This window comes from Mobula birostris, chromosome 8 (genome assembly GCF_030028105.1).
Source record: "Mobula birostris isolate sMobBir1 chromosome 8, sMobBir1.hap1, whole genome shotgun sequence".
NCBI lineage: Eukaryota > Metazoa > Chordata > Chondrichthyes > Myliobatiformes > Myliobatidae > Mobula > Mobula birostris.
In genome coordinates this window covers 104,084,009-104,228,187 of record NC_092377.1, presented here as the reverse complement: position 1 = coordinate 104,228,187, position 144,179 = coordinate 104,084,009, and the positions used below count along the sequence as shown (strand labels likewise).

At 44.6% G+C, this 144,179-nt stretch overlaps 2 protein-coding genes, 1 non-coding gene and 1 pseudogene across 3 annotated transcripts; 2 read left to right on the top strand and 2 right to left on the bottom strand.

Moving 5' to 3' along the window:
- The first annotated feature begins 3,931 nt into the window (after positions 1-3,931).
- Positions 3,932-4,005, top strand: trnat-agu (transfer RNA threonine (anticodon AGU)). Its single transcript has one exon. It is a non-coding gene; the product is annotated as a tRNA-Thr (tRNA).
- Positions 4,006-39,841: 35,836 nt separating this feature from the next.
- LOC140202036 (uncharacterized) lies at positions 39,842-133,408 on the bottom strand (annotated as a pseudogene).
- Positions 79,898-86,833, top strand: LOC140201548 (uncharacterized). The gene is made up of 2 exons (XM_072265832.1): positions 79,898-79,923; positions 80,968-86,833. Exon 2 carries the CDS (start codon positions 81,542-81,544, stop codon positions 83,252-83,254), a length of 1,713 nt encoding a protein of 570 aa, XP_072121933.1. The 5' UTR covers positions 79,898-79,923; positions 80,968-81,541; the 3' UTR covers positions 83,255-86,833.
- LOC140201564 (histone H2A) lies at positions 117,431-118,279 on the bottom strand. Its single transcript, XM_072265851.1, has one exon. The coding sequence runs from the start codon at positions 118,267-118,269 to the stop codon at positions 117,880-117,882; it is 390 nt and encodes a 129-aa protein (XP_072121952.1). The 5' UTR covers positions 118,270-118,279; the 3' UTR covers positions 117,431-117,879.
- Positions 133,409-144,179: the final 10,771 nt, after the last annotated feature.

Below are 144,179 nucleotides of genomic sequence, written 5' to 3'. Positions count from 1 at the left end.
GGCTGATCCTAGATCCCATACAACCCCATATACCTGCCCTCTCACCATATCCCTTGATGCCTCGGCCAATCCCGAATCTATCAACTTCCATTTTAAATATACCCACAGACTTGGCTTCCACCACAGTATGTGGCAGAGCATTCCACAGATTCACCATTCCTTGGCTAAAATAAGTCCTCTTTACTTATGTTCTAAAAAGTCACCCCTCACATTTGAGGCTGTGCCCTTTAGTTCTGGATATCCCACCAGAGGAAACATCCTCTCCACATCCACCTTATCTGGTTCTTTCAACATTTGGTAGGTTTCAATGAGATCCCCAAACATTCTTCTAAATTCCAGTGAGTACAAGCCCAACACCACCAAATGCTCTTCATACATTAACCTCTTTATTCCAGGAATTGTTCTTGTGAACCTTCTCTGGAGTCTGTCCAATGACAACACATCCTTTCTGAGATATGGGGCCTAAAACTGATGACAATACTCCAAGTGCAGCCTGACTAGTGTCTTATAAAGCTTCAGCTTTATCTCCTTGTATTTATATTCTATTACCCTTGAAATAACTGCCAACATTGTATTTGGTTTCTTTGCCACAGACTCAACCTGTAAATTAATCTTCAGGGAGTCTTGCGTAAGGACCCCATAAGTCGCTCTCCGCCTCTGATGTTTGAATTTTCTCCCCATTTAGATAACAGTGTGCACTATTGTTCCTTTTAAAAATGCATCATCATACATTTCCCAACACTGTATTCCATCTGCCACTTTTTTTCTCATTCTTCCAATTTGTCTAAGTCCTGCTGCAAACATGTTGCTTCCTCAGCACTACCTACCCCTCGACCTATCTTCATATCATCTGCAAACTTTGCCACAAAGCAATCAATTCCACAATCAAAATCACTGACAAACAATGTGAAAAGTAGCAGTCCCAACACTGCCCCCTGAGGAACACCACTAGTCACTGGCAGCCAACTAGAAAAGGCCCCTTTTATTCCCACTCACTGCCTCCTGTCTGTCAGCCATAACTCCGTAACTTCTGCCACCTCCAACGAGATCCCACCACTAAGCACATCTTTCCCTTCCCCCCTCTCTCTGCATTCCGCAGGGATCGCTCCCTACGCAACTCCCTTGTCCATTCGTCCCCCCCATCCCTCCCCACTGATCTCCCTCCCGGCACTTATCCGTGTAAGCGGAACAAGTGCTACACATGCCCTTACACTTCCTCCCTTACCACCATTCAGGGCCCCAAACAGTCCTTCCAGGTGAGGCAACACTTCACCTGTGAGTCGACTGGGGTGATATACTGCGTCCGGTGCTCCCGATGTGGCCTTTTATATATTGGCGAGACCCGACGCAGACTGGGAGACTGCTGTGCTGAACATCTACGCTCTGTCCGCCAGAGAAAGCAGGATCTCCCAGTGGCCACACATTTTAATTCCACATCCCATTCCCATTCTGACATGTCTATCCACGGCCTCCTCTACTGTAAAGATGAAGCCACACTCAGGTTGGAGGAACAACACCTTATATTCCGTCTGGGTAGCCTCCAACCTGATGGCATGAACATCGACTTCTCTAACTTCCGCTAATGCCCCACCTCCCACTCGTACCCCATCTGTTACTTATTTTTATGCACACATTCTTTCTCTCACTCTCCTTTTTCTCCCTCTGTCCCTCTGAATATACCTCTTGTCCATCCTTTGGGTCCCCCCCCCTTGTCTTTCTTTCTGGACCTCCTGTCCCATGATCCTCTCGTATCCCCTTTTGCCTATCACCTGTCCAGCTCTTGGCTCCATCCCTCCCCCTCCTGTCTTCTCCTATCATTTTAAATCTCCCCCTCCCCTTCCCACTTTCAAATCCCTTACTCACTCTTCTTTCAGTTAGTCCTAACGAAGGGTCTCGGCCTGAAACGTCGACTGTACCTCTTCCTACAGATGCTGCCTGGCCTGCTGCGTTCACCAGCAACTTTGATGTGTGTTGCTTGAATTTCCAGCATCTGCAGAATTCCTGTTGTTTGCGTTTAACAAGGCAATGCGGCTCTCGATGGTGTGCACTGACAAGTGTATCTGATACTGACATTCTGCCGAGGGCGATGCCCTGACGTCCGAAATGAAGAGAATTGGAGCGATTATAACCCCCAAATTCATATTCATCTGCTTTACTCTAACACCCGAAGGAAAAATATTCGCAAAACTGAAGTGCTTGCTTCATCCGCATTACTTGGAAAAGTTCGCAGACGGCAGCACCGTAGAGGTTGTCATCAAAGGAGCTTGTTACTACTTTCAGGAAGCAGAGCGGAACATCTACCCCTGTATCTGTCAATGGTTCCGAGGTGGAGAGGGTTGAGAGCTTAAAGTTTTAGGTGTAAATATCGTCGATAGTCTGGCTTGGTCCAACGCTATAATCAATAAGGCAACACCAGCGCGACCACTTCCTCAGACTACAAAGGAAATTCGGCATGCCGTCGTTAACACGCACTGATTTTGATGCACACAAGTCAGAAAGGAGTCTAAACGGAGGAGGCACGGTTTGGTATGCAATCTGCTCTGCTCAAGACCGCAGGAAATTGCAGAAAGTTGTGGACAGAGCTCTGCCTCTCCTCTATGGATACTGTCGAAACTTCCTGCTGCCTCCGTAGACCAGCCAGTATTATCAAAGTCCCCTACCACCCTAGACTTTCTCTCTTCTCCCCGTCACCTTGCGCTGAAGGTACAAAGCCCTGAAGACACGAACAACTAGGCTCAATGGCAGTTTTTGCCCCATCTTATACCTTCAAGATGAACTCCTGTCCTTCGCACCTACTTCGTCATGGCCTTTACCCGTTGTTGTTCAGCTGCACGGCACCCTCGCTGTAACTGTAGCAGACACACTCGGGTTGGAGGAACAACACCTTATATTCCGTCTGGGTAGCCTCCAACCTGATGGCATGAACATCGACTTCTCTAACTTCCGCTAAGGCCCCACCTCCCCCTCGTACCCCATCTGTTATTTATTTATATACACACATTCTTTCTCTCACTCTCCTTTTTCTCCCTCTGTCCCTCTGAATATACCTCTTGCTCATCCTCTGGTTCCCCCCCCCCCCCCGTCTTTCTTCTCGGACCTCCTGTCCCATGATCCTCTCGCATCCCTTTTGCCTATCACCTGTCCAGCTCTTGGCTCCATCCCTCCCCCTCCTGTCTTCTCCTATCATTTTGGATCTCCCCCTCCCCCTCCAACTTTCAAATCTCTTACTCACTCTTCCTTCAGTTAGTCCTGACGAAGGGTCTCGGCCTGAAACGTCGACTGCACCTCTTCCTAGAGATGCTGCCTGGCCTGCTGTGTTCACCAGCAACTTTGATGTCTGTTGCTAGATCTTGCATTCTCTTTTTGTTTTCCCTTGCCACCTCAGAGTACTTATCTTTTAGAATGACTGATATGGCTGGCCTGCAACTTTAACTGTGTAATTGTATCTCGTAACATCTGACAACGTAGACCGATACCAAATAGCAATACTGCCCGTGTGGGCGAAATTAATAGAATGCAACCTCAGAAAATGTGTTAATCTTCATCCCTGGCAGCTGAATCCACCGGATTATATTCTTCTGCTACTGACAGCCCAAGAAATTACATTTTGGACCAATTCTCTTACTCGCGATATATACTGCCTGATCTAGCAACTATTTCCTGTGGTGTCTCTTTTCACTTGCGCCTTGCTCGCACAGACTGCAATCAGAGATGGCCGTCTCCGTTTGATTCTCCACAGGACGGAGACAGGGAAAACGAGGGAACTGTGGTGAGAGTGGCAGCCTATATTACATACACAGACTATATAAGGATGTGTCTGTACGGTCTATTTTGTTGTATCTCGTCTTTACAATCTGAATCTGAAGCATTTCCTTCAAAGAAGAGAAGTTAATACAACTGAACTATCATTACAGCTGCTGGACGGCGTGAGGGTTCCGTGGCTTAACTGGTCAAAGCGCCTGTCTAGTAAACAGGAGATTCTGGGTTCAAATCCCAGCGGAGCCTTTAAGTTATGGGGTGAACGGCAACGTGATGAAGGCGGGTTTAACCAACACCGTCAAGTACACTGCAAATTACACACTGTACTTCAGAAAACTCGATGCCGCAAAAAGGAGCGGAACAATCAGTGTATAGGAAACAATCAGTCCGCGGTTGAAATAGATAAGTTTGTTTACCTTTTTATTACGGTGTAGGGCTATTTTATGGTGCAATCGTTTGCAGCGTTTTGCTTTATGAACTTCCCCTGTTCTTACCGAGAAAATATTTCACACTGTGTTTCAAAGATCTTTCCAATCGTATTCCGACTAGGTGGCTGCATAGTTCAGGAAACCGGACAGACGGCGGGGATACATATCGATGCTACACACAGAAAACGCTGGAGCAACTCTGCAGGCCTGCCACTACCTATGGGAAAGAGTACAGTGGACGTTTCTGGCCGAGACCCCGCAGCAGGATTGCAGAAAAAACAAGATGAGGGGTCAGAACTAGAAGGTGGGGGGTGCGGTGGGGGAAGAAGCAAAAGGTGAAAGGTGAAACCGAGAGGGGGAAGGGTCGAAGTAAAGAGCTGAAAAGTTAATTGGTGAAAAAGATACAGGGCCAGTGAAGGGAAAATCTGATAGGCAAGGACAGAAGGCCATAGAAGAAAGAAAATGGGGTGGAGCACCAGACGCAGGTGAAGGGCAGGTAAGGAGATAAGGTAAAAGGGAATGGGGAATGTTAAAGGGGGGGAGGCATTACCGGAAGTTCAATAATCGATCTTCATGCCATCAGGTTGAAGGCTACCCAGATGGAATATAAGGTGTTGCTCCTCCAGCCTGCGAGTGGCCTCATTGTGACTGATTTATCGGATTGGGAATGGGAAGTGGAATCAAAATGGGTGACCACTGAGAGATCTCACTTCTTCTGGCGGACGGAGCCTAGGTGCTCGGTGAAACGGTGTCCTAAACTACATCGGGTCTCAGCGATATACAGGAGGCCGCACTGGGAACACCGAACACAGTAAATGACCCCAACAGACTCACAAGTGAAGTGAGTCTGGAAGGACTATTTAGGGCGCTGAATGGTAGCGAGGGAGAAGATGTGGGGGGAGGCAGGTGTAGCACTTGTTCGGCTTACAAGGATAAGTGCCAGGAGGGAGATCAGTGGGGAGGGACGAATGGACAAGGGAGTTGCCTATCAACTTCTCCCCTCTCTACTTCACCCCTCCTCCCCGGTTTCACCTTTCACCTTGTGTTTCTTCCTCCCACCTTCTAGCTCTGGCTCCTCATCTTGTTTTTTCTCCAGTCCTGATGAAGCATCTCTGCCCGAAACGTCGACTGTACTCTTTTCCATAGATGCTGCCTGGCCTGCTATGCTCGTGCAGCATTTTGTGTCTGTTGTTGAGATCCGTCCTCCTTCAGGCAGCCTCGAAACACAGAAACAAAATGGAATCCTTTCAAAGAATACATCAAAAACCCAATGCGGGAAAAAAGAACAAATTGCGCTAACGGCAAAAACTGAGTGAACGACACAGAGAATATCAGCATCAAACCAGGAGTCCGAGAGTTTAGCTCAATTTAGTTTAATTTATAATTTAGTTCGGCATTGCGCCGCTAGCTGGCTGCAGGCTGCCGCAGAGCCATTTTTCGCCGAAGCACCCCAGTCTGCACCGATCACCCTGCTCAAACCGCTGAAACGTGAACCTCAAAGCTCCCCACCCCCGCCGCCCCTTAGTGAGTCCACAGACTCGAGCCTCACTGTTCAATCCTTCCAACGTGGGACCAAAGACTCTTGCAGTTTCCCCCGACAGAGGGAAAGGAAGACTGGTGAAATGCAGGCAGACGGCGCTGAACCCACCCACTCTCTGCCCTCATCCTCGTCGACTTCAACCTTGGTCTGATGTAGGCAATATGGAGCCGAGAAACGAGCACGGCTCTCCTGGTGTGGGCATGACCTAAGAATACGAAGATGAGAACTGAGCGCTGAGCTCCCGACGAATGTGTGGCTCAAGGGATACGAAGGCGGGAACCATGCATCGCGACCTGGTATAGTTCCGACCCAGGGGATATGGCGACAGGATCGTTGTACGGTGCAGTAGGTGTAGGTCTGACCCAGCGGATACACAGAGGGGCATTATGCATGGTGATCCCGGTGTGAATGTGAAACAGAGATATTGAGACAGGTGCTATGCACTGTACTCCCAGGAACGGGCAAGGAGGGGCTGGGGGGAATGAACATCTTCGTCGCGGTCTTAGTCCCCACGAGTTATAGACTCGGTGGAGAACTTACAGACAACCAGTTGTTGCAATGACTCAGTATTCGCGTCATTTCACTGAAGAACGAAGAGACTGCAGGAAAGACCCTTTTTTCTTCTCGAATCTTTTGTGGACAGCGGTCCCATGTTTTCTATAGTGGGACAAAAACAGAGGGAGCTTCAGTCTATGTCCAACTCCAGCACCGTGTGACAGGAAGGTGAGGAGGGGGCTTCGCTGAGTGCCTAACACCAGGAATGTGTGATGGGACGGTGCGGAGCGAAATTCACTGTGTCTGACCCTGCGAACATCTGTGACTTTTCGGTCAGATATATCCTCATTCTAAACATCACTGCCCGACTGTACAAGATCGAGGTCCTGGTGCCCAGTCCTAGCGGAGGGAGGTGGTTATCTGAAAACTCGGTGCCAGAGGATACAGAGGGCGGTATGCCTGTTCACAGAGGGAGTGACTTCCGCCACCACACTACCCACCGGGTGCATAGAATAAATGCAGACATTGTCATTGTCCCCTGTCCATTCGTCCCTCCCCTCTTAACTCCCTCCCAGCACTTATCCCAGTACGCGGCCTAAGCGCTACACCTGCCCGTTCATCTCGTCCCTCACCTGAATTCGGGGCACCAAACCGTCCTTTCAGGCGAGTCAACACTTGGGCTTCTCTATTGAGTCTGGTGCTGCTGACGCCTCCTCTACAATCGTGACAGCCGTCGTAAATTGGGGGAACTCTTCATTGAGCACCTCTGATCTATCTGCCAAAATCGGAACTACCCGGGGGTCAGACATTTTATTTCTAATTCCCATTCCTGTTCCGACATGTCGGTCCTCTTGTACCACGATGGTTCCACCCTCAGCGTGGGGGAGCATTACCTTATACCCCTTAGACCATAAGATGTTTCTTCTTGGCTAATCCATTTTTCGTCTCAGCCCCAATCTCCTGCCTTCTCCCCGTATCCCTTCATGCCCTAACCAATCAAGAATCTAACAACTACTGCCTTAAATATTAGCAAAAAAAACTAGCTTTCACGGCTGCCTGTGGCACGGAATTCCACAGATTCACCACTTTGGCTAATGGACTTCCTCTCATCCCCGTTCTAAAAGGGCTGGTATTTCCCTACGTACCATTTGTTTAATTGGAAGATTCTGACTCTTAAAGTGATTTCTCCACCTGGCAGAGATTGTTGGTGTAGGTGGTATGATAAGCACAGGTACAAGGTGAATGGCAAGTGTGAGCAGGGACAGTATCCTGGGACGGCTGTGTCTATGCTAAATGGTGTTGGAAAGGTGAACACTTACTGGACACTGAATGGCGTTTACTGGCCGAACCCGTGGTACCCCACAGGGTGGCGTAGTTGATAATTTGTACGGTACATGTACCACCCCTGTGCCTTGAATGAGCACCTTGCCTATGCTGGTTGGCACAGTCAGAGGGCTATTACGGAGGAAGAAAGGCTTTCAATGATAGCCTTTCCCGGCATGATGCGGCCAGACTGTCCCCAGAACTGATATCGATGTCTTCGATTACCTGCTCACAACGAAAGGTGGCACTGGTACTGCTATTGGTCAAAAATGCTACATTCCTGACGGGTCGCGGAGCATTACGCACCTGGCTGATCACATCTGAGAGTCGGTGCATACGATTAAGTGGGGGTTCAGGTTGTTACATTCTGGGGGAACGCAGGCGGCCTTGTGGGGCGCAGGTGGGCTGGTGGACTACACTGGGGGTGACTAATGGGTTTGCAGTACTGGGTATTATGCTTCTCTGTATTATATGTATTGTAGCTTAATTGGGAGTTCGCGGGGGTCATAATAGTCTGAGGATTGGATTGTCACTATGTCATCACTTTCAAGCTTATTTGGCCGGTCAAAAGACGCTTCCGTAGTGTTGATTGTGAGTAGTCAGGTTAAAAACTTCAGCCTCTCTTCCTATTGGTTGGTTTAAGTGCCACAACATCTATTTTCCAGTTTCAAGCACCTCGGGGGGTATAAAGAGTAACATGTAAGAATGGTTTGGTCTCTCTTCCCCTTTGTCCCCAGAACCGTCGGGAAGCAATGTGCCGCGCATTTTGAATATTTAGTTCTGTAGTTTGTGTAACTTGGGGGATCTTAACTGCTAGTCGAAGTTTTTAATGCTTGTAAATAAATACTTATTCACAGTCAGTATGTTTGTCTCTCTCTCCAAGCCTGTGAACCTAATTCAATGCTACAGCTGGGCGCAGCATTATGGGCTGAAAAGCTTGTAATATGCTGTAGATTTCTAACAAGAAAGATGGCGTATGACTAGCAACACACACCCCAGACTTCAGTTTACCTGAGTATGTGTGTTAGGGTGGGTTTCGCCTTCACATGACTGTGTGAATGTGTTAATGTGCTGTGCCTCCCCAGTTGTTTTTCCTTTCCCTTTGTTCTTTAGAAAATCTGTTATTTTTCCCCTCTGGGAATTAACTGTTTTTTCTAAGTTTAGCAGTTGCTTGCCTTAGTTCTGATGGAAGATTTATCCATGCCTGGATTTTTGTTTGTCCTGTCTGTGTTTTAGGTTGTTACTTTATTTGTTCCCCATACTATTGGGTTTAGGGTGAAATCCAGTTTCCACACTGGCCATGTGGAATCTAGGTTAAAGAGAAACCTGTGCATTTTTGTTCCGAATATGAAATGCCCACGTTTCAGAGGGAAATGGGCATTTCGGAGGCATTCCTAGAAGCTGTTGATTTGTGTTTTTGTATCGAAATACCCAATGACTAATCAGGAGAGAGTGAGTTTTGTGTTTCCCTACACTACAGAATGGCAAAGTGGGGGATACTGATCTGTGGGGGGAGATCCTATAATCCATTCCGTTTGAACTTGCTCACCAGGCAAATGTGTCATATTTCTGGATTTGTATGAGGATTCCTAACTACAACACGGAAGTGATGCCACTAATTTCATTCCCTTTCGATGACAAGGAAAAAGACTGTTGAGGGAAATTGTTCACCTTCTTAGTTTTTGGCTTCTGTTTTGGAGGAAACCGGGAGGGAATAGTCTATTCCTGCCAACCTCGACCCACAGCAGCCTTAAGGAACCTGAGCCTTAGTAACTCAAAGAGTTCCACAGATTCACCGCCATCTGGCTAAAGAAAGTCCTCCTCATCTCTGTTCTAAAAGGATGCCCCTCTATTCTGAGGCAGTGTCCTCTGGTCTTAATCTCTCCCACCACAGTAAACATCCTCTCCACATCCACTCAATCAAAGCCTTTCACAATTCGATGGGTTTCAATGAGGTCTTCTCATTTATCTGAATTCTAGTGAATGCAGGTCCAGAGCCATCACTCTTCATATGACAAGCTATGCAATCTTTGAATCATTTTGGTGAACCTCCTTTGAACCCTCTCCAATTTTAGCACCTCCTTTCTAAGATAAGGGGCACAAACCTGTTCACATTACTCCAAATGAGGCCTCACCAGTGCTTTATAAAGTCTCAACATTACATCCTTGCTTTCATATTCTAGTCCTCTCAAAATGAATGCTAACATTGCATTTGCCCTCCTCACCACAGACTCAACCTGCAAATTAACCTTTAGGGAATCCTGCACAAGGACTCCCAAGTTCCTTTGCGTCTCAGTTTTTGTATTTTCTCTCTATGTAGAGAATAGTCAACTCTTTCATTTCTTCTACCAAAGTGCATAACCATACATTTCCCAATACGTTGATCAGATTAGATTAGATTCAACTTTATTGTCATTGTGCCGAGTACAGATACAAAGCCAGTGAAATGCAGTTAGCATCTGACCAGAAATGCAAAGAATTGTGTCATCTACAAAATAACTGCGAATAAAAAGTAAGTGCTACAGCACACAAATATAAAAATACTGAGACAGTACAATATGGGTGCAATACTGCTCAGCGCTGTGATGTGAGGTTCAGCAGTGTAACAGCCTCAGGGAAGAAGCTCATCCTGTGCCTGCTGGTGCAGGAGTGGAGGCTCCTGTAGCGCCTAACGGATGGGAGGAGAGTTAGAAGTCCATGGTTAGGGTGAGATGCATCCTTGATCACGCTTTTTGCCCTGCCAAGGCAGCATTTATGGTAGATGTTCTCAATGGTGGGCAATTGGGTGGTGATAATCCGCTGAGCAGTTTTCACCACATGCTGGAGTGCATTGTGGTCCAATACGGGACAATTGCCATACCACACTGAGATGCAGCTGGTTAGTATGCTCTCAATGGTACATCAGTAAAAGTCCGTCAGTATCCTGGGTCAGAGGTGAGCTTTCTGGATGCTCTGCACAAAATAAAGACACTATTGCGCCTTTTTGATCAGGATGGAGGACTGTATTCCATCTGCCATTTCTATGCCTATTCTCCTAATCTGCCTAAATTCTTCTGCAGACTCACTAATTCCTCAAAGCTACCTGTCCTCCAGCCATCTTCATATTGTCTGCAAACTTTGCAACAAAGCTATCAATTCTATCATCAAAATCATTGACATATAACATAAAAAGAATAGATCCCAACACAGACCCCTGTGGAAAACCACTATTCACCAATCATAAAAGGCTCCCATTATTCCCATTCTTTGCCTCCTGCCAATCAGACACTGCATTATCCCTGCTAGAATTTTTCCTGTAATACCATGGGCTCGTAGCTTGTTTAGAAGCCTCAGGTGTGGCCCCTTACCAAAGGCCATCTGAAAATCCTAATTCACAGCATCAATAGATTCTCCTTTATCTATCCTGCTTGTTACTTCTTCAAATAATTCCAACAGATTTGTCAGGCAAGATTTTCCCTCAGGAATACCATGCTGACTATGGCCTATGCTCTAAGGTGCCTCCAAGTACCCTGACACCTCAAACGTAATAATCGACTCCAACATCTTCCCAACCTCTGAGACAGAATAACTGACCTATAGTTTTCTTCCTTCTGCTTCTCTCCTTTCTTGAAGAGTGGAATAACATTTGCAATTTTTTGGTCTGCTGGAAGCATTCCAGAATCTAGTGAAGGCTAGTGAATCTAGTGAATTCTTGAAGGCTCCAGGATCTCTTCAGCAACCTCTTTTAGAACTCTGGGCTGTACGCCTTCTGTTTCAGGTGACTTATCTACCTGCAGGCTTTTCAGTTTCCCAAGAACCTTCTGCTAGTTATGGTAACTTCACACACTTCATGCCCTCTGACAGTTGGAACTTCCACCATACTGCTAGTGTCTTCTATGGCGAAGACTGATGCAAAATACTTATTCGGTTTGTCCACTATTTTGCTGACCTCCAGTACTGCCTCTCCAGCATCGTTTTCCAGCAGTCCAATATCCACTCTCACCTCTCTTTTGCACTTTATGTATCTGAGGAAGCTTTTAGTATCCTCTTTAATATTATTGACTAGCTTACTTTCGTATTGCATCTTTAATTTCTTAATGACTTTTTGCCTTCTATTGGTTTTTAAAAGCTTCCCAATTCTCTAACTTCTCACTAATCTTTGCTCTTTTATATGTCTTCTCTTTAGCTTTTATGTTGGCTTTGACTTCTCTTGTTTACCATGGTTGTGTCATCTTTCCTTTAGAATACTTCTTCTTTGTGCTGTATATATCCTGCGCCTTCTGAATTGCTTCCAGAAACTGCAGCTATTGCTGCTGTGCCATCGTCCCTGCCAGTGTTCTTTTCCAATCAATTTTTGTCAACTCCTTTCTCATGCCTCTGTAATTCCCTTTACTTCACTATAATAAGATGCATCTAATGGTGGAATGGAAGTTGACCCTGAGTACAGTGAAATTTCCTCTTAAGATTTTATAGTTTTCTACTCGAGGGAGATAAAGAAGATTATGTTGGCTACTTGCCTGAGTCAGCAGACCGTGTAGACTAAGACTGTTAAAGGGAGGCCGCGTTATGCGAAGGACGGAGCTGCATCCAGAACTCGCAGCAGCGCGAAGGACGGAGCTGCATCCAGAACTCGCAGCAGCATCTTGCGGTCTGGCACAGAATAGTTGCCTTACCCAGCTGTGATTCACCCAGAAAGGGAACTTTGCATGGTGCATTTGTAAAAGCTGGAGGGTCACAGGGGACACTTCTTGGCTGCAGCGTCAATGTGACTGTCAGTACCCCCAGCTGAACTTTGTCTTTTTGTCTCTTTCTCCCCTTGCCGTCAGTCTGTGATTTTGTATTGTGTTACATACGTCATGGAGATCTTGTGACTTTCTTGTGAGAATGATGTAATGGTCTTTTGGAGGTCACCTGATGTAATTTTCCCGCCGATGTGGGGTCACATGATGACATGTTCAGCTCGGGTATAAAAGGTAAGACCCCTGGTGACACAGTTAGTAGAAATCTAGGGGGAGGAGGGGGTTGTGCTATGTTAATCAAGCAAGGTATACCATATAGGGTACTGGAAAAAGGAGATGATCAGGAATACATAGTGGTGGAAGTGTGGGAGAGAGGGGAGGGAGTGGTTATAATTAACTACTACAATCCATGTAAAAGGTTGGATTTGGACAGCCTATTAAAGATACAAGGACAAAACAGACATAAAGTAGTGTGGTGTGCAGATTTCAATGCTCATAGCACAATATGGGGGGATCAGATTACAGATCCAAATGGAAAGGTAATTGAAGATTTGATGGAAGAAAGAGATTTGGTGTGTATGAATGATGGTAGCGGCACAAGGATAGATATAACAACAGGAACTGAGTCAGTGTTAGATATTACGTTAGTGTCTAATACCTTGGCTGGCATTAGTAACTGGGGAGTTTGGACTGCTTCAACAGTAGGCAGTGATCATTACCCAGTTTCGTGTTCAGTGGGTGAAAGAGTTGAAGTAAGACCAGGTGGCGGAACCCCAAAGTGGGTGTTTGAAAAAGCTGATTGGGGTAAGTTCCAGAAGTTGAGTGAAGAAGGGTTGACAAAGATTGATATTTCTGGAAATGTAGATGAATTAAACAGTCAGGTGACTTCAGCAATTATCATGGCAGCAGAAGGATCTATACCTAGGAGTAAAAATAGGATGAATAGAAAACTGGTACCATGGTGGACAGAGGAATGTTGTCAGGCTGTAAAAAACAGAAATAGAGCATTCAGGCTAGTTAAAAGAACCCATAATATGCAGCATTTGGTTCAATATAAGAAAGCACAGGCAGTGGTGAGAAGAACTATACGTCAAGCTAAAAGGGCAAGTTAGAGGAGTTTTTGCGACAAGGTAGGAAGAACAACACCTGTGGGAGAGATATGGGGAATGATTAAGAGGATGGGACGAGATAGAAGGGAATGGGAATATCCAGTAATGATATCTGAGGAGGAAACTGCAGTCTCCAGTAGGGATAAGGCTGAGGTCATGGCCAAGTCATTTGTACTGATACACAGTTCAGAAAATTTGTCTGAAGAAGGGAGAGGAAGAAGGGAAAGAATAATGAGCCAACACCCAGGTGTGTTAAGCAGGAGGGAAGGAACAGATGATAAAATTGATGATCATTTTACATTAGCAGAAATGGTGAGAGCAATAAAGAGATCGAGACCAACCTCCCCAGGGAAAGATCTGATATGCTCTGTGATGCTAAAAAATCTAGGAGAAGGAGCACTCTTGAAGTTGCTGCATTTTTATAACAGAGTGTGGGAGGAGGGAAGATTACCAAGTGCATGGAAAGAAGCAGTAGTAATTCCAATAAGGAAGCCTGGCAAGGATCTGTCAAAACCCACTAGCTACAGACCAATTGCATTAACATCAAGTATATGTAAGATAATGGAAAGGATGATAACAGAAAGGTTATTATATGAGCTTGAGAAAAGGGGAATGCTGGCAAGTTATCAGAGTGGTTTTAGAAAGGGAAGGAATTCCATGGACTCAGTGATTATGTTAGAGACTGAAATAAGGAAGGCCCAGGCAAATAAAGAGTCAGTAGTGGCAGTGTTCTTTGACATTGAAAAAGCCTATGATATGATGTGGAAGGAAGGATTATTAATTAAATTGCACAAGATGGGAGTTGGTGGGAGAGTTTTTAATTGGATTAAAGATTTTTTGTTTGGTAGAAAAATTCAAGTTTGGATTGGATCAGAATTATCAAAACAGTACATAGTGGAAAATGGCACACCTCAAGGTGGTGTGATTACCCCATTACTTTTCTTCATTATGATCAATGATGTCTTCACAAAGGTACCAGTGGATATAGGTAGGTCACTGTTTGCGGATGATGGGGCCTTGTGGAAAAGGGGCACGAACATGGACTATATAATCAGGAAACTACAAGAAGCAATTGATGAAGTGGTGGAGTGGGGTTATGATTGGGGATGTAGATTTTCAGTAGATAAAACTCAAACTGTATTTTTTACCAGGAAAAGGGTTGAGGTAGGGAAGAAGTTAAGGATGTATGGGGTTGAATTAGAAAGGGTTGCATCATTTAAATTTCTGGGAGTTATATTTGATTCACGATTAACATGGGCAGACCATATCAGGAAAGTTGAGGAGAAATGTAAAAAAGTAATAAATGTGATGAGATGTTTGACTGGTAGGGAATGGGGAGCAAGTTGTTCAGCTTTGAAGAGAATATATGTGGCTTTAGTAAGATCTGTATTGGATTATGGAAATATAGTATATGGATCAGCAGCTAGGTCTCTTATAAGGAAACTGGATGTGATTCAGGCTCAGGCCTTGAGAGTGTGCAGTGGGGCTTTTAAAACATCACCAGTATCAGCACTACAGGTAGAAATGGGAATAATGCCTTTTGAACTAAGAAGGATGCAACTGATGGCAAACTACTGGGCTACTTTGCAGGGGCACAATGTTTCTCACCCTACTAAAGGAGTGTTGCAGGAGTGCTGGGAAAATGGGAAGTTTCAGAGGGATACCTTTAGTCGGGTAGGGAATGATGTTGCGAAAGAATGTGGAGTGTTTGATCTGAGGATAAGTCCTTCAGTAGTTTATCCAGTTGTAGCTCCATGGAAGCTTGTATGGCCTGACATAGACTGGCATTTGTTAGAGGTAAAAAGGAAAGAAAGATATAAAACAGATTTGGTAAATGCATTTAACTGTCATGTGATGGAAAAATATAGTGATTATACTCACATTTATACGGATGGTGCAAAGGAACCTGAAACAGGAGTGACAGGGTTTGGGGTGGTAATAACAGCAAAAGAAATTGGAATCAGCAGAAGAACATCTAATAAGTTAGGGGTGTTTACAGTGGAGATGCTGGTGGTGTTGGTTGTGTTGCAATGGGTGCAGAAAGCCAGACAAGCCAAAGCATTGATATGTTCAGATTCATCCTCAGTTCTGGCAAGTTTAAGGTCTTTTCACATAAACAGTCAGCAAGATGTACTTTATGAAGTCCTTCAGTTAGTTACAAGAATTGCAAATCAGGGAGGTCAGGTAAAATTTCTATGGGTTCCAGGTAGGGGTGAAGGGGAATCAGAGGGTGGATGAGTTGGCAAAGAGGGCGTTAAAGAAAGAAAATGTGGAAATGCACATTAGTATCAGTAAAGCAGAGGTTAAGTGTGTAATCTGGGAAAAAGTCAACCGAATGTGGCAAGAAAGATGGGACAGGGAGGGGAAAGGGAGGCATTTATATCAAATACAAAAGAGTGTTGCAGTTACTAGGGTAGGTAATGGAAACAGAAGAGAGGAAATTGTGTGGACTAGGTTAAGGCTGGGGCATTGTGCATTAAACAAAACATTGAAAATGGTAGGGAAACACCAGACAGGATTGTGTGAGGAATGTCAGGAAGAGGAGTCAGTAGAACATGTAGTTTTGTGTTGCAGGAAGTATGGGAGACAGAGAGAGATGATGAGAAATAAATTAAGGGAGTTGGGGATGCAGGAATTCACATTAAATGGGTTGCTGGGCATGGGTGAGAGAGCACAAGTCTGGGTATTTTTAGCATTTTGAAGGGGTACCGGGGTTTTTTTTTTATAGAATATGACGAATAAACAGGAATAGGATACTAGGATGGTCAAAGATGGGAGGGTGAAGTGTAGGTTTGTGTATGTGTATATATGTATGTATATATATGTGTGTGTGTGTGTGGGTGAAGGGATTTAGAATGTATGTCTAGTGCACATTCTGGAGCAGAGGGTGGCGGTAATGCACCATTAAGCTGGATGCCAACCGCCGTAAAACAAGATACAGACAGACAGACACAGTTAGTTTTCCAGTTAGAACGTCAATGAGATACTCCGCTCCACTGCGTATTTGCATTATGACGCAGTTTTGATATTAAACGGAGTTTTATGTTCTATTGTAAAGTACAGAAGTCTGAGCTGGCGGTTTGACCAATCGCTGCCAGGTTTGTTAATCTATCTTTTCAGTAACATTGGAGAGTGAAGACGGGACCCTGAAGGAGACGTTCGACGGATTTGGAAAGGATCGACCATTATTGAATTCGTTCAAGAAAGAGTGATCTGCATGAGATAGCCTCTGCTAAAAAGGCAGCAGAAAAGGCTGTGCAGGATGTATTCTACGGAGGAGGAAGGTCAACGCCTTTAAAACCGTTTTATTTCCGTCGTCGTGAATCCCGTGGACGAGGCAGGATCCGACTGGGAGCGGCAGTGACATCGTGTCTTCGAGAAATTCGTTACTTCATGAAAGTCTCTCCTTAAATCTCTTGGACTTTAAAATTTACCATTCGAGGAACTGTGTTTGAATTTATCGCTTTGAGAACTGGTTTCGCATTTATCCCTTTAAGAACTAGTACTGAGTAGCGGTTTAATGAATGGCCGCATAGCAGTTTATTTCCGGTTAGGGTTTTTGTTCTTTTTCATTGTTTATCAGGGTTTAATAAATGCTTACTTGTTTATAAATCCTGACTCGATATATTCGTTGTTGCCGATCACGTGACAATTGCCATGTGCTCTTGTTTGTTTTCATACCCCATGTGCTCCTGTCCCCGCTCCTGCTCTACTCCGGCCCCTGTATTACTGAGTACTCCGTCTCTCACCTGTTTCTCATTATTATCCGTTTTGCTGCCGCCTGTGTCTCATTGTGCTCCACCTATCATCTGCCTCTCTGTCTATTGCTCAGTGTATTTTAGTCCTGTGTTTTCACCCGTTTGTTGCCAGATTGTGCCAGCGAATTTTCCTGAGCCTTTCTAGTATTCGTATCTGTATTCTGTCCGTCTGAGTATCGACTCTGCCTGTTTCCCAATTCTGGTTTTTGGATTTCTCTGAATGTTTTGATCTCTGCCTTAACTTTGACGCCGGCTTTGTTTGCACCTCGGGATTTGTTACTCAATTAATATCAGTGTGTTCAGAGTACTGGGTCTGCGATTGGATCCCTGCTCCTGTGCTCTGACAGTGACTGGGACCAGAACAAATTGTTGGTGATCATTATGGCTCAGAACTTGAGCCTTTCAACTAATTCTACCCTATTTACAAAATTATGTGGGGCATGTACGAGAATGGATAATGCAAAACTTTCCCCTCTAAGATGGAACATCTGAAAGCAGTGGGCAGGGGATTAGGGGGAAATCTGAGGGAAATAGTTTTCACATCGAGGGTGGTGCAGCTTGGAACTTGTTGCCTGGGTAGGTGGTGAGAATAAGTACTGCCATGCTTAACAAGTATCTAGAGGAGCCCTTAAGTGGCCACGGCACAGAGACCACAGATTGGGTGCTGGAAAATTGAATTAGTGTCATTGGTACTCAATGTAGGCATGGTAGACACAGTGTCTGTTACTGTGCTGTTTGATTTTGTGAGGTAGGGGAAGCAATTTCCTCTAGAAGGTAGTTTATCGTTCTTCCCTTGTAGAAGTGCAAAATGTGCTCTGATCTTTAAAACAGCAAAAGGTTCAAAGGTTTTAAAGGTCCACTTAATGTCAGAGAAATGTATACAATATACATCCTGAAATGCTTTTTCTTCGCAAAACAGAGGAATGCCTCAAAGAATGATTGACAGTAAAAAAGTTAGAACCCCAAAACGCCCCCAGCTCCCCCCCTCCCACGCATAAGTAGCAGCAAGGCAAAGATTCCCCCTTCCCCCACCAGCAAAAAAGCATCAGCACTCTTCACGGAACACCCAAGCGTGCAGCAGAGTATCGATAAAGACAGACTTGCAGTACCCCCAAAACTACTCGTTCACCGGTAATTCGATCTCTCTCTCGCTCTTCCCCCCACCCCATAAGAGAAAAAGAAAAAGGGATGTCTCCGTTTCACAGCGAGAGGGGAGACATAACAAACAACTCGCTGATTTATGATGTTAAAGGTCTGTTACGTCGCTTTTTCCGAGCTCTGCGCCCAGAAAGTCGGCACCAAAAAGGCGCAGCTCTCCGTACATACAAGCCCCGGAAGCTAGCCCACTGCTCCCCACGTTCCGTGTTCTCCCGCGACGCTTCAGTCAGGGGCACCGGCCTAGATCAGCCCGAGCCCAGAGCCATGAAAATCTGGAACCCTGAAGGCGTGCTAGTCTTCCAGGCCGCGTCCCTGGGATAGCAAAAAGTGGCCGGTTGTGAGGCCCCGATAGCGGGTCCCATTCCCGCAAAGAACCGAGGTCAGGGTCTTCAAAAGAATCTTGAAAAGGAAGAAAAGAGATATCAAAGGTAGAAGTAGAGCTGTTTCCGAAGATGCAAGCAAAGCAGTCGCCGCTTAGCGCCATCGTGACTTCGCTCCACCTCCAGAAGACTTTGGAGAGGATTCAGAAGCGATTCACTAGGATACTTCCCTGATTGGAGAGTATCAGCTGTAAGGAAAGGTGGACAAGCCTGAATTGTATTCTCTGAAGCGTCAGATGCTGCGGGGAGCACTGAGAGAGGTTTCCAAAATTATTAGAGGCGAAGATGAGGTAGATAGTCTATTTTCACACAATAGAAATGTAAAATGCCAGAGGACTCTTTCCGTCCTGTATCGATCCTCTCCACTCTCTCGCCGCAGCATTATCCCCTTCCTCAACCTGATATCACTGCCTGTTCTCTTCCTGCAGTGGGATTATTTTGGGGACCAAGATAGAGTTATGGGTTAGAATGGAGCAGTTGAATTCTTTTATGGACTTTCACAGTGCTGTGGTGAGAGAGTGAGACAGTAGGACCAGTTTGGAGCAGATAAATGCCTTTGGAAATAGAGCAGGGTATGGTTACTATTTCGGGATCGAGACGGGGCAGCATTGATAGAGCTGAGTAGTAGCATTTGTTTGGGGATTGACACAGGGCTGTGGGACGAAAGAGAGTCAGTGTTATTACTTTGGATGCTGACACAGTGTCGTGTCGGAAGAACAGGGCAGTAAGATCGGTTTTGGGTTTCACAAGAGAAACCCAAAGAGAGAGCATGGGTCAGTGGGATTAGTCTCGTGACTGACACAGGAAGGTGTGGAGCGAGGGAGGGCAGTGGGAGCAGTTTGGAGGCAGATGTTTTTTGAAATAGAGCGGGCACTGTTAGGGGCTGAGTCAGAGCTGGGCAGAGGCATTTGGCTGAGGAATGACACAGGGCCATGTAGAGAGAGCAGCGCAGTGGGGTTACTCTGAGGACTGACACAGGGCTGTGTGGAGAGAGCAGTATAGTGGGATTACTTTGAGGACTGACACCGATCTGTGGAGAGAGCGGGACAGCTGGTTTAGTACGAAGACTGACAGAGTGAGTTCTGAGTTCTAATTTCTGGGTAAGCAAGTTCAAAGTGAATGAGTCCAAGGTCTAGAGCAGTGACTCCACAGTGACTTATGAGAAGCGACCATTGCATCCACCCTGCTAGTCTCAGTTTCCCAATACCCTCCCGTTCATGAACCCATCCAAGTGCTTCTTAGATACTGTTTTACCTGCCTCAACCACTTCCTCTGGCAACTTGTTTCATACACTCTCAACGCCCTGCAAGTAAAAGTAGTCCCTCGGGTCACCTTTAAATCTTTCCCCTCTCAGCTTAAACCTGTGCCCCTCTGTTTTAACCTCGCCCACCGTGGTGAAGAGATTGTCGCTGTCCTCCTTATCTCAGCCTCTCCTAACGCTGACCAATTTCCTAAGGTCGTACTCCATTTCCTACATTAAACAGATTAAAGACCAAGTCAAGCCAACCTCTCCCTTTTACTCAGGTCCTCTTCCTAACACTATCATCAGGATGGCGCTACAGGAGCCCGACAACCCACACTCAGTGTTTCAGGAACAGCTTCTTTACGTCTGCCACCAGATTCCGAACCGTCCACAATCCCATAAACTCGACTCCGCTGTTCCTCTTTAACGCTATTCATTTATTTGTTCGTTTATTTATTTATGTGTTTATTTGTTTATTTATCTGTTTATCTGTTTATTTATTTATTGTAACACATGGCTTTGTAAAGAAAGAGTTAAATTTGATTCCTCCTAGGAATACCTAAAATGTGTAACACAAACTGGTGTTAGTGTGGGATGTGGGGATGTGTACAAAGAAAGTAGTTTACAGCAATGGGTTGGGAACTTGATGTGAGTCGCAAACCACAGCCTTCACAGTCGGTCATAGTGAAAAGGGTGTTTGTCGGGGAATCTAGTAGAGTAAAGGGTTTTGAAGGATATAAAAGGGGGCAAGTTCATTGTATGAGTGGGAATCTTCTATTCGGCTGGGTGAAAACTCGAGCGAAGAGCTGGAGAGGGAGAAAGGGGAAAAGAATTTTGTCTCTTTTTCTGTTCCATTAGCAGTTTTCTTTTCTTTATTCTTTATATAACTATAAAAAAAGTAATTTCTTATAACCTTTAACACATATACAGTTCCACCTTTGCAGATATCTCGCTGCGGGATCGGAAAATAAGAAGGAATGAATTTTAAAATATTTTGATTACAGGGTCCCTGGATGGTCGTGAGGGAGGAAGTGTAGGGACAGGTTTCCCACCTCTTACAGGGGAGAGTGCCTGTGGGGGTGGGGAGGATGAGTGAGATGAAGGATGATCAGACCAGGCAGTCACGGACAGAGTGATCACTGTGGACAACGGAAAGGATTGGAGAGGAGAAGATGAGGCTGGCGGTGGGACTGGTGGGAATGGCGGAGGATGATGTACCGGAAGCAGAGGCTTGTTGGGGGGCAGGGGAGGGGGTGGTGGGTGAGCCGGCCGGCTTGCATGTCATTTCAGTTCCTCTTCCCGTTCCCACACAGACCTGTCCATCTTTAGTCTACTCCCACTTCCAGGGTGAGGCCCAACACCTAATTTTCCCGGACTGACGGGATGCACACCATCTCTAACTTCAGGTACGCTGCACCCTCTCTGCTCTATCTGCCCTCACCCTCTCACCTGGTCCCACTTAACTCCTGCCTCCCCCTTTCCTCTCACATCTATATACCCACCACCTCCCCGCAGCACTGCCGGTCCTGATGCGGGATGTTGACCCCAAAAGTCCTCTCTCCTTCTGCCCGACAGACGCTGCTCGACCTGATGAGTTCCATTAGCTGTTGGTTTTCTTGGTCTATGTATGGTTCTGGCGGCGGGAAGAGGTCATTTGGAAACCTGGACTGGACGTCTGAGTGACCACGTCTTGTGTGAGAGCCAAGATTCAACCTACATTTTCCTCCAAACGCCTTAAAATTATGCCCCTGGTACTAGCCATTTCCGCCCTGTGAAAAAGTCTCTGGTTATCCAATCGATCTACAGCTCATATCATCTTGGACACCTCTGTCAAGTCACATCCCATCCTCCTTCGCTCCAAGAGAAAAGCCCAAGCTATCTGAACCTATCTTCATAAGGTCCATTCTCGGGGCCCCACCAAGAAAGAGACTCGTGCAAGGCATCTTGGAAAAAAGTCTCCAAATAAGCATTAGTAACAGATCACTTGCAGATTCAGAGGAACTAGCGCACTGGAACTCTGTTAGTCTCGCATCAAGAGCGCTTACCATGCCATCCCACGTCCACACTCTAAAGTCTGATCCCCTGGCCGTACGCACACTCCCTGAGCACAGGCAGGGACTGAAGACCGCACCCCCAGTAATGAGGACAAGAAGGTATGGACAAGGGAGGCGTACGAGCGCTTACACTACTGCTTTGAGTCAGTAGACTGGACTGCAGTCAGGGATTCATCTTCAAGTCTGAGTGAGTACACCACAGTTGTCACCGACTTCATTAAAAGCTGTGTGGATAAGCGCGTGTCTACGAGAACATACCTATACATACTCTAATCAGAAGCCGGGGATGATCCAGGAGATTCATAGTCTGTGAGGACTAGATCTGTGGCACTCAAGTCTCGTTATCCAGAACTACACAAGAATGCCAGGTACGACTTGCGGAGGTCGATTTCAAGAACAAAAGAAGAAAAATTCGGAACGAGGTTAAGGGCAGGATCGAACGCGCGTCAACCCTGTCAGGGTTTGCAGTCCATTATGTCCTACAAACTGAAACGTAACATCATGAATAACAATCCCAGGTGAGATCAACGCCTTTCATTCTCACTTTGAAAGGGAGAATAAAACTACAGCTATGATGACCCAGTAACCCTGAGATGTCAGTCTCGGAGGCGACAACAGATCGTCTTTCAAGCGGGTAAACTTTTGCAAGGCGACAGGCCCCGATGGAGTACCTGGTAGGACTCGGAAAAGCTGTGCCAACCATCTTGCGGGGGTGTTCAAGGATATTTAATCTCTCGTTACTACAGTCGGAAGTTCCCACCTGCTTCAAAAGAGCAACAATTATCCCAGTACCCAAGGAGAGCAGTGTAAGTTATTGTCCAGTAGCACTCACATCTACGGTCATGAAAACGGTTTGAGAGGCTGTTCATACCTAGAATCAACTCCTGTTTCAGCAAGGACCTGGATCCACTGCAATTTGCCCACCGCCACAATGGGTCGACAGTGGATGCGATCCCATCGGCTCTTCGTGCGGCCTTGGATCACGTGGACACTACTAATACTTACTGCTGCCGTTTATTGAATACAGCTCCGTATCTAATACAATTATTCCTACAGTTCTGATCGAAAAGCTCCAAAACCTGGGCGTCTGCACCTCCCTCTGCACTCGATCCTTGACTTCCTTACCGGAAGAGCACAGTCTGTGCAGATCGGGAATAATACCTCCAACTCTATGATAATCAACATTGGCGCACCTCAAGGATGTATGCTTAGCCCACTGCTCTACTCTCTCAATGGAATTATTTATCAACTTTTACATGCACGTCATTAATACACATGACAAACAAGAGTGGAGTAGGCACAGATCCCTGCAGCACACCACAGGTCTCCAATCTGAAGTAGGGGGAGGGGGCGAATGCGTAGATGCTGAAGATGCAGGCAGAGGACAGCCGACCGATCCCACTTCAGTTCAGTCCTGTTCTGTCCCTCACCGGCCTGGACCGGTGCAAAGAAAATGACCTCAGTGAAGAGAGAGCCCTCAAAGTTGACTTCTCAAACTTCCGCTAATGCCCCGCCTCCCCCTCGTACTCCATCCGTTATTTATTTATATACACACATTCTTTCACTCTCTCTCCTTTTTCTCCCTCTGTCCCTCTGACTATACCCCTTGCCCATCCTCTGGGTCCCCCCCCCCACCTTTTCTTTCTCCCTAGGCTTCCTGTCCTTTGAACCTCTCATATCCCTTTTGCCAATCACCTGTCCAGCTCTTGGCTCCATCCCTCCCCCTCCTGTCTCCCCTATCATTTCGGATCTCCCCCTCCTCCTCCTCCCATTTTCAAATCTCTTACTAGCTCTTCTTTCAGTTAGTCCTGACAAAGGGTCTCGGCCGGAAACGTCGACTGTACCTCTTTCGAGAGATGCTGCCTGGCCTGCTGCGTTCACCAGCAACTTTTACGTGTGTTGCTTGAAATTCCAGCATCTGCAGATTTCCTCGTGACTACATTCACATGTTCAGAGTCCAACCAGAATACGTAGGCAACTTAAGAGTTCCCAAAGAATATAACAAAAATGTTTCAGATAAGCTATCTCACAAGAAGAAAGGCTTCAGAAAAAAAATCAGACAAGTCGTTCCACAAAACACAGGATGTGTTTCCACATGCTAGCTCCCAGGCAAGTCTTTGCATAATTTCAGATGCAGTAAATCCATAGAGAATGAATAACTCTAGCAGCCGATTCTAACAAACAGAGCGAGTTTCAAAAGTGAGCAGCTGGTAGACGCAACCACCAGCCTTAGACACCTCTCGGTCAGTCTCAAGTGTGCCTCGTAAATCCAATAGATCCCTCCCGTGATTAGGGACCAGGATCTCCGCCCAGACAAATGACATCATTGCTATTGGAGGTGTCGGAGCCGCCTACCGTGCGCTTGAGGTGTTACAGCCACTGGGAGCTGAAATACGTACAGTACATGCCAAAGTTAAAGTTAATTTATTATCGAACTACATGTGTCACCATATACTATCTTGGGATTCATTTTCTTGCAAGTATTTACAGGAAAATAAAGAAATAAAGAAAGGCCGAGTAAAAAAAAGTGCAAAAGTCGTCAAATCGTGAAAATAATAAAAAAAAAGTAATACTGAGAACATTAGCAGTAGAAAGTGAGTGTGTACGTTGTGGATTCAGTTTAATTAAGTTACCTATGTTGCTTTAAGGAGCACGACCGGTGTAGGGTGATGGGTTTTTTTTCTGAAGCTGGTGGTATGGAACCTAAGGCTCCTTCTTTCCCGATGGCTGCAGTGAGAAGTGAACATGGCATAGATGATGAATGCCCTTGAATATCAAAGCTGCTTTCTCGTGGCAGCGCTGCTGGTAAATGATGAAGATAACCTCGCCTGTGATGAGCTGGGCTGTATCTACCACTTTGTGATGATTCCTCTGTTCCTGGGCATTGGTGTTTCCATATCAGGCCATTATGCAGCCGGTCAGGATACTCTCCACTGTGCATCTATATAAGTTTTAGATGGCCTGACAATTATTTACCAACTTCTAAGTAGAGCCACCGCCGTGCTCTCGTTGTAATGGCATTTACATGCTGGTTCCAGGACAAATCCTCTGAAATGATAACGCCAAGGAATTTAAAGTTACTGACCCTCTCCATCTCTAGTCTCCTGGTGACGACTGGCTCATGGATCTCTGATTTCCTCCTCCTGTAGTCAATGAACTGCTCTTTGGGTTTGCTGTTGGTGAGTGAGTGGTTGTTGTGGTACCATTCAACCAGATTTTCAATCTCCCTCCTGCCTGCCAATCTGTCACCACCTTTGATTTGTCCAACAATAGTGACGTCATCAGCCAACAAGTATGGCGCTGGAGTTACACTTAGCCACACAATCACAGGTATGAAGCCGGTAGAGTCAGGGGCGAAGCACACAGACTTGCAGTGCACCTGTGCCCATGGAGGTTGTGGCAGAGATGTTGCTGGCTTTGAAGGCAAGGTCCTCAACTGTGGAAGGCAAGTAGAAACTAGAACTGAGGGAGAGGATTACAATAAAATAAGCAAAACATAAGAAGGAAATGTGAAAAAAAAACAATAACAGCATCATAACAGTAGACACGAGGAAGTCTGCAGATGCAGCATATCCAGATCAACAACGCTGGAGGAACTCAGCAGGTCAGGCAACAGCTATGGAAAAGAATAAACAGTCGAGTTTTGGGACGAGACCCTTTTTCAACACTGAGAAGGAAAGGGGAAGATGCCAAAATAAAGGGAGGGGAAGGAGGCGAGCTAAAAGGGTGATAAGTGAAGCCAGGTGTTTGGGAAAGGTTAACAGCAGGAGAAGATGGAATCTGGTAGGAAAGCAGAGTGGACCATAGGAGAAAGGGAGTGAGAAGCGGACCCAGTTGGAAGTGATAGAGAGTGAAGAGAGCTAAAAGGCCAGCGGGCAGAATAGAGTTCGGGGGGGGGGGGGTGGATTGTTTTTTCTACCGAAAGGAGAAATCGATTATCATGCTAGCAGCTTGGAAGCTGTTATTGTATACACCTCACCATATTCTGCTGTCTGCTTGTTTCATATCCCCACCACCCTTTGGGTGAAGAAATGTCCCTCAGTTTGTTTTAAATCTTTTCCCTCTCACCTTAAGTCTATGCCCTCTGGATTTGATTCCCCCTTGCCAAAAATAAAAAAAGTTTGCACTCCTCTTTCTATAGTAGTCATAACTTTATGGACTTCAATTTAAAAAACCAACAGAAGGTTTCATAAGATATTGGAGCATTGTAAACAATTCTAGGCCCCCTTATCTCAGAAAGGATAGAAATATAGAAAACGTATAGTACAATACAGACACTTTGGCCCACAAAGCTGTGCCGAACATGTCCTTACCTTAGAAATTACCTAGGGTTACCCATAGCCCTCTATCTTTCTGAGCTCCATGTACCTGTCCAGGAGTCTCTTAAAAAACCCTATTGTATCCACCTCCACCACCTTTGCTGGAAGCCCATTCCACACTCTCACCACTCCCTGCGTAAAAAACGTACCCCTGACATCCTCTGTACCTACTTCCAAATACCTTAAAACTGTGCCCTCTCGTGCCAGCCGTTTCAGCCCTGGGAAAAAGCATCTGACTATCCACACGATCAATGCCTCTCATCATCTTATACACCTCTATCAAGTCACCTCTCATCCTCCGTCGCTCCAAGGGAAAAAGGCTGAATTCACTCAACCTATTCTCAAAAGGCATGCTCTCCAATCCAGGCAACAAACTTGTAAATTCCTCTGCACCTTTCCTGTGACTTTGGCATCCTTTCTATAGTGAGGCGACCAGAAATGAGCACAGTACTCCAAGTGGGGTCTGATCAGGGTCCTATATAGCTGCAACATTTACTTGCACGTACGTGTGCTTGCAACACTGTGTGTCTGACAGAGTGATCAGCAGCACTGGGGCTCCACAGGGGACTGTCCTGTCTCCCTTTCTCTTTACCATTTACACCTCGGACTTCAACTACTGCCAGAGTCTTGTCATCTTCAGAAATTTTCTGATGACTCTGACATAGTGGGATGCATCAGCAAGGGAGATGAGGCTGAGTACAGGGCTATGGTAGGAAACTTTGTCACATGGTGTGAGCAGAATTATCTGCAGCTTAGTGAAAAAGACTAAGGAGCTGGTGGTAGACCTGAGGAGAGCTAAGGTACCGGTGACCCCTGTTTCCATCCAGGGGTCAGTGTGGACGTGGTGGAGGATTACAAATACCTGGGGATACGAATTAACAATAAACTGGACTGATCAAAGAACACTGAGGCTGTCTGCAAGAAGGGTCAGAGCCGTCTCTATTTCCTGAGGAGACTGAGGTCCTTTAACATCTGCCGGACGATGCTGAGTATGTTCTATGAGTCTGTGGTGGCCAGTGCGATCATGTTTGCTGTTGTGTGCTGGGGCAGCAGGCTGAGGGTAGCAGACACCAACAGAATCAACAAACTCATTCGTAAGGCCAGTGATGTTGTGGGGATGGAACTGGACTGTCTGACGGTGGTATCTGAAAAGAGGATGCTGTCCAAGTTGCATGCCATCTTGGACAATGTCTCCCATCCACTACATAATGTACTGGTTGGGCACAGGAGTACATTCAGCCAGAGACTCATTCCACCAAGATGCAACACAGAGCGTCATAGGAAGTCATTCCTGCCTGTGGCCATCAAACTTTACAACTCCTCCCTTGGAGGGTCAGACACCCTGAGCCAATAGGCTGGTCCTGGACTTATTTCCTGGCATAATTTACATATTACTATTAACTATTTATGGTTTTATTACTATTTAATTATTTATGGTGCAACTATAACGAAAACCAATTTCCCCCGGGATCAATAAAGTATGACTATGATTATGATTATGACTATGACTAACATTACCTCTCGGCTCCTAAACTCAATCCCACGATTGATGAAAGCCAATGCACCGTACACTTTCTTAACCACAGAGTCAACCTGTGCAGCAGCTTTGAGTGTCTTATGGACTTGGACCCTAAGATCCCTCTGATCCTCCACACTGCTAAGAGTATTACCATTAATGCTATATTCTGCCATCATATTTGACCTACCAAAATGAACCACCACACGCTTATCTGAGTTGAACTCCGTCTGCCACTTCTCAGCCCAATTTTGCATCCTATCAATGCCCCGCTGTAACCTCTGACAGCCCTCCACACTATCCACAACACATATGCTGTGCTGGCATTAGAGAGGGACCAGATAAGGTTCACGAGAATGATCTCGTGAATGAAAGGGTTAATGTATCAGGAGCACGTATGACTCTGGGCCTGTACTTGCTGGACTTTAGAAGAATGGGGGCGGCGGGGGGATGGATCTCATTGAAAGCCATTGAATATTGAAAAGCGTAGATAGAATGGACATGGGGAGGATATTTCTCATAGTGGGGTAGTCTAGGACCAAGAGGCACAGCCACAGAATAGAAGGAGGTCCTTTTAGAACAGAGATGAGGAAAACTTTCTTTAGCCAGAAGGTGCTAAGTCTGTGGAATTCATTGGCAAAGGTGGTGGAGGCTGCACAGGGAGCACCAACTACAGTAGTTGACCCCCACAGACTTGGAAGTGAAGCTTTGCCTATCCTGGAAGGACTGTTTGGAGACCTGAATGAAGATGAGAGAGGTGAATGGGGAGGTATAGCACATCCTGCTTTCAGGGATTAGTTCGAGCAGTGAGATCGGTGGGGAGGAATAAATGAGCCAGGGAATCACGGAAAGAACAGTCCCTGCAGAAAGTGGAGTGTGGAGAGTGTGGCAGCTCATTTCACACCCTCACAGCCCGCTGTGTCAAGAGGCACCCCCTTATGTTCCCCTTTTCAACCTTTGCTCAGGACCTCTAATTGTAGTCTCAGCCAACTTCAGTGGAAAAAGCCTGCTTTCATTTACCCTAACTATTGTTATGTAACCGACAACAATGAATATCAATCGAGACAGGTTATATAAAAACAACCAAACATTTATTAAACACAGATAAACGATAAGGAAAAAAAAACAAATGAAAACTTTAACCGGAAGTTAACTGTTATGCAGCCGTTCACCAAATCGTCACTCGACCCTGGTTCTTAAAGCGTTAAATGCGAAAACAGTTCTTAAATTGATAAAGTCAGATACAGTTCTTAAAATGGTAAATTCGAAAGTCCAACAGATTTATACGTTCAATTGGGAGAGACTTCTCTGGAGAAGGATTTCTTCACAGACGCAACTTCCCTGCTGGTTCTGTCCATAGGATTCACGTGGCATAAATAAACAGTTTAAAACAACTGACATTAAATTCTTTTAGAGAGAGCAAACCTCAGCATGAACTCTTTGCTCTTTTTGGCAAGAGTTATCTTGATGCAGGTCGCTACTCCTTCAATGAAGACTCAATAAGGTCGATCCTTTGTCGAACTGCCAAACAATACTGACTCCTCTCAATCCTTCGGTCCTGTAATTCGATAAAGTCTTCACTCTCCCTTCTACTGCTGGAATAGGGTAAATCAGCACATCTAGCCAAAAATTTCCAGTCCAATATTATTGTTTCTTGCAACAGAACGCACAACCGTTTCAAAAATGAAACTGCGTCACAAAAACAAACGCAACAGAAACGGAGACACAGCACGTTCTACGTGGAAATCTACAAACTAACTGCGTCATCTGGGGTCGACCCTTATATACCCATGGTGCACATATCATCATGTGACCTCACATTGGCGGGAAAGTCACATCAGGTGACCTCCAAAAGACAATTACATCAGTCTCACAAAAAAAGACACAGATGTCCTCGAGCATGTAACACTTCCGTCCAAAAAAAAAAATTTTGTTCTCTTAAAGAGCAAAATTTTAACAATTTGTACAAAAAAAATACAAAGGTATAAAATTTACAAAATACACAATATATACAATCTTATCTTTCAGCCCTTTACAAACTAATGTACAGTAGGATTGTTACAAATGTTAAAATATCACTCTAGAGAAACAAATTTTCATTGTACATTTAACATCTAGACAGACAATCAGCGATCACATTATCTTTACCCTTAATATGAGTGATCAAGATATTGTATTCCTGTAACATTAGACTATTATTAAACAGGAGTCTAATTTCCTTAACCCTTTTCCTTAACTGTCACAGTGGCATGACCAAATTCACTTTCAGCTAAGTTAATAGTTAAGTTAAGTTCTGGAAGTCTCTCAAATAGTTTCTCCACCGCAGTAATACGTGCTTTCCACGTGCTATTTCCTGTAACTAAATCATCAATATAGGCATCTGTATCTTTTAATCCCTAAATCACACTATTAATCATCCTCTGGAAAGTACCTGGTGCATTCTTCATCCCAAATGGAAGAACATTATTTTCATATAACCCAGATGGGGTTACAAATGCTGAAATCTCTCTACCTCTATCCGTCAATGGAACACACCAATAACCTTTTAACAAGTCAATTTTTGCAAGGAATTTGGCCAGTCCAACTTTATCCTCACAATCATCTACCCTAGGGATTGGATATGCATCAGTTTTTGTCACAGCATTCACCTTTCTGTAATCCGTACAAAACCTAATACTATTGTCCGGCTTAGGCACCATAACACACGGTGAACTCCAATTCGAATTAGAATGCCTAATAATATCATTCTCTAACATATACTTGATTTCTTGTTCAGCAAGTTCACATTTTCCCCTGTTCATTTGGTACGGATGTTGTTTTAGGGGTTTTGCATCTCCAACATCTACATCATGCGTAGCTACAGTGGTTCTTCTAGGGACGCCTGGAAATAAATCTCTATATTTAAAAATTAGCTGTTTCATCTGCTCTCTCTGCTCTGGCTGTGAATGAGCTATTTTTTCATCAATATTTTCTAGAATTTTTGAATTTGGTAACCTGGCTGAAATAATGTTGGGTTTAAAATGAGTTTCAGATGAATCCTCTATTAAGTTTTCATCAAGATCAGACTCATTATTGATCACAACAGTCAAAGTAGCAGCTTCTCTCTCATAATACGGTTTTGTCATATTTATATGACACAGCTGTGTTGTCTTTCTCCGATCTGGGTTTTCACCACGTAATCTACATCATTTACGTTAGATTTAATGTCATAAGGATCATGAAATTTGGCTTTTAATGGGTTTGTTTGCACTGGGAAAAGAACCAACACTTTATCTCCATGCTTAAATGACCTCATCCTAGCTTCCTTATCATACCAAGTCTTCATCTTCTCTTGAGCTGATTTTAAGTTTTCCTTGGCCAAGCTACAAACTTTATACAATCTTTCTTTAAATTTCAAAGCATAATCTAGTAAATTAGTGTGTACTTCATTATCAATCCACTGTTCCTTCAACAAGACCAAAGGTCCTCAAACTCTATGCCCAAACACAAGTTCAAAAGGACTAAAACCTAATGATTCCTGTACTGCCTCCCTTACTGCAAAAAGTAGTAAATGTATACCATCCCAGTCCTTTTCATTTTCCACACAATATGTCCTAATCATAGTTTTTAGTGTAGAATAAAATCTCTCCAAGGCTCCTCGTGATTCTGGATGATAGGTTGGGGAAATAATTTGTTTTGCTCCCAGTTTGTAAACTATCTGCTGAAACTACCCAGACATAAAATTACTACCTTGATCTGATTGTATTTCCTTAGGCAACCCAAAATAAGTAAAAGATTTTTATAAGTGCCTTTGTCACAGTTTTGGCTGTTATATTCCTAAGAGGTACTGCCTCACGAAACCTAGATGCTGTGCACATAATAGTTAATAAATATTGATGTCCAGTTTTAGTTTTTGGCAAAGGACCTACACAGTCTACAATGATTTTTGAGAACGGCTCACCAAATACTGGAATTGGTTGCAGTGGGGCCACTGGAGTAACCTAATTAGGTCTACCCACAATCTGACACGTACGACACGTTCTACAAAATGTCACCACATCTTGTCTTAAACAAGGCCAATAAAAATGTTTAGAAACTTTGTTCACAGTTTTCTTTACACCTAAATGATCACCCAAAGGAATACTATGAGCCATAGTTAAAAGCTCATTTCGGAAAATTTTAGGAACTACTATCTGATGATTAACTTCCCATTCCTCACTAGCAGGAATTGTAGGCGATCGCCACTTTCTCATTAATACCCCCTTTTCAAAATAATATCCAACTGGTACTTTTTCAATTTCACTATCTGGAAGAGTTTGTTCTTTTAATTTAACTATCTCAGGATCTCTACCCTGCTCTGCTATCATCTCCTTTCGAGATAAAGACAAATCTTCCTGGTCAGACTTACCACCAAAATCCTGATCAAATAATGTAGATAAGGAAGTTTCTGATACATTCTCAAAATTCAAATCTTGATTTGAACTATCATGACTAACAACCTCATTCTTTACATCAGTCTTTTTAGCCATAGCTCTTGTTACAACACAGGAAGAATCTGTGTTAGAATCCCTCTGTGGTTCCTCAGAATGTGAATTTATTGTCAAATGCACTTCAGGAAAAACTTGTCCACCTGCTAAATCATTCCCTAACAAAAAAGAAACATCATTCACAGGTAAACTGGATTGTAGTCCTACTTTAACAACCTCTGTAACTAATCCTGACCTTAAATTTACTCTATGTATATGTACTAGCATAAGGGCACTCCCTACTCCTCTTATATAATTTCCCTCGCCAATGTCAGACTCATCACCAAACTTTAGCACACTATCTAATATTAGTGATGGAGAAGCTCCAGTATCTCTAAGTATTCTTATTGGTACTGAATTGGATCCTTCGTTCAAGGATACAAATCCTTCTGTTATAAAAGTTTCATATTCCTTCTTAACTTGGTCAGACTCTAACACATCTGCATTAGTATTTTCTGAACCCTGTAGCTTTACAGGTTTTTCAATATGCTGCACACAAGCATCTGGGACCATTTCTTTCTCTTTCATTTTCAATCTGAAGCAATTAGCTACTACATGTCCAGGTTTCTTACAATACTTACAAATAATACCAAAATGTCTTTCCTTCACATGTCTCCCTTCATCCTTACTTTTCTCACTAATTTCAGATTTAATTTCTGGTTTACCTTGATTCTCTGTGCTATTTTTCCTTTTAAAAATTTTACCCGGAGAGAATTTATTCTTGTAAATTAAAACATACTCATCAGCTAATTTAGCAATCTCCTGCAATGTGGCAGTGTCCCGTTCATTTAAGTATGTTCTCACTTCAACAGGAATGCTTCTTTTAAATTCATCCTGCAAAATCAGCTCTTTTAATTTATTATACTCCCCATTCACATTTTTAGAGGAAGCACATCTCTCAAAACACATAGATTTCTCATAGGCAAATTCCACATAAGTTTTTTCCACAGATTTCTTCAAACTTCTGAATCTTTCTCTATACGTTTCCGGAACCATCTCATATGCTTTTAATATGTGCTGCTTAACAATATCATAATCCAGTGCTTGATCAGCATCTAAAGCTGTATAAACTTGTTGTGCCTTGCCTTTAATTACACTTTGTAACATCACTGGCCATTGGTTTTTTGGCCACTTCAAACTCAGAGCAATAATTTCGAAATGCTGGAAATATTTGTCCCCTTCAGCTTCATTAAATGGAGGAGCCAAAGTAACCTCATGACTAGCAATAAACTGTTTCATAGAACCAGAAGACTGACTCCCAAACTTTAATTTCTGCATCTCTAGATCAAATTTCCTCCAGATTTCAGCTTCTCTTTCTTCAAATTCCCTTTTTTTAATAGCCCCCATAGCCATTAATTCCTTTTGTTTATTTACAGCTTCTAACTGACTCTTTTCCAAATCAGCTTCTAATTGCTTCAACTTTATTTGTTCAAGATGTAACTGCATTTCCAGATTGCTCATTGGAAACTCATCTAACACCTCCTCATCAAATAAATTCAAATTATTATAATGCTCAGCAATTTTTCGTTGTATGAAAGCCTTGGTGGAATTCCTCCTAATTCCTTTAATATCCAACTTCCTAGCAATATCCAATACCTCAGGTTTTCTCGCATTCTCTGAAGACCCCGAGTTAGGCATGACCAAAAACCTGTCAATGTCCATTGTTGCCGAATACAACACATACACCAATCAAACTAAAAAAAAATCGGGTATTTCCCTTTTCCAAATCAAAATGGCAATTACCAGCACTTAAACTCAAAATCGGAACATCCCGGACGAGCCCCCACAGATTATGTTACGTAACCAGCAACAATGAATATCAATCGAGACAGGTTATATAAAAACAACCAAACATTTATTAAACATGGATAAATGATAAGGAAAAAAAACAAACAAAAACTTTAACCGGAAGTTAACTGTTATGCAGCTGTTCACCAAATCGTCACTCGGCACTGGTTCTTAAAGCGTTAAATGCGAAAACAGTTCTTAAAACGATAAAGTCAGACATAGTTCTTAAAATGGTAAATTCGAAAGTCCAACAGATTTATACGTTCAATTGGGAGAGACTTCTCTGGAGACGGATTTCTTCACAGACGCAACTTCCCTGTTGGTTCTGTCCACAGGATTCACGTGGCAGAAATAAACAGTTTAAAACAACTGACCTTAAATTCTTTTAGAGAGAGCAAACCTTTGCAGGAGCTCTTTGCTCTTTTTGGCAAGAGTTACCTCGATGCGGGTCGCTACTCCTTCAACGAAGACTCAATAAGGTCGATCCTTTGTTAAACTGCCAAACGATACCGACTCCTCTCTATCCTTCAGTCCTGTACTTCGATAAAGTCTTCACTCTCCCTTCTACTACTGCTGAAATTGAGTGAATCAACACATCTAGCCAAAAATTTCCAGTCCAATATTATTGTATCTTGCAACAGAACGCACAACCATTTCAAAAATGAAACTGCGTCACAAAAACAAACACGCAACAGAAACGGAGACACAGCACGTTCTACCTGGAAATCTACAAACTAAAAACTAACTGCGTCATCTGGGGTCGACCCTTATATACCCATGGAGCACATGTCATCATGTGACCTCACATTGGCAGGAAAATCACATCAGGTGACCTCCACAGGTCCCTGGTGAGACCACACCTGGAGTACTGTGTGCAGTTTTGGTCTCCAAATTTGAGGAAGGATATTCTTGCTATTGAGGGAGTGCAGCGTAGGTTCACAAGGTTAATTCCCGGGATGGCAGGACTGTCATATGTCAGAAGATTGGAGCGACTGGGCTTGTATACTCAGGAATTTAGTAGGCTGAGAGGGGATCTTATTGAAACATATAAGATTATTAAGGGATTGGACACGCTGCAGGCAGGAAGCATGTTCCAGATGATGGGTGAGTCCAGAACCAGAGGCCACCGTTTAAGAATTGGCCATTTAGAACGGAGTTGAGGAAAAACTTTTTCACCCGGAAAGTGGTGGATATACGGAATACTTTGCCCCAGAAGGCTGTGGAGACCAAGTCTCTGGATGCTTTCAAAAAAGAGATGGATAGAGCTCTTAAAGATAGTGGAATCAAAGGTAATGGGGATAAGGCAGGAACTGGATACTGATTGTGGATGATCAGCCATGATCACAGTGAATTGCGGTTCTGGCTCGAAGGGCCGAATGGCCTACTCATGCACCTATTGTCTATTGTGTATAAAAGACCATTACATCATTCTCACAAAAAAACACAGATCTCCTTGGGCATGTAACACCCTACTCCTCATAATTTTATATACTTCCACCAAATCACCCCTCCGTATCCCATATTCCTAGGAATTAAGTCCTATCCTATTCAACCTTCCCTTATAACTCAGGCCCTCAAGTCCAGACAACATCCTTTTAAATTTCTTCTTCCCCTTTTCAGTTTTATTCACTTCCTTCCTGTTGGTAGCTGACCAAAACTACACACAATGATCCAAATTAGGCCTCACCGTCGACTAATACAACTTCAACATTCCAACTACTGTACTCGGTACATTGATTTAATGAAAGCCAATGTGCCAAAGGGTTTCTTTACGACCCTGTCTGTGATACCACTTTCAAGGAATTAGTGATCTGTATTCCCATGTCCCTCAGTTCGATCACACTCCTCAGTGCCCTACTACTCGCTGTGAAAGACCTACTCTGGCTGGTCCTCCCAAAGTGCAACACCTCACATTTGTCTACATTAAATTCCACCTGCCATTTTTCAGCTCGATTTTCCATCTGGTCCCGATCCCACTGCAAGGTTTGATAGTCTTTCTCACCGTCCATTACACCCCCAATCTTGGTGTCGTTTGCAAATTTGCTGATTCAGTTTACCACATTTTCATCCAGATCATTGATACAGAAGACAAACAGCAACAGACCCAGCACAGCCCCTGCAGCGCACCGCTAATCACCGGCTCCCGGTCATAGAGGTAACCACTGCGAACATTCCCTGGCTTTACCGCAAAGTCAAGGTCTAATCCTATTTAGTACCTCATCTTAAATGCCGAGTGACTGGACCTGCTTGACCAATCTCCCATGCGGAATTTTGTCAAAGGCCTTACTAAAGCTAATCGAGCCAACACTCACTGCCTTACCTTGCCCGAATTTGCCGGAATGTCTGAAGAATGGGAAAGATGTTGGAACATGAAGATACGTTTTCCGTTGACGAGGCGGATGTTGGTTACTAAAGGAATACTTGCCGCACTTTTGGAGTGACCAAGGCACCCCTGTCCGAGAGACGATTCGCCGGTTAGCACCAGCGGAGGGTGAGGGTGTTTGGCACTGGCATAAACTGATGGAAGTGAAATTCTGTCACGGAGCGGGAGTGGAGGGGTGTTGGAGGAGCGGGATGAGCTGCCGGAAGAAACGGGTGGTAGACAGGGAGAGGCACCCTCTAGTACACAGGAAAGGTCACAAAGGGTGGTTGAAGCTGGAGGAGCTGAGGATGGAATGAGTCTCAAAGTCAGGAAGCCGACACGTAGGCTGGCCTATGACGCACCGGGAACAGCGTTGCGTCCATCCCCCTAGTGAGATATGTCGCTACCATTCACAAATGGACTGGAGGTCCTGACTTCACGGAATTCTTTTGAAATTTGTGTTATTAATGAAGGGTTGCTACGTTTCAAAGTCATGAGGACATGTCTATTTTTGGTGGGGGTGGGATAGAGTGTAAAGCCCCAGTTAAGAACTTTACTACGTTATTGTAGGTATTTCATGTTAGCAGTTCTGTACGAGCAGTCTGTTGTGCGCTCACCCTGCTTGGGTTTGAGCTGAGATAAGTGGCTTGTTGTACAGTTGAGGAATGTGCTGTCATATAATCAGGACAGTGGAGAAGGTTCTGGAGGACGCTGGGCTGAGAGACTTTGTCGGCGGGAGCTGGGGATAAGACAGGGGGAAAGGACGGCTGAGGATGCCGTCCCTGTTGCACAAGGCGCCGTGTGGCGTTGAACGGCTTCAGGAAGGAAGAACCAATACTCCCGTGGGCGACCAGTTTGTTCGAGATGAATTTCGAGCAACATTCTGAAGCTGATGTGTTTCTTCACGCAGACCGAGGAGCCAGCGCGTGAGTGACAGACAAGATCAAGATGAACTCCAACTTAAGTGCACATTTGACTGTTTAATACTAAAGAGCCTTTTTGCTTTTTCCTATATTTTATTTAATAACTGTTTGCTTAAATTAACATTCTTAAATATACTTTATAAATTGTATGCAATGTACGATCTGTTATTTCTTGCCGGGAGCAGTAAATCATACAGCATTCACACAAACCGGAGTTTGGGTGGACGAGACATCCCAACCCCACGGATTTGACGGGACCAAAGTTGTACACATCCCAGACATACGAAGCGGAGAAAGGTGGGTTTATCGCCGTGGAATCTAGCGGCTGTTAGCGTGCAGCCAACAAGCCGGTTTTCCAGAGAACCCAGAAAAGGGGGGTCACGAGTCCGGATGGGCATCTGCAGTTTCTACATTTTCCTCCCACAGAATCCGAGGGAAGCCCTTGGAATTCTCCTTCACCTTCTTTGCTAGAGCAACCTCGTGCCTTATTGCTGCTGTTGTTCCTTTTCGCGCCTTATGACGCAACGGGCAGCATTTTTGTCCTCTCCGTAGCATTTGACTTTTTTTTACAAGGCCAAGTTGCTGGCTCAGCGCTCAACCCAGCACGGATGGAAAGCGTGCAACAAGCCAGCCAGATTCGAACTCGGGACCACTTCCTCAACATCTGGTGCTGATGCCACTACACCACCGGCTGGCTCATGTCTCCTTTTAGCTCTCCTAATTTTCTTCTTAAATATTCTCTTGCATTTCTTATACCTGTACTCCTCAAGTACCTAATTTGTTCATAACTGCCTATACCTGTTGCACACCTCCTTCTCCTTCTTAACCATGAACTCAATATCTCCTGAAAACCTAGGTTCCATAAACCAATCATCCTTGCCTTTTATTCTCACAGGAACATATAAATTCTATTCTCAATTTTTCTCTTTTGAAGGTCTCCCACTTACCAAGTACACCTTTGCCAGAAAACAACCTATCCCAAATTCACACTTGCCAGATCCTTTGTGATATCATTTAAATTGGCCTTTCACAAATTTAGAATCTCAACCGCAGGAGCAGACCTGCCCTTTTACCTTGAAAGCATAGTGATCATCACCTACCCTGTTTCATTCCCTAACGGGAGATCTAACATCACTCACTATGTATTTGGGACTTCTGCGCACTGATTAAGGAAACTATCCTGAACAAGTCTGAAACTCTTTCCCATCAAGCCCTTTTACAGAACGGGAATTCCATTTGTTATCTTCTGTAATTCCAAATCGTTCAATTAATTCAAAGGAAGACATGGGGGTGTGAAATACGGGACCAACATCGAGTTTACCTTAAGTGAGACACTCACTTATCCATCTTTTCCTTGTTAATTTTATTTTCTTGGCTCTTCTTATCGGTTCCTGAAATATTCTCGGTCCTCTGGCCTACCACCAGCCCTTGCACTTTTTTATGTTCTTTGATTCTATATTTACCTTGATGACCTTAGTTGACCACAGATGGTTCACCTTTCTACTGGAACCCTCTGTCTAATTGGGATCAATGACTGCTGAGTGTTATGAACCAGCTGTTTGAACATCTGCCACTGCCTATCCACTGACCTGTCCCTGAACCTATTTAACCCATCCACCCCAGACAACTCCACCCTCACACCTGTGTAATTGCCCTTATGTAGGTTGAGGTCACTGGTTCTGGGTCCGAGTGTTCACCCTCCAACTCTGTCTGGCATTGTTCCATGTTGTGCTCACTTCTTCCTTGAAGATCATTTGCCACAAGATCTCTTATTAATACCACCTCATTACACAGAAGCACATGTGAAGTAGCCTGTTCCTGGGTGGATTCTGTTATGTACTGCTGTACAAAACAGTCCCTGACCACTCCACAGATTCCTCTTCCACTCTATATTGCCAGTTTGATTAGTTTATCAACCCACAGATTAAAATCACCAAAAACAATCGTCATTCCCTTTTACCTCCCTGATTATTTCCCATTTGTGCTTGGTCCCATTGAGAGGAAACGCCTGGGGTACTGGAGACCATTCCTACCCACGTGTTCTTTCCCCTGCTGTTCATTATTTCCACACAGCTTCATTTCCCATCACTGCCTCCACATTGCTATCCACTCATCATCACCATATGAAAAACAAAACCATCCTCCTCCTCCTCCCTTCTGCTGAGCATTGAATATGCTAGAATACTGTGTTCCCAGTCTCAAACATGCGATGGATTTTGGTGTTTAAATCTGAGGTTCTTTTATAAGTCAGAAACGAGGCATAAAACTTGTTGCTTCATGATTATTTTATTCAAAGTTGATAGAAGAGGAACAGAAATGAGACAAGGGTCTAATACTTGAAGAACAGAGAGGAAGTAAAGAGGGCACCTAACATAAAACTGCTACTATTATACCCAAGATAAGGAAAATTCCATTCAAATCTATAGATAATAATAATCCAACTAGAAACAACTTAGTCAATACTCAATAAAAATCAACCAATGAGAAAACACTTAATAAAGTACAAAGAAACTACCAGAATTATACTTTGGATAGCTACTAAAGGCATATTAAACTGTTATGCAATACAAAAGCTACTTAAAATACATGCAAATAATTAATTGTTAAACTGCAAAGAAAATAACATTTAAAATTAAACAGTTGGATCCAAAGACTCCCGGGCCCTGTGCACTTGATTTGCAGTGATAGGTCTTTCGGGTGCTCACGGATTTCTAAGTACGCACAGTGCCATTGAAAGTGCCTCCTCTCTGTCAAATGCCACCAATGTTTTTATGAGAACTCGGTAGCCAGTTTAACACTGCAAAATCCCACAAGCAATAAACCTAAAGTCAACAGGCATTCTTTGTGGCAACAGTCAAAGTCAACCTTTATTTCCGTCAATCAGATTCCAAATGTTGCTTCTCTGTCACATGTTTCCCACCCCCTGATCCTCATCATGTTCTTACCCCCTCTGTCCAGAGCTCCAGGCTCTGCCCTGTGTTGACCCATCTCTGGTTTCTGACCCTGCTCCATTGAACATCCAAATAATGGCTCTCCAATCTGCTGTTAGACTTCAGAGGACAGTGGTGTATTCTAACAACCCACCTGTGTGAGACACAGCCCTTCAGAAGCAGTGAAAAATGACCCATAATGTTAAAACAGCAGGGACTAAGGAGGCTGACTACCAACACCATTCTTCCTTGGCCCAGCGATTTGAGGGATGAAGAACATAACTATAGTCAGCTTGTCTTCATCAGGCTGCAGAAAATCATGCAGGAAATTCAAGGGAAACCTCTGCACCCACAGAGTGGTGACTGTTTGGAACCCATCATCACAGGGGGTGTGAGAGGTGAACCGCAGGGATGAATTTAAAAGGATTGTTGTGGAACAGAAACACTGGCAAGGACAACCTGGGCTGTTGACTCCCTACTGTACACTGGGTGAGTTGTAGATTCACTAGGCACTTGAGACAGTGATTAAAATAGAACTGATTTATTAGTCACAGATGCAGAATATGAAACTCCAGTCCCATTAAAGGTGAACATCAGCAGAAGAAACTCCTCCCATGCCCAGTGACCAGGGTACAGAACTGGGTGTGATGAGCAGCAGCCATAATTGCAGAGTTCAACACCGACAGTCACTTTTGAACTTGCCTCTGGATTCAGCAACTGTGATGGTTAAACACCCAGCAAGCAGCTTATTTCAACTTTCTCCCCAGTGTGAACCCGGTAGTGTTTCACAAGGTTGGATGACTGAGAGAACCACTTCCCACATTCAGAGAAGGAAAAAGGTATCTCCCCAATATGAACTATCTGATGTTCCAGCTGGTCTGCTGACTGCGTAAACCCTTCCCAGTCCTAGCAGATGAATGGTTTCTCCTCAGTGTGAACTCGGTAGTGAGCCACAAGGGTGGAGGACCGAGTGAAACCCTTCCCACAGTGTGTGCAGATGAACAGCCGCTCCCCAGTGTGAACACGCTGGTGTGCCAGCAGGTCAGATGATTGAAAGAATCCCTTCCCACAATTTGAGCAGGTGAATGGTCTCTCCCCAGTGTGAATTGACCGGTGTGCCTGCAGGTGGCTTAATTGAGTGAATCTCTTCCCACACGTGGAACAGGTGAATGGCCTCTCCCTAGTGTGAACTTGCTGGTGTCTCTGTAGATGGGATGATTGAGTGAATCCCTTCCCACAGTCTGAGCAGGTGAATGGCCTCTCCCCAGTGTGAACTCGCTGATGCGCCTTCAGTTGAGATGAGTGAAGAAATCCCTTCCCACAGTTTGAGCAGGTAAATGGCATCTCTCCCATGTGAACCTGCTGATGTACCTTCAGTTGCGATGATCGAGTAAATCCCTTCCCACAGTCTGAGCAGGTGAACGGCATCTCCCCAGTGTGAATTGTCTGGTGTGCCTGTAGGTTGCATAACTGAGTGAATCTCTTCCCACACATGGAACAGCTAAACGGCCTCTCCCCAGTGTGAACTCGCTTGTGTCTCTGTAGGTTGCATGAGTGAGAGAATCCCTTCCCACAGTCTGAGCAGATGAAAGGCCTCTCTCCAGTGTGAATTCGCTGGTGTGACATTAGGTGAGATAACTGAGTGAATCCCTTCCCACAGCCTGAACAAGAAAATGGCCTCTCCCCAGTGTGAACTCGCTGATGTACCTTTAGTTGAGATGACTGAGTGAATCCCTTCCCACACTCTGGGCAGGTGAATGGCTTCTCTCCAGTGTGAACTGACTGGTGTGTTTGTAGGTGAGATGACTGAGTAAATTCCTTCCCACATTCAGAGCAGATGTATGGCCTCTCTCCAGTGTGAATACGCTGATGTGTCAGCAGATCAGATGACCGAGTGAATCTCTTCCCACACACAGAGCAGTTGAAGTGTCTCTCTCCCATCTGAGCTCACTGTTGTGTCTGTAGATGGCATAACTGAGTGAACCTCTTCCCACACATGGAACTGTTGAAAAATCTCTCTCCCTTGTGAACTCACTGTTGTTTCTGTGGGTGGGATGAGTGAGTGAATCTCTTCCCATACACAGAGCAGGTGAACGGCCTCTCACTGATGTGAATTTTCTGATATGTCTTCAGCTTGGATAGAATTCCTACAAAGAAAAATAATTTCAGGATGTACATTGTATATATTTCTCTGACATTAAATGTACCTTTGAAGCCTATTGATCACTTCGATCAGTCAGAACAGGTGAATCCTCTCACTATGGTATGAACTTACTAATGTATCTTCAGGCTGGATGACTGAGTAGATCCCCTCCCACATGCAGAACAGGTGAATGACCTCTCCCCAAGGTGAACTCACTGGTGTCTCAGCAGGTCGGCTGAATGAAAGAATCCCTTGTTGTTGTGTTTGAGATTCCCTACACAAACTCTTACTTGTTTCTAACCTGTAAAATGATTTACACAAGACATCAATGGGTGAAGGTCAGCATTTCAGATGAGATAATTTTAGTCCCTACGCTGAGCTGTGACATCACAATGTTACAGCACAAGTTGAAGGATTTTCACAACACAATTTCGGAAGTGGCTGAGAGATCCATCCGCTCCTCTTCCCACCGCCTACTCTTCCGAACACACTAACCGGTAGGGAATGGTATCACCCATGGCTGCCTCTCTACCCAGAAACCCCACTGATCCAGATACCCATCTAGCCGTCACGGTCCCAGCGATGCGCATGCGCCGCCGAAACGGTGTCAGCACCTTCGCTCAGCAGCAGAAATCTCGTCGGGGCTCGGGTACGGATCACGGGGTCGAGAGAGGGAGAAAGAACCGGGACTGTCCTGGGTTTGCAGGGTCACGGTGTATCGCGACGGTTGTACCTCAGCTGCGGTGCGGATGCCGGTGTTGATGAAAAGCCCACTCGGAGCCCCGAACCTACCTTCCTCTTCCTTTGTGCTAATGGCGACTTGCACTTCTCAGGAAGTTGCATTACTGCCACCTACTGTAACGGAGTCGGAAGGGAGCCGTGACAGGGATCAGATTCGACCGGAGTAATTTAAGTTCACCAGGGCTCGCCACAATTTGATTGTCCTTGTCTCGGGTGCCAAAATATCCCGCAAACTGGGGACCCCCGATTTACCTGAACAGCTTCCCACGTTCTGACGAATATCTGTGGTACACGACACCTTGATCCCATGTTCCACCGTCGCTGGGAACTTACAAAAATCACACCACCCGTTCCCATGCTTAACAACAAGTGCCAAAGTGGAGTGCAAACCCTTATGTCCAAACCTCAGTACCGTCAACCACACATTTGACAAGGTTCCATACATAAGGTTAGTTAGGAAGGTTCAATCGTTAGGCATTAATACCGAAGTTGTAAAATAGATTCAGCAGTGACTGGATGGGAGACGCTAGAGAGTAGTGGTCGATAATTGTATGTCAGATTGGAGGATGGTGTGTAGCGGTGTGCCTCAGGGATCTATACTGGGTCCATTGTTGTTTGTCTTATATATTAATGATCTGGATGATGGGGTGGTAAATTGGATTAGTGATTATGGAGATGATACTAAGATAGGTGGTGTTGTGGATAATGAAGTAGGTTTTCAAAGCTTGCAGAGAGATTTAGGCCAGTTAGAAGAGTGGGCTGAAAGATGGCAGATGGAGTTTAATGCTGAAAAATGTGAGGTGCTACATTTTGGTAGGACTAATCAAAATCGGACATAAATGCTAAATGGTAGGGCATTGAAGAATGCAGTAGAACAGAGGGATCTAGGAATAATAGTGCATACTTCCCTGAAGGTGGAATCTCATGTGGATAGGGTGGTGAAGAAAGCTTTTGGAATTGTGCCCTTTATTAATCAGAGCATTGAGTATAAGAGTTGGGATGTAATGTTGAAATTGTATAAGGCATTGGTAAGGCCAAATTTGGAGTATTGTGCACAGTTCTGGTTACCGAATTATAGGAAAGATGTCAATGAAATTGAGAGAGTACAGAGGAGATTTACTAAAATGTTGCCTGGGTTCCATCTCCTACGTTACAGAGAAAGGTTGAACAAGTTAGGTATTTATTCTTTGGAGCATAGAAGGTTGAGGGGAGACTTGATAGAGGTGTTTAAAATTATGCGGGGGATTGATAGAGTTGACGTGGATAGGCTTTTTCCATTGAGAATGGGGGAGATTCAAACAAGAGGACATGAGTTGAGAGTTGAAGGGCAAAAGTTTAGGGGTAACATGAGGGGGAACTTCTTTACTCAGAGAGTGGTAGCTGTGTGGAACGAGCTTCCAGCAGAAGTGGTTGAGGCAGGTTCGATGTTGTTGTTTAAAGTTAAATTGGATAGATATATGGACAGGAAAGGAATGGAGGGTTATGGGCTGAGTGCAGGTCGGTGGGACTAGGTGAGAGTAAGAGTTTGGCATGGACTAGAAGGGCCGAGATGGCCTGTTTCTGTGTTGTAATTGTTATATGGTTATATGGTTATATTCCCTCCTATTCCTTCCCAAAAGTTGCCTCCCCTGGACTGATAGAAACAAATTGTAAGGTCCTTTTTTGATAGAACATATACAGTACCAATTCATTACCCGCTACACCCACATGTTGAATTACCCCAAAAAACTGGACTCTCCAGAACATATAATACACTTCCATTCCTGACCCTGACCTTTGGTACTCGAAGGTTCAAAATATACAGGTACATGTACAACTTTGATATTTATCTATTCCAGAAAGCTATTAAATACAAAAAGACCATGCGTGTCGATGAAAGAAAATAAATCAACTCTGCCCCAGCTCAAAAAAACGGAAATAAGTTAACCTTGCAGACCACAAAATACACACCCTCAGCAAAAAACAGCCCCCACACACAAAAATTAACAGATCACCCACCTGCCAATTGTCCACAAGAAAGAAAACATTGAAAAACTAAAGGAAAATAATACAAAGTACTGAGCATCACTTTATGTACAAACAACAAGTCTATGTTTATAAACTCATCTCAGGTATTTATATCAATTATGTTTTTATTTTGTTCTTTGTGCTTACTGTGTTTATTTTCATGCTGCAACAGATCGGAGTAACTCCAAAACACAAAAACTAATTCAAAGGAAAACGAGAAAGTTGGGAATGGGAGTCTTAACTTCGTTTTTACTTCAAGTGAGGCGAACACATATGATGCGGTGCCGTGATGTTGTTTGCCATTTAAATACTTTTTACATACAACCTGTAATGAATTACTTAAACAACAAAGAATGCTTAATTAAACAATCTATTTACGATATTATTCAACTATTACTGAAGTATTGAATACACAATACCTAGCATCACTTTATATATAATCAGTCTATGTATAAAATCTAATCTTGTGTATCTTTTTATTGGGTTATTTATGTTTATTTATTTTTATACTGCATCAGATCTGGAGTGACAATGATTTCACTCTTTCACACTGGTGTACTGAACAATGACAATAAACAATCTTGAATCTTGAATATTCTAATCCACTCAGAATGAATGCTAACATTGCATTTGCCTTGCTGACTACCAACTCATCTTTAGGGAATCCTGCACTGGGGCACCCCTGTCCCTTTGCACCTCCAGTTTCTGAGCTTTCTCTCCATTTCAAAAATAGTCTACACCTTTATTCCTTTTACCAAACTGCATGACCGTACACTTCCCTACACTGTATTCCATCTGCCACCTCTTTGCCCATTCTCCCAATCTGTCCAAGTCCTTCTGCAGACTCCCTGCTTCCTCATCACTGCCTGCCCCTCCACCTATGTTTGCATCAACTGCAAACTTGACCACAAAGACATTAATTCTGTCATCCATACCATTGACATATAACGTGAAAAGAAGCAGTCCCAAACCTGACCCCAGTGGATTGCACTAGTCAATGGCAACAAACCAGAAAAGACCCCCTTTATTCTCACTCATTGCCTCCTACCAGTCAGCAATCTCCTATCCTTGCTGGTGTCTTTCCTGTAGTACAATGGGCTCTTATCATGTTTAGCACCCTCATGTGCAGTACCTTGTCAAAGGCCTTTTGAAAATCCAACTAAGCAACATCCACTGAGTCTACTTTGTCTATCCAAACTGTTGTTTCCTCTAAGAATTCCAAGTTTTGTCAGGCAAGATTTTCCTTAGGAAAACAATGCTGACTTCAGTCTATTTTATCATGTGTTTCCAAGTACTCCAAAAACTTATTCACGATAATAGACTCTAACATCTTGCCAACCACTGAAATCAGCAATCTGCACTATATTTCCTTGCAATTCTCCAGTTCTCCAGAACCAGGCCAGAATTTATTGACTCTTGAAAGTTCCTTACTAATGGCTCCAAAATGTCTTCAGCTACCTCTTTCAGAACCTTGGGGTGTGGTCCATCTGCTCCAAGTGACTTATCTAACTGTGACCTTTCAGCACCTTCTCCTTAGTAACAGTGACTATGCTCACTTCTGCCCCCTAACATTCTTGAATATCTGAAATACTGCTGGTGTCTTCAACAGTGAAAACTGACACAATCTACATTTTCAGTTCATCTGCCATTCCTTATTACTACATCTCCAGCATCATTTTCCAGCGTTACGATGTCCACTCTCACCTCCCTTTAAATTGGTATCTTTTTTACATTATTGGCTAGCTTATCTTCAAATTTCATCTTATCTGTCATTGCATTTTAGAGTTACATTCTGTTTTTTTTTATAAACTTCCCAATCCCCTAGCTTCCCACTACTTTATCAATATTCCATGCCTGCCCTCTCCTTTGGTTTGATGCTCTCCAACTTTCCTTGTCAGCTACGGTTGCCTCATCCTCCCTTCAGAAAACTTCCCCTCCTTTGGGATGCACTGATCCGGTGCCTTCCGAATTACTCTCAGAAACTCCAGCAATTGCTGCTCTACTGCCATCCCAGCTAATGCCTGCTTCCAATCCACGTTGCCAGCTCCTCTCTAATGCCCCTGTAGTTTCCTTTCATCATCATCAGTACGTGCCGAGTCGTATGATGTGGGTGGTCAAGGTCTCCATCACCATGATTGTTCTTGGCAAATTTTTCTGCAGAAGTGCTTTGCCACTGACTTCTGCTGTTCAGTGTCTTTACAAGATGAGTGGCCCCAGATATTAACGATACTCTTCAGAGATTTTCTGCCTGGATTCAATGATCACATGACCCAAACTTGTGAAATGCACCTGGTGGTCATATGACCATCCACCAACTGCTTCCATGGCTTGACGTGACCTGATGAAAGGGCTAAGCAGGTGCTATACCTTGGCCAAGGGAGAACTGCAGGCTAGTGGAGGGAAGGAGCACCTTTGGTGGAGGCATATCTCCATCAGCCACACAAATTACCCTCACTCCACTGTAATATCCATACAACCAGTTTTAGCTTCTCCCTGTCAGGCGCAGGCCTCAGTCTCTGTTGGTCACTGTCCCTGGGACTGTGTGATGGGACGGTGTGTGGAGGGAAACCTGTGTCTGACCCTATCCCTGGGAGTGTGTGATGGGATGGTGTGTGGGTTGATCCCTACCCAGTGCCTGATCCTGTCTCTGGGAGTATGTGATGGGATAAGGTGTGGATGTAGCCTCACCCTGTGTCTGACCCTGTCCCTGGGAGTGTGTGACAGGATGGTGAGGGGGGAGGATCAAGATTAAATGTTTCAGTAAGGAGTTTCTTCTTTTATATTACTGCGTAGGCTAATTAAGATGGCTTCTTTGTTATGATAAATGATGAGAAAGTTCTTGCGCTAGCAGTTTGTTTGGGTTAGATTAGTGATAAGAGAGTGAATGAACCAATTGGGATAGATGTTATTCTTTCTATTGTGTCTGTAAGTTATTGTGATGCGCGGGTTTTGGGGCAGAAGGCGTGAGAGAGAGAGGGAGGATGGACAAGGTGCTGTGAGTCGGCTAATGGGGTCTGACCCCGGGCAGGAGTCCGAGGTCCAGGGTGTTCGGCAAGTAGAGGAGACGGAGACAGACTCGTGAGGAGCGTCTGGTAGACCACCGTTATTGGTCCCAGGCGGCAGGTCGAGGTGGTCTGAAGGGATTGCAGGGTGAAGAAGGAAGGTCCCGAGCTCCAACTGTTTGTGCACGAAGAGATTGAACTTTGATAAGTGTGGTGCCTTTTATCTTCCTTTTACATTTTATCTCTATTAATTATATAGTTCCAGTAATATCTATAAACTGTAATTCATTTAATAGTATCTGGTGCATTGTCTGTTATTTGGCAGGGTGAGGTACATCACACAGCAGCCACACAAACTTTATTACCAAGTTTGGTGAGGCCGAGGGCTGTTTCCCTAGACGACAGTGAGCTGAGCGACCCTGAGGCTTGCCGGGGGGCTACATTTCTCATCTGTTAACAGAAGAGTAACACACACAAAATGCTGGAGGAACTCAACAGGTCAGATAACATCAATGGTGGTGAATAAATGGTCCATGTTTGAGGCCAAAACCTTTCATCATCACGCTAATGAAGGGTAATAGTGAAGGGTCTCAGCCAGAAACCATGCCTGATTATTACACTCCATAGATGCTGCCTGACATGCTGAGTCCCTACAGCATGTTCTGCATGTTGCTTTGGTAATTGTGTTGAGATTAAGATGGAATTCAGAACATTACATTGCTATTCATTTCTGATCCAGGAAATTGTGATTAAATAGTTATTCGGAGTATTGTGTTGATATTAAGCGGGAATTTGGGGAGGTGTATTGATAGTGAATGGGGATTTGAAGAATTGTGTTGGACTTACTTGAGGTTTTAGAAAATTGAACTGTTACATAAGTGAACATCCAGCAAATGAAATGAGAACTAAATGGGTATTTCGGGAATTAAGTAGGGATTTTGGGGAGGGTATTGTTATTAAATTGGGATTTGGGGAAAGATATTGGAATTAAATGAGGACTTGGGGAATTGCATTGGATTAATTGGGATTCAGGAGTTACCATTGGATTATATGATTGTGTACGGATTCCCTGCAGACTGGAGTACTGTGACTAGTGGGGTGCCTGGGGAGTCAGTGCTGGGCCCTCTGTTATTCATTATTAATGTAACAGATTTGGATGTGAATGTACACGGCACGGCCGGCAACATTACTGTTGACACTAAATTAGTGGGTCTTACTGATAATGAATTTGGTTACACTGAAATTACAAAGACATCTAGATCAGTCAGGGAGATGGGCTGAGGAATGTCAAATGCTTTTCAATGTAGATCAGTGTGAGGTGACATATTTTAGACATTCAGACCAGGGTAGGGCCTACACACCCTCCCCTCCTAGTATCTACCTCCTTCAACTTTCTCTTCCTCCTAGGTGGAGGGGCAGATAATGTTGAGGACGCAGGGTGTCTGCAGAAGGACTGAGACAGATTGGGGGAATGGGCAAAGAAGTGGCAGGCGCAATACAGTGTAGGGAAGAGCATGGTCATTGAACAAAGATATATCATAGATTGAACAAAGGCATAGACAACTTTCTAAGCAGGGACAAGATTCAAATATCAGAGGAGCAAAGTGACTTGGGAGTCCTTGTGCAGGAGTCCCTACTGGTTAATTTGTAGATTGAGTTGGTAGTAAGGAGAGCAAATGCATTGTCACCTTTCAGTTTCAGAGATCCAGTACATTCAAGATTCAAGATTGTTTATTGTCAGTCTTCAGTACACAAGTATAAAAGAGAGTGAAAAGATTGTTATTCTGAATGTAATGCAGCATAAAAAACACAATAAGCATAATGGAAACAATAAAAACACAATAAATACAAACACATAAGATTTGCTAAAATATGTAGAGTTATTGCATGTACATAAAGTGATTAAAATGGCGGGAGGAGAAGATGGCGGCACAACACAGCGCACGCAGCCTCTCCGGTGAAATGATATTGTATTTGTTAAATAGGGTACCATGCACAATTCTGATTTGATGGAGACGGACGTGGAGACAGCCATGAGAAGCACAGAGGAACAGCTGGAGAAACTTCTGAAATGCCCGGTTCGCTGCCGCTGCTACTGTGCGATTGAGAATCTCCGGAGGGAAGGCCCCAAAATCCTCGGCTTTGCCTGCTGCTGGTGGCCGGGGCTGGGGTCGAAGCACTCAGCAGAGATGGTGCACGGTTCTCGGTGTCGGAGGGCTTGTCGGAGGGCTGGTCGGAGGCTCGAAGTTTTCTGACGACTCAGAGTCGGACTGTGGTCAGGCATGGCAGGGAGAGTTTTCTTCCTTCTCCCATCTGCGTGAGATGTGGGACCTTCCAGAGACTTTGAACTTTTTTTTACCGTGCCAATGCCCTGTTCTTCATCAAGTTATTGTATTGCTTGCACTGTTGTAACTATATGTTATAAGTATGTGTTTTTTGTCAGTTTTTCAGTCTTGGTCTGTCCTGTGTTTTTGTGATATCACACCGGAGGAATATTGTATCAGTTCTTAATGCATGCATTACTAAATGACAATAAAAGAGGACTGCGTATCCTCATAATCTATTCTAAATATAATGCCAGCATTTATTTTGAGAGGACTAGAATATAAAGCAAGGATGTAATGCTGAAGCTTTATAAGGCATTGATCAGACTGCACTTGGAGTATTGTGAGAAGCTTGGGCTCCTTATCTATGAAAGGGTGTGCTGGCATTGGAGAGGATCTAGAGGAGGTACATGACAGTGATGCTGGGACTCAGAGGGTTAATGTATGAGGAGTGTTTGATGACTCTGAGCCTGTACTTGCTGGAGTTTAGAAGAATGAAGGGGACTTTTGAGTATTGAAAAGCTGGGATAGAGTGGATGAGGTCCAGTCCTGATGAAGTGTTTCAGCCCGAAATGTCTACTGCTTACTCTTTTCCACAGATGCTGACTGGCCTGCTGAGTTCCTTCATCGTTTTGTGTGTATTTCTTCGATTTCCAGCATCTGCCTATTTTCTCTTGTTTGAGCGATGATAAGGAATTTTTTCAGCAAGAGGGTTGTGAATCTATGGAATTCATTGGCACAGATGGTGATGGATGCTGACTCATTGAGCATGTTTATACCAGAGATCAATATCTTCTTGATTAGTGAGGGTGTCAATGTTTATGGGAAGAAGACAGGAGAATGAATTTGAGAGGAATAATAAATCAGCCATGATGAAATAGCAGAGTAGACTTGATAGGCTGAATGGCCTCACTCTGCTCCCTGGAATCTCCCCCGTGAATCACCTCTGAACTGCATCCAATGTTACTTTTATCATTTCTTTTAGCTCAGGGAAGAAAACCATGTACAGAATTCCAGGTGTGTCCTCACCAACACCGTGTACAATGGTAACTACACCACCCCGTTCCTAAACTCCACTCCCTGTGCAGTAAAGGCCAAACTGCCCATCTGCCTTCTGAACCACTTAATGCAGAATCACAATGTCCTTATCAGATTTCCTTCCACTGTCTCTGTGTCATCAGGAGACTTGGACATCTCACATCTCGTTTCCTCCTCATGGTCATTAAACAGTGAACAACTGTGGCCAAGAACTGATCACTAGGGTACTCCAAACATTACCTCCTTCCAGTCTGAAATCGACCCACTTATTCCAGCCATTCACAAAACACTGGGGAACTCAGTGGGTCAGGAAGCATCTCTGGAGAGGAATGGACAGTGGACAAAATCATTGTGTCACCTTTGCTCATTCAGGAAATCACTTTGTTCAGCATCCTGTGGTTCTGACTGTCTGCCACTGAGACCACGTTTGTTTTCTGTTTTCTCTGGGTACGTAACAATGTACTGAGTAACAAGTGACCAGTGGCATTCACACCACACAGAGTCAATCTCCAACGAGAAAGCATTGTCACCTACACTTGAGATTCAATGGCATTGCTGACTCGGAGTTTACCACCATCAAATGTCAGGAGGGTCACAATAATCAGAAAGTCTCCAGAAACAGCCAAAAGCAAGTAAGTCTGTGGACAGACACAGAACGTGAAGCTATACTAACAAAGAGAGACAGACTGAGCCAAGTCTCAGATTGATGAAGGACAGAAATGACCCATTCTGATACAGACAGGAAGACAGAGAATTTGATGTCGTGTCCAGTTAGAAGATAAAGTGTTGTTCCTCCAAATTGTGTTGAGCCTCACTGTAACAGTAAGACATTAGGCATCATCACAGAGACTAAAATGATCTCAACTGAAATGTTGTCCTTTACCCACTGATATCTATTGTAAACTTTTTACCCACTCAACCTGCAAACTACTTTCAGGGAATCCTACATGATTCTATCCTTCTACTCTGATTTTTGAATCTCCTCCCCATTTAGGAAATTGTCTAGGCCTTTGTTAGTTCTACCAAAATGCATGACCATGTTCTTCCCTCATTACATTGCATCTGCTGATTCCCAACCTGGTTAAGTCCTTCTGCAGACACCCAGCTACCTACACCTCCACCTAGGAGGAAGAGAAGTTTGGGACAGGTAGACGGTGAGTGGGAAGGGCGAGTTGGAGACTGAAGGGGGAGGTGGACAAGGGGAAGGTGTAGATACAGCATTGTGCCACTGTCACTGGGCTGGGTTTAGCCAGCTCCTGGCCTATTAGTCTGGGCCTGGACTTACTCAGACAGATGTGATAGGTGTCGATGCAGAGGATGGTGGTGTAAGGAAAAAATTAAATGTGATTCCTCTTTGGGATTTGCTAAAATACAATGGAAGTCTGTCAGGCAAAATAGTGTTAGCTTGGAGTGGGATTGTTTTGAGAAAGTACAAGAGAAGCAGCTCACAGCAATGTTTGAGAAAATTAAGGGAATACAAGTCTATCACCATAACAGTGGAAAATGGTGAAAAACGTGTTTCTGGGGAAGGCGAGGTCATTGTGCAGAGACAGGTAACAAATGCATGGAAATGTACAACTGTAGTGGGGTTTGAAAGGAGTGATCAACCTCTCCCTATAACTGCGGCTCCCTAGTCCAGGTGTCATCCTTGTAGATCTCCTCTGCACCCTATCCTGCTCGACAATGCCTTCCCTACAACAGGGTGACAAACACCGCACACAATATTCCAAGAGCAGACTCAGCAATAACTAATATAACCAAAACATAGTGTCCCTGCTCCAAAACTCGATGCCCTGACTGATGAAGCCACAACACTCTGAATGTCTAAAATATGTCACCTCACACTGATCTACATTGAAAAGCATTTGACATTCCTCAGCCCATCTCCCCGATTGATCTAGATGTCTTTGTGATTTCAGTGTAAACAAATTCATTATCAATAAGACCCACCAATTTAGCGGCAACAGTAACGTTACCAAAGCAACATGCAGAACATGCTGTAGGGACTCAGCATGTCAGGCAGCATCTATGGAGCAGAATAATCAGACATGGTTTCTGGCCGAGACCCTTCACTGGGACCCTTCATTAGCGTGATGATGAAAGGTTTTGGCCTCAAACATGGACTATTTATTCACCTCCATTGATGCTATCTGACCTGTTGAGTTCCTCCAGCATTTTGTGTGTGTTGTTCATCTCAATCCTCGCCCCGCATCATCCTGTCACTCACTCCCAGGGACAGGGTCAGACACAGGGTGAGGCTACATCCACACACTGTCCCATCACACAGTCATAGGGACAGGGTCAGACACAGGAATCCCTCTATACACCATCCCATAACACACTCCCAGGGACAGCGTCCAACATAGGCTGAGCCCTAAGGCCCGAGAAGGAGAAGGTAGAATTGGATGTATTGATATTAATAATGAATAACAGAGGTCCCAGCACTGACTCCTGAGGCACCCCACTAGTCACAGTACTCCAGTCTGCAGGGAATCCATACACAATCCAAATCATATCATCTGATGGTAACTTCTGAATCCCATTTAATCTAGTGCAATTCCCCAAATCCCATTTTAATAACAATGCTCTCCCCAAAATCCCTACTTATTCCACAAAACACATATAATTCTCATTTCATTCGCTAGATTTTCACTTATTAACTGTTCAATTTTCTAAAACCCTAAGTAATTCCAATGCAATTTCAGAAATCCCCATTCGCTACCAACACACTTCCCCAAATTCCCACGTAATACCAACTCGATACTCTGAATAACCATTTAATCACAATTTCCTGGATCTGAAATGAATAGCAATGTGACTTTCTGAATTCCAGCAGGCCAGGCAGCATCTATAGGAAGAGGTACAGGCGATGTTTTGGGCCGATACCCTTTGCCAGTCCTGTAGCTCTTCCTATAGATGCTGCCTGGCCTGCTGCATTCACCAGCAGTTTTTGTGCGTGTTGTTTGAATATCCAGCATCTGCAGATTTCATAGTGTTTGCGTTTCTGAATTCCATCTTACTTTCACCACAAGTACCAAAGCAATGGAAAAAAAATGTTGGAGGAACTCAGCATGGATCTTGAGTGGAATAAACCGACGAAGTTTTGGGCTGAGACCCTTCACTAGCATCATGATGAAAGGTCTTGGACCCAAATGTGGACAAGTTATTCCCCTCCATAGATATTGTCTGACCTGCTGAGTTTTTCCGGCATTTAGTGTGTGTTGCTCATCTCCAGAATCTCTTGTGTTTACAGTTACTGAATTCTCTGAATTCCCACTTCATCCCAATGGAATTCCCAAATCCCTGTCCAATGCCCGCTGGTCAAGACCTGATACAAACCTCCACTTGAGGCATCAGGATGGGTTCGATCTCACGGACTGTGATCAGATCCGGAGACAGAGGGGGTCGGGAACTGGTTCTGAGGACAGAAATGCCATCGGACATAAGGAAGATTCCATGTGTGGCTGCACCCACATCCATTTGTGTGAGTGTGTCTGTGTGTATTACTGTGTGTGGATGTCGGACGTGTTCATGTGTGGCAGGTGACTGCATATGCTTGGTTTGGTATGAGTACGGGTCTCTATAGGTGAGGTTTGTGTGCATATATCAGTATGTGTGTGTGTCTTGTGTGGGAGGTTGCTTAACGCATGTGTTGAATGTGCCTGTTGTAAATATGTGTATGTTAGCATTTGTTTACACATGTGTTGGGTGCTATGTGCGCACAAGTGGTGTGTGTTTGTGTCTGCACAATATGTGTGCACTTGTGTCAGAGCGGGGGTAGGTATGTGTGTACATATTTGTCTCAGCTGAGTGTACATGTGGCGTGTATGAGTGTGTTGGGTGTGTGTGTATGTGTATGTGTGTGTGTGTGTGTGTGTGTGTGTGTGTGTGTGTGAGTTCACACATTTGTAAATCTCACAACCAGTGGAGACAGCACACGTGAAACACAGATCAACTCCCCCGTGCCCCTCCCTGCCCTGCCAGCCACAACCCAGTGTGTCACTGACATGGAAGGGCTGTCCCAGTCACCTCTGAAGGAGCTGCACCCACCCTCACCCTGTGGCAGAGCCCCACTCCCCACCCCTGACCATTCTCCGGGTCCGAGCATCTCAGTGTGTCCTGGTCATGGAAGGAGGTGACTCAAGACAGTCATTCCGTGGGAGAGAGGGCAAGAGGGACTGACAATCCGCTGGAATCCCCAGCACTGTACAAGCCTTTGTGAACACCAGGAGCAGCAACACACCTCGACCCACACACCCTCGACTCTGGGGAAACCTCCGTTGGGCCTCCCAGGACTGTAAATTTCAGGAGCAGCTTCACCTGTTAACAAATGGGAAACGTTTAATCCTGATCCTCGCCCCACTCTGTCCCATCACACACCCAAGGACAGGGTCAGACACAGGGTGAATCTCAATCCATACGCCACCCCATCACACACTCCCAGGGACAGGGTCAGACACAGAGTGAGGCTCTTTCCACACACAGTCCCGTCACACACTCCCAGGACACAGGGTGAGGCTCCATCTAGATACCATTCTGACACACACTCCCAGGGACAGGGTCAGACAGGATGATGCTCCATCTTCTGAAGGACAGGGTCAGACACAGGGTGAAGCTTCATCCACACACCATCCCGTCACAGACTCCCAGGGTCAGAGCCAGACATAGGCTGACACTTGCAGCCTGAGAGGGAGAACTTAAAATCGGATGTATTGATAAAACAGTGGAGTAAAGGTAATTTGGGTGGAGTTATATCTCTACCATTGGAGGTGTTATGAGCTTCTTCCCACTGCTAGCCTGCAGGTTACCCTTGGACAAGTTGTAGAACCTGCTTTCCCCTCCATCAGGGTCACCAGAAGCCATGGGAGCAGGTGGTGGATGGTCGTATGAGCAGCTGGTGCACATCACAATTCCCGGCTGTGCGACCACTCTCTGAATACGATCTCTGAAGAGTATTGATAATGGCTGAGGTCACCCGTCTTGTAAAGACACTGTCCAGAAGAAGGCACTGGCAAACCAGTTCTGTAGAAAAATTTACCAAGAACAATCATTGTCATGGAGACGTTGATCCACCACATCATACGACTCAGCACGTAACAATATTGAAAGGTGGCATGAGAGAGGAGCTGGCAACGTGGGTTGGAAGGGGACACTAACTGGGATGATGATAGAGCTGCAATTGCTGAAGTTTCTGGGAGTAATTCTGAAGATACAGGATTGCTTCATCCCAAAGATGGAGAAGTTTTCTAAAGGGAGGATGAGGCAACTGTGGCTGACAAGGAAAGTTGGAGAGCATCAAACCAAAGGAGGGGGAAGGCATGGAATATTGCTAAAATAGTGGGAGGCTAAAGGATTGGAAAGTTTATATTAAAAAAAACAGAATGTAACTAAAAATGCAGTAAGGAGAGATGAGATGAAATTTGAAGATAACCTAGCCAATAATATAAAAAAAAGGATACCAATTTAATGGGAGGTGAGAGTGGACATCGTAATGTTGCGAATGATGCTGGGGATGTAGCAATGAGGATTGGTGGTTGAACTGAAAATGTAGATTGTGTCAGTTTTCACTGTGGAAGGCACCGGCAGTATTGCAGAAATTTGAGAGTGTTAGGGGGCAGAAGTGAATGTTGTCACTGTTACTAAAGAGAAGGTACTTGGAAAGCTGAAAGGCCTGCAGGTAGATAAGTTACCCAGAACAGATAGATCACATCCGAAGGTTCTGAAGGAGGTAGCTGAAGACATTTTGGGGGCATTAGTAATGAATTTTCAAGAATCACTAGATTCTGGAGTGGTTCTGGAGAACTGGAGACTTGCAAGGAACTATAGTGCAGTTTGCTGATTTCAGTGGTTGGCAAGATGTAAAAATCTATTATTGTGGATGAGTTTTTGGAGTACCCGGAGGCACACATTAAAATAGACTGAAGTCAGCATTGTTTTCCTTAGCTAAATCTTGCCAGACAAATTTCTTGGAATTAATTGAGGAAATAACAGGCAGGATAGACAAAGTAGACTCAGTGGATGTTGCTTAGTTGGATTTTCAGAAGGCCTTTGACAAGGTGTGGGCACACGGCTAAGTGGTTAAGGCATTCGTCTAGTGATCTCAAGGTTGCTAGTTCGAGCCTCAGCTGTGGCAGCATGTTTGGGTCCTTGAGGAAGGCACTTAATCACACATTGCTCTAGTGTCTGTGCGAGGAGTGGCGCCCCACACAAACTTCCAATCTGTGCCTTGTAAGGCATGAAAATGCCCCACCCAGGCCTCTCATGGTCTGAGTTGACATTCCCCCCCTTTGACAAGGTACTGCACATGAGGGTGCTAAACACGATAAGAGCCCATTGTACTACAGGAAAGACACCAGCAAGGACAGGAGATTGCTGACTGGTAGGAGGCAATGAGTGAGAATAAAGGGGGCCTTTTCTGGTTTGTTGCCATTGACTAGTGCAGTCCACTGGGGTCAGGTTTGAGACTGCTTCTTTTCACGTTATATGTCAGTGGTATGGATGACAGAATTAATGTCTTTGTGGTCAAGTTTGTAGTTGCTACAAACATAGGTGGAGGGGCAGGCAGTGATGAGGAAGCAGGGAGTCTGCAAAAGGACTTGGACAGATTGGAGAATGGGCAAAGAAGTGGCAGATGGAATACTGTGTAGGGAAGTGTACGGTCATGCAGTTTGGTAAAAGGAATAAAGGTGTAGACTATTTTCGAAATGGGGAGAAAGCTCAGAAACTGGAGGTGCGAAGGGACATGGGTGCCCCAGTGCAGGATTCCCTAAAGATGAGTTGGTAGTCAGCAAGGCAAATGCAATGTCATCATTCATTCTGAGCGGATTAGAATATTCAAGATTCAAGATTGTTTATTGTCATTGTTCAGTACACCAGTGTAAAAGAATGAAATGATTGTCACTCCAAACCAGCATAAAAATAAATAAACATAAATAACCCAATAAAAAGATACACAACATAAATACATAAGATTAGATTATATACATAGACTGATTATATATAAAGTGATGCTAGGTGTTGTGTATTCAATATTTCAGTAATTGTTGAGTAATATTGTAAATATATTGTTTAATTAAGCATTCTTTGTTGTTTAAATAATTTATTATGGGTTATATGTACGAAATATGTAAATAGCAAATAACATCACAGCACCGCATCATATCTGCTCGCCTCACTTGAAGTAAAAACGAAGTTAGATTCCCATTCCTGACTTTCTTATTTTCCGTTCAATTAGTATTTACGTTTTGGAGTTACTCCGATCTGTTGCAGCATGAAAATAAACACAGTAAGCACAAAGAACAAGATAAAAACATAGTCGATATAAATACCTGAGATGAGTTTATAAACATAGACTTGTTGTTTGTACATAAAGTGATGCCCGGTATAGGAGTATCTGTACAAAAGATTAGTGTATGAACATAGACTTGTTGTTTGTACATAAAGTGATGCTCAGTATAGGAGCATCTGTACATAAAATTAGTTTATAAACATAGACTGCTTGTACATAAAGTGACATTTGATACTGGAGTATCTGTGCAAAGAAGAGTATGAGTGTTGAGGGTTTTCCTGACATCGATAACCATCTTTTTTGTCTTGTTCAGATTGTGGAAAAGGCTATTTGCCTGCAACCTAGCAAATACAAAAGTAAGGATGTCATGCTCAGAACGTAATGATGCATTTGGAGTATTGTGTGCAGTTTGGGACTGTTTATCTGAGATAAGATGTGCTGTGCTGGCATTGGAGAGGGTCCAGAGAAGGTTTACAAAACTGACCCTGAGAATGAAATGGTTAACATTAAGAGGAGTGTTTGATGGCTCTGGAACTGTACTTGCTGGAGATTAGAGGATTGGGGAGAATCTCATTAAAACCAATTGAATATTGAAAGGCTTAGATAGAGTGAATGTGGAGAGAGTGTGTTTCCTATAGTGGGGAAATCTAGGACCAGAAGAGAAGGACACCCTTTTAGATCAGAGTTGAGGTGAAATTTCTTTAGCCAGATGGGGGGGTGGGGTTAAGGACTAGGAGAATGGGGTGTGTGGGTGGCTCCACAGACAAGGGGGGGGGAGGAGGAAGAAAGAAGTGGTGGTTGAGATGGGGAGTCACAGAGATGGAGTTGAGGGGTATCCTGAAGACACATGACAAAGGAGTTATCCCAGACACCCAAAGGAGAGAGTGGGGCTGGTGGCCAGAGACCAGAGACCCACGGGGGGGGGGGGGGGAGGAGTGCAGGTGGTAGTGGGGTGAAGTAGGTGTGAGAAAGGGGGCTCATTGGGCTGGGAGGGGATCTGTTAGGCATGGTGGTGGAAGGTAGTCACAGAGGTTGTGAAATGGGTGACATACAGATGGGTTGGGAGAAAGAGGAGAGTAATGGGGAAACACAGACACAAGTATAGGATGGGGAAAGGGATGGGTTGGGGGAAGGGTGTATTCCAAAGATGGGGTGAGGATGGGTATCTCAGAGATACAAGGAGGCAGGGACGGTGTTGTGCTAGAGACATGGTGTAGTGGGGCATCCGATTGTGGGTGGGGAGGAGAGGGTTTGAGTGCCAGACGTCACGAAGATGGAGATTCCAGAGACAGAGGATAGGGGTCTTGCCAAGGAGAACAAGGGGGAGGTGGGGATGCAGGACAAGAGGTGGAGGGAAGGGTAGAAAGGGGGAAGATATGGAGCAATAAGAGGAGGGGGAAGGGACAACCCAGAGTCAGGCAGGACAGGAAGTGGCACCTCTGGAACAGGTAGCTTAGGGACGGATGTCTGGAAGGTGCATTTCACAGTCAGAAGCTGTGGAGGAATGATGGCATTCTGGAATTGGGGAGTGGGATGGGGTTAAGGGGGTATCCTAGAGACTGGGGTGGATCTGAGGATCATAGTGGGGGTGATCCAGAGAGGGAGGGGAGGGATCTTGCCAAAAATGACAAGGGAGTTATGGGAATACAGAGTGACCAGAGACTGATGGGAGAGGTGAGGAGAAAGTGGGGATTTGGGGATATGGGGTGTCCTACAGGCAGGTGTTTGAGGGGGGTAAGGACCATGCCAGTTGTGACGAAAGTACACATAGACTAAGATGTTGACTGTCCTGTGCTATCACCAGTGGGATCAACAGTTGATCTGCCACCTGTCTTCGGGAGAGAGATAAGTAAGACAATGGAGCAGCATTTGGAAATGTTAATGAAGAGATGAGAGAGATTAATGGAAGGAGACACCAGTCTGGGTATTGTCAAGACTGGTTTGCTTTGAACCTGAACTGTTTGAAGTGATGGACAGGCGAGACCCCAACAGGGGGACAAAAAGGGACGGGTTCGCTAAGGCAACAGATACCACACGAGACACCACTCATGACACCACGAGATATCGAGACCCTGGAAGCGGTGCGCCCCCACAAGTTGGTGGGAGTTTTGGAGGGCTGTTCATGGGACCAGCCATAGATGCACAGGGTGGAAAGATACAGTCGGTGGGAACCTGGTGTGTGTGTCCACCCTTGCCTGGGTGCCGGGTTCACCGCAGAGGAACGATCGTATCTGGAACGGAGGGGTCACAGTCGGTGACCTCAGAAGACATTACAAAGGGCTCGCCCGAAAGCTAACTGCGAGAAATATCAAAGGTCTGTTGAATCCGATTTTGAATATCAGCATTCGCTCTCTCTCTCTCTCTCTCTCTCTCTCTTCAACGGCACAACAACGATTGCTGCGAACTGAACTAAGCTGAACTCTGTCACTTGTGATTGAACATTTTACCCCTAGACAGCGATAGAGCTTGATTGATCCTATTATCCTAGTTCTGTGTACATGTGTGTTTATTCAGTACTAACCTGTTGCATTTATATCCTTACATTAGAGTACTGTGTTGCTTATTTCTTTAATAAAACTTTCTTAGTTCCAGTAATCCAGACTCCAGCTGAATGATCCATTTCTGCTGGTTTGGCAACCCAGTTACGGGGTACGTAACATAAGTGGGGTTCTCGTCCGCGATTTTGAATGCTAAATTTGGGACGGGGTAAATTGATTGGGTTAAAATTCCCAAAAGAAAGAAAAGGCAAACAGCAGAAATGGAGATTGAGGAATTTCTAAAGGCGCTGACCTTGGAGGCATTACAGGATGCCAGGAAAGCGGAATTGGCAGCTGTGGCCAAACACTTGAATCTTGTTAAAGGGAAGTCAACAATGAGGAGAGAGGAGATACACAGAGCTATGTAGAGCACTATGTATCTAAAGGTGTGTTTCCCCAAGGCGAGCTGGAGGTGATATCTATTGGAAAACCTGGTGGAGACGCAGTACAGGTACAGCTTGAAAAACTGAGACTCGAGTACGAGTTCCGGGTACGGCAGCTAGAACACGAAGAGAAACAGTTAGAACGGCAAGAGAGAGAGAGGCAGTTGGAGTGAGAAGAGAGGCACAAACAGTTGGAGCGAGAAGAGAAACAGAGGGAAAGGGAATTCGAGCTGGAGAGGTTAAAGATAAAGGCAGAGCAGGGGCCCATGTCGAACCAAGGTGGAGGGTTCAGGGTGACCCAGGAGGTTAGGCTGGTTCCCCCATTTGATGATACCGATGTGGATCGGTACTTTCTCCATTTTGAAAAAGTTGCTGCAAGTCAGGACTGGCCGAGGGATAAGTGGGCTGTTTTGCTTCAGAGTGTACTTAAAGGAAAAGCCCAACAAGCTTACTCAGCTTTGTCCGCGGAAGATGCCCAGAGGTATGAGGTGGTGAAAGAGGCCATCCTCAGGATTTATGAGTTGGTCCCGGAGGCATACTGGCAGAGGTTCCGGAATGCGAGGAAGCAGTGGGACCGCACGTATTTAGAGTTTGCCCGTGAGATGCAGACATATTGTGAGCGTTGGTGCGCCTCGAAAGGGGTCAATGGGGATTATGACAGACTGCTACAGCTGATCCTGATTGAGCAGTTTAAAGATTGTGTCCCTGAAGGTATGAGACCCTACCTAGATGAGAAAGAGGCAGCCACATTAGCCGCAACTGCTAAGTTAGCGGATGAGTACGCGTTGACGCATAAAGTGAAGTTTGCCCCGAGTAAAGGCTACCAGAAGGGTAGTCAGGATGGCGGGGAGAGTCCGCCAGAAAAGTCAGAAAGTAAGCCGACAAACTAGTGAGAAGGATAAGGTAGACCAGGAGCAGTCTGGTAGGAAGTCTCCTGGGGTCGTCTGTTATAATTGTGGGAAAGTCGGACACTTTGTGTCCAGGTGCTTTGCCCCAAAGAAGGAGACGGGGAAAGGAAAAACAGCGATTTCGACTGGCTGTATCGAGCTGGTAAACGAACCGCTAGGAGAGGAACGGTCTGCCAAAGTTCAGGAAGGGCGCGAGAGGTTTATCTCGGCCGGATTGGTGTCAGTGAAGGAGGGGTTAAACCCAGTTCCAGTATGGATCTGGAGAGACACGAGAGTGTGTCAGTCATTGATATTGAAGAGTGTGTTAGAGTTTAGTTCAAAGACCCAGACTGGGGAGGTCAGGGTCAAAGGTATTGGGGAAGGGACAGAAGCAGTCCCTTTGCACCAGATACACCTACAAAGCAACTTGGTCTCTGGACTAGTCACGATCGGGCTGAGGCCCAAATTACCGATGAAAGGCGTGGAAGTCTTGCTCGGTAATGACCTCGCCGGGGGAATTGTGTTCTCGGCAGTGAGATTGACAGGTCAGCCTGCCAGCATTGAGGCCCCGCCCATGGACTCACAGGTTCATCCTGTTTGCGCAGTGACTCGCTGTATGTCCAGAGAGACTGCTGAGACGTTTCTACCAGCCTTGTACGAGGAGGGGGTAGAAAGTGAAAAGAAGGAGCGTAATGAAACAGGAGGAAGTGGGGAAATTAAGGTAGATTTATCAGTAGAAAAGAAGGACTTTATACAGGTACAGGAGCGAGACGAAGAAACAGCTTTCTCTGAAGCAGGATTAAAAAGAGAGCCAGTAGGCTATTGTGTGGAGGAGGGTGTGCTAAGGAAGAAAGGGAGACCAAGTACCGCAGATGAGGAATGGGGGGTGGTGCAAAAGAGTTATGGGGATGAGATTTTTAACCTGGCCCACAAAGTACCCCTCGGTGGACATTTTGAGGTGCTGAAGGAAACAGTCGGCGAAGCCATGAGAGAGTTTTTCTGGCTGCACAGGAGGAAGGATGTTATTGATTATTGCAGACGCGAACTGAGATGGTCACAGGCTTCTGATATGCTAACAAACCTAGTCGGTGTTAGCGCGGAAATCAATGAAGCTAGGGTGCCACCTGATAAGGGGAAAAACCATTTTGAAAAGATGAGTATGGTACCGACCAGATGGGAGAAGGCTATTGTTTTGGCCAGCTCTGCTGATAAGGTCTCTCCCTTAATCCCCGAACAAAGCGACCCTTTAGGAGAGTTAATTAAACGGTTCACACACGCGTGTTTGATTGTCCTGAGGTGATGCAAAGAACTGGGACGTTGGGTGGTGTTTCCTACGCTAGGTCAGCCTAGTGAGCAATATCCCTATAGAATGAGTAATTCAGTGACGTAAGGGCTAAAGAACACAGAAGTGTATATTGGCGATGTGATATGGCTGTCTGAAGCCAGCTTGATAGTGAACCTTGAAAAAAATGAGTTCAGCCACACGAAGGTCACTTACCTGGGAATTGTGGTAACACAGGGGCAGCTGGCAGCGATGCAAGCTAAGGTGCGGGCTATCTCTGACATCCCAACCCCGACAGATAAGAGGGCCCTCAGAAGGCTCTTGGAGATGGTGGGGTACTGTAGGAAGTTTTGCAATAACTTTGCGGGTACTACCCCTCCCCCTCCTACTAAGCCCTTGCGAAAGAAAACTAAGTCGGGATGGGATGGCCCTTGTTATCGTGGTCCGGGACGAAACCAAATGAGAGGTTACACTGATCACAATTCATCAGTGTTTTCGGCCACTATGAAGTTTGCTAAGTTGGAGCCTGGTTTAAAGGATTATTAAAATTACACATATAAAAGGAATGGAAAATGTGATTGCTGACTGTCTGTCAAGGTGTTGACAACTTAAAATTCTCTGTATTAGCCAAATAGCTGATGAAGACATATTTTTGTGTGTATCTCATAATGTATTCATGCTTATAATTTTTACCCCGGTAAAAATCCTTAAAGGAGAGGGGTGTGACGAAAGTACACATAGACTAAGATGTTGACTGTCCTGTGCTATCACCAGTGGAATCAACAGTTGATCTGCCACCTGTCTTCAGGAGAGAGATAAGTAAGACAATGGAGCAGCTTTTGGAAATGTTAATGAAGAGACAAGAGAGATTAACGGAAGGAGACACTGGTCTGGGTATTGTCAAGACTGGTTTGCTTTGAACCTGAACTGTTTGAAGTGATGGACAGGCGATACCCCAACAGGGGGATAAAAAGGGACGGGTTCGCTAAGGCAACAGACACCACACACGACACCACGAGGTATCGAGACCCTGGAAGAGGTGTGCCCCCACAAGTCGGTGGGAGTTTTGGAGGGCTGTTCATGGGACCAGCCATAGACGCACAGGGTGGAAAGATATGGTCGGTGGGAACCCTTGCCTGGGTGCCAGGTTCACCGCAGAGGAACGATCGTATCTGGAACGGAGGGGTCACAGTCAGTGACCTCAGAAGACATTACAAAGGGCTCGCCTGAAAGCTAACTGCGAGAAATATCAAAGGTCTGTTGAATCCGATTTTGAGTATCAGCATTCGCTCTCTCTCTTCAACGGCACGATTGCTGCGAACTGAACTAAACTGAACTCTGTCACTTGTGATTGAACATTTTACCCCTAGACTGCGATAGAGCTGATTGACCCTATTATCCTAGTTCTGTGTACATGTGTGTTTATTCATTGCTAACCTGTTGCATTTATATCCTTACTATTAGAGTACTGTGTTGCTTATTTCTTTAATAAAACTTTCTTAGTTCCAGTAATCCAGACTCCAGCTGAGTGGTCCATTTCTGCTGGTTTGGCAACCCAGTTACGGGGTACGTAACACAGTGAAGAGGTGTGGAAGGGTACCCAGAGACAGGGTGTGAAGGGGTACCCAGAGATGGGAGGGGAGGGGTACCCAGGGATGGAAGGGGAGGAGATTAAGGAGACAGTGAGAGAAGGAGGAAGGGAGGGGGAGAGAATCACACTGTGCATGGGGAGGGGTTGCCCCAGAGATGAGGAAAGGGCTTGAGTCACAGACATGGGACGTCATGGAGATGGGGAGGGGGCCCCATTCCAGAGATGGGTGCAGGGTCTTCTTACGGAGATGCGATGGGAAATGTAAGGATACGAGCCAACCAAAGATGGAGGGGAGGGAAAAGTAGGAGAAAGGGAGTTTCCCAAAGTCGGGTCGGAGAGTGTCCCAGTTTGGAGGAGGGGGTTAGGATAGGAAGGCAGAAGGGAGAGTCCCAGAGGCAGCAGGGGTGGGGGGAATTGAAAGGGACATCCCAGAGATGTGTGGGAATGTGGAATTAAGGGAGCAGAGGGCAGCTGGAAGGCACATTTCAAAGATAGTGGTTGGGGAATGGAGACAGAAACAGGGGTGAGGGCATTCCAGAGATGGATGGGATGGGAGGGTGGGGTGGGGGATGGAAGTGTCGCATAGACGTGGGTGTGCAGGTGAGGCAGGATATTCTAAAGGCATAGTGAGGGAAGAAGCGTCACTGAGATGGGAAATTTGGTGACATAGGTGGTGAATTGAGGGGATAGGGCCGTATGAGGAGGAGGGATGCAGAGACAACTGGTAGGAATGAGGGGGGCTAGGGGCAACCATGAGACAGGGGACATTGGGAAGGGGAAAACCAGATACTGGGGGGACCCAGAGACGGAGTGAGAATGGAATGGACGACCATGAAGTGGGGAGGGAGTGGGGGAATGGGGCAAGAAGGGAGATGAAGACTTCACAGATAAAGGGGAGTGGAAAAGGCTGATGCAGAAGGGCTGGTGGATAGACCCATGGAAGGAGGCAATCCAGAATCGGGGAGAGACCCCGACAGGATAGGGGATGACGCATGGTGTGACAGGGGAGGGAGGAAGGCGACCTTGAATGGGGGTGTGGGGATACAGAAGACCCATGGACAGGGAGATGAGGACGTGGGGGAAGGGACAACTGGAAAGAGGCTCAGGAAATGGGGAAGGAGTGACTCAAGAGACAAGGTGGGGGTGGAGGAGTAATAGGAAGAGGGTGGAAGAGGGCCATATGGAGGGTAGGGACTGGATAAGAGAGTGGCGGAGTGGGCAACCCTTAAACTGGGGTTGATGTGGGAAGGGAGTGACCCATGAGGGGGGCGTAATACATGGGGGGGGTAAGTGAGTGACTAAGAGACGGGGCTGAGGGAGATGAGGAAGGGGTGACCCAGAGAATGGGTGAGTGGGGATTTAGAAGGGGCTTGGGGTGACACAGTGATGGAAGTTGTGGGGAGTTGGGAAGAAGTGGGTGACCTAGAGATGGAGGGGGTGGGATGGGAAGGGGGAGACCCTGATTAAGTGGGAATGGGTTGACCAGTAAGACAGGGGAGGGCAGAAGAGATCAACTGAGTGAAGAAGAGTGGATCAATGGGTGCGAGACAGGAGGCAGCCCAGAGAATGGGTGGGGGAGGTGCTGAGTGAGTCACCCCAGAGATGCGAGGCAGAGAAAAGTGAACGACCCAGTGAAGGGGCAGGGGAGAGAGGTGTGGACCAACCCAAAGACTGTTGAGAGCGGTGAGCCAGAGACAGAGGGAAGGGGCCAACTCTGAGAATGGTGAGGGGTGGGATTAGTGGAGGAGGGGGAATAGGGAGACCTAAAGAGTAGGTGATGAAGGGTCTTGGCCCGAAACAGTGTGTCAGTTACTCCAACATCTGCTTCTGAAAACCCCAGTTTCAACAATAATTAACCATTGTATGGGTATTCATCAGCATTAAGCCCCTGAATCTCATGGGCACTGAGTGGTGTCAATTATAAATGTATCAAATACCAGTTGTAAAAGGATCTATAAAGCAAGGTAACTTGAGAACCTGTGTCACGTATGACTCTAGAATAAACACCTTCAATCCGTATGGATACATCAGAGCCTGGTCCCACTGAACGTTTAGGGATTGGTGTGTGCTTTCACGCTGACCGTGGGTTCAGCATGTGAGTAAAGTGGACGATTTCAAGATAAGCTCCAACTTTATGTGCACATGGGTTAACTGTATGGGCCCTTTTATTTTCTTTTTCCTACTAACTATTCCATAAAGCTGAAATTTGCAAATATACTTTAAAATTTTATGCAGTGTATGACCTTCATGCAGACCGACAATTCTGTATGGGCAGTATTTACACAGCATTAGCTCAAATTGAGGTTTCCTTAATCAGATAATCACAATGTTCCTGTTTGGCTGAACCCCAAATCATATCAACCATCTCACCACTGGGTCCCATGGCTGTTAGCAGAGCTGGCTGACCGGCCAAGTTTGCATATGGGCTCAGTGAGGGAGTTGCATATAAGACCATAAGATAGAGGCCTTCCAGTTTCCTGAGAACCTTCTCCCTAGTAATGGTAACTCCACAAACTTCATGTCCACTGACACCTGGGACTTCCACCATACTGCCCATGACATTTTCAACTATCTTCCCGCCTGTCCCCACCCACCCCGCAGCCCCCACCAAAAAAAAAATGTGAACCACATTGTCCGTCACGAATCTCCCTCTGTCACGCTCTCTCAAACTTTCTTCAGATTCGCCATCCTGGCTGGCCGGCACAACACTCCTAAGCTGAACATCATAGCCCCTTATCTTTTAGCCAAAATCAAAACATCCCCTAAAAGCATGGTCAAATACTGTCCAGTTCCAACTATCTAAATCCAAGGATTAGGAACTCATTAAATTCACTTGAATTCATATCAGCGAGTTCACACTTGGGAGAGGCTGCTCCGGATGTGGGAAAGGATTCTCACGGTCATCCAACCTTGTGAAACACTACCGAGTTCACACTGGGGAAAAGGTTTAATAAGCTGCTTGCTGGGTGTTTAACCATCACAGTTGCTGAATCCAGAGGCAAGTTCAAAAGTGACTGTTGGTGTTGAACTCTGCAATTATTGCTACTGCTCATCACACCCAGTTCTGTACCCTGGTCACTGGGCATGGGAGGAGTTTCTTCTGCTGATGTTCACCTTTAATGGGACTGGAGTTTCATATTCTGGATCTGTGACTAATAAATCAGTTCTATTTTAAACTCTCTCTCGGGTGCCAAGTGCCAAGTCAAAACATACCTTTGCTCATTGCGGCCAAAAAGTTCTATTTTAACTTCATCAGTCCACAAGACATGTTTCCAAAATGTATCAGGCTTGTTTAGATGTTCCTTTGCAAACTTCTGATGCTGAATTCTGATGCAATGAGCAAAGGTATGTTTGGAGAGAAAAGGGTGCAGAATTTCATGAAAAGAACACCTCTCCAACTGTTAAGCACGGGGATGGATCGATCATGCTTTGGGCTTGTGTTGCAGCCAGTGGCACGGGGAACATTTCACTGGTAGAGAGAAGAATGAATTCAATTAAATACCAGCAAATTCTGGAAGCAAACATCACACTGTCTGTAAAAAAGCTGAAGATGAAAAGCGGATGGCTTCTACAACAGGATAATGATCCTAAACACACCTCAAAATCCACAATGGGCTACCTCAAGAGGCGCAAGCTGAAGGTTTTGCCATGGCCCTCACAGTCCCCCGACCTAAACATCATCGAAAATCTGTGGATAGACCTCAAAGGAGCAGTGCATGCAAGACGGCCCAAGAATCTCACAGAACTAGAAGCCTTTTGCAAAGAAGGATGGGCGAAAATCCCCCAAACAAGAATTGAAAGACTCTCAGCTGGCTACAGAAAGCGTTCACAAGCTGTGATACTTGCCAAAGGGGGCGTTACTAAATACGCCATGCAGGGTGCCCAAACTTTTGCTTCGGGCCCTTTTCCTTTTTTATTATTTTGAAATTGTAAAAGATGGAAATAAAAAAGTAATCTTGCTTAAAATATTAAAGAAATGTGTCATCTTTAACTTTATGCCTTTTGGAAATCAGTTAATCTTTTACTCGCTTAGCTATTCACAGTAACAGAAATTTTGACCAGGGGTACCCAAACTTTTGCATGCCACTGTACACGTTAGCAGAGGTTGGGAGAAAAACAAATTTGGTTTGCAGAGCAATTTGTTGAAATTTGTTTCACGCTTAAAATTTTGAGATCACAATCAAAGTATAAAAAGTACCTATAATTAAAATTGAATCAAAACAATGGCTAAAGTCGTGAAAGCTACTTGGAATTCTTAGCTGAATAAAACATTTGTTTGATAAAGTTAATGGAAAAAGTTCAAATGAAAAATACCAAAATGTTAAGTTTATTATGAATAAGAAGGCATGTTGAAAAACAGAAAATGGCTGCTGCTGATTTGGAGATAAGATCATGTGGTCGGTTTGATCGAATGGACGAGCGAATGAAAGAGTAAAATCCTTTACTAATCAAAAGAAAAGTGAAACCTGTGAAAAACTACAAAAACTGCATAATAGGACAGTAAAAAATTCATAAGAGCAAGTCTTTGCATGAACCAAATAAGTGAAAGAACACAACAGTAATTCAGTTGAAGTCACACACACAAAATGCTGGAGGAACCTGTGTTTGTGTATGTTGCTCAGGATTTCCAGCATATGCAGAATCTCCTGTGTTTTTAATTTAATTGATGTGCATTGTTCGGGGCTTGAAACCAATGGAAGTAATGTAATCACGACTTGGCAGTCCTGCTAATGACACTCTAATGGCAGTCCGACAAGTGAAATGGCCACTTTTGAGGCCCCATCCAGGGATTACAGCTCACATTGAACAGTCTCCTTATACAGCGCCACATCTGAACTCCAGAGAACTGAAGCCTGTTTTGGACTGTCGGAGAAAGCGACACCATCTGAACTCCAGAGAATTACCACCTACATGGGACTGTCCGAGAGAGGAACACCAACCAAACGCTGGAGAATTCACATGACATGGACTCCACAGCCGACCCTAGTGACTCAGGTGAGAATGACAGTGATGAAATAATATACAGACACTTCAAAATACTCACTAACGCTAGGCTTTGCTGCAGACCCAGAACAAAGCTGCGCCCTCTTTACTAAACATTCCAGCAATGGCGATGTTGAATTTTTACCTATGATTCACTGTTTATTATTTCCATAGATGTTCTCTGACCTGCTGAGTTTCTCCAGTGTGTTGCTTTGGATTTCCAGCATCTGCAGAATTTCTTGTGTTTATAAATATACGATCATCATATCTCCCTCATCTCATATTAGACTGGATCGTCTGTGACAATATAATCAAGATATAGGGAATATCACATCTGACCAAATTCATGTCTTATTCTAGGATATACCACATCTAATGATCATGACAGAGTTATTAAAGCTTTCATATGTTTTCTATATAAGCTACCTTCTGCTTGAGTTCAGAAGGTACCATTCCAGGAAGGAATCGTTTACCCATTTACACTCTACATTGCCCTAAGTGGGGAAATGTTTTTGGAATTTTTATTGATAATCAGAAAAATATTACAGTTCAACAGAGCTCCTGTCAAGTGAAATTAAATGGTCTAAGCTCATTGAACAATATACACTTTATGTGTAGAAATGGAGCTGACATCGCTCTTCCAAATAATTGTTTGCGATCTTATCATTTAATGTGTTTTCCTGTCATGAGACATACACATGCCTCGCCTTTACCTTCCGACTCTAGAAGTAATGAGACGTTTCAGAAGATAATTTTGCATCAATTTTATTCCCATTTTGTGATTTTGCGTGGAGTATAAGAGAGATTAAAAATCTTGCTGCAGCCTTAGAAAAGCGAAACAATGACACTGCTGAAGCCTTGGGATGTCATGGTTCAGTTTGGTTGTTCCCCTTTAACACTCCTTTCTCCCTGATTATGCCCTAATTTCAGCCATTAGATTTCTAATTGCTGCTAGTTTACTTGATTACGGTACACCTGGTTTGGATCAGAGACTGTGAAATAAGTACGATGGTGTCACTACACAGTTTGCTGGTCTATTTTTGTGTGATACTTCGTTCTGTCGTCTGCTTAGAACTGTTGGTTCTAAGTTTAATTCCAAGTCCTGCTCTAGTTTCAATATAGTCCCTATAAGCATCTCCAAGTTTGCGGATGACACGAAGCTGGGTGGCAGTGTTAGCTGTGAGGAGGATGCTAAGAGGATGCAGGGTGACTTGGATAGGTTGGGTGAGTGGGCAAGTTCATGGTAGATGCAATTTAATGTGGATAAATGTGAAGTTATCCACTTTGGTGGCAAAAATACGAAAACAGATTATTATCTGAATGGTGGCTGATTAGGAAAAGGGGAGGTGCAACGAGACCTGGGTGTCATTATACACCAGTCCTTGAAAGTGGGCATGCAGGTACAGCAGGTGGTGAAAAAGGCGAATGGTATGCTGGCATTTATAGCGAGAGGGTTCGAATACAGGAGCAGAGAGGTACTACTGCAGTTGTACAAGGCCTTGGTGAGACCACACCTGGAGTATTGTGTGCAGTTTTGGTCCCCTAATCTGAGGAAAGACATCCTTGCCATAGAGGGAGTACAAAGAAGGTTCACCAGATTGATTCCTGGGATGGCAGGACTTTCATATGAAGAAAGACTGGATGAACTGGGCTTGTACTCGTTGGAATTTAGAGGATTGAGGGGGGATTTGATTGAAACGTATAAGATCCTAAAGGGATTGGACAGGCTAGATGCAGGAAGATTGTTCCCGATGTTGGGGAAGTCCAGAACGAGGGGCCACAGTTTGAGGATAGAGGGGAAGCCTTTTAGGACCGAGATTAGGAAAAACTTCTTCACACAGAGAGTGGTGAATCTGTGGAATTCTCTGCCACAGGAAACAGTTGAAGCCAGTTCATTGGCTATATTTAAGAGGGAGTTAGAAATGGCCCTTGTGGCTACGGGGGTCAGGGGGTATGGAGGGAAGGCTGGGGCGGGGTTCTGAGTTGGATGATCAGCCATGATCATAATAAATGGCGGTGCAGGCTCGAAGGGCCGAATGGCCAACTCCTGCACCTATTTTCTATGTTTCTAAATCCCGTCTCCTTGTCAAGATTCCTCCGTTTTGCTGTTCTACGTTCACATCTATGCCAGCATCCCCAACTCAGTCGATGTGCCAGTGTCCAGCACTTGGGTTCTCCTCAGTCACCCTGTGCAACATGGGAAAGGTAACAACAGAAATGGTTGCCATGTGCAAGACGGTTCTTCAAAATGATATGGCATTAAACCCTTTTTTAGCAGTTACAGGCAAGGGGTGTTGTACTTATCAACATTACTGTGCAAAAGTTATAGGCACACAAATATATAGCTGGGGTTCCTAAGACTTTTGCACAGTACTGTGGTAATTGTACCTATTGCACTGTACTGCAAAACAAATCTCAGGACATATGTAAGTGATGATAATCCTTATTCTAATATAGGTCTCTGGTGTGGACTGAGTGGGAAGGGGGCAGGTACAGGGGAATAATGGTTTGGGAAAAGAGGAAGGACGGGAGGGAGCAGAAAGCACCAAGCACCAGAGAGACATTCTGTAATGATCAATTGTTTGGAATCAAATAACCTTTCCTGGTGTCTCAGGGCTGGGTGTGTCTGCATCTGCACCACCCTCTGCTCTCGGCACTCCATCTCTGCCACCTGCCCCGCACCCCTCCCGGGTGCCCCACTTTTGCAAAGGTCTTAGGCATCCTAGCTATATATATGTGCTTAAGACATCTCCAGAGTACTGTACCTGATGAGTTTGAAGACTTACTGTAAATACATTGGCTGATTATTTTTGTAAAGAAGAAACTGAAAATACATCAATTTATTTGCAGTTCGTTGTTTTTTGCACACTGGTGGGATCTCGAAGATTTTCTGTTTCACGCGTTCTTTTCGGAGTCCAAAAATGAATGAAAACTTATTTCTTCAGGATCATTTTTGTTAAAGTTTAAACAAAGGAACAGCTTCAGAGCATGTGAAACTAGGTGAAGAGCTGAGAAAGTACGGAGCAAAGGTGGCAATTTTGCCAACCACTTGCACTTCTATACGCCAGATAATACCACATCCCTAAAATAAAAGGACCCAATCAAGATCAAAGAGCCCACTCAAGACACACAGTCAGAGCACATGCATCATGTGTCACTTACCCAATGAAAAATTAAGGGTGATGAACCATTATGTAACTGCTATATCGCTTTCCCACCAGTAGGTGGAGATAAAACAGCAAATATTGTGAAAAATACAAATTGGGTGGAAACTGGAGTTCGTCTTGCATTAATTCAGAAGCATACAAAACAACCGATTCCAACAGTACAGTCTTCCTTTAAATGTTTATGGTCATTGGATTTATTGAATATGCCCCCAAGAAAATAAATCACAGGGTTGGATATAAGACCATAAGATGGAGCAGAATTAGGCCATTTCACCCATCGAGTCTGCTCCACCATTTTATCATGGGGGATCCTTTCTCCCCTCTTCAGCCCCATGGTGACAAATCTGTTCTTTGATAATAAATTTACTTAGAACTTTGCAGTGACAGCTGGGATTTCTTTGATTGGAGTCATTGAAGTTTCGGAAGCTGGGGTCACTCAATATTAATATCAAGTCATATTATTCATACTAATATGCCTTTTCATAATTTACATTTTTTTTCCACTGTTTTAAAGTCGATCATTAACAGAATATTTCAAATCACGTAAATGTGCTTACTAATCTGCCTAACCATGACATAATCCTATGAATACTTTGAAGAATATATACTCTTTGATAATGTCATATCCTTAAGTGTTTTTGATTATTTTATATGTCACGTAGAAACCACAAGGTTTTTTTGTGCAGGGGGTATGGTTTCGGATTTCTAGATCATTGGAATCTTTTCTGGGGAAGGTACGATCTGTTACAATAGGAGATAGAAAAGGCATGTGTTAGAAACATAGGTCGTGACTAAAGAGAAAATGGCTGCAGTCGGTTAGCACTTTAGTGCAAGGGTGTTTATTAGGTAAATCAAAAATTAGTGAAAATAGTCAGAAGAAAAATACCAATATTTATAAAATGATATCTACAAGAAAACACAATAATAGCTCTGTACTTATCTTATCCAGTGTGAACTCCTGGCAGCCTCCATCTCTCTCCCATACTGACGGTGATGAGCTCCGTTCATTACGGTTCAGAAACAGGTCACTGAAGAGATTGTGCAGGCATTACTGAAGGCTGATTAAGAATCACTAGATTCTGGAACAGTTCGAGAGGACTGGAAAATGGGAAGTTTTACTCCAGTCTTTTAGAGGGGAGGAGGCAAAGAAATAAAATTATAGTCTAGTTAGCCTGATGTCGTGGTTGGGAAGATGTTAGTGTCCATTATTGAGGATGGTGTTTCAGGGTATTTGGAGGAGGGGATTGAGGCATACCAGACATAGGGGTAGGTGTAACAGATTGTTCTGGAGTCGCGAGTCGGTGGTGGGTGGGGTTGAGGATCCAGAGGAGGTTCATGAAAATGATTCCAGGACTGAAAGGTTTTAATGCATAAGGAGCATTTCATGGCTTTGGGCATGTACTTGCTTAAGTTTAGAAAAATGAGGGGTTCGCCAATATTGAAAGGCCAACAATAGATATGGAGAGGATGATTCCTATAATGGGGGAATCTAGGACCAGAGGGTTCAGCCTCAGAAAGATGAACAGATATGAGGTGGACTTTCTTCAGCCAGAGAGTGTGTATCTGTGGAATTCATTGCCACAGATGGCTGTGGAGACCAAGTCATTTGCTATACTTAAAGTGGAAGTTGATAGGTTCTTGATTAGTCGGGCCATCAAGGGTTATGGGGAAAGGCAGGGAAATAGAAATGAGAGGGATAATTAATCAACTATGATGGAATTGCACAGCAGATGTGATGGGCCGAATGGCCCATTTCTGCTCCTATGTCTTATTGTTATTCACCACAATTATGACTCATCTATGATGATTCCAGCTTGTGTTCCATCACCCTTCCCCTCAGGTCTTCACTCCCTTAAATATTTATCTATCTCCACTTCAAATATTCCCAGTGACCTGACCTCCCCACCCTCAGTGCCAGAGAATCCCAGAGATTGTTCACTCACACATAGAATCCCAGAATTTCAACCCAGGAATTTCTCTGATGAATCTCCTCTGGACTGACTCCAATGTTACTCTTACTGTCTCTTTCAGCTCAGGGAGCAAAACCATGCACAGAATTCTAGATATATCCTCACCAACAACGAGTACAACGGGAACTACACCACCCTGTTCCTAAACTCCACTCCTTGTGCAGTAAAGGCCAGAGTGCCATCTGCTTTCTGAACCACTTGATGCAGAATCACAATGTCATCATCGGATTTCCTTCCACTGTCTCTGTGTCATCAGCAGACTTGGACATCTCACATCTTGTTCCCTCCTCATGGTCAAAAACTGTGGCCAAGAGCCGATCCCTAGGGTATTCCAAAAGTTACCTCCTTCCAGTGAAATCGACCCACTTATTCCAGCCACTCACAAAACACTGGGGAACTCAGTGGGTCAGGAAGCGTCTCTGGAGAGTAATGGACAGTCGACAAAATCATTGTGTCACCTTTGCTCATTCAGGAAATCACTTTGTTCAGCATCCTGTGGTTCTGACTATCTGCCACTGAGACCACGTTTGTTTTCTGTTTTCTCCGGGTACGTAACAATGTACTGAGTAACAAGTGGCCAGTGGCATTCACACCACACAGAGTCAATCTCCAACAAGAAAGCATCATCACCTACTCTTGAGGGCCAATGGCATTGCTGACTCGTTGTGTCCAGATGCCTGAACTGTGTCCAGTGAGACGATAACGTGTTGTTCCTCCAAACTGTGTTGAGCCTCACTGTAACAGTGTGACATGAGATGTCACCATAGAGACTAAAATTATCTCAACTGAAATGCTGTTCTTCACCCACAGACGTCCACTGTAAACTTGTTACAAGGTAGAAAAGACAAAGAATTTGAGTATGGGTATCTCAAACACAACCACTCATCAATTCGCTGTGTCTGTCTGTTCACCAGCATTTGAATGCCACCGATCCCTGAATGCAGAGAAGGAGATGTTTGGAAGACAGCACACCAGCCATAGCATGGAGAACCCGAATATAGGTATATGTCCGTGATCTGAGCTGGTGAATTTCCAGAGAGTTGATAGCAGTGAGATGTCATTCACTGGCTCTCAGTTTGGAAGGGATTCACACAATCATACCAGCAAGTTCACACTGGGGAGAGACCATTCGCCTGTTCCATGTGTGGGAAGAGATTCATTCCATTAACCCACATTGTGATGCTCCAGTGAGTTCACAATAAGTAGAGGCCACTCTTCTGTCCTGAGTGAGCAAAGAGATTTACTCAATCATCACATTTGCTGAAACACCAGCAACTTCACATCAGGGAGAAAGCTCAAATAAACTATATGTTAAATTTTTAACCATCATTGTGGCTGAATCCAGTTGCAATTTCATGACTAATTGTTAACATCCGACTCTGCAGATATTGTGGCTTCTCATCACACCCAGATTGGCAAGCGGAATGAGAGAATTTTCTTCAGCTGATGTTCACCTTTAATGCCACTGGAGTTTAATATTGTGGATCTGTGACAAATAAATCAGTTCTATTTCAGCTCCTGTGTCTCAGGTTTTCACTGTCCCTGGCACAGGCACAATGTACAGTAGAGGCCACTCAGTCCAACTGGTCCCTGCTTGTGTTTCTGTTCCATATCAGTCCTTTTACATCCATCCCTGCTGTTCACCTCTCACATTCCTTGTGATGACAGGGTGCAACTGGTCAGCACTCTGTGGGGAAAGAGGATTCCCTTGTATTCCCTGCTTGATATTCTCCAGACTGAATAACATGCTGAGCTCACTGTGGTTTGACCCAGTCATTCCTTGTTCCTCAGGCTTATGGGCCAGCACAATGTGTGGTTAAACTCCTTCTTCCCTCTGTCTTTTCAAAGTCATGGGTCATTTTCACTGATTTCAAAGGGCTGTGCCTCACGCAGCTCCATTGTTGCAAAACACCACTCTCCTCTAAAGTATGAGAGCAGAATAGTGGGTGAATCTTCGATGGAGCGGGGTCAAAAACCAAAGAAGGGCCAACACGATCAGCACAGTGAGGATCCAGAAAGTTGTGGAGTCTGGAGTTTACATTGTGGGGGGGGGGGGGAATCAGACCAGGAGGATATGGCTACAAATGAAAGATTAGCAACATTTGGAAACTGACTGAAAAACTGTTCTTTATTTATGCAAAATTCTGGAGGGACAATGAGTCAGGCAGCATCTATGCAAAGGAATAAACAGAGGACATTTTTGGGCCAAGACACTTCCCCATGCCTAGACAGTTTATTCTTCTGCTTAGATGCTGCCTGACCTGCTGAGTTCCTCCAGGACTTTGTATTTGTGCGTGCTGCTCTGTATTCCCGGCAAGTGCAGAATCTGTTCTACTAGATACAGTGGTATGCAAAAGTTTGGGCACCCCTGGTCAAAATTTCTGTTACTATGAATAGCTAAGCGAGTAAAGGTGACTCGATTTCCAAAAGGCATAAAGTTAAAGATGACACATTTCTTTAATATTTTAAGCAAGAAAACTTGTTTATTTCCATCTTTCACAGTTTCAAAATAACAAAAAAGGAAAAGGGCTCGAAGCAAAAGTTTGGGCACCCTGCATGGTCAGTACTTAGTAACACCCCCTTTGGCAAATAAACACTTTCTGTAGCCAGCTAAGAGTCTTTCAATTTTTGTTTAGGGGATTTTCACCCATTCTTCCTTGCAAAAGGCTTCTAGTTCTGTGAGACTCCTGGGCCGTCTTGCATGCACTGCTCATTTGAGGTCTATCCACAGATTTTTGATGATGTTTAGGTCGAGGGACTGAGAGGGCCATGGCAAAACCTCAGCTTACGCCTCTTGAGGTAGTCCATTGTGGATCTTGAGGTGTGTTTAGAATTATTATCCTGTTGTAGAAGCCATCATCTTTTCATCTTCAGCTTTATTACAGACGGTGTGATATTTGTTTCCAGAATTTGCTGGTATTTAATTGAATTCATTCTTCCCTCTACCAATGAAATGATCACCGTTCCACTGGCTGTAACACAAGCCTAAAGCATGATCAATCCATAGTTAACTGCTTAACAGTTGGAGAGGTGTTCTTTTCATGAAATTCTGCACCCTTTTTTCTCCAAACATACCTTTGCTCATTGTGGCCAAAAAGTTCTATTTTAACTTAATCAGCCCACAGGACTTGTTTCCAAAATGTTGATGGCTTGCAAACTTCTGACGCTGAATTGTGTGATGAGGACGCAGGAAAGGTTTTCTTCTGATGACTTTTCCATGAAGGTCATATTTGTGCAAATATCGCTGCACAGTAGAACAATGCACCACCACCCCAGAGTCTGTTAAATCTTCCTGAAGGTCCTTTGCAGTCAAACGGGGGTTTTGATTTTCCTTTCTAGCAATCCTACGAGCAGTTCTCTCGGAAAGTTTTCTTGGTCTTCCAGACCTCAACTTGTCCTCCACCGTTCCTGTTAACTGCCATTTCTTAATTACATTATGAACTGAGGAAACAGCTACCTGAACATGTTTTGCTATCTTCTTATAACCTTCTCCTGCTTTGTGGGCATCATTTATTTTAATTTTCAGAGTGCAAGGCAGCTGCTTAGAGGAGCCCATGGCTGCTGTTTGTTGGGACAATGTTTGAGGAGTGAGGGTATTTATAAAGCTTTGAAATTTGCATCACCTGGCCTTTCCTAACGATGATTGTGAACAAGCCATAACCCTAACAAGCTAATTAAGGTCTGAGACCTTGGTAAGAGTTATTTGAGAGCTCAAATCTCTTGGGGTGCCCAAACTTTTGCATAGGGCTCCTTTCCTTTTTTTCCCACTCTAAAATTGTACAAAACAGAAATAATACACTAAACTTGCTTAAAATGTTGAAAAGAATGTTTCATCTTTAACTTTATGACTTTTGGAGATCAGTTTATCTTCTACTGACTTAACTATTCACAATAACAGAAATTTTGACCAGGCGTGCCTAAACTTTTGCATACCGCTGTATCTGCATTTATAGGTGGATTGGACATTGACACTTGACGTACGGAACCCCTGTTGATATGGAATACAGGTATATTGTTTGTGGGAGTTTGCCGTGTTAAAGTAGCTGCTGATTTTTCTACATAACACCATTGACTATTTCGGAGGCTTGCGGCGTGGAAGCAGTTCTTGTAAATACTTTTAACTGCTTACCTGAACTTGAGGGCGCTACCAGCTACCCCGAAAACTCCGCGCTTCGGAATTCGCCGGCAGTGCGCAGGCGCAATGGTACCAGATGATCCCCGGATATCGCGCATGCGCTCAGCGGACAAAGGGCTCTGGGGAATCGGCGGCAGGTAGGATCGGGGCTCCGGGCGGGAGTTTCACCGTCACCGCCGTCCGCGCCCCGACTGAGGGACAATTGCTCTGAGCTCCGAATACACCGTGGTCCCGCACTCCGGGATAGTCCCGATCTTTCCCATCTCTCTCAGACCCGGGCCCGGGGAGATCTCTGCTGAGGGAATGAGAGCGGACGGGTCTCTCAGACACTGCCGAGCTCCAGCCATCCAAATCCAGGGATTAGGAACTCTGTGGGGGAAAAAAAACACAGAATCCTTCTATACGCTTTAGTTCTTGGGGGAGGGGAAGGAAACATACATTTATTCTCTCTCCACTTGTTCTGGACTCTTCTATCCGTTCTCTCTGGGTACATAATTATATCAAACACCTTTGGCCTGGGTAACAAGTGACCTGTAGATTTCACATCACTAAAGTGTCTCACTCCAATGTGAAAGACTGCTGCCTCCCCTTCATATTCATTGGCGTTGCCATCAATGAGTTCACTAGGGTCAATCACACTAGGAGGGGTCAGAGTGATCAGAAAGTCTGCAGAATCAGCCGTGTAATATCGTGTGCTCTTTGTAGCACTTTGGGACATGACCAGAACTTGAAATAATACCAATGTTCCTTTTGCTTTTTTCTTTACAGCTGCACAGGAAATTTCTGTACAGCCTGAAAACTGTGCAGCACTTGCATTATAAAAAAGAAAATTCCAGCTATACAGCAGCAAAGGCTTTCTGCACGAGAGCATTTCAGTTACTGTCCCGTCACACAGTTTAGGGGGAACAGTGAATAATACCAATGGAGAGAGTCAAACTGAGCAAAGTCACAGACTGAAGACGGGTAGAAATGTCCCATTTTTATACAGACAGAAAGACTGTCAGAGAATTTGATGGTCAGTCCCAATGCCTGATCCATGCCCAGTTAGAAGATGACTTCTTCTCCCAACCCGGGTTGAAACTTACTGTTATAGTGTGATGTCAGAGCTAACCATGCAGACTAAAATTATCTCATCTGAAATGTCCTTCACCCATTGATGTCTTTCCTAAATCTTTTTACAGGTTGGAAACAGCAAAGAATTTGTGAACAGGATTCCCAACACAGGAACACGTCAGCGTTGCTGTCTCTGTCCAGATATTTCCTTTGTAACACTGATATATCTTGTAGATCCCTGGAGATGAAGAAGTGTCTTGTCCCAGCTGAAAACGTGCTTTGTGTCTGAAATGACATTTTCTATTGTAACTCAGTGAAATCCACTAGAACCGGGTGCAGAGAACACACCAGCATTTGTTCCTTAGAGAGAAGCTCTTCAACTGCATTGATTGTGCGAGGGATTCACTACGTCTGACATCTGACTTGATACATTGTCAGACAGTTGAGAGAACAGTGGGAAAGGATTCACTCACTCATCCCACCTGCAGAAACACCAGCAAGTTCACACTGAGGAGAGACCACTCACTTGATTATATTGTGGGAAGGGATTTGCTCGATCATCTCAACTGAAGGTACATCAGCGAGTTCACAGTGGGGGGGGGGGGGGAGGCTGTTCATCTCTTCTGTGTGTGGGCCGGGATTCACTCAGTCATCCAACCTTGTGACGCACTGCAGTCACACCAGTCAGTTCACACTGGGGAGATGCTGTTCACCTGCTCAGTCTGTGGGAAAGGATTCACTCAGTCATCTAACCTGCTGGCACACCAGTCAGTTCACACTGGGGAGAGGCCATTCACTTGCTCAGACTGTGGGAAAGGATTCACTTACTCATCTAACCTACAGAGACACCAGTCAGTTCACACAGGAGAGAGGCCATTCACCTGTTCTTTGTGTGGGAAGGGATTCACTCGGTTGTCCAGCTTGCAGACACACCAGTCAGTTCACACTGGGGAGAGGCCGTTTACCTGTTCTGTGTGTGGGAAGGGATTTGCTTCGTCATCTCAACTGAAGGTACATCAGCGAGTTCACACTGGGGAGAGGCCATTCACATGTTCTCTGTGTGGGAAGAGATTCACTCAGTCAGTCAGCCTCCAGAGACACCGGTCAATTCACACTGGAGAGAGACCATTCACCTGCTCAGAATGTGGGAAGGAATTCTCTCAGTCATTTCAACTGAAGGTCCATCAGCGAGTTCACACTGGGGAGAGGCCATTTACCTGCTCAGACTGTGGGAAGGGATTCACACAGTCATCGCACCTTCAGATACACCAGTCAGTTCACACTGGGGAGAGGCCTTTCACCTGTTCTGTGTGTGGGAAGGGATTCACTTCGTCATCTCAATTGACAGTACATCAGCGAATTCACACTGGGGAGAGACCATTCACCTGTCCTGTGTGTGGGAAGGGATTCGCGCAGTCATCTCACCTGAAGGTACATCAGCGAGTTCACAGAGGAAAGAGGTCGTTCACCTGCTCAGAATGTGGAAAGGAATTCGCTCAGTCATCCCATCTACAGAAACACCAGTCACTTCACACTGGGGAGAGGCCATTCAGCTGCTCAGACTGTGGGGAGGAATTCACTCTGTCATCCCACCTACAGATACACCAGACAGTTCACACTGGGGAGAGGCCATTCACCTGTTCTGTGTGTGGGAAGGGATTCACTTCGTCGTCTCAACTGATGGTACATCAGCGTGTTCACACTGGGGAGAGGCCATTCATCTGTTCGGTGTGTGGGAAGGGATTCACTCAGTCATCCAGTCTACTAAGACACCAGTCAGTTCACACTGGCGAGAGGCCATTCACCTGCTCAGACTGTGGGAAGGAATTCTCTCAGTCATTTCAACTGAAGGTCCATCAGCGAGTTCACACTGGAGAGAGGCCATTCACCTGCTTAGACTGCGGGAAGGGATTCACTCGGTCATCCCACCTACAGATACACCAGTCAGTTCACACTGGGGAGAGGCCATTCACCTGCTCAGACTGTGGGAAAGGATTCACTCAGTCATCCAGTCTCCAGACTCACCAGTCAATTCACACTGGTGAGAAGCCGTTTACTTGTTCCGTGTGTGGGAAGGGATTTGCTCGGTCATTTCAACTGAATGTACATCAGCGCATTCACACTGGGGAGAGGCCATTCACCTGCTCAGACTGTGGGAAGGGGTTCTCTCAGTCATCTGATCTGAAGGTACATCAGCGAGTTCACACTGGGGAGAGGCCGTTCACCTGTCCTGTGTGTGGGAAGGGATTTGCTCAGTCTTCTCAACTGAAGGTACATCAGCGAGTTCACAGTGGGGAGAGGCCATTCACCTGCTCAGACTGTGGGAAGGGATTCACTCAGTCATCCGACCTTGTGGTGCACTACCAAATTCACACTGGGGATGAAGTTGAAATAAGCTGCTTGCTGGATGTTTAACCATCACAGTTGCTGAATCCAGAGGCAAGTTCAAAAGTGACTGTCGGTGTTGAACTCTGCAATTATGGCTGCTGCTCATCACACCCAGTTCTGCACCCTGGTCACTGGGCATGGGAGGAGTTTCTTCTGCTGATGTTCACCTTTAATGGGACTGGAGTTTCATATTCTGGATCTGTGATTAAAAAAATCAGTTCTATTTTAAACTCTGTCTCGGGTGCCAAATGATTCTACAACACACCCAGTATAGAGTAGGGAGTCAACTCTGCCAGTGTTTCTGTTCTACAACAGTCCTTTCAAATCCATCCCTGCTGTTCACCTCTCGCTGTCCCTGTGGTGATGATGATGGTGACGACAACGTCAACTCAGACCTGAGAGGCCAGAGTCGGGCATTTTCATATCTTACAAGGTGCAGTTCGAAAGGCTGTGTGGGGCACCGCTCCTCGCACAGCCATTTCACAGTATTATTTTACGAGGCCGAGTTGCGAGCTCGACATCAACCCAGCGCGGATGGAGAGAGTCTGTCACTGGATCGAACTCGGGAACCTACGTTCTCGAGCCTGGCGCTGATCTCACTGCGCCACCAGCAGTGATGGGTTCCAAATAGTCACCATCTGTGGGTGAAGAGTTCTCCCTTGAGTTTCCTGCATGGCTCTGCAGACTGAAGAAGATGATGAACTGACTGCAGTTATGCCTGACATGTTCTCATCCATTAAATCTCTGGACCAAGTAAGAATGACTTTGATTGTTATCTCCATATTCCCTGCTCATCTCAACTTCATGGGTAATTTTCACTACTTCTATATCCGACTGGTTATTATGGATTGTCCTATCTGTAATAATAGTTTGGTCATAATATAATTTGTAGGCTTCTGACTCTAAAACTGGATCAGGTTTGTATTTATAGTTAGTTATGGTGTGTTTTCTGAGTTTGTATTTTAAAGCAAGATTTTGGTGAATGATGATTGCCACTTGATTGCACCTGTGTAAGTAATCAGATTGAGTGAAATTGCAGGATCCTGTAATGTGTTCAGTTGTTTCTGGTTTCTCTTGGCATATTCTGTGTTTATCCTCTGGAATGTGTTGATCTTTAATTATGTATTTTTGATAATTTTTTGTGTTAGTCACCTGGTCCTGTATTTCTGCAAGGAACCTCTCTGTTTCTGGGAAGAGGTCTCCCACCTTGAGCCAGGAGTTCGATACTTCCTTGTCAACCTGTGGTATGCTCAGATCATGGGGTTGTCTTCCATGAAAGGTCATGCTCTTCCATTGGTTAACTTCTTCTTCTGGACTGATAATTTATTCAAAGTTCTGTTAACAAGGGTTACCTCATAGTATCAATAACTATTTGGGCATAGAAAGAATCTTTATTTACTAATAGGTACTTGTATTGTCTCAACTAACAAGCATGTGAATTGTCAAGGAATAGAAAAGATAATACCCGGTAAAGCAGTCTACGCTGGTCAGGCATTCCTCTTTGTCCCAGTCCAGTCTCTACATGTCTGGTATGGGGTTGCTCATACCCGTATCTGCCATGATTATTATTCAGAGTTATCGTTGTCTCGCATTCGAAGCCTCTCATTTTTATTCACTTATCATACCAATTCAAATTGTGCAATTCAGTCTCGTTGGCTTGAGGGAATCTTACTGGCTTGTGTCACCTTATTGGCTCTGGTCCAAGCCAGCATCCAGTTATTGCTCTCTTCTGCAAGTGATAAGTGATAATTTATGTCTCCTCGTTCTAATACAGTTACTAAACCAGTAACCAGCTTGAATCACTCAGGGTAGACACTGACCCCACCATTCACAAACCTGCATGTTATATCATACCAAAGAACACTTTACAAATAACTTCTTGTTTGAAATGACTCTATTCCAGAAGATTACTTGGAGTATCATTGTGTCTACTTCAAAATACTGACTGAGCCAAGCAAAACCAGGTCACAAAATGATGGCTAGAGAGCAGCTTCACTCAATATTTCATTTGCTGTGTCAGCGTGTTTCTTAATTACTGTGTGTTTATTCCATTGATGGATTATTGCCGCCTCCACAACTCGTCTGCAGTCAAGTGAGGAATCAGTGGAATCTCGGTAACAACATAGTCCCACAAAGGTTGATTGTGACGGTCTCCTTCGTTACCGTGATGGCTGAGACAAAGTTGATCCTCTAATAGTCAGATCTAAATTCATGCTCCCAATGGCAACTTTGTGACTTTCCAAAAGACACTGTTTCCATCCGTTGATATAACTCATGGCTGTTGTTGCTATATAATATGTCTGTCCCACCAATACAGACAGCAAAAAAGACTCATTACTTACAGACAAAACAGGCAATAAACAATTTTCTTAAATACTGAAACCACAATTCATACAGTAAGTTGTTTCTTGTCACTTCTTCTGGGTTTTGGTCAGAAAGAGTGAAAATCAGTATACAGGAATGAATTTTGTGAGACTGTCCTTGCAGCCCCGATTTTGTGAACTGTTTAATGAACTAATTCTTGCTCTGGAATAACTTAATCAGACCAATTGAATGTGGACACAAGGAGTCTCAGCTGATGACCTGCTAACCTGCGACCATTCTCAGAAAAGTAGCTATGTATTATGTAAAGTGACAGGCTTGCAGGAGAAGGCTCAGCACCTGGATCACCTGGTTTGACTGCTTCGAACCAGTGAAGAGTTGAAAAGAACAAAAGGCACGGGGCTGAGGGCAAAGACCATAGAGTAATGTTGGTTGTACCCTGGACCAGAGCCAACAAGGTGATGGGATGGAACCGCAACATTTGAACTAATATGAAGTGTTTTTTTAAAAGTAAGGAGCTTTGAATGCAAAGGTGTGACAACTCTGCAGAGACTAAATATTGTGGATGTGGAGGATCCCACAAACACGAGGAAACTGGAGTGGGACCACAAGGAGCACATGACCAGCGTAAACTCCTTTCCTGGATATTATCTTCTAAGTTGTTTGACTGATCATGGGGGGTCAAGGAAAAGTAGTAGGTGTGCACACAGGTATTTGGTTTTGTAAATTCATGTACTTTTTAATTGAGACAATAAAGATACTTGTCAGTAAATACAGATTCTCTCTGATCATTATTACTAAGGGGTAATCCTTATACTATCGGCAACCCCAGTGGTCTCACTCTTGATAGTAATTTGATAAATCTATCTCTTTCCCAGTACCGTTCATAACTGTAGCATGTGCTGGCGGGTCACTTAAGGATGTCCAAGTCTTCTCATGATATTTGCCCATATAGTGAACTGTTTTCATGGGGTAGGTTAAATTATTTCCATTCTTTTACTTGCTCATCTAAGACCAAATTTCGTACTTGATGTGCATCGTTATAATAAATTTGTGTCAATCATAGTGAGCAACCAACTAGCATGTGTAGCACAGATGTCAGTTTTATACCTTTCCTTAAAAATGAGGTCAATGTGGTCAATAATCTGATTCATTGCATCTTGAAGGGGCTTCTGAAATTTAAGGGCATCCAGAGTTAGTTGGGATACACCATGACCAATTTGATTAATTTGTATCTGATCTTGATAATTTCCTCCAGTAATATCCCACATTTTCTGCTGAAGGGACTAGAACGTAGAACACAGAAATTTACAGCACATTACAGGCCCTTTGGCCCACAATGTTGTGCCAACCATCTAACCTACTTCAGAAACTACCTAGAATTACCCTACTGCATAGCCCTCTATATTTTTCTAAGCTCCATGTACCTATCTAAGAGTCTCTTAAAAAACCCTATTCTATCCACCTCTACCACTGTCGCTGGCAGTGCATTCCATGCACCCACCACTCTCTGTGTGAAAAACTTACCTTTGACAAACCCCTTGTACCTCAAAAAATGCCCCCTCACGTTAGCCATTTTAGCTCTGGGAAAAGCCTTTGACAATCCATACGATCAATGCCTCTCATCGTCTTATGCACCTATCAGGTCACCTCTCATCCTCCGGTGCTCCAAGAAGAAAAGGCTAAGTTCACTCAACCTACTCTCATAAGGCATGCTCTCCAATCCAGGGAACACCCTTGTACATATCATCTGCATTCTTTTTGTGGTATCCACATCCTTCCTGTAGTGAGGTGACCAGAACTGGACACAGTACTCCAAGTGGGGTCTAAATAAGGTCTTACACAGCTGTAACATTACCTCACGACTCTTGAACTCAGTCCCATTATTGATGAAGGCCATCACACCATATGCCTTCCTAACAACACTGTCAACCTGATTTTCTGGTTTTCTCATTCTGCTATATCTCAGGGAATTGACTGTGGTGACCCCAATGCATAATTTGCTCCCATGAATCCCAATAGTCTTCTCCTATTTTTAACTGGTTGAAACTCAGTTATGCGAGGTTGACTCCCAAGAAGATGAGCAATAATTGTCTCATTGTAGGTGATTAAAAATTGCCTGCTTCTGCTGGTATCCTGGTACCCAAGTGACAAATTTCCCCACATCTTCTAACACTAATCCTACCCCCTTTGTGTTATGCTGCGTCTCACTACATTTAGGCTCTCGTGTAGTTTTGAGGTTGTGGGGTGGTCAGTTTTCTAGTAGTTTTGAAAACTCTGAAAGGGCCGAGGTCCTAACAGAAACTCTACCCATGTTCCTTAGTTCCTTTTCTTTCTCCTCTCCCCATGTACCAGATCCTCCTGTGGACAGTTTACAATGATGGAAGCAACCTTCCAGAAATGCTTGGTATGGCCATTCCAATCAATTTACCTCTTGTATCAATCACTGCCCCATTCAATATTCACATGGGTATCATCCCTGAGAACTGCAATCTTACCGTGGCCCTCATCACCTAAAGATTGTTGAATTAAATGGACTTGAAAACTGACAAATGATTATTCCATCTGGCTTGATAATGCCACCTCTAGAATTTTATTGGATAAGAACTGTACTTTTGTAACTTCTAGAATACCTGTTTTGTCCAACATATCAAACCATCTGCCTGAGCATAATACAAATTTGAGTCCTCTATTTCTCCCTTATTAGCCTGTATTACTTGTGTCCATTGAGAAAAAATGTTCTTGATTTCTGAATATTTCCCAAGTAACAACATCATTATTGACCTGTTTGTCTGCTGCAGTAGTTCAGGGCAACCAGCCATGGCCCCAGTCATGGTTAATTCCATCACTTACAAAATGCATTATTCTCTTAATGACAAATTAAACCTGTAACATAAAAGGGTAATTTCTGCTCTTATTTTCAGTTTCAATCTTAAATTATTTTAAATCCATATTTTCTATCTGATTTTCTAGCCCTTACAATCCAGGCTCCCAATTGTCTTTGGACTCAAGCTGTTCATCTTTCTTCATTTATTTTCCCTTTTCTTTGTTTTTTTTTGACAAAACCCCCCTGATTCTCAGGATGACGGAACGGAAAAGCTCCCTCTTCGTCACATCCATCACAATCTCCTTCGAACAGGTGTTCCAACATCAAACATGCAAATCAGCTCTGCCACGTACATCAAATATCGTCTCCGAAATCAGTACCAGCATGTATATCAATGGTTACATGCTGAAGATTACAACATTCCTGTTTCTCCACCATCAATTTCAACTGGTTGATTAGGTACCATCCACATCTATCAGGAGAAATCAGTACCCTGTACCTTGATGGACTTGCTTTGTCTGTAATTTCATGTGGCCCTGAATACCTTGGATTTAAAATTGAGGTGGTGGGTTGGTGTATTCTAATCACTCTTTGCCCTGACTCTTGAGTCAAGGTAGGCTTTATTCTGTTGTTGTTTCTTTCTCTGATAGGCTGCCACATAATTGGCTTCCTTCACTGTCTCTTCCAAATGTTGTACACACTTTTCAGACACAATCCCATCAGTTTTAGGTTCTGACAGATCTAATCCTAACAACTCCTCCAGTTATCTCAAATCTCTTTCAGTCATGAGTTTATTAGAGGTGTAACCTATCGATTGTATTCCTTAAGGAAAAACTACCTGCCATGTTGTTCCATGTTATTGCACCATATGGCGGTCTTTTTTCTGGTTTGATTCATCCTTTCCACAATTCCATTAGAATGTGATCTATCAGGCATAAAAAAGTGTCAAGACATCTTGCATTGTCTGGCCTGTCAAATATGTGCCTTGATCTGATTCTATGCTCTGAGGTAATTCCCAGTGAATAAACATATTTTCCGATAAGATTTTTGCAGTGGCTTTGGCCGTGTTTGTCTCAGTCAGGAACCTTTCTTTCACTTGGTGAAAGTATCTACCACAAGAATATATTTGTACCCTCTTGTGGTGGGTGGCAGGGGTCCAACGTAATCTATTGGCAAATTAGTTCAACACCCTTCCACTGGTCTGGTGTGTTGGAGGGCTCCTTTTTTCACATTTCTATCAGGATTATGTTGTGTACAGATAAAACAATTCTTGACACAGTGCTCCACCTCATCCTTTATCCTAAACCACCAGCATTCCTCCTTTATTTTTCCATGGTACTTACAGCTTCTAGGTGTATCCATAGATCATGATACCAGTGGATCATCTGGTTTCGTCCTCCCTCTGGAACTTACCTTCATATAGCAGTACTCCATCTTTATCATGCACTCCCTTGTGCTCTTTGTATATTTCTGATCCTGTTCCTTCTATCATTGTAAAATATTCTTCATCATCCTTCTGCTACTCTATTAAATCCATTACTATAACCTGCTGCTCCTTCTGCCTTCTCATCTCCCCAATCTGGGGTTACCATTCTTACTTTGCTGATTCATCTGCCTTTCTGTTCCCCTCAGGATAACTGAGAGTGAGCTTTCACCTCTCTGACTCCATATTCTTTTCCTTTTGCATCTTTAAATATGTACTGCAATAGAGCAGCAGAATAGAGGGACTTCCTGCCAGCTGAAACAAACCCTCTTGCTTCCCACAGTGGCAAATGTTCTGTAAGGCTTTTATAAGCGTACATACTATCGGAGTGTATGACTGACCCAGGTGGAAAACGTTCTGGGTGGTTAATGACATACACTACAGCTGCCAATTCTGCTTGTACACGCATGGTGTTTGGTAAGTTTAAAGCTATACTACACATTTCCTGACCATATTCATCCTCACATAGATTCCATACCCAGTTCTCCTCTCACCATCCGGTACTGATGAAGAACCATCTACAAAAAAATTAAATGGGGTTTTTCTTTTTTCCTTTGTATCTTTGTTCTCAGGCATCACTTTATCTGATCTGCTTCTACCCCCACCATTATGTTTTGAGATAAATGGTCCCTTGAGATCATTTGCTATCAGAACTTGACACTCACGTTCATAAGACCATAAGATATAGGAGCAGAATTAGGCCATTTGGCTCCAACATTTCATCATAGCTGATCTATTTCCCTTTCTGTCCCAATCTCCTGCATTCTCCCCATATCCTTTCATGTCCTGACTAATCAAAAATCTATCAACCTCTGCCTAAATATACGCAAAGATTTGGCCTCCGTGGTTGCCTGTGGCAACGAATCCCACAGATTCACCACTTTTTGGCTAAAGAAATTTCTTCTCATCTTAGTTCTAAATGGACATCCCTCTATTCAGAGCCTGTGTCCTCTGGTCTTAGACTCCCCATCCCCACAGGAAACATCTTCTCTATCTCTGCTTTATTGAGGCCTTTCAACATTTAATAGGTTTCAATGAGATATCCCCCTCATTCTTCTGAATTTTTTTAAGTACAGATCCAGAACCATCAAATGCACCTCGTATGATAAGCCTTTCAATCCCAGAATTATTTTCATAAACCTCATTTGAACCCTGTCCAATGTCATCACATCCTTTCTTAGATAAGGGGCCCAAAACTGCTCACAATAGACCAAATAAAGCATCACCTGCACCTTAAAAAGCCTGAACATTACCTTCTTGCTTTAATATTCTAATTCTCTCAAAATGAATGCTAATATTGCATTTGCGTTCCTCACCACAGACTTATCCAGCAAATTGCTCTTCAGGGAATCCTGCACTCTCAGGTCCCTTTCAGATCAGAATTTTCTTTCCAGTTAGAAAATAGACTACCCTTGTATCTCTTTTTCCAAAGTGCAAGAGCATACACTTCCCAGTCCTGCATTTCATCTGCCACTTCTTTCCCCTTTCTCCTAATCTGTTTGTTCTTCTGAGCCCAACTGCTTCACAATACTAACTGCCCATCCACCTATCTCTGCAAACTAAGCCACAAAACCATCAATTCCTTTATCCAAATCATCGACATATATTGGAAAAAGAAGTGATCCCAACACAGAGCACTGTGAAACACTAGTCACCAACAGCCAACCAGATAAGGCTACCTTTATTCTCACTCTTTGCCTCCTGCCAATCAGCCAATGCTCTATCCAGCTTGTATTTTCCCTGTAATACCATGTGCTCTTGTTAAGCAGCTTCATGTGTGGGACCTTTTCAAAGATCTGAAAATCCAAGTACACAACATCCACCAGTTCCCCTTTGTGTATACTGCTTGTTATTTCTTCAAAGAATTCCAACAGATTTTTCAGGAAAGATTTGCCCGTAAGGAAACCATGCTAACTTTGGCCTATTTTATCATGTGCCTCCAAATACCATGAAACCACATACCTAATTGACTCCAGCGTCTTCGCAACCTTTGAAATCAGACTAACTGGTCTATAATTTCCTTTTTTCTGCATTTGATATGTATCAAAGTACATATATCGCACTATATGCAACCCTGGCATACACAGTAAATCCAAGAAACAGATCAGAATCCATGAAAGACCATACCCAATAGTTCATTTATAAAGGCAAACAAAGTTAAGTGAAATAATCCCCTCGGGTTCAAGAGCCTGTTGTTTGAGGGGTAATAACTGTTCCTGAACCTGGTATTGTAGTGTGTCCTGAGACTCCTGTAGCTTCTTCCTGATGGCAGCAGCAAGGAGGGAACATGACCTTTGTGGTGTGGGTCTTTGAAAATGAATGTAGTTTCTGCGACAGCACTCCTTGTGGACGTGCACAATAGTGGGCAGGACTTTACCCTTGATGGACTGGGCTGTATCCATGACATTTTGTAGGATTTTCTGTTCAAGGCATTGGTGTTTCCATACCTGGCTGTGATGCAACCAGTCAATATGCTCTCCATCATACATCCATAGAAGTAGGTTGAAGTTTTAGATGTCATTCTAAGGAAGTAGAGGCACTGTTGTGCTTTCTTTCTAATGACACATCTGTGCTGGACCCAGGACAGATCATCTGAAGTGATAATACTGAGGAATTCAAAGTTGCTGACCTACACCTCTGAGCCCCCAATGAGGACTGTCTCATGGACCTCTGGTTTTCTCTTTCTGAATCAATAATCAGTTCTTTGGACTTCCTGAATTTGAGTGAGAATTTGTCATTATGGTACAAATCAGCCGGATTTTGTCTAACCTCGAAGACCACCTCTTTGTTGTCCTTATTCCTAGAGCCTTGCTCTTTAACCTCTGCCTGTATGCAGGTAGGAGGAGGACAGCCAAGTGATTAAGTTTCCCAAGATGCGGTCTGGGCATGAAACAGTAGACAGTCCCAATCATAGTATAGCAGTGGTGAAGTGTGTTGGGACCCTGGTGCTGCAGGTCATATGTTGATGATAATTGGGCTGAGCTTTCTTCATACAAGCCTGATTGAAGTTTCCAATTATTACTTGAAGGTGTTGCGATTGGCTGTTTCTTGTTTGCTGATGACAGCATTCAAATATATCTGTTATAAGGGGGTGTTGGGAGCGAACCAACACAGACACTGTTGCAAGACACAGACACTGAAGAATAACAGAAATGTCCAGTTATACATGGACCCAGCGACGCAGACACTGTTATTTAACTCTCACCATCCTGTGTTCCCTCCCGTTGAATACCTGCCCGGGTCGTCCATAGTCCAGGAAAGTCTGTTAGGTCGCCAAGAGGCTCCCATGGGGCGGGGGGGGTCCGGTCCGTGATGTCCGCATTCTGGTTCACCGTCTGGTCCGTCGATTCCTTAATCCAGGTTTTCCTGTTTTCACTTGTTCCATTGGGTTCCTTAATTGAGGCACATAAATACCTCTCAAATCAAGGATTCACTGCTGGACTGTTTCCTTCCTCTTCCTTCTGAAGCCTCGCCTGCATCCCCATCAAGTTCAACTGCCGGAGTGAGACCGGAGCCTTGCCACGCCAAGATAAGGAACTACCTATCGTTGAGTTTGGAACTATCTCTTTGTGTCCCCGTGTTTTGTGTCCGTGTCAAAGAAGAGTCCTGGCCCCAAGTCCTGTTCCCAAGGAGGGGTCCTGACTCTGTGTTCCAAATTCCAAGTTCCAGGCGCCGTGTCCCAGTCCTGTCCCAGTCAAGGCTTCGTGTTCTCGTCCAGTCCAGGAGTCCTTCGGCAGTTTACCTTGGCAAGTGTCCTCGGCAGTCATCCCGGCCCTGCGCTCCAAGGAGGAGTCCCGGCTCTATACGCAAGAGCCTAACCAAGCCGAGCCAAATCTAGTTCAAGAGCCGCGTCCTGTGCCGGAGATTCCTCGCCCAGCCCGGTGCTGGAGAGTCCCTTGTCCTGTAGCCACATCCAGTCCTGTAGCCACGTCTTGTCCTCGCCTAGATCCGGGGTCCAAGCCCGAGTCAAGATCCAGGTTCCGGGTCTCTGGCTCAGAGACCTAGCCCAGGCTCCTAGTTCCAAGTTCCTTGTCCTGGTCTCACTTTTCTAGTCTTAGTCCTAGCCCAGGCCCGGTGTCCTTGTCTCGTCCAGGGCCTGTGTCCATGTCCAATGTCGTTTCTTCCTGACTCCCCTTGCTTTCTTGAGAAACCTTGTCCTGTTCCTAGTACTTCAGTGTCCGTGTCTTACTTTTGCCTATTTAACGCAAGCCTTTGCTGGTGTGTAAACAACGGTCAGGAAGATGAAGATCTCTCCTGAAATGTAGAATAGTCGGCACTTAACTGTCAGATGTTCCAGGGTGGGGGGAGCAAGAGTGCGACAAGACCGTTGCATCTGAGCCTGTTATTTTCTTAAATTATTCCAACAGATTGCTCAAGCAAGATTCCCCCTTAAGCAAACCATATTGACGTTGGCCTATTTAATCACATGCCTCCAAGTACCCTGAAAACTCATCCTTAATATAGGGCTCTATGATCATCCCAACCACTGAAGTCAGGCTAACTGGCCTATAATTTCCTTTCTTCTGCCTCCCTCCCTTCTTAAAGAGTGGAATGACATTTGCAATTTTCCAGTCCTCCAGAAGCATTATAGAATCTAGTGATTCTTGAAAGATCATGATTAATGCCTTCAGAAGCTCTGCAGCTACTGTATCTCCTTTAGAACCCTGGAGCATCATCCATCTAGCCCAAGTGACTTACCAGCATTCAGACCTTTACAACTTCTCGAGCACCAACTCCATAGTAATGGCAACCACACTCACTTCTGCCCCCGACACTCTAATTTCTGGCATTCTGCTGGTGTCTTCCACAGTGAAGGCTGACAAAAAATATTTAGTTCATCTGCCATTTCTTTGTCCCCTTTACACCCTCTCCAGTATCATTTTCCAACAGTCTAATATCCACTCTCCCCTCTCTTTTACTCTTTGTCTATCTGAAAAAAAGTTTGGTAATCTCTTTAATATTATTGTCTTTATATTTCATCTTATTGCTATTGTGTTTTTAGTTGTGTCCTGTTGTATTTTAAAAGCTTCCCAATCCTCTATAACTTCTCACTACTTTTTGCTGTATTATAAGCCTTCACAATTGCTTTTACATTGGCTTTAACTACCCTTGTTGTTTAACTACCCTTCATTCTTCCTTTAGAATACTTTATCTTCTTTGGAATGCGTTTATCTTGCTCTTTACAAATTGCTTGCGAAAATCTCAGGCATTGTTATGCTGCCCTCATCCCTGCTACTGTGCCCTTCCAAGCAACTTGGGCAGCTCCTTTCTCTTGCCTCTGTAAATCCATTTACTCTTCTGTAATATGGATACATCTGACTTTATCTTCTCCCTCTCAAAGTGCAGAGTGAATTCTATCATATTATGATCACTGTCCCTAAGGGCTCCTTTACCTTAAATTCCATCATCAAAACCCAGTTTACACAACAGCCAATCCAGAATTGCCTTTCTTCAAGTTGGCGCACTCACAAGCTGCTCTAAAAACCCATCCCATTTGAGGCATTTTAGAAATTCCTTCTCTTGTGATCCAATAGCAGCTTGATTTTCCCAATCTATCTGCATGTTGAAATTACCCGTGGCTATTGCAACATTGCCCTCCTTACATGCCTTTTCAATCTACCCTTGTAATTTGTAACCCATATCCTGGATACTGTTTGAAGGTCTGCATTAATTTCCCATCGGGGTCTTCTTACCTTTGCAATTGCTACCCACAAGGATTCTACATCTTTTGATCCAATGTCTCTTCCTAAGGATTTGATTGCTTTTTTTTTAACCGAGAGACCTCAAACCCTCTGTCTATCTGCCTGTCCCTTTGATACAATGTGTATCCTTGGATATTAAGATCGCAACTATGATCTTCCTTCAGCCACGACCCACAAAAGGTTCAAAGGAACATCTGATGCATTTTGGAAACAAGTCCTGCGGACTGATGAAGTTAAAATAGAACTTTTTGGCTCCAATGAGCAAAGGTATGTTCGGAGAAAAAAGGGTGCAGAATTTCATGAAAAGAACACCTCTCCAACTGTTAAGCATGGGGGTGGATCAATCATGCTGTGGGCTTGCGTTGCAGCCAGTGGCACGGGGAACATTTACATAGAGGGAAGAATGAATTCAATTAAATACCAGCAAATTCTGGAAGCAAACGTCACACCGTCTATAAAAAAGCCGAAGATGAAGAGGATGGCTTCTTTAACAGGATAATGATCTAAACACACGCCAAAATCCACAATGGACTACCTCAAGAGGCGTAAGCTGAATGTTTTGCCATGGCCGTCACAGTCCCTGACCTAAACATCATGGAGAATCTGTGGATAGACCTCAAAAGAGCAGTGCATGCAAGACGGCCAAGAATCTCACAGAACTAGAAGCCTTTTACAAGAAAGAACGGGCAAAAATCCCCCAAAACAAGAATTGAAAGACTCTTAGCTGGCTACAGAAAGCATTTACAAGCTGTGATACTTGCCAAAGGGGGTGTTACTAAGTACTGCCATGCAGGATGCCCAAACTTTTGCTTTGGGCCCTTTTCCTTTTTGTTATGTTAATATTTAAAAAAAAATTTTAACATTTAATGAAGCATTGGCATACTATATTCAACCTATGGTCCTTAATAGACACGGCATCTGCCTGTTACACTGCTGGCATTTATGGCAGCAATGAATGTCCTCCATCTCTGTCCTTGGCTACTCAGATGTAGAAGGGTTTTTCATTGCTCTTTCTGTAACAGTTTTGTTTTACCAGTAAGTGTTGTTAGCCCTGAGCCAAACCCTTGATCCTGGAGGACCACTCTTAGTCTGGCCTCTACCCTTTGACCTGTTTAGCACAGGTGACCCTACCAAGAGCCAAAGTATAAAGCCTAGCTCCAGTCAACATAGCTCTTTGGGTCGTTGAGGCATGCAAGCATCCAAAGCACAAAAAGATTGTGGTCTTCTGGTAGGATTTAATAGATATAGCCATTCCAAATAGATATAACGTGCAGAAATCAATGTGAGAAGCACCAGAAATATGCTGAATTAAAAGAGGAAATTGAAAGACAATGGAACATGAACATGGATGATATCAGTTGTACATTGTCCCAATAGTACTATCCACAACTGCTTACATCCCGAAGTTACTAAGCAATAGCATTAAACAATTACAGCAATATTTACATAGATCTTCAGAAAGCCACAATACTAAGCACCAATATAATAGTTTGAAAGCTCCTAGCAATTGAGAAATGAGTGTGGTGGGCTATGCCCATACCTCAGGTTTTACCAGCTTAAGCTGAGAAAAAATAATCATTTTATTTATGTAGTGCAATGTGTTTTACAATGGAATAAAAGTATGGAATGATAGTAAAGTAAAAAAACTCAAAATAAACATAAAAATCAAAGCAATGTTAAATGAATTAGTTTTTGAGCTTGAGTGAATTTTAAGAAATCAGCGGAAGGAAACCTGAGAGCTCGAGCAAGATTCTAAAATGAAAATGATTCTGTGATGTACTCTGATCCCAGACATTAAGAGCTTTGAGCACAAGTAAGAGAACTTCAGGTACAAGTTTGCCATTGTATTGTGATGTCCAACTCATGTACTCAATACCCAGACAGATAAAAGCATGTATGCGAAACACAGCCTTCACCACCCTGCCTACTCATGTTGCCACTTTCAGAGAACTATGTACTTGTCCCCAGAGGTGTCTCACTTCTACAGCTTTAGAGCCTGACTGTTTAGTCCTGACCTGGGTTAACTTGCTGAATAATTCACACTTGTCTGAGTAAAATTTCACCTGCTATTCCTTGGCTCACATTCCTGGTTAATTTAGAGCCAATTGTAATCTTACATAACCTTTCCCACTGTCCATTGCACCAACAGTGTTGGTGTCAGCTGCAAACTCACTAACTATCACCATCTATATTACCCAGATCATTAATATAGATAACAACAACAGGAGACCCAGCACTGATCCCTGTGCACATCACTGAGCACTGGCCTCTGACAAGCCTGAACTCTAACCCTCTGGCTCTTAGCAAACCAATTTTGTATCCACTCAGTGAGCTCACCGTGGACCCATAAGATCCAAACTTCCATTCTGGCTTACCATGTGGTACCTTGTCAAACTCCTTGCTAAACTTACGTTCTGCCTTCACCCATCAATTCAGTCACCTCTTCCAAAAAACACAATAATGTTTCCCTTGCACAAATCCATGCTGCCTGTTCCTAATCAGTCCTTGCTCTTCCAATTGCAGGTAGATCCTGTGTCTCAGCGTGTCCTCCACTAACTTACCCTCGCAGATGTTGGGCTCGCTGGTGGTAGGTCACTGCCTTGTTCGTGCAGGCCGTCTGAAATCCCAGCATGACATTTGCATCCTTCTAGTGCCTCCCATGGCCACATTATATGAAAATGATCCAGATGATGGATTTGATGATTTTGTAGTCAGTTTTAAGGATGATACAAAGCTCGGTGAGCAGCAGGCAGTGTTGAGGAAGCAAGAAGTCTACTTCCTCAACACTGGACAGATTAGGAGAATGGACAAGTAGTAGCAGAAGGAATACAATGCTGGGAAGTGTATGGTCATGCACTTTGGTAGGAGGAATAAAGGCAAAGACTGGGAGCAAATTCAGAAATTGGAGTTACTGAGGGACTTGGGAAGGTAAACTTGCAGGTTGAGTTAGTGGTAAGGAAGGCAAGTACAATGTTAGCATTCATTTCAAGAGGACTAGAATAAACTGTAAAAGCAAAGATGTACGGCTGAGGCTTTATGAAGTGTTGGTCAGACTGTCCTTGGAGTATTGTGAGCAGTTTTGGCCTCTTATCTAAGAAAGAATGTTCTGGCATTGGAGAGGGACAGAGGAGTTTTGCGAGAATGATCCCAGTAATGAACGGGTTAATGTATGAAGAGCATTTGATGGATTTGGTCCAGTACTCGCTGGAGTTTAGAAGAATGAGAGGGATCTCACTGTAACCTACTGAATATTGAAAAGCCTAGATAGCGTGAATGTATGTGAAGACAAAGTTTCCTCTCATGGGTGAGCCTGGGACCAGAGGGCACAGCTTCAGAATAGTGTAGTGTCCATTTCGAACAGAGATGAGGAGGAATTTCTTTAGCCAGATGGTGATGAATCTGCAGAATTCATTGCCACAGACAGCTGTGGAGGCCCTGTCATTGGGTATATTTAAATAGAGGGAGATAGGGCCTTTGTAATTTCATCTCTTGCTATCTACCATGTCCAATGAAAGTGCTCACTAACCTACAGGTGAAGCACATATACAACATTACCCATAAGACAAGAGCACAATTATGCCATTTAGGCAATTGAATATGCTTTGCCATTCCATCATTGCTTATTTATTATCCTTCTCAACCACATTCTTCTGCCATCTACCCATAACCTTCCTCACCTTACTAATCAAGAACCTATAAAACTCCACTTTAAATATACCCAATGACTTCCACCAGGACTGTCTGTGGCAATGAATTCCAAAGACTCATTACCCTCTGGCTAAATAAATTTCTCATCATCTGTTTTAAATGGATGCCCTCTCTTCTCAGGCTGTGCCTACTGGTCCTAGAACCCTCACTAGAAAGCACCCTCTCCACATCCGCAATGTCTAGGTCTTTCAATATTTGATAAGTTTCAATGAGATCCAAACCAGATTCTTTCAAACTTAAGTGAGTACAGGCTCAGAGCCATCAAATGCTCCTCTTACATTAACTCTTTCATTCCCAGAATCATTATGGTGATCCTCCGCTGGACCCTATCCAATGCTATCCCAGCCTTTCTTAGATAAGAGGCCCAAAACTGCTCATGATACTCCAAATGTGGCCTGACCAATGCCTTTTAAAGTATCAGCATTATATCCTTGCTTTTATATTCTAGGCCTCTTGATATGTTCCTTCCTTACCACTGATACAACCTGCAAGCTAACCTTTAGGACATCCTGCACAAGTACTCCCAAATCCCTTTGCACCTCTGATTTTTAAATTTTCTCCATTTAGAAAATAGTGTATGCATTTATTCCTTCTACCAAAGTGATGACCATACATTTCTGACACTGTATTTCAACTGACACTTCTTTGGTCTATTCTTCCAATCTGCCTAGTCCTTCTGCGAACTTCCTGCTTCCTCAGCAATACCTGTCCCCCCACCTATCTTCATTTGTCTGCACATTTGGCTACAGGTCATCAATTCCATCATCTAAATCATTGCCATATTATGTATAAAGAAGTGATCCCTATATCAACCATTGTGGAACACCACTAGTCACTGACAGCCAACCAGAAAAGGTCCCCTTTATACCCACTCTATCCCTCCCATCAGTCAGCCAATCTTCTATCCATGCAAGTATTTTTCCTGTAATACCATGGGCTGTATCTTGTTAGGGAGCCTCGTGTGTGGCACTTATTAAAAGCCTTCTGAAAATCCAAGTAAATCACATCCACTGACTCTCCTTTGGCTATCTTACTTGTTATTCCTTCAAAGAATGCTAACAGGTTTGTCAGACAATATTTCCCCTTAAGGAAACCATGCTGGCTTTGGATTACTGTACAATATGCCTCCAAGTTCCCTGAATCCCCATCCTTAAGAATGGACTCCAACATCTTCCCAATTACTGAAGTCGGGCTTACTGGCCTATAATTTTCTTTCTTCTGCCTCCCTCACTTCTTAAAGAGTGGAGCGACATTTGTAATTTTCCAGTCCTCTGGAGTCATTCTAGAATATAGTGTTTCCTGAAATGTCATTACTAATACCTCCATAATCTCTTTAGCTACCTCTTTCAGAATGCTGGGGATTGTCCATCTGGTCCAGTTGACTTATCTAACCTTTCAGCTTCCCAAGCATCATCTACACTCACTTCTGCTTCCTGATATTCTCAAAATTATGACATATAGCTAGAGTCTTTGACATTGAAGACTGACTCAAAGTTTAATGGCAGTTGGCAAACCAATATGTGGCGCATTACGGCTACCTACTGAGTTGGAGTGTGGAGCAAAAGGTCATGAAGTGTACCAACTAAATCCCACCCACCCCTCAAAAAAATTCCTCATAATATCAAGAAGTCTAATGCTTCTCAGGAAGTCAAATATGCACTTTTATAAATTGCGATGGCAGTGATATCCTAACAAACTTTCCATGTCCCATGTTAAATTGTGTCTGTCCCAAACATTTTAATGTAGCAATTAGATGTATTCTTTGCACCTTGAAAGGAATTGCATTCAAATATGTGCTGCACCATTTCTTGATAATTACGCTCACTACAAATACCCATATCGTGCATATTAACTCAGAAAGAGAAATTAATCAACCTAGTATGTCCCGTACGTAAACCTGGAAGTATAACTTCTTCCCTCCTTTTATACCTATATCCCAGTTGAGTTCCTACCCCGCTTTGAATTTGATATAAATGCTGTCCTTTCTTTTTCTTATCCTAACTTTCCTACCACAGTGATAAATAGACTTTTTAATTATGGCTTTCACCTCACCTTTATGCAAAGGCACCACTACATTTACATCCTTAATTTTAATTGATTGCCTTGCTAGTACGTGTGCCACCTCATTTTCTTCCACCCCAACATCAGCAGGGACCCATTAGAAATGTATACATAAGCCTAGACCCTGTAACCTCAAAAGATATTGTCCAATCTCAACAAGAGTGTCTGGCCTATGATTTGAAATACTTGTTTTAATAGATGAGAATGAATCAGAGCATAGAAATACATAATCAAGGGGTACACCTTTGACCCATTTTCAAGCTAAAATGATAGCAACCATCTCAGGCTCAAACACTGATGGTGTCTGATCATCTTTTCTGAATATTCACCTGAAAATTTGGAACATAAACAGAAACACCTGATCAACCTGTCTCTGGATGTTTGAACCATCTGTGTAGGTATGTAAGAATCCATAATATCTTCCTTGCATATTTTGCTGAACTTCCTCTGCTACTGACGGACCTTCATTCTTCATCTTGATCTTCTCTTGAAGGATTAAATCAGCCAGAGGCAAAGGGAAAAACCAAGAAAGAGTGACAGAAGGGGGTGCACTAGGAGCATATTACACATTAAACAACACAAGATTTTGTGCCCATTCTTTTCCCATCCACTCCAAACTGAAGACCTTACGAAGGAAATGTTCCAAACCCCCTACTAACGTTACCAATATTGGATGACCAGCTTTATGTCCTCTTCCTTTAAGCCAATAAACCAGTGCTGAGTCCTGTTAACTGTGTCCTGCCCTGTCAGTTTTAATCACAAACACGAGAAAATCTACAGATGCTGGAAATCCAAAGCAACGCACAAAATGCTGGAGGAACTTAGCAGGCCAGGCAGCATCTATGGAAAAGAGTAAACTGTTGACGTTTCAGGCCAAGACCCTTCATCAGGACTGGAAAATAAAGATGAGAAGTCAGAGTAAGAAGGTGGGGGTAGGGAGGAAGAAGTACAAGGTGGTAGGTGATAGGTGAAACCCAGAGAGGTGGAGGGCTGAAGTAAAGAGCTGGGAAGTTGATTGGTGAAAGAGATAAAGGGCTGGAGAAGGGGGACTCTGATAGCAGTGGGCAGAAGGACATGGAAGAAAGCAAAGGGGCGGAGTTCCAGACCAAGGTAATGGCAGATAAGGAGGTAAGGTGAGGGAAGGAAATGGGAATGGGAAGTGGTGAAAGAGAAGGGGGGGGGCAATTACCAGAAGTTGGAGAAATCGATGTTCATGCCATCAGGCTGGAGGCTACCTAGACGGAAAATAAAATGGTGCTCCTCCAACCTGAGCGTGGTCTCATTGCAACATTAGAGGTGGCCATGGACTGATGTTGGAATGGGAAGTAGAATTGAAATAGGTCGCCACCGGGAGTTCCTGCTTTGTCAGTTTTAATGGACATTGTGCTGTGGGTGTGAGCTGTGTTTGGTCTGTTCACATTGTCTCATCAATAGATTAGGTGGAAACCTAACTGATGAGAACCTACTTTTCCAATTCCTTATCAGCAAAGGGTGGTGCACACTGCCTATTTAATCCACGCTCTGAGTTGTTCTGTGTACTTTTCGGTCCAAAACTGACTGAAGAAATACCGGAGCTAGCAAAAGTTCCCAAGAAGGGTGCCAAGAAAGCCATGTCCAAAATGTAAGAGGAGAAGAGAGATTTACTCCATCTATGTCAACAAGGCAATGAAGCAAGTTCACTCTGATACCAGCCTTTCCTCAAAGGCCATGAGCATTATGAATTCTTTTGTGAATGATCTTTTGTGCTTATCATGGGTGAGGCTTCCCACCTGGCTCATTAGAACAAGTGGTTGATGATCACCTCTCAGGGAGATTCAGACCACCATACGCCTGCTGCTGCCTGGAGAGCCGGCCAAACATGACGTGTTGGAAGGGACAAAGATGGTGACCAACTATACGAGCTCCAAGTGAAGCCACGGAGAGAGCTGATGTGACAAACCCAACGGCTCTTTTAAGAGCCACTCACAGTTTCCATGGAAGAGTTATACTGATGTTCGACACTGGATCACAACAAACATGTCTTTGGGGGTTTTTACTCTCAAAAGTAATTCTACTTCTGTTAATGTTGAGAAAACTCTTCATTACTCTGTACAATCCCGGTGTTGCGTCCTTGCTCTCTGCACTAACACCAACATTTTCCCTCTTACTTCCATCAGCTTATCACGATTTTCTCTCTTACTCACAAAGCTTTACACGTAGAGTGGAATGAGGTGAAGATGTTTGCTATTGCTGATGTGATTTGTGACAAGAATACACATAGATTAAGATGTTAGCTGTCCTGTGTGATCAGCAGTTGGTCTGCCACCTGTCTTCAGGAGAGAGAGAGGTAAGGAAAACAATGGAGCAGCTTTTGGAGATGTGTAATGAAGGGACGGGAGAGAGAGTAACAGAAGGAGGGAGCTGTCAAGAGCGGCTCCCCCTTTGAACCCTGAACTGTTTGAAGTGATGGACAGGCGATACCCCAGCAGGGGGATAAAAAGGGACAGGTTCGCTAAGGCAGGACACACACGACACCCGAGGTAACGAGACCCTGGAAGCAGTGCGCCTCTCACAAGTCGGTGGGAAGTTTTGAAAGGCACGATCGGCGGGAACCTGGTGTGTGCCCACCCTTGCCTGGGTGCCAGGTTCAACGCAGGGAAATGATCGTATATGGAAACGGAGGGGTCACGGTTCGGTGACCTCAGATGACATCACAAAGGACTCGCCCGAAAGCTGACTGCGAAGGTCTGTGTGTGGAAGCCGTTTTGAATATTCATTTGTTCTTGCTCTCTCTCTCCTTCCCCCCACTGTCCATCACCATGGCAACGATTACTGCGAACTGAACTGAACTTTGCGTCACTTTGAAACTGGTCATTTACCCCTAGACAACGATAGAGCTTGATTGATCCTGTTATCTTAATTCTGTGCACATGTGTGTTTATCATTGCTGAACTGTTGCATTTATTATCCTTTTGATTAGAGTACTGTGTTGCTTGTTTCTTTAATAAAACTTTCTTAGTTCTGGTAATCCAGACTCCAACTGAGTGATCCATTTCTGCTGGTTTGGCAACCCAGTTACGGGGTACGTAACAGATTTAATTGCTGTGAATGCAATGCATTAACTAGAGCACCCTTGTGTTGTAAAAACCTGTATCTTCAAGATCACAACAGGTTCACTCAGGATCCTTTCATACTACGGTCTAAAAGACAGGCAACACACATCAAAGTTGCTGGTGAACGCAGCAGGCCAGGCAGCATCTCTAGGAAGAGGTACAGTCGATGTTTCAGGCCGAGACCCTTCGTCAGGACTAACTGAAGGAAGAGTTAGTTAGAGATTTGAAAGTGGGAGGGGGAGGGGGAGATCCAAAATGATAGGAGAAGACAGGAGGGGGAGGGTTGGAGCCAAGAGCTGGACAGATTTTGTAAGCGGAACAAGTGCTACATGTGCCCTTACACTTCCTCCCTTACCACCATTCAGGGCCCCAGACAGTCCTTCCAGGTGAGGCGACACTTCACCTGTGAGTCGGTTGGGGTGATATACTGCATCCGGTGCTCCCGATGTGGCCTTCTATATATTGGGGAGACCCGACGCAGACTGGGAGACCGCTTTACTGAACACCTGCGCTCTGTCCGCCAGAGAAAGCAGGATCTCCCAGTGGCCACACATTTTAATTCCACATCCCATTCCCATACTGACATGTCTATCCACGGCCTCCTCTACTGTAAAGATGAAGCCACACTCAGGTTGGAAGAACAACACCTTATACTCCGTCTGGGTAGCCTCCAACCTGATTGGCATGAACATTGACTTCTCTAACTTCCGCTAGGCCCCACCTCCCCCTCGTACCCCATCCGTTATTTATTTATATACACACATTCTTTCTCTCTCTCTCCTTTTTCTCCCTCTGTCCCTCTGACTATACCCCTTGCCTATCCTCTGGGTTCCCCCCCCTTGTCTTTTTCCCCGGCCCTCCTGTCCCATGATCCTCTCATATCCCCTTTGCCAATCACCTGCCCAGCTCTTGGCTCCATCCCTCCCCCTCCTGTCTTCTCCTATCATTTCGGATCTCCCCCTCCCCCTCCCACTTGCAAATCTCTTACTAGCTCTTCCTTCAGTTAGTCCTGATGAAGGGTCTCGGCCTGAAACGTCGACTGTACCTCTTCCTAGAGATGCTGCCTGGCCTGCTGCGTTCACCAGCAACTTTGATGTGTGTTGCTTGAATTTCCAGCATCTGCAGAATTCCTGTTGTTTGCAGTCTAAAAGACAGTCTTACCTTTATCCTCAGTTTGTAGGTGGTGATCTGTTCGCAATGTGATGCATTGTACATAAAAGACTAGCTACTGCATTTTGTGAATCAGCATTTTATACCAATCGGTTACCAGTGGAAATGAAAGTGAAGATTAAAATGAAATAACCTCTCACGTGGGGAATTCACACCCTGTCTTTATTGTAAATGAGTGGGGACACTGTGACGGTGAAATCCTGTTCACACATCTGCATTTGTTTTTGGACTAAAGGATAAAACTATAATCGTGATGTGCTTTTCATGTGCTGGGATCTAGGATTAGTTGGAGTATCTCTTTGTCTCCTGTTCACTTGCTGATTTCACCACTCCACTTTGCTCCAGGAAATTCAGGATGAGCTCAAGAGAACTTTCTCATTATTGATAAAATATGTAATATGGAAGAATGAAAGGTCTCGCAAACCACTACGCAGAGAATGAGGAAATCATCTTGCTCATTCCTCTTTATAGCTCCTGGAGGATTGCGGAAGGACACTTACGATTGGTGGTGCCATGCCTTCTCTGAATAGTAATGTGAAATTACCCAATCAGCAAGCTGTCCGGTTCTCCAATGATCAGACGGTGCCAGAGAAGCACGGAAAATAACTGCCTCTCTCCCCCTGAAATTTGAAAAGCCCGCCAAAGGAAAAATGAAATTAATCAATAGTCTAAAATATAAATAAATTACAAATCTGTACGATTATGGATTTCCTGCTAGCCAGTTATTTGATCTCAGTCCACTTCTGTCCATACAGAATGTGAATTAACTGTACCATGACTGACTCCAGAAATTTGTAGTTCTTTGTGAAAACACATCAGATTATGGAAAGGTCTCTCTTCTCAAACTGAGGATGGAGTACAGAACATTATGAACAAGTCGCTCTTTTCAAATTGTGGCTGGAGTCACAGAAACAGGAGGTTGGGTGGTCTCTGCGGAAGACAGAAAGGGATGGGGATCAGAAGATGTGGCTGGTGGTGGTGTCCTACTGCAGCTGAAGCAGTGACAATTCCTCAACCCCCACAGATGTTGCTCAACCCACCGTTCCTCCAGCAGATTGTTCAGTGCACCAGATTCCAGCATCGGCAGTTTCTGCAGTCTCAAGTTTCCTTTCTCAAGTGGGTACTAGTAAACTCAATAAGTGGACGTGGGGTATCAATGCTTTCAGATGGCTTTCTATGACATACATTGAGTCAAAGAGCATGGAAACAGGCATTTCAACCAACTTGTCCATTCTGTGTTTCCAGTGAGCTAGTCTCACCTGTTTGTGTTTAGCCCATAGCCTCAAAATGTCTCCTTGCCATCTATTTATCGAGATAGTTTTTAAATATTGCTCATGTGCCTGCCTCAACTACCATTTCTGACAGCTCATTCCAAATACAATCCACCTTTTGTGTGAAGAAGCTGTCTCTGATCTGCCATATAAATCTCACACCTCTGATCTGAAACTAATGCTCTCTTGTTATTAATACTCCTTCCCTGGAAATGCACTTTACCCTCTGTATGCTCCTCATAATCTTGTATACTTCAATCAGTTCATCCCTTCATCTCCTATGTTCCAGGGAATAAAGTACAAGTCTACAAAACCTCTCCTTGCAGAGGATGCACTTGCCACACCACTGGTATGGCCACAGCTGGAGCACTGTGTCCGTGTCTGGGAAAGATGGAACAGTTTTAGAGAGATTTGACTGAAATGGTCACAGCAGTGAGGGATCTAATCGAGGTAAAATGAGGAAGGGTGGAGACAGTGGACCCTTCCCCAGGTATGGAAATGTTATGAAGCAGGGGTTACCAACGATCACCGGGAAAGGATGGGGAAGTGTTATGAGAAGCATTCACCAGCGAATGTTGGTGTCTGGGATGGATGGCAAGGGCTGGAAGTGACACTCAAAAGTTCACAAAGGAACTCTCCCACAGATCTGCACTCTTCCCTCCATGTGGCCTCTTCTGTATCTACAAATCCATCCCCTTTTCAGATCGGAGACCCATGACCAGTGATGTGCTACAGGGAGCTGTGCCTGGTCCCCTGTTGATTGTCATGTATATTAACGATTTGCATGTGAATGATGATAAATAAGTTCATTGATAACCGCAAAAGTGGTAGTAAGGTTACAGCAGGATGTGGATAAGCTAGATGAAATTTAACTCGCAGAAGTTAAAAATGTTGCACTTTTGCAAGTTAAACCAGAACGGGACTTAAGCAGTAAGTGACAGGACCCTGGGGCTGCTGTAGAACAGAAAGACAGAGGAGCATATGGTTTATTGAAAGTGATGACAATGTAGACTGGGTAGTGAAGAAGTTCTGTGGCACGTATACTTCATCAGGGAACTGAGTACAAGAGTTAGGATGCATTGTTGTAATATGTTGATGAGACTGCAGTTGGATTGTTGCCCAGCAACAGAAAGGACGTGATTCAGCTGGAAAGGGTGCACAAGGATGTGACTGTGACTGAGTTACCGGAAAGCCTGTGTCTGTTTTCCCCAGAATGTAGAAAGACAAGTGTTGAGTTTAAAGTGGTGTATAAACTCCGGTGAGAGGTATGGTTGATAACATGAATGGCTGCAGTCTGTTTCCTAGGGAAGGCCATCTAAAACTAGAGGGCATAGATCTGTGGTGAGAGGGGAAAAATTTAAAGGGGATCTGGGGAGTAACATTTTCACTCAGAAGGTGGTAGGTCTGTGGAATGGGCTGCCAGTGGAAGATGTAGAGCTGGGTATGTTTACAATATTTAAAAGCTATTTGGACAGTTACATAGAGAGGAGACGTTGAAAGGGATATGGGCCTAATGCAGGCAGATGGGGAACCTGGCTGGTGTGAATGAGTTGTACCGAAGGAAACTGTTTCAGTCCTGTATATATCAATGACTCGAATCTGGGAAGTTAAACCAGGGCAGGATGTACACTGTAAATGACAGGTTCCTGTGGAGTGTTGATCAAGAGAGACTTTGAGGGTTCCTGCCTCCACCACCTCCTCTGGCCACTGATTTCAGATACTGTACCAGCTATTCTCTGCTTTAAATATTTACCCTTCCGATCCCCTTTAAACCCCCTCCCTGTCACCTTAAATCTATTCTCTTTAGTTTTAGACAGTCATGCAAAGGGAAACAGTCTCTGGGTGACGGCTCACATAATTTTATCTAGCTCCATTGAGTCAACAATCAGCCACATTCATGGCAGGAAAACCAGCCCTAGAAAATCCAGTCCCTCCTGATAACAAGCCCTCCACTGTGGGCAATATCCTTCTGATTCTTTTCCTGCACCCTCTCAAGTTTAGTCGCAGCTTTCCTGTAGTGTGGTGCCCAGAACTGAGCATAGTCCCTGGGTCTGGCCCAACCCAAATTCTGTATAACTAACATGATGCAGTTCTTGTACGCAATTCTTCGTCTGATGTAGACGATCAGGACACACGGCATCACAATTGTGTCTACCTGTGTTGCCTCTTTAGGATAACTGTGTAACAACACAAGGCATCTGCACAGGTACTTCAATGAGCAAGGCCCAGAGGGATATTGAATTAATGAAGGAAAGTGAGATTATTATACCTCAGCATGATGTTGGGCAGAAATGTGATGGGCGAAGTGTCTGTTTCTATGCAGCACAAGTCTGACCATGGCATCCACCATTGCAGCAGCTTTTCTTACCTGGACACTCAGATCTGAGTTTGTCTCACTGAACCCCTTGTCTTCTGGGATGAAGCTTGGACCCTCTCACTGTGAACAAGCTGTCAGCCATCTCCCCTAACATTACCCACTGTCATATACCCCGTGACGGGGATAAAGAACCAGCAGAGATGGAAAACACTTTGGAGTCTCATATTGCTAAAAACTACTAATATTTATTAGTAACTACGCAATACAGTAATATAAATGCAGATAAATCAAACAGGTTAGCAATGATTATATATAAAAGTAAGTGTGGAATATATATGTATGAAAAAACCAAGCTTCTTTAAGTCTAGGGGTAAAAAGATACAGTTTTACGATGTTGAGTAAAGTTCAGTTCAGTTCGTGGTATTTAGTTGAGTACTGATGGAGAGAGAGAGAGAGAGAGAGAGAGAGAGAGAGAGTGTTAGAGTTGAGTCTTCAGGTGAGCTGTTGCCGTCGATCTTCTCATCATCCTCCGAAATCCTTCACAAGTCACCGACTGTGACTTTAACCAGGGGGACCGGTCTTCTGTGGTGGAGCTATCACCCAGGCGAGGGTAGACACATAGACAACTCCCCACCAGTCAACCCCTTCTTCACTGATGGAATAGCAATTTGGATCGATCTGCCTGATCGATCCTCCAAAACCCACTTTCTCTGCGGGCACAACAATGCTCATTCAGTGTCCAGATCATGTGTCCTGAGGTCAGTATCATCTGACCTCCCATTTATTTCACCAGGCTGAGCATCACCTGTCATTCAAAGAGCCCCTCCTTCCTTTGTCTGTGAAGAAATGCACAAGCAGGCAACCTCTCCTTGGAAGTAACATCAATAACCAGCTGAAAATCATAACATCGAGTGTCCATTAAATAACACAGCCTTCAGTCACCATAGCAACTTACGAGCTGCTCAGTGCTGTCTCCAACTCCAAACTCAGTAGAAATCCAAAGTTACTTCCAACGCCTTAAAGTGACAGTCCAACTGTCAATCTTCGTCTCTCTCTCTCTCTTTTCCAAAAGCAACATATCGGTGGTAAATAACTCTGTCTCTCTCTCCTTTCCAAACAAACCATCAATGATGAATGTCTCTCTCTGTCTCTCTTCAAACAGTTAATAGGGGCACTCCAGGATCCCCTTACACCACAATGTTTCACCAATTTCCCATGTAAAAGGACTGTTTTTGGTGGATTTGAGATGGGGTATTTTGGTGCTCTTTTGAGAGCTGCAGTCAGTATTTGACCACTGAAACCCTTATCCAATAGAAATCCATCTGTCTGGGTTCTGAACTTTTCAGGTGACTCTGGCCTAAAGTGCTGTGTTCCAGGTTTCCACTGAACTTTCACAGTCAGAGGCTCCTGCAGCAGAGTAACAGAGACTTCAGCCCATCATGTCTATACCGACCACTGAGGATCTGTCTCCACCAACTTATCACTTGGTTTGTCACCTGCTGTGTCTTGTGATTCAAATGCTCAATCAGGTGGTCCTTAACTACCTGTCTATACCACACCCTCAGGCAGTGTGTACTACATTTGTAACCTCCCTCTGGGTAAAAGAGGAAGTTCTTTCTCCGATCCCTCTAAACCTCCTACTCCTCTGCTTAAATCTCTGCTCCTTTGTTGTACACACATCTGACAGGAGTCAGTGTTGTTCTGCACAGTAAAAGACCCTTCAGCTCACCTGATCCATGTCTACCCAAGCTAGTTCCATTTATCTACATTTGGCCCTAATCCCTTTGAACCAGTCCTATCCATGAACCTGACTAATGTTTTTTTTAAACCCAGTAATTCAACCCACCTCTACCTCTTTCTTTATCCATGTCCTTCTGTGTGGAGCATGTTGTCTCTCATCCTCCCTTTAAATCTTTCCCCACTTACTTTAAATCTATGCCCTCTAGTATTAGACTCCCCTGTGCTTGGAAAAGGCTGAGTCCATTCAGATTATGACCCCCCTGTGATTTTATATCCTCTAAGTTCACCTCCATCCTCCTATGCTCCAGGAGAATAAAGGCCCGGCCTATGCAGTTGTTCCTCATAACACAAATCCTCTATTCCCATAATATTGTGCTGAATCACACCCTTCCCAAAGTGTGACACCAGAAGCGGGGATTTATCCACCGCTAGCCCTGCTAAGACATGCAATATCTCCACCCTTGTAATCTTCATCTGCTGTGGAATTTCACTGCACCAGCTGAAATCACCAAACACATTGCCTTTCTCCTTGGAGAGTACAGCTGAGAACTATTCACTTCACGCCCTGCACACCTCCTCTTGCCCCATACACAGGTTGTCACTTTGCTCCACAACAGACCCCACTCACTCCTTAGTTACTCTCTTCATCTTCATACACTTACAGCACTCGTTAATTATCACAGCGACCACCCAAATACACACAAAATGAGCCGTATCAAAACTTTGTTCCAAGGAGTGGAGACAACCTGCAGCATGGCGTAACTGAAGGCTCAAAGGAGAAACATTTCTTTAAAGGATTCGCACAAAAGAGAACTTCATACAAATATGCCTACTAGGTTGACAATGCTCCAACCAAGAAGCAACTAAAGGGTTGTCCTTCCATTCAGTCGAAATACCTCGGAAATGATGCCCAACTGCTGCACAAACATAGAATTTCGGTTGTGCATAAGCCAACAGCAATGTTAAGGAGAGTACTCTGCAGACCAAAAGAATGAACTAAGCCATTAGACAAGTCCTATATGGTCTACAAAATCCAATGCAGGGACTGCAGCAAATATTACGTCTGCCAAACTGGGAGAAAACTATCCACACAGATCCACAAACATCAGCTGGCTGACCAACTCTCCCTAGTCTCTACCCATGAAGGCGAGGGGCACAAATTTGACTGGGCATCAGTAAAAGTCATGGTGCAAGCAAACACATGGCATGCAAGAGAATTCCTAGAAGCATGGTTTTCTGTGAACAATTCTGTAAACAAACCTGTAGACCTTGATCCTATTTATAAGCCAAAGCAGGCAAAATTCCAGACCACAATGCATGGAATTTGTTACACAACCAATCAGCGACTAGATTTCCTCCCCATAACCCAAGTGAGTTTCTGAAATGATGACCAATCAGCTAACTGCTAAGAATATAAAGACCAGGCATTCGGATGACACACCACAATTCACAGCTCACTGACGATGTCTTGTCGCATGGTGATGAAATGTTTGAAAGTAAATTGCCAAGATCGGAGAACAACTCAACCCATCTCATTAATATGTTTATATTATTAACATTTATTAAGCATTCCCTTAATCTTAGCTGCCACTGACTTTGTGACATGTCTTTGCCCTTTAAATTTAAATTTCTCCTTTTGGCTTTTTCTCCTAGGAGCGGTGGAGGATGAGAGGTGACCTGATAGAGGTGTATAAGATGATGAGAGGCTTTTTCCCAGGGCTGAAATGGCAAGCACAAGAGGGCATAGTCTTAAGGTGCTTGGAAGGAGGTACAGAGGAGATGTTAGGGTTAAGTTTTTTAACACAGAGAGTGGTGAGTCCATGGAATGGGCTGTCGGCAATGGTGGTGGAGGCAGATACGGTAGGGTCTTTTAAAGAGATTCCTGGATAGGTACATGGAGCTTAGAAAAATAGAGGGCTATTATGGGTAACCCTAGGTAATTTCTAAAGTAAGTATATGTTTAGCACAGTATTGTGAGCCAAAGGGCCTGTATTGTGCTGTAGGTTTTCTATGTTTCTAAACTCTCTGCAACTTTCTCTATACACCTGAAGGGCCTCCCCAGTCTTCAGTGCTCTTTCTATGACACATCATCATTAACATTATGTTGTGTGTCATATGACATGGGCAATCATGTTCTTCCATCTGTCCCCAGTATGAAGCTATTCATATTCTTTACTCTATCTATGACCATGATTGTTCTTGGCCAACTTTTCCACAGAAGTGGTTTGCTATTGCCTTCTTCTGGGTAGGTGTCTTTACAAGAAGGTGATCCCAGCAATTATTAATACTCCTCAGAGATTGTCTGCTTAGCGTTAGTGGTCGCATAACCAAGACTTAGGCTATGCACCACCAGCTTCCATGGCTTCACATGACCCTTAAGCAGGTGCTACACCTTGCCCAAAGAGGACCTGCAGACTACCCAAGAGAAAAAGCACCTTACACCTCCTTTGGTACAGACGTATCTCTAACCCACAACACATTCCCTACCACATGCTTCTTATTATTTCAGTGGAACTTCAATACCCCTTCACATTAGGAATCTCTGAATCTGCCATCCTCACTCTTCACCCTCACAGGAATACAGTGACCCTGAAATCTCACTATTTCACTCTGAAACAACTCCCACTTCCCAAATGTAGATCTACCTATGGGTAACATCCTCTCATCTACACTTGCCAGATCCTGTCTATGATAATGAAACGGTCCTTAATTTCCATACTATTCATTTCTCTATCCCAGAACTGATATGAAATGTCCTGAGTTCTGTGCTGATGAGCCCCAAAGTCCTTGTCCACTAACACTTCATCCAGCTCCCTGCCCTTACCCAGTAGGACTTTTGAGGTACTGGAACAAAAAGCTCTCCTGGACTTGAAGTTGCAAGTGAAAGAGGGACATCATTGCAGGGTGGGAGCTATTTACAATGAGCAAGTCTAATCTTCGGTGAGTTTTATCTGAGCCAATAAAAAGGAGGGATGTGTAAGTGGAAGGGCCAAAGTTGGAGTGGGCCAGTGTTAGAGTAGGCTTTGCTCAACAAGGTTGGGCAAGCACAGGTTGAGTTCTAAGTAAGTTTGCAGTAAGTTCTTTCTTCTATTTCTTTGTCTATTAGTACATAGTTAGTGCACTAAGAATTGGCCCAGAATTAATGGTAGGTTCTTTGTGTGAGATTTGGGAACTCCAGGAAACCTTAAGTCTCCCTGATACCACATCTGCATGAAGTGCACTGAGCTGCAGCTCCTTAGAGACCGTGTTAAGCTTGATGGCATTCATCTCATATGGGAGAATGAAGTGATAGATAGGAGCTACAGTGAGGTAGTCACCCCGAAGTTGCAGAAGGCACGTAGGGAAGGGAAAGGGGATAGGCAGCCAGTGCAGACTTCCCCTGTGGCCATTCCTTTCAGCAACAGGTATACACAGATTTGGATACCTTTTTTTTGGGGGGGGGGGTGAGGAATGACCTATCAGAGGAAAGCCACAGCAGTCAGGTCTCTGGCATTAAGTCTGGCTCTGTAGCTCAGAAATGAATGGGGGATGGGAGAGAAGGGTGAGTGTGGTGTCGGAACTGCACAGGGAACTCTGGGTGTTGCCTAAAGAATGAACTGTAATGTGATGTCCCAACTCCTCTCGGTGCCTTTGCTGATGAAGTAAGCATTCCATGCACCTTCATCACTACATTGTCCAGCTGTCTTGTCACGTTCCATGAACTATGTACCTGTATCCAAAGATGTCTCTGTTCATTAACACTCCCCAGGATCCTGTTATTCACTGTGAAAGGCTAGGCCTGCGTAACTTCCCAAAATCCATCACTGTTCACTTGTCTGACACTGTAACAACACTTCCCTGTTTCTCTGCACCAGCCACCCAGCGATAAATGTCAATGCACCATTCACCACTCACTGTACTTGTCTGCTGTTTGTGTGTAATCTGGACACCTTTGTACTTCACTCCTGTACAATTTATCTTCACATAAATAACAGTCTGACTTTTGATTCCTCCTCCCACTGGACACACTATCACACTTTATCACATTAAACTCCATTTTCCACAATTCTCCCACTCACCCAATCTCTTGATATCCTGTTGGAGAGACCAAATGTCCCATCACATCCCCTGTTACTGACAACCTTGGATCCCCCACACACTGTCTCCGACAAGTGACTAATATCGATAGTAAATAATTGACAGCCCAGAACTGATCCCAGAGACACTCCACAAGTTACATCCTTCTAACCTGAGGTAGACCTGTTTATTCTGCCTCTATGTGATAACCAGTCTTCACTCCTTTTTAGCTCATTTCTCCCAGTCTTGAGAGTTCTGGTCTTTTGCACCAACCCTTTATGTGGCACCTTGTCAAATGCCTTCTGAAAATCCAAGCAGATTCCCTTCTAACATCTAGTAGAACTCTGGCATGTTGGTCAAACATGAGTTGCCTTTCTCCCAGCTGACAGGGTGTCAAACCAAGTTGCAGGGGGACATGGTGGTGAAGAAATCTTTTGGCACACTGGCCTTCATCTGAGTGGACAGATTGACATGTTGTATTCAGTTGCACGAGATGTTGTAGAGGCCACAACAAAATATTATTTCGAGTTTTGGTTGCAGGAAAGCTGCCATTAACCTGGGAGTAATACAGAGGTGATTCACAAGGGTGTTGCTGGGACATTTATGACTGAGTTATGAAGAGAGATTGAGCAGATTTGGACTGTTTTCCTTGGAATGTCAGAGAATGAGAGGGGAAATTATAGACAGGTATAAAATAATGAGGGTCATAGATAGGATGTGTATGGATATTTTAACAGGAATGAGGAACAGGATGAAGGTGGCACAAGACGGCGGTGGGAGGTTGTTAGTTAAGCTCTACCAGGGATTAGGCCACTGACACAAGCTCGCCAGAGTCCTCTGTCCTGGGCCAGTCTTTCAATATTCCTCAGGCGTAACGCATCTTCTTGGTAGATCCATCCTCTCCCAGGGATGAGGTCCTTGGAGCTTCTGTAACTCTGGCGTTTTACAGAATTGGGTTAGAGAAGGAATAAATGGGGCTTTTTCTGGTTGGCTGCCCCAGACAAGTGATGTTCCACAGGGTGTCAGTGTTCAGACTGCTTCTTTCCAAGTTGTACGTCAATGATTTGATGGAAGTGATGGCTTTGTGGTCAGGTTTGTGGATGATACCGAACTACGCGGAGTTACAGGAAGTGTTGAGGAGGCAGGGTGGCTGCAGAAGGACTCAGGCAGATTGGGAGAATGTCAAAAAAGTGGCAGATGGAAAATAGTAGAGGGAAGTGTATAGTCATGCACTCTGATAGAAGGAATAAAGGCTTCCGTGATTTTCTAAACAGAATATTCAAAATATTCTAACCCTAACCACCTCCCTCACCCCCACTGCTAGCCAGCTCCAAACCGAAGGAAAAGGAGCCAAACGCAGCGCAACGACCCTGTAATAGACATCTCTCTTATAACCAGAGGGAATTGGGCGGTTCTTCATCAACCCTTTAAAAGCAGGTCCCAAAGTCCGCTTCTATACTCCCATCTCGGTACTTGATACCATGGGAAACAGACTCTGACGATCTGTCCATTCTTTGCCCCTGTCCGCCGAAGGTACCAATCAAAACAGAAAAAAGAGTAACCAGAACCCAGGAGCATATGTAACATGAACCTCAAAACCCCCAAGATAAGTCCACAGCCTCGCTGATCAATCCTGGCAACATGGATACCAGCACTCCTGGACTTCCCTCCAGCAGCAGCCAGCGAAAGGGAGAGGAAGTCCGGTCAAACACAGGCAAACGGCGCCGAACACCTGCCTGTTCTGTGCTCTTACCCGCGGCGGCTTCAACCTTGCCTGATCACTCAATCGGAGAGAAGCAATGGCGTGGATCGTGGGCTCCAGGCTCGCTCTCCCTCCCCTTTGTACAGACACAGAGACTTTAACCTTTACTACATCAGCTTGGTTTTATAGCTGTGTGGCAGGTTTCTGCCGTTGCTGATGCGTTTAATTGACTGGAAAGCGGTCGATTACCTGCAGTCAAGTGTATTGTAACCGTTCAAATCCCATTCTGAATCAAATTGCGATTCAGAATAGGTTCACGATCCTTTCACATCACCCCGACCGCAGTTTCCGAACTGTCCATAATGTTTTAAATAATAAACCTGTCATGTTCTATGAATCAGCATTTCTACCGGTTGGTAATTCAATCCGAGTATCTCATATCGGTAAACTAACTTTCGGGAACTCTGCGGGTCATAATTATTTCCGTTTTTCAACAAAATACTTCCACGATTTGTCCTCTTTTGCACATTGGCCGTTTGTCAGTTTTTGTTGTGTGTAGTTTTTCATGGATTCCATTGTGTTTTTTTTACTTTGTGGATGCCTGCAAGAAGACGAAATTCAAAGTTGTATATGGTATACAGATCTTGATAATAAATGCACTTTGAACACTAAACTTAATTCACACCGTTTATATTATATGGATCAGGGTCATGTGACGGCTCCTAGTCACAAGCATCTGTAACTAATTTCATAGAACAGTATAAAAGTATTTTCCTCTCGGACTTTATACATTTTACGATTTTGGTTGCATGGCGGTTGGTTTTGGCACATTGCCTGTTGCCGCCTGTTCATGGGTGACTGAGGCTTTTTCAGTCACCAATGGGTATGGGCGATTTACCGCCAATCAAGCGCCGCTCTGCATTCATCCAGGAAGTAGAGACAACAGCGGGGGGAGAAAATCATTTTCTATAAAATGAAGCGATCCGGGAATGGGAGGGAATCCGGGTGAGCGCTCTATGCACAAATAAATGCAGATTTTTTTTTGGGGGGGGGGGAGAAGCGATCCAGACCAAGAGTTTAAGCTGCTTGTCTACGACACACTTTGAACGGAAATCCCCCGACCTCACCCCAGTCGGTGCTCAGCCCTTCCATAGACAATCTGAGTGGCTCTGAAAAGAGCCTTTGGGTTTTTAAATTCTCTTTACTTGGCCTTGGGGTTGGTGGACCCGCCGGTTTTCTTGGGCAACAACACGGCCTGGATATTGGGCAGCACCCCGCCCTGAGCGATGGTCACCCCTCCCAGCAGCTTGTTGAGTTCCTCGTCGTTGCGGACGGCCAGCTGCAGGTGTCTGGGGATGATGCGGGTCTTCTTGTTGTCCCGGGCCGCGTTACCAGCCAACTCGAGGATTTCAGCCGTCAGATACTCGAGCACAGCAGCCAGATAGACCGGGGCTCCGGCACCCACCCGCTCAGCATAGTTACCCTTTCTCAGGAGCCTGTGAACACGGCCCACCGGGAACTGCAGTCCGGCCCGGGACGAGCGAGACTTGGGCTTGCTCTTGGCCTTTCCGGTTTTCCCTCGTCCACTCATTTCAGCAAACTCCTTCGCAGAGAATGAGGAAATGTTTCCGCATTCACCAATTTTATAGCTTCTGGAGGATTGCGGAAGGACACTTACGATTGGTAGTGAAATGCTTTCTCCGATTGGTGATGTGGAATAACCCAATCAGTGAGCTGTCCGATTCTCCAATGATAACACAGCAGCAAAAGAAGCGCGAAAAATAACTGTCACTCCCCAAATGGACTTGAAATTTGAACAAGTTTCAAAGTATATTTATTATCAAATTATGTATACTACATATAATCTTGAGATCCATCTCCTTAGAAGCAGTCACAAAACAAAGAAACCCGACAGAACTCATTAGAAAAAACTGTCAAACACCCAACGTGCAAAAGATGAACAACTCATGAAAACAATAAAAATATAAACAAATAATACAGAGAACTAAAGTTCATGGAAGTGAGTTCACAGCCATGAAGCTGGTCATAGCTGGCCCAGGAGCCTGTTAGTTACAGGTCGCAGCCTCAGTTCAGCACAGATTTGAGTAAACCTCACCGAGCAGAAAGCTAAAAACTTCCTTCACCTTTGGCTGTGACACCCTGACCTTTACTATCCGGCCTGGAGTTTAAAACGACCAAACATGGGCTCATTCCTGGCTCTCGGATCCGGGCCCTGCTGCCTTGATACTCTTGGGTGCTGAGTCAGCCTCCTCAGTTTGGCACCAAAGAAAAAATAAAGTTAAACAACAGACCAAAAGAAAGCAATTAGAAACCTCTCTGTGAATGTGGACTCCCTGCATGGTCAGTCACTTAATCCTGGTTACTGTCCACAGAGAATGTGAATTAATTCTACCATAGCTGCCTCTGGGAATGTGTCCCTGTTTGTGAAAACACATCACATCATGGAAGGGTCACTTCACAGTCTGTGGTGGAAACACAGAAACAGCGATACGACAGTTAATTTATTCTGATGTAGATTCAGGGCACCTAGAAAACAGTATAATGGAGTAACCAAGAGTCCTTCACTAGAACATGAAGAACAGAATACAAAAATTCTGTGTTCAACGTCTTCCTCTGTCAATGGAGAGTTCAGTGGGACAAGTGTTTGAAGATGAAGACAAACTAACAGGGCAGGACAAGGGGAAGCTCCGTGTTAGTTCAGTGTGCAGGAACACGGGAATGTCACCAGGCAGGGGGACAGCTAATTGTCATCAACATGATCCTGATGAATATTATCCCCTGAAAGAGAAATATTGAGGCAGATATAGAAAAGTATAGTCAAAATATTAAGATAACTCTTCCATGGAAACTGTGTGTGACGTTTAATAGAGCCTTTGGGTTTTCAGTTTGTTTTATCAGGATCCTGTGGAAATACACTTTGAGTTGGTGTACTCGGTCACCAACATTGTTCCTTCTGACACAGCGAGATTGGACAGCTTCCCAAGCAGCAATAGCCGCATGGCAGTCTGGATCTCTGGGGAGCTGCTGGTTGACTGTTTCTTGTAATGGGCCAGGCAGGAAGCCTCACCTGTGATGCGCTCACAAATATCGTTCATGATGAGTTTGTGATGCTCATGGCCTTGGAGGAGATGCAGGTATTTCTCCAGAGTCTCCACATCCTTCCTATAATGGTGTGACCAAAACTGCATGTAATACGCTAGATGATGTCTAACCAGAGTTTTATAAAGTTGCAATATAACTTCCTGACCTTTGAACTCAGTGCCTCGACTAATAAAGGTAAGCCTGCCAATTGCCTTCTTAACCACCTTATTGACCTGTGTAGCCACATTCATGGAGCTAGGAACTTGGAGCACAAGATCCATCTGCTCATCAACACTATTGAGGGTATTGCCTTCAACAGTGTACTTTCTATTTACATTTGACCTATCAAGGTGTTACACTTCACATTTGACCAGATAAAAATCTATCTGCCATTTTTCTGCCCACATCTGCAACTGATCTATATCCCACTGTATTCTTTGCCGGTTTTCTACACTGTCCACAACACCACCAATCTTTGCATCATCTACAAACTTACAAACCCACCCATTTATATTTTCATCGAGGTTATTTATACACATCACAGACAGTAGATCCCAGTCCGGATCCCTGTGGATCACCAGTAATGAGAGATCTCCAGCTGGCGTAAATCCCTTCAATCTCTACCATCCGTCTTCTTCGGACAAGCCAGTTGTGAATCCAAATTGCCTATTTACCATGAAACCTACGCAAATTAAACTTCTGGATGAGGAACTTTGTCAAATGCCTTTCTAAAATCCACGTAGACAACAGATCTACTGTACCTTCATCAATCACCCTCATCACCTCAGCAAAACTCTCAATCAAGTTAGTAAGACACTACTTGCCCCCCACAAAGCCACGATTTTCCAAATGCTCATGAATCCTATTCTGAAGAATTCTCTCCAGTATCTTCCCTACCACTGAGACCAGACTCACTGGTCTCTAGTTTCCAGGATTATACCTGGTTCCCTTTTTAGAATGATGGAATAATATTACCCACTTGCCAGTCCTTCAGGACCTCACCTGTGGCTAGAGAGGACACAAAGACATTGATCAAGGCCTTAGTAATCTCTCCTCTTGCCTCTCTCAATAACTTGGGGTATATTCCATCAGGCCATGGGGACTTACTCATCTTAATGCTCTTTAAGAGACACACAGTTTCTTCTGCTTTACCATAAAGTGCCCTGGTATGTCAATACATTTGGCATTGATCTCTCTATCCTCTATGTCCTTCTGCTTGGTAAATACTGATATAAAGTGCTCATTAAGGGTTTCAACCAAATTCTTCACAGCCAAGCAAATGTATCCCTTTATCCTTGAACGGTCCTACTCCCTCCCTAGCTGTCATATTGTTCCTGATGTATGTATAGAATGCCTTGGGATTCTCTTTAATCCTACTTGCCAAGGATTATTCATGGCCCCTTCTGGCCTTCCTAATTCCCTTCTTGAGTTTTTTTTTCTTGGCTTCTTTATAATCCTCAAGGGTAAATACTTTACTCATTTTTAGAGATACAGCTTGGAATAAGCCCTTCCAGCCCTTTAAGCTGCACTGCCAGGAACCCATTGATTCAGTTCTAGCTTAATCATGGGACAATTTACCATGATCAATTAACCTACTAACCGGTACATCTTTGGACTGTGGGGGCGGAGGGGGGTAGGGGAGGGAGGGAACTGGAGCACCTACAGGCAACCCATGCATTCCAAGGGGAATGTCCTCCCCTTGGAACACCCTCTTCTCCATCACCAAACTGTTCTGAAACTTCTGCTCAGAATTTGTCAAATTTATATGGATATTGGCCAATTGGAATCTGTACAGCTTCTAATCCCTTATTTGCAAACACAGAATACTAATCATGATAAATTCTTACAGGTCATAATAATCAACAAAAGTATATACTATTTACTTCAAAAAATTTAGTCTGGTCAAAAGTCACTAATTACACTGGACAGCAAAGATTTTGCTTCCTGAATACTTTGAGGAGTATCTTATGGATTTTGGAGAATCCCAGAGATGGTTAATTGGGTACACACATCGCAGAGATGCAGGAGTAGTGTGTGGTGACGAATGGGATATCTCATACTCAGGAAGGGTAAGGGGCATCATGAAGTCAGAGGGTGAAAGGTGTGTTAAATAGATGGGTTGGTGCATTGGCAAAGAGGTGGGAGTGAGGCATCACAGAGATGGGTGTGGGAAGTGGGGGAAAGGGAATTCTAGAGTTGGGATTGAGGGTGAGAAGAGGAGGAAGGGGAATTCTAGAGTTGGGATTGAGGGTGAGAAGAGGAGGAAGGGGGTATTCCATTATCATTAGGGAAGGAGATGAAGGAACCCCGAACAGAGGGTGGATGTCAAGGGTGTCACGGAGATGAGTGTGGGGATGTGGGGAATGGGATAGGGCACAGAGAAGTGTTCCAGAGACGAGGAAGAAGTTGTCCTAGAGACCAGATGGGTGAGGGAGGATATGGGGCATCCAGAAACAGAGTAGGGCTAGAGGAGGGGAGAAAGGTTGCATCCCAGAGACTGTGACACAGTGATGGGGTGAGAGAGAGAGGTGCAAAAGGGACCCAGATACTGGGGGAGAAGGGAGACTCAGAAACGGGGTAGGTGGATGGAGGAGATTCTGAGACCAGGGGAAGGAGATGACCCACAGATGGGTAATGGAGAATAGGAGAACTGGTAACGTGTGAGTGCGGAAGGATGAATCCCAGAAATGCGACGGGTGGTGGAAGAAGTGACCCAGAGACAGGGGAGAGAGGAAACGGGCCAACACAGGAGGGACAGACAGTGGGTGGAATGTTGTGATCCTAACGTGTGGGTGGGGGTCCCAGAAACGATGGGGGTGGCTGGAAGAAGACAACCCAGAGACAGGGTTGGGGTGGGGGTAAGGGGAGGGGGGGGGAACAGGATGACTGTTGAAAGGAAAACTAATGGAAAGGAAAAGATGGAGAGTCCATAATGCATATCTAACTTCATTTTTACGAAATGTAAGTCATGCATGTATCACATGGTGGTGTGATGACATATGCCATTCCTGTACTTCATACATGAATTATTTAAATAAACAAAGAATGCTTATCAAACAATATACACACAAGATTACTCAAATATTATTGAGATATTAAATACACAAATAGCTTTCCCCCTCCCATCTCTCAGTTGCTCTGACACCCCTCATCCTTCCTCCTGTGGTACGCTGCCTTCTCCCTTCCACTTTTCTCTTTGGGGTGCCATCCCCCGCTCAAGTCCCCGAGACACCCACCCATATCTCCTCTTCCCTGCCTCTGGTGTACCCTCTGTGCACCCAGCCCCCATCATTATGTGCCATGTTTTTTGATATGGACGATCATGGTCTTCCATCTGTTTTTGATCTGAGAAGTTCTAATTAGCTCTTCAAAATTTTTGCTTGACCATCCCTTGATGTAACTGTTGAATGCCATGCACTATTGACCGCTACTTTTTCCAGTACATGTCATTAGTACATGTCCCCAGAAATCCCAGCTGCCACTTTCTGATTGATGATATCTGCTCTCTTCTTATTCCAGCTTTTCACAACACTTCCTCATCTGTCATTTTGTCTGACTCCCCTCTTAATCTGGTCAAAACCACATGCCTCATGTTCAACTCTCATTTCTGTTCTTTGTTCCCAATACAAATTTCTGATGATTTGATATATTTCCCATCAATGCCCAAGTGCTGAAGGATTTTTATAAGCTCTTCATGGCTCACCTTATCAAAAGCTTTGGTGTAATCGATGAAAGATAGGTAGAAGTCTTTCTGGACCTTGATAGAAACATGGAGATCAAGAAAAGCGAGGGAGGTGTCAGAAATGCACCAGGTAAATTTGAGGGCAGGGTGGAAGTTAGAGGCAAAGTTGATGAAGTCAACGAGTTCCATGTGGGTGCAGAAAGCAGCACAAATGCAGTCATTGATGTGGCATAGGAAAAGTTGGGGAGTGTAGGCATGGAGCATAGACCATTTCACATTGCTGACAAAAAGGCAGGCATAGCTGGGACACATACAAGTGCCCATAGCTACACCTTTTGTTTGAAAGATATGGGAGGAGCTGAAGGAGAAATTATTGAAAGTGAGGACGAGTCCCGCCAGATGGAGGAGAGTGGTGGTGGAAGGGAACTGGTGGGTCTGTCGTCCAGAAAGAAATGGGGTGCTTTGAGAACTTCCTGGTGGGGTTGGAGGTTTATAGGGACTGGACATCCATGGTGAAAATAAGATGATTGCAGCCAGAGAACTTAAAATCATTGAAAAGATCAAGTCTGTGTGAAGGGTCAGGAGTATAGGTAGGAAGGGACTGAACTGGTGGTGTGGGGGTGGGGGGGGGGAAAAAACTGAGCCAGGGTTTGCAGATACAAGTTTGGTGGGTCAGGAGCAAGCAGAAACTAGGTCTACCTGGACAGGCATGTTTGTGGATCTTAGGTGGGAGGTAGAAACAGGAGATTTGGGGTGCGGGAACTACGAGGATGGTGGCAATGGTTGGGAGATCCCGAATGAAAAAGGTTGGTGATGGTGTGGGAGATAATGGCCTGTTGCTCCTTAGTGGTGTCCTAACCAAGGGGTAAGAGGAGGTGTCTGACAGTAGTCTCCCGGCATCAGCAAAGAAGAGATCAATCCACCAGACTATGACAGCACTCACCTTATCTGGGGGTTTGATGGTGAGGTTAGGATTGGTGGGGAGGAAGTGAGAGCTGGCGTTCAGAAGCACTAAGGTTGGAATAGGAAAGGCTAGATGGTTAATGTCCTGTTGGCAATTGGCAATGAAAAGATCCAGAGCAGGCAGAAGACCAGAGCAGTGAGTCCAGGAAGAGGAGGATGGTTAAAGATGGAGGAAGGGATCACTGGAGCGCGTTGGAGAGTTATCACCAAAGAAGTCGGCACGGAGATGGAGATGGCGGAAGAAGAACTCAGAGTCACAGAGGGCGCAAAGCTCACTGGTGTGGGTGCAGGGGGACAAAGGTGAGCCCCTTACTGAGAACAGAACATTCTGCCTCAGAGAGGGGAACATCAGAGGGGATTGCAAAGATCCAGCACAGATGAGAGCTGGGATCGGAGGGGGAAGGGGGTTGATGGTGTCTGAAGAGAGGGGAAGGTTGTGGTGTTCAGGGAAGGTGGAGTGAAAGTAAGATAGAGTCTCCAAGGAGCCAAGAGCTGGCAGTGGGACCTGAGAGACACGGAATTGCAGAGTGATGGTGGGGGAAGGGGAGACTGGAGGTTCCAACCGTAGTGCATGAAGCCCCCGCCTGGAGGTGCTGTTGGTCAAGATCCAGGCTGGAGTCAGAGTTGGAAGTTGCAATCGGCACTTTGAAGGTGTCCGAGGTCATAGGAACCCACATTGCTGGCGGTGGAGTCTGGGTTCTGAATCTGCTTGGGATAATTAGAACCACTGAGGTCAGCAACAGGGATCTTGGTCTGGGCTCAGAATTGTTAGAAACGTTGAAGTCTGCAGCAAGGATTGCGGTTGTTGCAACATTGGAGAGACATTTTGCTATCACAAATACTCCTGAAAATACAATCACTTTATTATAATGAGCACACACAAGGACAAGATAGAAAAAAATTCAGCTTAAGTTCTGGGCAGCATTTTAATTGACTTAGTAAATATAGGCAAATTCAAAAAACTGCTGTGTGTAGGGGAATTTTGTGTGGCTTTCATGTTCAGCAACCCAAAATCCGTAAGATACATCCCGAAGTATTCAGGAAGCTTTGTCCTGTGTAATTGGCTGCTTCTGCTCAAACTAATTTTTTTAAGAGCAAACAATATGTAGTTTTATTGGTTATTACTACCTGTAAGATTGTATAAAGGTTGGTATTCTGTGTTTGCAAACAAGGTGGTAGAAGTTGCACAGATTTCAATTGGTCAATATCCATATAAAATTGACAATTCTGAGCAAAGTTTCAGAGCAGTTCGGTGACAGGTGCTGGACTGTTGCCCTTGGGCTCAAGGGTATAAAGTTTAAAGGAAGAATGAGTGCAAGTTGTCAGAGACCAGTTGATCAGTGACGTCACTTCTTCATCCAGAGTGGTGACCATTCGGAACCCGTCTCCACAGGGGCAGCAGCAGGGATGGATTTCAGGGGAAGCTGAGGGAACAGAGAGAGAGAGAGAGAGAGAGAGAAAAGAACATCGCTATGGGGTGATGGGAGGAGATGGAACAGAATCACTGGCAGGGACCAGACGGTAGGAATAGCCTCTCCACTGAACACTGAGTCAGTAATGACATGAGACACAAGGATTAAAATAGAACTGATTCATTTCTGACAGATCCACAATACTCAACCAGTCCAATTAAAGGCTAATGTCATCAGAACAAACCCCTCCCGTGCCCAGTGACCAAGGTTCAGTCCCAGGTGTGATGAACAGCAGAATCTGACACCAATAGTCACTCTTCAACTTGCATCTGGATTCACCAAATGTAATAGTTAAAAATTCAACAGAGTTATTTAAACTGTCTCCCCTGTGAGAACTTGATTTGTCAGCAGGTGGGATGACTGAATAAACCTCTTTGTTCACACAGGGCAGGTGTGCAGCCTCCCAGTGTGAACTCACTATTACCTCAAAAAGTGAGATAACTCAGTGAATCACTTTCCCACAGTCTGAGCAGGTGAATGGCCTCTCCCTGGTGTGAACTTACTGGTGTGTCTGCATGTGGGATAACCTAGGAAATTCCCTCACACATAAAGAGCAGGGGACAGCCTCTCCCCAGTGTGAACTCTCTGATGTGTCAATAGCTCAGGTGACTCAATGAATTCCATCTCACACATGGAGCAGATGAACAACCTCCCCTGGTGTGAATTTTATGATGTGTGTTCAGGTTGGACAACTGAATGAATCTCCTCCCACAGCCAGAGCAAGTGTACTGCCTCTCTGTGGCGTGAGCTCCCTGATGTATCTTCAAGCTGGATGACAGAGTTTGTCCCATCCCTTGTACTGGCCTCTCCTCAGTGCGAACTCATTGGTGTTACTGTAGTTGCAAGACTGAATTTCATCCCTTCCCACACACCGAGCAGGTTAATGACAGTTTCCCCACTGTGAATTTTCTGGTGTCTGTAGTTTGGATGAACGGCTGAATCCCTTTCCACACTGAACAGGTGAATTAATTTTCCTAGCTATAAAGTTTCTAATGCATTGTCAGATCAGATAACATATAGACCCCCCCCCCCCCCACGACACTTCAAGCAGTTGTGTGTCTGATCTCGAGTGAAGATCTGCTGGTGTGTTCTCAGGGCCCTGGATCCAATGGGTTTCAATGAGAAGTTAAAACAGAAAATTTCATTCAGACACAGAGCAAATGTCAAGCTGGGATGAGATAAGGCATCTTTTCCAGGTATTGATAACTGATATACTGGTGTTACAAAGAAAATATCTGTTCACTCCTTCAATAACACAAAGATAATTTACAAGATTTATCTCCAGGTTGGTTAATCCAAATCTCATCCCTGCACTGAACACATTTCCAGGTTCTCCTTGGTACGACTGGTGTGATACCGATCTTGATGCTATCTAGCATCTGCAATGCCACATTCAAAGATCTATGGCATTCAAGTGCTGGTGGACAAACATTCAGAACAGAATCAATGTGTTGTTGTGTTCGAGACTGCCATACACAGCTCCTTTGATTTTTTTTTTCTATCCTGTAATCTGTTTACTAAGAACATCAATGGGGGAAGGTCAGCATTTCAGGGTGATCTCCCACATCACCTTGTAACATTGAGACCACAAGTTAAGAGAACAAATCCTCAACTTCTATCTGGTCATGGTTCAGGTATCTAGACTCAGCATCAAATTGTACCTGTCTGTATCATAATGCCACAATCCTGCTGGTCATCTATTTGACTCAGTTTGTCTCCGTCCATTGCTATAGCTTAGTAGTTCTGGGTATGTCTCACTGCTCTACTTGGGTAGAGATCTACCCAACCTCCTGGAGACTTTCTGATCACTGTGACCCTGAGGTGATTGATGGTGGTGAAGTCAACAGTGGCATGTCAATGAATGTCAAGGGTAGGTGATTAGACTTTCTTGTTGGAGGTTGGTAATGTCTGGAACTTCTGTGGTGTGAATGTTACAGGTCATTTGTTACCCAAGACAGAGGTGTTCGTTATCATTATACACGCAGACAGAAGAAACAATGGTCTCACTTAGCAGAAGGATCCAAAATCAGATGACATTCAACAGAGATGATTTGCTAAAGAACCAAGTGACACAAGGAGTTTGTCTTTTTCTCATTCAGCTCTAATTGGCATTTCAATTCACTGGATGTTGGACCCACTTTTTTCTTTTAGGCCTCAGTCTCGACTATTCCCATTATCTACCAAGGTATGCTTCCAACATTGGTCATGACCTCAATATTCCACTTCAATTGGTAGAAAATCGCATTATCCATTTATCTGAAAGTTATCTTATAGTTTCTCATTGCCACAGGAACTCGGAACTAACAAGAAAATCTGTAGACGACCTGTCCGGATGAAAGGTCTCAGCCAGAAACGGCAACTTTTTTTTCCTGTCAATCAGTTTCCAAATATTGCTACACTGTCATTTTTTGCCACGCCCCCTGTTCTGTTCTCTTACTCCAACCACTGTCCAGAGCCCCAAACACTGCCCTGTGCTGACTCTCTGGTTCTTCACCCTGCTCCACTGAACATCCAAATAACAGTTCCCCACTCTGCTTTCAGATTTTAGAACACATTGCGTATTCTAACAACCCAGCAATGTGAGACATAGAAAAACATAGAAAACATAGAAAATAGGTGCAGGAGTAGGCCATTCGGCCCTTCGAGCCTGCACCACCATTTATTATGATCATGGCTGATCATCCAACTCAGAACCCTGCCCCAGCCTTCCCTCCATACCCCCTGATCCCCGTAGCCACAAGGGTCATATCTAACTCCCTCTTAAATATAGCCAATGAACTGGCCTCAACTGTTTCCTGTGCCAGAGAATTCCACAGATTCACCACTCTCTGTGTGAAGAAGTTTTTCCTAATCTTGGTCCTAAAAGGCTTCCCCTCTATCCTCAAACTGTGACCCCTCGTTCTGGACTTCCCCAACATCGGGAACAATCTTCCTGCATCTAGCATGTCCAATCCCTTTAGGATCATATACGTTTCAATCAGATCCCCCCTCAATCTTCTAAATTCCAACGAGTACAAGCCCAGTTCATCCAGTCTTTCTTCATATGAAAGTCCTGCCATCCCAGGAATCAATCTGGTGAACCTTCTCTGTACTCCCTCTATGGCAAGGATGTCTTTCCTCAGATTAGGGGACCAAAACTGCACACAATACTCCAGGTGTGGTCTCACCAAGGCCTTGTACAACTGCAGTAGTACCTCCCTGCTCCTGTACTCAAATCCTCTCGCTATAAATGCCAGCATACCATTCGCCTTTTTCACCGCCTGCTGTACCTGCATGCCCACTTTCAATGACTGGTGTATAATGACACCCAGGTCTCGTTGCACCTTCCCTTTTCCTAATCAGCCACCATTCAGATAATAATCTGTTTTCCTATTTTTGCCACCAAAGTGGATAACTTCACATTTATCCACATTAAATTGCATCTGCCATGAATTTGCCCACTCACCCAACCTATCCAAGTCACTCTGCATCCTCTTAGCATCCTCCTCACAGCTAACACTGCCACCCAGCTTCGTGTTATCCGCAAACTTGGAGATGCTGCATTTAATTCCCTCATCCAAGTCATTAATATATATTGTAAACAACTGGGGTCCCAGCACTGAGCCTTGCGGTACCCCACTAGTCACTGCCTGCCATTCTGAAAAGGTCCCGTTTATTCCCACTCTTTGCTTCCTGTCTGACAGCCCTTCGGAAGCAGTGAAATGTTAAATAGATCTGGGAAGGAGCAGGTTATCTACCAATGTCATTCTTCCTCGGCCCAGAGATTTGAGAAGCAAAGAACATGTCAAAGGTAACTGCAGTCAGCTTATCTTATTCTTCAGTCTGCCAAAAGTCTTGCAGGAAGTTCACCCACAGAGTGGTGACTGTTTGGAATGTATCACAGAGGGAGTGTGAGAGGTGAACAGCAGGGATAGATTTAAAAGGATTGTTGTGGAACAGAAACTCTGACGGGGATCAGCTGGGCTGAGTTGACTCCCTACTGTACACTGAGTGTGTTGTAGATTCACTAGGCACCTGAGACAGTGATTAAAATAGAACTGATTTATTAGTCACAGATCCAGAATATGAAACTCCAGTCCCATTAAAGGTGAACATCAGCAGAAGAAACTCCTCCCATGCCCAGTGACCAGGGTACAGAACTGGGTGTGATGAGCAGCAGCCATAATTGCAGAGTTCAACACCGACAGTCACTTTTGAACTTGCCTCTGGATTCAGCAACTGTGATGGTTAAACATCCAGCAAGCAGCTTATTTCAACTTCATCCCCAGTGTGAACTCGGTAGTGTTTCACAAGGTTGGATGACTGAGTGAATCTCTTCCCACATTCAGAGCAGGAGAACGGTTTCTCACCAGTGTGAACTGACTGATGTGTCTGCAGATGTGATAACTGAGTGAATCCCTTCCCACAATTTGAGCAGGTGAATGGCCTCTCCCCAGTGTGAACTCGTTGGTGTGCCTTCAGTTGAAATGACATTGGAAATCCCTTCCCACAGTCTGAACAGGTGAACTCCATCTCCCCAGTGTGAACTGACTGGTGTCTTCGTAGGTTGGATGACTGAGTGAATCACTTCCCGCACACAGAACAGGTGAACGGCCTCTCTCCTGTGTGAACTCGCTGGTGTGTCTGTAGGTGGGATGAGTGAGTGAATCCCTTCCCACAGTTTGAGCAGGTGAATGTCTTCTCTCCTGTGTGAACTCGCTGATGTTCCTTTAGTTGAAAAGACCATGGAAATCCCTTCCCACAGTCTGAGCAGGTGAACGGCATCTCTCCAGTGTGAACTGACTGGTGTGCCAGTAGATTTGATGACTGAGTAAATCCCTTTCCACAGTCTGAGCAGGTGAATGGTTTCTCCCCAGTGTGAACTCACTGGTGTGCCAATAGGTTAGACGACCGAGTGAATCCCTTCCCACAGTCTGAGCAGGCGAATGGTTTCTCCCCAGTGTGAACTCGCTGATGTACCTTCAGTTGAGATGACTCAGTGAATCCCTTCCCACAATCTGAGCAGGTGAACGGTTTCTCCCCAGTGTGAACTAGTTGATGGGTCTGTAGGTTGGATGACTGAGTGAATCCCTTCCCACATTCTGAGCAGGTGAATGGTCTCTCTCCTGTGTGAACTCGCTGATGTACCTTCAGTTGAGATGACTGAGTGAATCCTTTCCCACAATGTGAGCAGGTGAATGGTTTCTCCCCAGTGTGAACTCGCTGGTGTGCCTGTAAGTTAGATGAGTGAGTGAATCCCTTCCCACAATCTGAGCAGCTGAATGGCCTCTCCGCAGAGTGAACTGACTGGTGTGCCAGTAGCTGAGATGATTGAGTGAATCTCTTCCCACAGACTGAGCAGGTAAATGGCCTCTCACCAGTATGAACTCGCTGATGTGTCTGTAAGTTAGATGAGTGGGTGAATCCCTTCCCACAATCTGAGCAGGTGAATGGCCTCTCCCCAGTGTGAACTTGTTGATGTACTTTCAGTTCAGATGACTGAGTGAATCCCTTCCCACAGTCTGGGCAGGTGAATGGCCTCTCCCTCGTGTGCACTCGCTGATGTACCTTCAATTGAAATGATCGTGGAAATCCTTTCCCACAGTCTGAACAAATGAATGGCTTCTCCCCAGTGTGAACTGACTGGTGTGCCAGTAGGTCAGATGACTGAATGAATCGCAGTCCACAGATTGTGCAGGTGAACGGACGCTTCCCAGTGTGAATTGATTGGTGTCTCCGTAGATTGGACGATTGAGTGAATCCTTTCCCACACACAGAACAGTGAACGGCTTCTCTCTGGTGTGAACTCGTTGATGTACCTTCAGTTGAAATGACTGAGGAAATCCCTTCCCACAGACTGAACAGGTGAACGGCATCTCCCCAGTGTGAACTGACTGGTGTGTCAGTAGGTCAGATGACTTGAGTGAATCCCCTCACACAGTCTGAGCAGGTGAATGGTTTCTCCCCAGTGTGAACTCACTGGTGTGTATGCAATCTGAATGAGTGAGTGAGTGAATCCCGTTCCACAGCCGAAGCAGGTGAATGGCCTCTTCCCACTGCGAACTCACTGGTGTGTATGCGCGTCAGCTGAGTGAGTGAATCTCTGCCCAGACTGATATCAATACTCCAGAGATCAGACGTAGTGAATTCCTCACACAATCAATGCAGTTGAAGAGCTTCTCTCTAATGAACAAATGCTGGTGTGTTCTCTGCACCCGGTTCCAGTGGATTTCACTGAGTTACAGCAGAAAACATCATTTCAGACACAAAGTATGTTTCCAGCTGGGATGAGGTATATCTTCAAGGATCAACAACGAATGTTATAAAGGAAATATCTGGTCACTCCTTAAATATCTGGACAGAGGGAGCAAAACTGATGTGTTGTTGTGTTTGAGATTCCTGTACACAAAATTTTTGCCGTTTCTAACCTGTAAAAAGATTCACAAAATAAATCAATGGAAGGAGGACAGCATTTCAGATGAGATCATTTCGGTGTCTATGCTGAGCTCCCACATCAGTGTTACAGTGAGGTTCAACACAAGTTAGAGGAACAACTCATCTTCTAACTGGGCACAGATCAGGAATCTGCACTGACCAGCAAATTCTCTGACTGTAACAGAATGGGCCATTTCTGCCGGTCTTCATTCTGTGACTCGGCTCAGTTTGTCTCTCTCCATTAGTATTATTTCAAGTTATATCCCACAGCACCACAAAGAGCACAGGATATTATATGGATAATCTCGGAGACTTTCTAATTACTCTGACTCCCCCCCAGGTGGTGAACTCATCGCTAGCAATGCCAATGGATATGAAGGGGAGGGAGCAGCCTTTCTCACTGGACTGTGACAGTTTAGTGATGTGAAATCTATACACTGTAGGTCACTTGTTACTCAGGACTAAGCTGTTTGGCATCATTATGTACCCAGAAAGAACGGTACAAAACATATTCTCATGGGTACAAAGGTCCAGGACAAGAGGAGGGAGAACAAAGGTAATTTTCTCAAGAACTAAAGCCCATGGAAGGAACTTGTTCCTAATTGGTTGACTGTAAGATAATCTCGAACGAAGCGTCTAACTCGAAACTATATTTTTGTGCCGTTCCTATTCCTCGGATTTAGATACCTGGAGTTGGACCTGGAGCTCGAAATACTGAAAGATCTATCTACTCCCATTCCCTCTGCATGTGCTCCCAAATACACCTTACAAACTTGAAAGGAGGCGCCGGAAGTATTATGCATGGCTGCCCGTATACCCAGAAACCCCCACGAACAAGAAACCCATTACGGTCCCAACGATGCGCATGCGCCACAGAAATGGCACCAGCACCTTTGCCCATCCCCAAAATCACTCCCCGGGTTCGTGAGACGGATCACGGGGTTGAGTGATGGAAATCACCGGGACCAATCTCACTGTGTATCGGGAGCTCACAGCAATTGTTCCTCAGTCAGAGTGCGGACACCGGGGCGAATGAAATCGCCCACCCACAGCCCCGCTCCTACCTGCTGTCGATCCTCCAGGGTCTTTTGTCCACCGTGATGTTTGTGCGTTACGGCGACCCTTACACCTGCGCATTCAATCGCTGGGTCACCTATGGCACATTCTGAAATGCAGAGACTTCTGGGTAAGCACAGTGCCATTTAACTCTCTTCAAGTACTGGTCCACGTAATATGCATGTTTCAATAATAGTAAATATTTTTAATGTAGAAAACTCAGCAAGCTCCCATAAACAATATACTCAATATCAACGAACATTCCCTGTGTCAAATGTCAAAGTATAACCCACTAACATATGCAGATATAAAACACAAGCGATTCTGCCGATGTTAGAAATATAGAATAAGACACAAAGTGCTGGAGGAACTCAGCAGGTCAGGCAGTATTTTAGCAGAGGAATAAGCAGTCCAAGTATGATGAAGTGTTTTGTCGACTGTTTATTCTTCTCCATATATGTCGTTTGACCCGCTGAGTTCCAACAGCATTTTGCAGAAGTAAACAACGTTTTCCGGTCAATTGGTTTTCACAAATTGCTGTTCCGTCATTTGTAGCCACATCCTCCTGGTCTGACTCCCTGCTCCTCCTCCTCCTCCTCCTCCTCCTCCCAGTAAACTCTAGCCACCACTACTTTCAGGAGCCCCAGATTTCTCAAACATTTACCGAACATTCTGCTGTTACACTTTAGAAGAGGGTGGTGTATTGCAGTAACCGAGCTGTGTGAGGCACAATTGGACTGCATCCAAGCAGTGAGCGGGAGCTCGAGAGGAAGCGGTGATTTCACTCAGATACGCGGCTGAAGATTTTTTTTTCAAAGCAGGGGCAAGCGGACTGGCCATTGTCAGAGTGGTTTTGGCTCATCAGGCTTAGGCGAAGTAAGTATCAGATAAGTTTCTATTTCTTCTTATTATTCTTCATTCCCCTTCTGTTAGGGCACATTTAGTGCAGTGAAAAATGGCACTGGGAGCCGTGTGTGTAAGATGTGGGAAGTCTGAGAGACCAGCCGCCTCCCGGATAATCACATCTGCTCCAGGTACACCGAGTTGCAGATCCTCAGCGCACGTGTTAAAGAACCAGAGCTGCAGCTCGATGACCTGCGGCTCACACTGAGGAAGTGATAGACAGGAGTTACAGAGAGAAGGTCATCCATCGGTTGAAGCAACAGGTGACTGTCAGGAGAAGGAAAAGAAATTGGCAGCCAGTGCAGAGTACCCCTGTGGCCGTCCCTCTCAAGAATATGTTTTGCACTTTGAATACTGTTGTGTGGGGAGCTACAGTCTCTCCTACTGAGACTGGTACTGTGGCTCAGAAGAGAAGAGAGGTGACAGGAGATTCCTTAGTTAAATAAAAAGAGACAAAATTCTGTGGACGCAATAGAGACATCCAAATGATATGTTGCCTCCAAGGTGACAGGGTTAGGGATGTATCTGATGGGGTCAACAGCATTCCAAAGGGAAAGGGTGAGCAGCAAGAAGTCTTAGTACATATTGGCACCAATGACATAGGCAGGAAAGGTAAAGAGGTCCTATAGGGAGATTTTAGGGAGCTAGATAGAAAGATGAAAAGCAGGACCTTCAGGGTAGTAATCTCTGAATTACTGACTGTGCCTTATGCCAGTGAGGTTAAGAATAGGATAATTTGGCAGATGAATGCGGGACTGAGAAACTGGTGCAGAGGACAGATGTTCAAATCTCTGGATCATTGGAATACTTCTGGGGAAGATATGACCAGTAGAAAAGGGATGGGTTACACTTGAACCTGAGGGGAACCAATAACCTTGAGGGCAGGTTGGCTAGAGCTGGTCAGGGGTGGCGGCTGGTTTAAACTAATTTGGCATGGAGATGGGAACTAGAGTGATAAGGCTGAGGATGGGGTAGTTGGTTCACAAACAGAGGCTGTGTATAGTGAGACTGCTGGCAAGGAGAGGCTGATGATGGGGTAAAATTGCTGACAATGGGATGAGTTGCAATGTAAAAGAGCGACAAAATCAATAAGGGTGATGGATAGAGGACTGAAGGTGTTATATTTGAATGCACGCAGTACTGTGTATGGAATAACACATTTGAACTTGTAGCACCCACCGTTAGAGATTGGCATGTATGTTGTTGTTCACATCACTGAGTTGTGGCTGAAAGAAGATCATAGCTGGGAGCTTTATGCTTTCATATACACTTTGTATCAAAAGAACAGACAGGTTGACAGAGGGAGTGGTGTGGCTCTGTTGGTAAAAAATGAAATCAAATCCCTAGAAAGAGGAAACATAGGATCAGAAGGTGTAACATCATTGTGGGTAGAGCTTAGAAACTGCAAGGGTAAAAAGACAAACAACAGAAGATCTGCAGATGCTGGCAATCCAAAGCAACAATCACAAAATGCTGGAGGAACTCAGCAGATCAGGCAGCATCTATGGAAAAGAGTACAGTCGACGTTTTGGACCGAGTCCCTTCAGCAGGTCTGGAGAAAGAAAATGAAGAGTAGAGTTAAAAGGCTGGGGGAGGGGAGGGAGAAACAGACCCTTCCCGACCCCCCCCCCATCTATTAATTCTACTCCTCATCTTATTTTTCTCCAGTCCTGCTGAAGTGTCTTGGCCTGAAAAGTCGACAGTTTATTATTTTCCAAAGATGCTGCCTGGCTTGCTGAGTTCCTGTTGCACTTTGTGTGTGTGTTGCTTTGGATTTCCAGCATCCGCAGATTTTCTCTTGTTCAAGGTATTGAAATACATGTTTGGTGGGGCAGGAACAAGCAGAAACAATGGGTCTACCTGGACAAGCAGGTTTATGGATCTTGGGTAGGAGGTAGAAACAGGAGGTACAGAGTGAGGGAACTATGAGGTCAGTGGCAGTGGATAGGAGATCCCCAGAGTAGATAAGGTTGGTGATGGTGCAGGAGACAAGGGCCTGGTGCTCCTTAGTGGGATCCTGTTCAAAGGGTAAGTAAGAGGAGGTGTCTGAGAGTTGCCGCTTGGCCTCAGCAAGGTGGAGGTCAGTCTGCCAGACCACTACAGCACCCCCCTTATCTGTGGGTTTAACTGTGAGGTTAGGATTAGTGTGGAGAAAGCAGTGAGCAGCACATTCAGAAGGAGTGAGGCTAGAATTGGAGAGAGGAGTGTTAAGGTTGAGACGGTTGATGTCCCATCGGCAGTGAGCAATAAAAAAATCCTGAGCGGGTAGAAGACTAGAGCAGGATGTCTAGGAAGAGGAGAAGGGTTGAACGTGGGAGAAGGGGTCATCAGTGCATGCCAGAGAGTCCTTGCCAAAGAAGTAGATGGAGAATTAGTGAAAATGAGATGATCAGGGCCAAGGAACTTGAAGTAATTGAAACAATCAAGAGTGCATGAAGTGTCACGAATCTTTATTTCACCCACTCCCCCTCTCCTCGTTTCACCTATCACACACCACCTCGTACTTCTTCCTCCTCTCCCTCCACCTTCTTACTCTGATTTCTCATCTTTCTTTCCAGTGCTGATCAAGGGTAAAAAGGCCCTGATGGGAGTTATATACTGATCTCTGAACAGTAGCAAAGATGTGGTGTACAATATGCAGGTAGATTGGGAAAATCATGTTGGTGCTGAGTTCCAAAAGGGAGATTTTGTAGAATGCCTGTGAGATAAATTCTTAGAGCAGCTCACGGTAGAGCCCACTGGGGGATAAGTTGTTTTGGATTGAGAGTTGTGCAATGAACTGGAATTGATCGGAGAGCTTAAGGTAAAGGAACCCCAAGGAGCCAGTGAATAAAATATGATAGAATTCACCTGCAGTTTGAGAAGGAGAAGCTAAAGGCAGGTGTATCAGGCTAACAGTGGATTGAAGGGTGCTACGGAGGCATGAGAGGGGAGCTGACCAAAATAGATTGGAAGGAAACACTAGTAGGGGTGATGTCGACTGAGCAGGAATGGCTGGAGTTTCTTGGAGGAATTCAAAAGGAGCAGGGTAGATATATGCCAAAGAAGAAGAACTATTCTAAAGGCGGGGTGATCCAACCGTGGTTGATGAGAGAAGTCAAAGCCAAGGGGAGGACATATAATAGAGCAAGAATTAGTGAGAAGTTAGAGGATTATGAATTTTTAAAAAATCAACATAAGGCAACTAAAAAAGCCGTAAATAAGAGAAAGATGGAATAGGAAAGTAAGCTAGCCAATAATATTGAAGAGGATACCAAAAGTTTCTTCTGATAAATAAAGTGTAAAAGAGAGGTGAGAGTAGATATCGAACTGCTGTCAAACAATGCTGGAAATGGCAGAAGAAATGAATAAGTATATTGCAGCATTCTTCACTGTGGAAGACACGAGCAGTATGCTGGAATTTCAAGAGTGTCAGGAGTCAGAAGTGAGTGAAGTTGCCATTAGTAGGGAGAATGTGCTTGGGAAACTGAATGGACTGGAAGTTACCTGGACCAAATGGTCTCCACCTCAGGGTTCTGGAAGAGATTTCTGAAGAGATTGTGGAGGGATTAATGATGATCTTGGAAGAATCAATGGATTCTGGGGTGGTTCTGGAGGAATAGGAAATTGCAAATATCACTCCACTCTTCAAGAAAGGAGGGATGTGTGTGTGTGTGGCCTCTGTCAGTCATGGTCGACCATGGGTACTGCGCCTCTGGTAGTCACTGGCAGTGGCCTCTCCAGGGCGCAAGCCAGGGCAGAGTTGATATGGAGATCCGTCTATTGCCCATGCAGTGGGACCCCCCTCTCCATGCTGATGACAGGTCCAAAGGAACGACGAAAGTCGGTACAGTTTGGTGCCAGCAGCATCACAGGAGTTGCCGTGCTGGTGCTAAGTACAGTAGTCAGCCGCCTTCGGGACTCTGACTCCGTATTTTTCCTCAAGGTTTACTCCCAAAGTCCTTCCCGTGAGTGGGTATAGCTGCAAGGCAGCGGAGGTTTGAAATCAGAGTTTCCCTCTCCTAGATGAGCTACCATCCATGGTTAACGAGCCCCATCTGCCCGGAGCAACTGGTTTTAAGGTGCCAGAGGCCCGCCTTTGCCCCTTCTCCTGTCAGTGAGAACAGCTCCGCCGGGCATAAGAACTGTGCCACATGTGAAGGCCAGGAGTTGGACTTGGTTGTCAGGGGCTGTTTGAGATGCACGCCATGAAGAGCATTTGTTTAGCAGTGGGAGCTGGTCCCCACTACCACCCTTCAGTTATGACTACCTTTGGACACACACACACAGTCTGAGCTCAGTAATAGGAAGATGTTGGAGTCGATTGTTAAGGATGTAGTCTCGGGGTACTTGAAGGTACTTGATAAAATATGCTGAAGTCAGCATGGTTTCCTTAAGGGAAAATCTTGCCTGACAAGTTTGTTGAATTCTGAAGAAATAACAAGCAGGATAGACAAAGGAGAATCAGTGGGTGTTGTGTACTTGGATTTTCAGAGGGCCTTTGGCAAGGTGCCACACATGAGGGTACTTAACAAATTAAGAGCCGATGGTATTACAGAAAAGACAGAGTATTAACTGACTGACAGGAGGTAAAGGGTGGGATTAAAGAGACCTGTTTCTGGGTGACAGCAGGTTACTAGCTGTGTTCCACAGGTCTGTGTTGGAACCACTTCTTTTTATGCTGTCTGTCAATGATATGATATGTTGGAATTGATGGCTTTGTGGCCAAGTTTATGGACAATACAAAGACAGGTGGAGAGGCAGTTAGTGTTGAGGAAGCAGAGAGTCTACAGAAGGACTCAGACAGAATAAAAATGGTAGATAGTGTTGTGAAGTGTATGATCATGCACTTTAGTAAAATAAATAAAACCATAGATTATGTTCTAAATGGTGAAAAAATTCAAAAGCCTGAGGTGCAAAGGGATTTGGGAATCATTGTGCAGGGTTCTCTGAAGGTTAGTTTGTAGGTTGAGTCGGTGGTGAGGAAGGGAAATGGCATGTTAGCATTCATTTGAAGAGGACTAGAATACAAAACAAAGGATGTAATGTTGAGGCTTTATAAGACATTGGTGAGGCCTCCTTTGCAGGATTGTGAGCAGTCTGGGGCTCTCTATCTAAGAACAGACGTGCTGACCTTGAAGAGGGTTCTAAGGAAGTTCATGAAAATGTATGCAGGCTTATCATATGAGCAGCGTTTGATGGCGCTGGGTCTTTACTCATGGCAATTCAGAATTCCACAGTGAGCCCATCATCCTTCTCAGTCTGCAGAAAGTCATGCAGCAAATTCAAGGGAAATTTCTTCACCCACAGAGTGCTGACCAGTTGCACCCTGTCATCACAGGGAGATCGAGAGGTGAACAGCAGGGATGGATGTAAAAGGACTGATATGGAACAGAAACACAGGCAGGGACCAGTTGGACTGAGTGGCCTCTCTACTGTACATTGGGCAAGAGACAGGAAGCACCCAAAACACAGGATTTGAAATAGGACAGATTTATTTGTCACAGATCCACAATATTAAACACCAGTCTAACTTAAGGCCAGCAACAGCAGAACAAACCCCTCCAACGCTCAGTGATCAGGGGTCTGTCCTCGGTGTGATGAACAGCCACAACATCTACAGAATCTGACATTAACAGTCCTTTGTGAACTTGTAACTGAATTCAGCCAATGTGATGGTTAAACATTTAACACAAGTGAACACAAGAAAGTCTGCAGACACTGGAAATCCAAAACAATACACACAAAATGCTGGAGGAACTCAGCAGGCCAGGCAGCATCTTTAGAAATGAATAAACAGTCGATGTTTCAGGTCAAGACCATTCTTCAGGACTGAATATGAAGAGGGAAGATCCCAGAATAAAAAGGTCGTGCGGGGGGGGGGGGCGCGAAGAGAAGGACGCTAGCTGGAATGTGAAGGTGAAGGCAGGTGGGTGGGAAAGATAAAGAGCTGAAGAAGAAGGAATCTGATAGGAAAGGAGAGTGGACCATTGCAGAAAAGAAAGAGGAGGGGACCCAGCAGAAAAGGATAGGCAGGTGAAAAGAGGTAAAACACCAGAGTGGGAAATAGAGGAGAGAAGGGGAGGGGAAGGGGAAAAATCTATTTGATGGAGAAATCGATATTCATGCCATCAGACTACTCAGATGGAATATAAGTTGTTGTTCGTCCACCCTGAGGTGGCCTCATCTGGGCACAAGAGGAGGCTACAGACTGACATTCTGCCCTCCGACACAGCCTCTCCGAGTATCATCCTTTCCCGAGTGCTTCGACCCCGCCCCGGCCTCCAAGCAACAAGCAAAGCCAAGGACTCGGGGCCTTCCACTCCGGAGATTCTGGACCACACAGTAGCAGCAGCAGCGAAGCGGGCATTTCAGAAGTTTCACCAGATGTTCCTCCATTCTCACATCCGTCTCCATCAAATCAGGATTCTGCATGGCACCCTACTTGACAAATAACTGACATCACCACCGGAGTGGCTGCTGCGAGCTGCGTTGCGCCGCCATCTTCTCCTCCCGCCTTCCAAGAGGATTATCTTTACCCTCTTGACATTTGACAGTGGTAAACTCAGAGTTAGCAATGCCATTCAACTTCAGGATTAGGTGATTGAGCTTTCTCGTTCGAGAATGACAACCCGGTGTTTTGTGAGTGGCTGGAAACAGTGGGTCAATTTCAGACTGGAAGGAGGTAACTTTTGGAGAACCCTAGAGCAAGGAGAAATGCAGTAGTTATCAGGGATTCCGTAGTGAGGGGAACAGACAAGAGATTCTGCGAGCCGGACAAGGATACTCGGATAGTGTGTTGCCTCCCTGGTGCAGGGTACGGGATGTCTCAGATCAGGTCCAGAATATTCTGAGGAGAGAGGGCGAGCAGCCAGAAGTCTTGGTACATGTTGGTACCAATGACATAGACAGAAAAAGAGAGCAGGTCCTTAAGGAAGATTACTGTGAGCTGGGAACAAAATTGAAAAGCCGGACCTCCAGAGTAATAATCTCAGGATTGCTGCCTGAGCTGCACGCTAATGAAGATAAGAATAGCAGAATGAAGCAGATGAATGTGTGGCTAAGTAACTGGTGCAGGGGGCAGGGCTTCAAATTCTTGAATCATTGGGATCTTATTTTGGGGGAGGTATAACTTATACAAAAACGATTGGTTACACCTGAACTCAAAGGGTACTAATATCCTGGCGGGATTGTTTAATATAGCTGTTAGGGAGGGTTTAAACTAAGTTGGCAGTTGGAAGGAAACCAGGGTGTTAGGGTCAAGGAAGAGGAAAATAGAAATAAGTCAAAGATACTGTGCATTAAAGATGACAAAAAGGACATATAGATTAGATTAGCTTATGAGGAGACTCAGCCCTCATTTCTTCTCATTTAGAAATGCGTGTATTAAAAATGATACAAGCTTTCCTCCAGAATGATATCACAAGAACACAGGACAAACCAAGACTAAAACTGACACAACCACATAATTATAACATATAGTTACAACAGTGCAAAGCAATACCGTAATTTGATAAAGAGCAGACCATGGGCATGGTAAAAAAAAGTCTCAAAGTTCCAATAGCCCCATCATCTCACGCAGATGGTAGAAGGGAGAAACTCTCCCTGCCATGAGCCTCCAGCGCCGCAAACTTGCCGATGCATTGGAAGCACCCGACTGCAGCCGACTCTGAGTCTGTCCAAAAACCTTGAGCCTCCCACCAGCCCTCCGACACCGAGCACCATCCTCTGCCGAGCACTTCGACCCCGCCCCGGCCGCTGAACAACAAGCAAAGCCGAGGACTCAGGGCCTTCCCCTCCAGAGATTCTGGATCACACAGTAGCAGCGGCAGCAAAACAGGCATTTCAGAAGTTTCACCAGATGTTCCTCCATTCTCTCACATCTGTCTCCATCAAATCGGGATTGCGCATGGCTCCTACTTGACAGATAACAGATATCACCATCGGAGCGGCTGCTGTGAGCTGCGTCGCGCTGCCATCTTCTCCTCCTGCCTCTTTCACCAAATATAGCAAAATCAGTAACAGATACTGATCTAAATGTACTGTACTTAAATGTACATAGCATTAGAAATAAATTGGATGACCTTGTTGTATAGCTACAGGCTAAAAGATATGACATTGTGGCCATCACCGAGTCATGGCTAAATGGTGGATGTGATTGGGAGCTGAATATCCCAGGATACACAGTGTATAGGAAAGATAAGGTAGGTAAAGGGGGTGGCGTGGCCCTGATGGTAAGTAACGATATCAAATCACTAGAAAGAAGGGACATAGGATCAGAAGAGGTAGAATCCTTATGGGTAGAATTAAGAAATGGCCGGGGTAAAAAGACACTAATAGCAGTTATATACAGGCCTCCAAACAGCAGCCGGGATGTGGACTACAAATTGCAGCTGGAAATAGAAAAAGCGTGTCAGAAGGAAAATAATTATGGGGGATTTTAATGTGAAAGTTAATTGGGAAAGTCAGGAAGGTATTGTACCTCAGGAGAGGGAGTTTGTAGAATGCCTACAGGATGGCTTTTTGGAGTAGCTTGTCCATAAGCACACCAGGGGACCGGCTGTTTTGGATTGGGTGCTGTGTAACGAACCTGAGGCGATTAGGGAGCTGGAGGTAATGGAACCTCTTGGAAGTAGTGATCATAATATGATTGAGTTCAGTTTCAAATTTGAAAAGGAGAAGCTGGGATCAGGTGTATCGATATTTCAGTGGAACAGGGGAAATTACAGTGGTATGAGAGAGGAACTGGCCCAAGTCGATTGGAAAAGTAAACTAAATGGAGGGATGGCAGAGCAGAATTGGATGAAATTCCTACAAGAAATAAGGAAAGGGCAGGAAAAATATATTCCAAGAAAAAAGAAAATCATGAATGGAAAAATGGCACAAATGTGGCTAACGAGAGAGGTTAAGGCTAAAATAAAAGCAAAAGAGATGGCGTACAAGGAAGCAAAAATTAGTGGGAAAATTGAGGACTGGATGACTTTTAAAAACTTACAGAAGGAAACTAAGAAAGTCATTAGGAAAGAAAAGATGAATTATAAAAGGAAGTTGGCAATTAACATAAAAAAGGATACTAAGAGTTTTTTAAAATATATGGAGAGTAAAAGAGTGACACAGGACATAGGACCAATTGAAAATGGTGCTGGAGAAATTATAATGGGTAACAAAGAGATGGCAGAGGAACTAAATGAGTATTTTGCATCAGTCTTCACATTGGAAGACATTAGCAACATACCTGATAGCCAGAGGTCTCAGGGAATAGAATTAGGTACAGTCAAGATTACTAGAGAGAAAGTGCTTGGGAATCTAAATGGACTAGGAATAGGTAAGTCTCCTGGACTGGATGAGGTGCACTCACGGGTTCTGAAGGAGGCGGCTTTGGAGATCGTGGAGGCATTGGAAATGATCTTCCGGGAATCAATTGACTCTGGCATGGTTCCGGAGAACTGGAAGGTTGCAAACGTAGTTCCGCTGTTTAAGAAAGGAGGGAGGCAGCGAAAAGAAAATTACAGACCTATTAGTCTGATATCGGTAGTTGGAAAGTTATTGGAGTCGATCCTCAAGGACGAGATTATGAAATACCTCCAGATGCATGACAAGATAGGCCCAAGCCAGCATGGTTTCATGAAGGGAAGATCCTGCCTCACCGACCTATTGGAATTTTTTGAGGTAATCTCAAATAAGATTGACAAGGGAGAGGCTGTGGATGTTGTGTATTTGGACTTTCAAAAGGCCTTCGATAAGGTGCCGCATAAGATGAGAGCCCATGGAATTACAGGAAAGATATTGGAATGGGTGGAGCATTGGCTGATAGGCAGAAAGCAAAGGGTGGGAATAAAGGGATCCTAATCTGATTGATTGTTGGTTACTAGTGGTGTTCCGCAGGGGTCGGTGTTGGGGCCGCTTCTTTTTACAATGTATATCGATGAT

Bases quoted from the DNA above. Each gene is read 5' to 3' on its own strand.
- LOC140201548 (XM_072265832.1), top strand. From the start codon at position 81,542: ATGCTGTTCACCTGCTCAGTCTGTGGGAAAGGATTCACTCAGTCATCT.
- LOC140201564 (XM_072265851.1), bottom strand. From the start codon at position 118,269: ATGAGTGGACGAGGGAAAACCGGAAAGGCCAAGAGCAAGCCCAAGTCT.